This window comes from Symphalangus syndactylus, chromosome 16 (assembly GCF_028878055.3).
Source record: "Symphalangus syndactylus isolate Jambi chromosome 16, NHGRI_mSymSyn1-v2.1_pri, whole genome shotgun sequence".
Taxonomy (NCBI): Eukaryota; Metazoa; Chordata; class Mammalia; order Primates; family Hylobatidae; genus Symphalangus; species Symphalangus syndactylus.
In genome coordinates this window covers 33,055,513-33,199,691 of record NC_072438.2, presented here as the reverse complement: position 1 = coordinate 33,199,691, position 144,179 = coordinate 33,055,513, and the positions used below count along the sequence as shown (strand labels likewise).

Genomic DNA, 144,179 nt, shown 5'->3' with positions numbered 1-144,179 from the left:
GGGCCAAATACATTTCTATTCACTATAAATTATCTAGTCTGTTAGTATTCATAAAATGGACTAAGACAGTCATTTAATACCCTTTTCCTTCTCAAACTAAGAACTTGTCCCCCAAATAAACCACAAAGCTCTAATCTCTCCCTCCTCAGGAGCACCACGATGAGGCAAAACTGCATCAGCCTTTGATGTGCAACTATCCCCCTCTCTCCATCCCTCTCTACACACACACAGGGCACCAAGTCTTACTGAAAAAAAAAAAAAAAACAAAACAAAACTCATCCAGACACAGAAACTGAGAGCACCTCCTTGCCTTCTTTCCTGGAGAGCAGGCTAGGTATTTCTATCTGAGAAAACACACAAATGTCAGGAAAGAACCAAGAACTGACAGCAGCAAACACAATGAGAGTGACTATTTACACAGTTCCATCAGGCATTAAGATGGTATTAATTTTCCATCTACTTCTGCCTAACCCCTGCCCTCTGTCTCCACCTTATATAGCTGGAGATTTTCACTGTGTCTAAATCTTATTTGCATCTGCCACCCTTTATTTCAAATCACTGAGACCTGGGGCCACTCACATCCTCATAGCTTTGCTCTGTGTGCCACAAGACTGATGCAGCCTTTCCCTAGCCAAGCCCTGGCAAAGAAGCAGCACACAAGCACCCCAAGAGAAAATAAGTTCTCTCCAGGCTGTAGGATAGGTGCCAGATTCCTAAGTTTATCAGCAAAACCCAGGTGTCCTCTTTGCTGCCTGGCCAGTTGACAAAAGCAAAGAAGAGTGTTAGCCATGGTTCACAATCATCCAAGAGGCTTTGGAAAGAAGAACTGGTACTGCAGTTGTCTGATTGTCTACACGTAACACATAGATAAGGTTCTGCTGTCACTGCTCTTCAGAGGAAGGAGAATCAAGTGACCCAAGCCACTTGGAGTACTCAGAGGAATCAGGAAAAGCAAGAATAGAGAAGTCCATTCTTCTCACTGCAAGAACACCCAGGTTCTGGGATAGGTGGATTGAGTTCAAATCCTGACTCTACCATCTGTGCGATTTTGAGCAATGATCTAATTCCTCTAAGCATCAGTGCTCCAGCCTGTAAAATGCACATGTTAACTGCACTCACCTACTCACTGCTCAGGGTGGTTGTAGTGATTCCATTGTTAATGCAAACTAAGCTTCAGACACGAAAAGGGAGATAATCAATGTCAGTCTCCCTCCTTTTCCCGGTAGTTTGTATTTATGATCATTCTAAACATCGCTGATGGAATTTGAGTGCAACCATGGTAGAAATAGGTTTCACATAAACTGAGGCAACTCCTTGGTACATAGGAAACAGGAAATGATGGCATAGGAGATGAAAGAAATAGCTCTCCAGGCCTTTCAGGGGTCCTCTAGCAGGCAAACAAGGCCCTTGAAGATCTGCCTCAGTTTCCTCTTTTTTTTAAATTTTTTTTTAATCGGTCAGCCTTCAGAATCACAGCAGATTCAGAGAGACTCCAGCTTCCTCTCAATACACTTTGGCATCTCTCCCACTTAGTGACTGTGTTCTCCTGAAGGCCAATGCCCTTTCAGGCCTCTAAGCCTTTGCATATGCTATTCCCTCTACCTAGAAAGCCCTGCCTCCTCTTCTTCACCTGGACATCCCCAGCTCATTCCTGAGAACTAAGCTCAACGGGCTGTCTCGCCTCTAGGTGTCCTTCCTGGCTCCAGCAAAGCTGGGCTGTGTGTTCCTCCTCTGTGCTTTCTACTGTCCCAGTGCCCCGTGGAAACAGGATCATTAAATGGCTCCTTGCTGCTCCATCGCTCCACCAGACCAGGAGCCCTGGAGTCAAAAACTCGGCTTCATTTACATATCAGCATTTCCAGTGTCTGGCACATAGAAGGCACCCAATCCATGTTTGGTTCAGTCATTCGACAAGTATTTACTGAGCAGCTGCTATGTAAAGCCTGACACACGGATATCATGGCAAACAAAAAGTCAAAATCCCTGCCATCATGAAGCTATGTCTAGGGGACAGATGATAAAAATGGAATCAAATAAGTATATTACAAGTCGAGTGCCAAGAATAAAAACTATCTTTGGCTAGAGTCACAGAAAATAATAATAATAGTAAAAAATAAAAAATAAAGCAGGGAAATAGGGATAGGGAATGTCTTGGGGAGAGGGGACAGCTATTTTATGCAGGATGGTGAAAAAAGGTGGGAAGATGGGTGGGCATTTGCACGCAGCCTGGAGGAGGTGGGAATGGACGTGTGGACATTTGAGGGAAGCACACTTCCCAGATTCACATTCCAGCTCTGTCACTTATTATCAGTGTTTTTATTTATTTATTTATTTATTTATTTATTTATTTATTTATTTATTTTTTGAGACAGAGTCTCACTTTGTTGTCCAGGCTGGAGTGCAGTGGCCCAATCTCAGCTCACTGCAACCTCCGCCCCCCAAGTTCAAGCGATTCTTCTGCCTCAGCCTCCCAAGTAGCTGGGACTACAGGTGCCCACCACCACGTCCAGCTAATGTTTGTTTTTTTAGTAGGGATGGGGTTTCACCATGTTGGCAAGGCTGGAACTCCTGACCTCAAGTGATCCGCCCGTCTCGGCCTCCCAAAGTGCTGGGATTACAGGTGTCAGCCACCGTGCCCAGCCCTTTGTGATTTTTAAGGACATCGCCTAACCTCCTTATGCCTCAGTTTCTTCATCTGTTAAATGGGAATAGTAATAGTACCTACTTCATAGGATTGTTGAGAGGTTTGAAATTGTGGTAAAATTTTTGAAATTGTAGTAAAATACACAAAATTTACCCTCATGACCATTTTTAAGTGTACAGTTCAATGGTATTAAGTACACTAAATTGTGCAACCATCACCACCATCCTTCTCCAGAATTTTTTTCATCTTGAAAAACTGAAACTCCACTAAACACTAACTCCTCAATCCTACCCCACCCCTGAGACCCTGGCAATGGCCATTCTACTTTCTATCTCTGTGAGTTTCACTACTCTAGGTACCTCGCATAAGCAGGATCATATAATATTTGTCCTCTTGTGACTGGCTTATTTCACTTAGCATAATGTCTTCAAGGCTCGCTCATGTTGTGGCACGTGTCAGAATTTCCTTCCTTCTAAAGCTGAATAATATTCCACTGTAGGTAGATACAGTATATTGTTTATCAATTGATCCGTCGTGCACATTTGGGTTGTTTCCCACCTTTGGGTTATTGTGAATAATGTTGCTATGAACATGGTGTACAGATATCTCTATCTTTAATTCTTTGGGGTATATACCCAGAAGCAGACTTGCTGGGTCATATAGTAGTTCCATGTTTAATTTTTTGAGGAACCAATTACTATTCTCCACATTAGTGGCACCAATTTACATTTCACCAACAAGGCAAAAGGGTTTCTATTTCTCCACATCCTTGACAATTGTTATTTTCTTTCTCTTTTCTTCTCTTTTTCTGTCCTCCTTTCTTCCTTCATTCCTTTCTTTCTCTTTCTCTCTCTTTCCTTTCTTCCTTCCTTTTTTTCTTTCTTCTCTTCCTTCCTTTTTTCTCTTTCTTCCTTTCTTTCCTTTTCTCTTCTTTTCGTCCTCTTTTCCTTGCTTCTTTCTTTTCCTCTCTTCCCTTTTCCTTCCTTCTTTCATTTCATTTATTTATTTATTTTAGAGACAGGGTCTGGCTATGTTGCCCAAGCTGGTCTAGAACTCCCCGGTTAAAGCAATCCTCCCATCTCAGCCTCTCAAAGTGCTGGGATTACAGGCATGAGCCACCAAGCCTGGCCTCTTTTTCTTTATTTCTCTCTTTCCTTCTCTTCCTCTTTCTTTCTTCCTGTCTTCCTCTCTTTTTCTGTCTCTCTCTCCCCCTCTTTCTCTCCCTCCCTTCCCCTTCTCCTTCCTTCCTTCCTTTGTAGCCATCCTAGTAGGTATGTGTTGAAAGGTTTTGGTGAGTTATTTATTTTTTTCTGAAACAGGGTCTCACTCTAGTGCCTGCAGTGGTGCAATCACAGCTCACTGCAGCCTCAACCTCCTGGGCTCAAGCAATTCAAACTGCAGTGTCACCTGAATCAGAATCACTTCAGACAATTGTGTAAAATGCACATTCCTGGGCCTCAGGACAATTGACTGAACAGCGGGAGCCCAGAAACTGGTATTTTTTACAGATACCTCATGGGCCTCTTCTGTACAGAGAAGTTTGAAAAAGGATGGGCTAAGATATATTTTCTGAAGGTGCCCATCTCTCTTCCCAAGAGGTCTGTGGCCCTGAGAACCCCTCTGTCACCCAGGTGGGGAGGATGGAGACTTCAACACAGCCTGTGGAGGAGGCCGTGAAGGAGGAAACAGCCCAAGAACGGACATTTTGGGGCCAGGAGGGAGCCGAAGGGCTGGGGCAGTGGATGAAATGGCAACTATGTCAGAGGGTGGAAAGGGGGCCTCAGGGCAGGAGCCACGTGACAATGATGAAGAGAAAAGTGGTTCAGAGAGAGGACATACACAGGCGAGAGGGAGCAAAGAGCCTGTCCTGGGGAGGAACAGCTGCTGGGAGTCAGGACGAGGGCAGCCCCAGGGAGAGTGACCTAGTGGAGCGAGGGAGACCTGCCTTCAACCCCAGCCCTACGGCAGACCAGCTGTGCAGCACTTGGTAAGTCACTGTCCTTCTCTGAACTTTTGTTTTTCTAACTATAAAAAGGGGCAGATAATAGTGCATGTGCTTCCTGCTTGGCAGAGCAGCAAATGACAGGAAGGATATGAAATTGTAAAGGGCTTCAACAGCTTTAATTCCAGGGCTAAGGGTGGCGGAGGTGTTATTATCAGTGCCAGAGCACAACAGGGGCCTGGAGAAGCCAGAGGCCAGGAGGCCACACAGCACGTGCTCAGGAACACAGACTGCAGCCAGACACCTCTCACTTTTTTTTTTTTAAACAAGGTCTCACTCTGTCACCCAGGCTAGAGTGTAGTGGTGCAATCATGGCTTACCACAACCTCTGCCTCTTGGGATCAAACGATCCTCCTGCCTCAGCCTCCCAAGCAGCTGGGACTATAGGCATGTGCCACCACGCCCAGCTGATTTTTGTATTTTTAGTAGAGACGGGGTTTCTCTTTGTCACCCAGGCTGCTCTCAGACTCCTGGACTCGAGCGATCCACCTGCCTAGGCCTCCCAAAGTGCTGGAATTACAGGCATGAGCCACTGTCCCCAGACGCCTCAACTCCGTAAGTGTGGGCTGTGTATAGTGACTTCCTTCCAAAGAGCACAGTATGAAAATGGGGAGAAAAGAGTAACTTTATAGTAGAGAAACCTGACAATTACATCAGCCAGGTGATCAGTGTTAACAGCAGCCAGGTGATCAGTGTTAACATCAGCCAGGTGATCAAAGTTAACAGCAGCAGGGATAAACCATGTTGGGGGTGTGTACGCCTCATATACTGTGGTGCGGTGAGAGGGGCACTTTCCCTCTGGGGCCTCCCTCCTAAAAACCCATAACCCCAGTCGAATCATAAGAAAAATCTCAGACAAATCGTAACTGAAGGGCGTTCTACAAAATACCTGGCTAGTACTTCTCACAACTGTCCAAAAAACCAAGGAAAGTCTGATGCATTTTCACAGCCAAGAGGAACCGACAGAGCCGTGATGACTATGTGGTATTCCAAATGGGATCCTGGGGCAGGAAAAAGACATTTAGGTAAAAATTAAGGAAATCTGGCCAGGCACAGTGGCTGGCTCATGCCTATAATCCCAGCACTTTGGGAGGCCAAGGCTCCCTGAGGTCAGGAGTTTGAGACCAGCCTTGCCAACATAGCAAAACCCTGTCTCTAGGAAAATACAAAAATTAGCCAGACATGGTGGTAAGTGCCTGTGATCCCAGCTATGTGGGCAGCTGGGGCAGGAGAATCACTTGATCCCAGGAAGTGGAGGCTGCAGTGGGCCGAGATTGAGTCACTGTGCTCTAACCTGAGTGACAGAGCAAGACTCTGTCTCAAACAAACAAAAACAAAACAACAACAAAAAAACTAAGGAAAGCTGAGTAAAGTATGGGCTTTAGTTAATAATATTATAATTAATAATACTGGTTCATGAATTGTGACAAACATACCTTGCTAATGTCATATGTTAACTACAAGAATCTGGGTGTGGGGTATATGGAAACGATAACAGCTTCACAACTTTTCTGTAATTCTCAAACTATTCTAAAGTTAAAAGGTTGGGTTTTTTTTTTTTTTAAGTACATTTCATTTTAGGAAAAGAAAAAAGGAATGGCATTTAACACTCAGCTTGGAAGAGCCTTGAGCAGAAGCAGTAAAATGAGGCTCATCTCCCCAGCTATTTCCCTCCAGGCACATTTCTGGCATTCTCCTGGTTGGAGAAGAGAGTGAGAAAGTGGGGCTTGAGGCCAGGGTGTGTGAGTGGGAACAGCACAGGGAAAACAAAGCTCTCTGAGTTTCATTTCATCATCTGCAAAATTGAAACGATGAGGATATCTAGGATTCAATGTGGTCACATAAGTACACCACATAGCACACTTCCTGGCACATGAGTGACAGCTTGTAGCTAACATTCCCCTCTCCCAGAAGGCCAGGAGATGGGGCAGGTTCAGGAACTGGGCAGCAGTAATGAAGTTGCCCTGTTGTGGTCCTGCTCAGGGCATGTGGATGCCACAGGGCCAGTAGAGCCAGGAGAGCTTCCAGGGAGAGCCCTCACAGGTTGGTCACCCCTATGGAGCAGGCTTCCAGTCCTCTCTGCCACCTCCTCATTGTGGGACGGTCACACTGCCTTGCCTCTCTAGAGCATGATTTTCTTCTCTGTGGAAATGAGACATTCAGACCATGGAGGAGTTGGTAAGGGGAGGGCGGGGTTTGGGGACAGACAGAGCTGAACTCGAATCCCGGCTCTTCCACCAGCAGTGGGACCCTGAACGAGCCTCGATTTTCTCCTTAGTGAAAAGAGAATGTTAATATCAAGTTGGCAGAGTTTGTTAGGAGAATTCAAGCAGACGGTGTTGTAGTGCCTTGCCCAGAGTAGGTCCTCAAAAACTGTCAGTAACCTTCCCTCTTAAGCATTTCCTAGCTCTCGAGTCCTCAAATACTGAACAATGAGTTTCCTACCCACCAGACTGGCCAAAAATTACACATTTTGGCAACACTAAACGTCTGGTGAGCAGGCAGGGCCACAGGAACTGTTCCACACCGCTAGTGAGAGTTTGTGTTGGTATTGACCACTGTGGAGTCCAATTTGGCAACATATAGCAAGGCTGGATATTTGCAGATCCCTTGACCTAGGAATTCCACTCCTAGATACACCCTCTAGACACATTCTAGCAAGACGACAAGCAGACTGGTGGGAAACTGTTAACTGAAGTAACAGCACAAACTTGCAACATCCTAAATGCCCACAGCAGAAAAATGAATATGTAACTAGTGGTGTATTAACCCGGTGGAATACTCTAGACTTCAGACTTGAACTGACTGAACTGCAGCTCTGTGTATGAACACGGGCAAATTCCCAAAGCTTAACCTTGAACAACAAAAAGGGTAAGTTGGCCAGGCACGGTGGCTCACGCCTGTAATCCCAGCACTTTGGGAGGCCAAGGTGGGCAGATCACCTGAGGTCAGGAGTTCGAGACCAGCCTGGCCAACATGGTGAAACCCTGTCTCTACTAGACACACACAAAAAAATTATGTATGGCATGGTGGCAAGCGCCTGTAATCCCAGCTACTAGGGAGGCTGAGGCAGGAGAATCACTTCAACTTGGGAGGTGGAGGTTGCAGTGAGCTGAGACCGGGCCATTGCACTCCAGCCTGGGCAACAAGAATGAAACTCCATCCCCCCCCCAAAAAAAAAATAGGGTTAGTTGCAGAAGGCTGTCTGTATAAGGACATAATCATTTGTAATTTATATATATACCTATATTATTATATAACAGCTTTATATTATACATTAGACATGAACTTTAAGAATATATGCAATAATATAACTATAGAGACAGTATTTGTAGTAATAAAATAAAAACATGCCTGGAGGCCGGGTGCGGTGGCTCACGCTTGTAATCCCAGCACTTTGGGAGGCCGAGGCGGGCGGATCACGAGGTCAGGAGATCGAGACCACGGTGAAACCCCGTCTCTACTAAAAAATACAAAAAATTAGCCGGGCGCGGTGGCGGGCGCCTGTAGTCCCAGCTACTCGGAGGCTGAGGCAGAAGAATGGCGTGAACCCGGGAGGCGGAGCTTGCAGTGAGCCGAGATTGCGCCACTGCACTCCAGCCCGGGCAACAGAGCGAGACTCTGTCTCAAAAAAAAAACAAAAAACAAAAAACAAAAAAAAAAAACATGCCTGGAAATAATAGCCAAGTTCAGAGAGAGGGAAGAAAGAGAAAGAATTGGGGAGGGATACACAGGGGACTTCGATTGTGTCTATAACAGTTTCTATTTTTAGAAAATAAAATCTGAAGAAAATATGGCAAAGTGCTAAAATGTCCTAAACCTAGATATCAGGTACATGGTGCTCACTACATTACTGGCTGAGCTTTTCTGCTTGCTAAAATTGTGCATCAATTTTCAAGGTCTCTAGTATTTGATGAATTTCATTCCGGGACCCTTGGGCGCAATATTTTAAACACCTTTTCATTAACAAACTTGGCTTGCTTGGCTCTAAACACTTTCCACCTACTCTCAAATCCTGCCCTGCCTATCTGTAAGAAACACTCTTGGGGCTCTCACCCCATTTCCCTGAAATCTTGGAGAGTCCCCTTGGTCCTCGCCCCACTTTTCTGGAATGTTGGAGAGTCCACTGTGGTTCCATTGAGTGTCTGTTTCCGTTTGTTTTAGGAGTCATCTGACACCCAGCCCACCCCAGGAACACTTTGCACACTTCTCCCTCACCCCAGGAGAGGCTTTGAGTGCTGTCCCTGGACCAGAGAAAACATTGTTTTTCTCACCAGGTGACTCTTCTCAGTCACAGGTACCAGGAAGCCTGAGGACGCTTGCCCAGAATCAAAGGCTTTCCAGAAAGGTCATTGTTACCAGGCCACACCCAAAAGGGGAGACACTGTGACCATCAGCTGGGGGTCTGCTGGGGCCCCCGCCTCATCTGCACCCTCAGGAGGTTTCTGGGGGCTGCTGCCTGCCTTTTTCAATACCAAAAACCAACTCCAGCATTTTAAGAACTGCACAAGTGGGGGCAGAGAGCAATCATCCCTCCAAGTTTTTCTCCAAATCCATACTAAAAAAGCACTTAAAGAAATATCTAATAGCTTGGTCTTTGGTCCTGATCAGAAAAAACAAAATCATCTTTCATTTTTCTGTATCAGAGGTCCCCCCGCCCACGCCCACACGCATGCGGTTCTCCTTTGCCTCCTCCAACTCTTTCTAAACATGAAATGAGAACTCATCATCTCCATGTGGAATTCTGGGAAGAATCAGTGGAAAGGTAGGAGGGCGGGCAGGTGGCTGAGTCTGTCTTGGTCTTGCCACCTCTCAACACTGGACTCCACTCACCATTCCAGAGGGCACCTTTGCAAGGGTGTTCCCCCTCCTGGATTTCCACACTGAACACCAACAGGGGCTACTCTGAGTGCTGGCCCGATGGCAGCAAGTCAGGCAAAGAACTCTTTGCCCTGACAGTGCTTACCCTCTAGTGAGGAGAGAGATGATTTAATAAGCAAACAAATAATCACATCATATAATTGCAGGGAGATACGTGTGCTGGGCAGAAAAGCAAAGTGGGAGAATGAGAGAAAGAGGGCTTGGGCAAGGAGGCTAATACCTCATCTGTAGGATTAGGAGGCCTCTCTAATGAGGCAGTTTTTCAGCAGAGGGGACATCTCAGCACAGGGTGGAGGTCAGGCATGTCTTAAGAAGAGGGACCTAAGAGGAGGCTATGGGAGGTGCAGGCGGCAAGACAGCCAGGGGCCGACTATGTCACACACCGTGCTGTGAGAGCGAGGCCATGGCTGCCATTTACAGAAGAAACAGATGGTCTAGGTGGTTCTCGGGTTCACCAAGACCACACTGCCAGTTTGTGCTAGCTGAGCCAGGTCATCTGACTCTGAGAGCAATGCTTTGAGTTACTCCCTCCCATCTCTCGGCCCAGGACACATACAGGTCCATGTCCCTTACGCACAACCCAGCGCTGGCCATGGGCTGGAGTCCAAGATGCTCACATTTCAGAAGGTTCATACAGGGCAGGCACAGCATCATCTTCGATACTCCTGGGGAGATCTGGGATACAGAGCACAGCACAATTAAACATATTCATATTTATGCAGCAAACATAACGATCTTTACACTCAGTATGCTAAATAAATAATAGCTCAGGACAGGTGGGCTTTTGCCACCAAATCCAGGGCACATGCCAAATTAGTTACTGAAACAAAATAACAACTTCTGGTTTCCAGAGCCTCCTGGATTTCCACTAAAAGCACTGGGGGACACCATGTTAAATTCTGAAAATGATGGCTCTGCGAAGACAGAAGATGGCAGAGCCAACTGGAAACCAGATCACGTAGATTTATATTTTGGCACGGCCCAGACTATGGGAAAAATCACCAAGGGGATAGAACGCTGAGATGCAAACTTCCTCCTTGGCAAAGGAGACAACAGCAGCTCCAGAACTGTTGGCAACACGCAATCAAAAGGTGACATGGAAGTCCAAGTCCAACAGCCAAGTTAGAAGGGCAACTAGTTAGAAAGGTGGAAGCCCAGCTCTACAAATGAAGCTACCACATTTCATTTCAGCTCTTTGTCTTGTACTCTTGCTAGACCTGGGTTGGGTTTGAAAACATGGCCAGAGGCAGAGAAGTTATAGGTGGGAGAGATAGAAAAGCATCTTAATTTAAACTAAAAAAAAAAAAAAAAAAAAAAAATCACCTTGGCCAGGCATGGTGGTTTACGCCTGTAATCCCAACACTTTGGGAGGCCGAGGTGGGCGAATCACTTGAGGTCAGGAATTCAAGACCAGCCTGGCCAACAAGGTGAAACCCCGTCTCTACTAAAAATACAAACATTAGCCGGGCATGGTGGTGCGTGCCTGTAATCCCAGGTACTCAGGAGGCTGAGGCAAGAGAATCGCTTGAACCTGGGAGGTGGAGGTTGCAGTGAACCGAGATTTCACCATTGCACTCCAGCCTGGGTGACAGAGTGAGTCTCCAAAAAAAAAAAAAAAAACCATCTTAGCAGCCGAGTAGTGTTGCTGCCCCTCCTTGGAGTCTGAGTTAATTTGCATTTTTCAGAAGTGCTGCATTTCTCCAACGCTTCTGAGAAACACAAACCAATTCGGAGACTCCTGCCTGGGCTCCCCTTCTTCACTCTGCCTTACCCCTTTCTCCTCTGCCTCTTGGAAGAGCCAGAAACTGAGGGCAATTCTGGCCCGATGGTGGCACTGTGGATGGGGAGTGGGACATGAAATCCAGGAAATATTTCAAAAGTATAATCCAGACTGGACATAGTGGATAAGCAAGAGAAAGGAGAAAGTGAGCCTTAAGCTTAAAACCCAGGCATCTGAACTTCGGTCTATCTTAACCGAATACCAGAAAATTAACACATCAGCATTAACCCTCTTCAGATGACCCCCTCAAACCTCGTGCCAATGGTCACTTCCACCTGTTACACACTGCGATGTTCAGGGCCTGGGCCTGCTCTGCCTGTGTTTCAATTCTGTCTCACTGATGAAACTGTGTGGGTTTTTTTTGGTTGTGTTTTTTTTCTTTAACTTTTTTTTTTAAATTTTGGTCACATCTATTACATAAACTTGCCATTTTAGCCATTTTTAAGTGTACTATTCAGTGGCATTAATTACATTCACAATGTTGTACACATCATGTTCCTTATTTAACTTCAGAAAGCCCAGTCCTCTCATCTGTTACATGGGGGTAACAATAGCACCCACTTTTGAGAGAAACTGCAGGATTATCCAGGATAATCCAAGTGAAATGGCACAGTGCCGGCATATAATTGACCCTCAACAAATATAAGCTATTTTGTTGTTTTTGTTTTTTCGTTTGAGACGGAGTCTCACTCTGTCATCCAGGCTGGAGTGCAGTGGCACAATCTCAGCTCACTGCAACCTCAGTTTCCTGGGTACAAGCAATTCTCATGCCTCAGCCTCCTGAGTAGCTGGAATTATAGGCATGCAGCACCATGCCCGGCTAGTTTTAGTATTTTTAGTACAGATGGAGTTTCACCATGTTGGCTGGGCTGGTCTCAAACTCCTGACCTCAAGTGATTTACCCGCCTCGGCCTCCCAAAATGCTGGGATTACAGGCGTGAGCCACCACACCCAGCCAATATTCGCTGTTTTACCATTCGCTGCTTTATTTACCCACTTCCTCCTCTGTGTGCTCCCAGTTACACTGGCCATCTTGGTGTCCTCATCACATCCTGCTGCTGAACACCTCCCCCGCCCCCTCCACAGTGACCCCAGGCTCACCCTCCTAATGGGTAAATCAGATCCAGTCCAGTTTCTGGCTCACGATCCCTCCCGCCTACTCATCATCCTCAGTGAACGTGGCCCTCTTAGTTGAACGTGCGCCCAAATCACCCGAAAGGTAGAATCACCTGGAGAGCGTGCTGACCACACCTGGATCGATGAGCAGGGCCCTACGCCTCCGGTCTCTAATTCAACAGGTGTGGGTGAGCCTGAGATTTTGCATTCCTAACCCCTTCTCAGGTAAGGCTGATGCCGCTGTCCAGTGACCCCACTTTGAGAGCCACTGAGCTGGAGAATGAGGTATGCAGAACCTGACGACCTCATCACTCTGCGGCCACCACCCCTCCCCATCAGGAGGCAGCTCCTGCTGGTTTATTGCAATAGGCTCCTCACCGGCTTCTCTTGTTCAGCCCTTTCTTCCCTACAGTTGATTCTTAACACAGCTGTAAGTGATTCTTTTACCACAGAAATAGGATCCTGTTCTTCCTCTGCTTAAAATGCTCCAGTGGTGGGCCAGTTCTTTGGGAGGCTGAGGTGGGAGGCTGGCTTGAGCCCAGGAGTTCAAGACCAGCCTGGGCAACAAAGCAAGACTCCATCTGTACAAAAAAATAAAATAAATATAATTAGTCTGGTGTGGTGGCGCACACCAGCTACTCAGGAGGCTGAGATGGGAGAATCATTTGTGTCCAGGAGGTAGAGGCTGCAGTGAGCCATGATTGTGCCACTGCACTCAGCCTGGGAGGCAGAGCAAGACCCTGTCAAACAAAAATCCTCCAGCAGTGTCCCATCGCATTTAGGATAAAACCTACTGGCCTTACCATTTCCTCTGAGGTTTATTGATCTGGGCCCTGCACCTCTGTGCACCTTAGGGCCTTTGCTATTGCTGTCCCCTGGCCCCCGCAACCCACCACCACCCCACCCCCCACAATCCCAGATATTCACCCAGCCTCTTCTGTCACCTCACTCAGATCTCTTCTCAAATGCCCTGCCTAACCTAGATAGCAGCTTCTTCCCTCTTCCTTCCTTTTCTCTAGCTCCTTAACCTGCCTCACCTTTCTTTGTAAGCTGTGCTGTTATGTGAAATTAGCTTGCTCATGTATTTGTGTACTTGATTATTGTCTATCCTTCCCTCGCCATTAGAATGTAAGACGATAAGGGCAAGGCTTGGATGTTGATCAGCGCCCACAATGATGACGGCATATCGGAGGCACACAGTCAGTGTTTGTTGAATGAATAAATGACACCCTAACTTCCTAATATGGCACATCATCTCTCCATGATCTCTACCCACCTCTCTGGCCAGACTTCTTGTTCCTCTCCCCAAGAACACCTCAACCACACTCAACCTGACTTACAAGTCGGACGAAGTGACCCAATCATTGACACCTCCAAGCTTTTGCACACACTGTGCTTTTGTCTGAAATGCCCTTTCCTACTTTGTCAGTCTAGGGAACGACTTACCCATATTTTCAGTTGAACTTGAGCGCCACCTCCTGATGAAGCCTTCCCAGGTTCCCACAGGCAGAGCTAAGCCCAACCCCTACACCTCTCATCTCATCTAGGTGCTTGTCCATCTGTGTCCTCTCCAGCCACTCAGGGGCAAGGGCAAAGTCTTCATCTTGCATCTGCGGGAGCTGGCACAATGCCCCGGGAATACTGGCTGAATAAAAGAAACAATCAGCAGAAATCAGCCAAATCTCCTGAGTTTCATTTCTCTTAATATTACCCTTAAAGTGACAGAAATGATAATCCTAATTATCTTTAAAGCAATGCCTGAATATATGAAAGAAAAGTGAAATTTTCTTTTTCTTTCTTTTTTAATTTTTTTTTTTTTTTTGAGGCAAAGTCTCACTGACTCTGTCACCCAGGCTGGAGTGCAGTGGTGTGATCTTGGTTCACTGCAACCTCCGCCTCCTGGATTCAAGTGATTCTCTTGCCCCAACCTCTGAGTAGCTGGGATTACAGGCACCTGCCACCAAGCCCAGCTAATTTTTATATTTTTAATAGAATTGGGGTTTCATCATGTTGGCCAGGCTGATCTTGAATTCCTGACCCCAGGTGATCCTCCCAGTGTGCTGGGATTACAGGCGTGAGCCACCGCACCTGGTCTGAAAAGTGAAATTTTCTAAACTTTCCAGGATGCTCTTGAGCTGCTCCTGACCCCCAAGTACTTCCTCATAGCTTGTGGGAGCCCAGGCAGAGGGCCAGGAAGTCCAGGGAGTGGAGCAGGCACCAGAACCCCACCAGCTTCCTAGCAGGGCTCCAGCTGAGTGTCAGGCAGAGGTGGGAGTGAATCCCACTGGCGGGGAGGTTTCAGGCTGACCCAGCTGACTCTAGGATTGAGCCTTTTCCTCTAGGAGAAACCTGCAACATCCTCTGCCTTGCCCTCCTCCAGGAATTGAGAAAATGTGTGGGGACACTACTTTCTTATCACTGCGGAGTTGTCTAAGTTGAATTTTCCCAGAGCAGTTAGCAGCATTAGTATCAGTAAAATGAATGTGCTGAATGTTCAGCTTTTTCTTTTTTTCTGTCTGTTTTTGGTCTTATTAGAAACTCCAAAAATAAACATTCTTTCTCAGGCTTGACCCTCACATGGCCTTGGTGTTCCCCTTCTGAAGAAATCAAATGCAACAATGGAAGGGCTTTGCACAGCCCTGGCCACATGGCTCCCCTCCAAGGCAGGCCTGTCCTCTGATGGACGTGGGCGGGCCAGCCAACTTGTGATTTAAAAGTTGGCACTTCATGTAATTGCACTAAGGAGAAAAGAGATCCTGGTGGGTAGACACAGGCTCTGGATTGTTAGAAAATTACGTTTCTCATTATAAATTGTGATTTTAAAGGCAATTATTTCACTCTTAAAAGAGGGCAAAGAGAAAACAAGACTAATGGACAGATGGGCAAAGACTAGGATGATGATGGTAGTGGTGGTTATGTTGAGGAAGAAGATAATTTTTTAAAATCAAGAGAAGTAGCGTCAAGCTTAGTGCTTTTTTCAGACCTACAGATGTGAAATCAAAGTGGCAGGCACCATGAGGATCTTTGCTAAAGATAATAGAGGCCCATCTGATGCCCAACCTAATGTATGGCTCCCTCTAGTGGTCAGAGGAATTTCTGCATTGGCTCCTTCACTTGTAACAGACGCTCAGGCTCAGCTTTTGATGCAAGCCAGCCAGGAGTTGAGACTTGGTCACTGGGTTTCCAGGGTGTAATTTTCCCACTTTCACCTCCTTCCCTATCTTCCATGGCCTCTGGCTCCCAGCCCTACAATTTTCCAAGATCTCCTTCTATAGGTCCCAAACTAATATAAATAATAATATTGATTTGTCCAGTAACCTAAGGTTTACATTTTGCATCAATTATCTGAATCCTATCCTTGTAAGGTAGATGTACCCATTTGATAGGCAAGCAGATTAAGTCTCAAAAAGGTAAAGTGACTTGCTCAAAATCACACAACTAGTTAAATTTAGCACTGGGAGTTAAACTGGTATAGTCTGAGCCCAAATCATGAGCTTTTCCATTTACATTGCAGCAACCTTCAAAAGGGGGAAATTATGTGGTTGATTTGAAATACAGAGAAGTAGAAAAGTGGTATGAATTTCATCATTTTCATAAACATCACACGGGGAGAAAATGTACTTAAATGAGACTTGCCTCTAACCAAATATGTGACCTTGGCCCTGAGGGGCTGATTCATATAGGTTCAATAATGCTATAATCTACAACTTGATTGCAAGGTTAAGGTCTACTAAAACTGGTGGTGGGAGCTATGAACTCAAATGGCCTAGGAAAAGCAATATCCTTTCTGTGAGCCAGGCTGGGACACACTCCGTAATGTATTCCTTACGTGTTCCAGCATACCTGAGCAATAGAGAGCCTCCCTGCAGGCATCTTGTCATACAAAGGGATTTTTCAGCTATGGACATCGCAGAATAACATCACAGTGATTCCAGAATCATTACTTGCAGGTACCAAAAGTTTTCAGTAAAATGGTGAATCCCAAAGTTCTCCCTGCTTTACCTTTGTCTATCTCTAGCCTTCATCCTCTTCCTACTTCCCCAGGCAAGACCCTTAAATAGGCTCTTCGCAAAAAAAGGATTTACAAATGGCCAATAAACATATGAAAACATGCTCAACTTCATAAGTCATATGCAAATGCAAGTAAAACCACAATGTCAACCCACTGCACACCAAAGAGAATGGCTAACATGAAACAGACAGGTAACACCAAGTCTTGGCAAATAGATGGTGCAGCTGAAACATTCAGACACTGCTGCTGGGAGTGTAAATGGCACAACCATTTTGAAAAAACTGTTGTCATACACCTTATGACCCACCTCTAGGTATATACTCAACAGAAATACTTACACATATGAACCAAAATAAAGGTACAAGAATGTCACGGCAGTTTATTCCTAATAACCTAATAACGAAAACAACCCAATACCCATCAACAGAATAAATAAATAAATAAATTGTGGCATATTCAGCAATGGAATATAAGGCAATTAGAATAAACAGATTGTTGTTACACACAACACAGGTGGATCTTACAAAGATAATGTTGAGAAACAAAGTAAACACACAAACACAAAAATACATGTACAGTGTGGATAAGTCTACTTATAGGAAGTTCAAAGCCAGACAAAAGTAAGATATGGTCAGCATAACAGTTATCTTTTGAGTAAGGGGGCTTCTGGGATCCTGATAATATTCTGTTTCCTGACCAGAGGGTTGATCACCTGGGTGTTTTCACTTTATGATCATTTATCAAACTATATTGTGACAATTTGCTTCCTTTCCTTAATGTACGTAATCCTTTGATAAAAAGATTTTAAAACCCTATGATTTTAATAGACATACAGGATGAGTATTTTTAAAATCATGGTGGATTGGAAATGTATGGACAATCTGGCATATTTGCAGGTTGGTGAGTAGCCTGGCTGATGACTAGAGTCACTGATAGCTGGAAACAGCTATGGTACTGCAAATAGGAGTTGAAATAGGAGTCAAAACACAGTGCAGATGGCAAATGGCAGGAACAGCATGTGGCTGGCTGTTGGTCCAGACCATGCCTGCACCTGCAGATATCAATCACCGTTATGAGCCTCGTCCAACATAAAGGAAGACTTTCATAGACCCAAAGAAGTCTCTGCCAAAGCAGGTGCCTGCTGCCCGTATTTATTCATTCGGTATCCATCTAGCAACCTATCCAATGCACTGTTTCTCAAACTGGGGCCTGAGGATGTTCCAAATGTTCATCGATGGAAGATTCTTGGGGGCCTATGAACTGTTTCCTGTAAAGGAGGCCATAAATAACTTAAGTTTGACAGTATAGAGATTCCTCAAAGAATTAAAAATAGAACAACCCAGCAATGCCACCACTGAGTATCTACCTAAAGGAAATAATTATACCAAAAACATACCTGCACTTGTATGTTTATGCACTATTCACAATAGCAAAATCATGGAACCAACCTACGTGTCCATCAGTGATTGACTGGATAAAGACAATGTGGCATATATATATATATATACATATATATATATACACACACACACACACACACAGACACACACACACACATAGATTACTACACAGCCATAAAAAATGAAATCACGTCCTTTGCAGCAACTTGGTTGGGACTGGAGGCCATTATCCTAAGTGAAATAACTCAGAAACAGAAAATCAAATACCACATGTTCTCATTTATAAGTGGGACCTAAACAATGGGTATGCATGGACACAAGGGTGGAAATAATAGACACTGGGGTCTCCAAAAGAGAGGAGTGGGAGGGAGTGAAGTTTGAAAAGTTCAAGGGTACGATGTTCGCTATTTGATTGATGGGTACACTAGGAGCCCAATCCCCACCATCACACAATATACCCAAGTAACAATCCTTCACAGGTTCCTCTTGAAGCTAAATAACTTATTTGAAAAATAAGTTTAACAGTAAAAACATTATAATAATAACAAGATTAAGAAACCTTGAGCAAGAGGGCAAAACTTTGCCCTAAAAATCAACAAGAGATACAAAGATATCTAAGAGTCCTCTGAAAATCACATCACAATATACTAGGTTTTTGTTTGTTTGTTTGTTTTGTTTTGTGGTGGGTTTTTTTTTTTTTTTTTAGATAATGTCTCACTCTGTTGCCCAGGCTGGAGTGCAGTGGTGCTATCCTGGCTCACTGCAACCTCCATCTCCTGGGTTCAAGTGATTGTCCTGCCTCAGCCTCCCGAGTAGCTGGGAGTACAGGCACCTGCCACCACACCCAGCTAATTTTTGTATTTTCAGTAGAGACAAGGTTTCACCATTTTGGCCAGGCTGGTCTCAAACTCCTGACCTCAAGTGATCCTCCCACCTTGGCCTCCCAAAGTGCTGGGATTACAGGCATGAGCCACCACTCCCTGCCTTCAATATACCGTTAAGTAGAAGAGCAACTTACAAAATAATATGTATTATATAATCTCAATGTTGCTAAAATATTTATAAGTACATGACAAAAACTGGATAGATACACAGCCAAATGTGTTCTCTCGAACTAATGGGATTGTGAGCGATTTTGTTCTTCGCTTTTCTGTATTTTTCACATTTTCTACCACAAATATTTATCATTTTGAAAATTAGGAAAAAATTAAGTGTTAATTATGAAAGGAAGAAGACCCAGTTCTATCTTGGAGGTGTATAAATATCACACAGCTCCTGGCTAAATGTACTTATGCCCTCACAGAAGTAATAAAAAAAGATTTAACCATGTGCCTTCATTTCATCTCTATCACAGCTTTTCTATCTTGATCTGATCTTAGCTGCTCAGTTTCGGGGAGAGGGAAGGTAAGGGCCACTAATTCTGTACAGCACTCAGAGGAGTGCTACCTACAGGAAAGCCCTACGCACAGAATAACCATGTCATTGTCATAGAAGCAACAGCAAACGCAGGGGTGTCTTGCAAATGCCAGCACTGTTACAAGCACATCACATCTCTTAACTGATTCAATATTCACAACAAACTTCTGCAGCAGGTAGCATTATAATCCTTAGTGTACATACGGGGAAACTGAGGCGCGGAAAAATCAAGTAACTTGCTCTAGGCCCCAGGCATTGTGTGATAGAGGAGAGTCGACCCCTGGCAGTCTAGAGCCAGGATTCTCAGCCCATTCTCTTGCCCAAAGTGGGAGCAGGGGCTGTTGACACTGCCAAGCGCTCTCTCTGTGAATGCCAGGAGCCTTCTAAAAGCTTCACATCTGTTATGTAAAGCTTTTACGTCCACTATGTCATGTAATTCTCCAAAAACCCATGAGATTCCATCCATTGGTCTTCCTCGTTCACGGTTGAAGCAGCAGAGGCTTCGCAATGTACCCAAGATCTCACAGGAAGTAGGAGAGAGGCCAGGCCTCACATCTGGGCAGTCGGGGTCCACAGCAGCCCTGGCACCACAGCCTCACAGGCGGTGGGATCTCAAAAGCAAGACTGAGGCCTACTGTGTGTGTTTGTTTGCTTGTTTGTTTGGAGACAGAGTCTTGCTCTGTCCCCCAGGCTGGAGTGCAGTGACGTGATCTGGGCTCACTGCAACCTCCGCCTCCCGGGTTCAAGTGATTCTTGTGTCTCATCCTCCCAAGTAGCTGGAACTACAGACACCTGCCACCACACCCAGCTAATTTTTGTATTTTTAGTAGAGACGGGGTTTCAGCATGTTGGCCAGGCTGGTCTTGAACTCCTGATCTCAGGTGATCCACTCACTTTGGCCTCCCGAAGTGCTGGGATTATAGGAATGAGCCACTGCACCTGGCCCTGTGGCCTACTGTTTTTATTCAGCTTTTTTGGGGGGCGGGAGGGGAATGGACAATGAGAATCTTGTGACTACAGCTGGGAAAGGAAGTGGAAGGAAAGGGAGAGTCGAAGGTTCTCTTTAGCTCAGCCTTAAACTCAAAGACCTGTGACTGCTTAGCCTTGTGACAAACCCCTGCAGAGTTCCAGCAGGCCTGAGAATGCAAAGCATGAGACATTTCTTCAAAAACCTGGACAGAAAATATTAGGCACTGTGATCAATGCAGCAATACTCCGCTGGAGTGAGACTCCATTGTCATCACTAATGACAATGTGGTATTAAAAAGGACACGCAGGTTGTTCGGATGTCTAGGGATCCTGCAGAATCTCTCACCAGTCGTGTGATGTCGGGCAAGTCAGTTTTCCACTCAGCCTCAGTTTACTCAGCTGTGAAATGGTGATCATAGTATTGTAGCAATGCGTCAAGATGGTGTTCACAAAGTGCCTTGCACTGTGACTGTCGCCAGAGACACAGTCCCAAAATAATGTCAGCAGCAGCACAATGGTGGTATAATGAAGGCTGCAGTGTCTGCATGCAGTTGGTGCTGGTAAGTCTTAATGACCCAGAAGAGCCTGAGGCACATGAAAGCAAGGTGCAGGCTGGCATAGAAATACTGCAACTTGGGAGTGAGCTTGACAGTCACATCATGGCTAGAGGCAGAGACTTGGGTTTAAATGATGAGCCACAACCAGCCCGATGGGATTACTCACTGGGGAGTTTTCTCTCCCATCTTGCTGGGCCTCTCAGGGTCTCCTTGAAAACCCTGTGTCGGGCTTCTCTGACACCCAGGCTCCAGGCTTCCTCCTCCCTCCCCAGCTGCCCCTTCTTCGTTTTCTCTCCAGGGCTCATTCCTTTCTGGGAGGCCTGTGGTGAGGTCTACAAAGGCCCTGTGTTCTCTTACTACTCTCTGCTCTCTCGTCAGAAGACCTCATCACACTCGGCTGATTTCCACATTTAGATTCCAATTTAGGTCCGTCTTCTGAGTGCCCCCATAGAGCACACGCCTACCCTTGGATATATCCAAGGCACCTCCAATTCAATGTGTCCACATTCAAGCTGGATATTTTTCTGTCCCCATCCCCACTACTAAACAAATCTCTGTCCACTCTCCTGCCAACCTCTCCCAACCTGGGAGAAATCTCTCTCCCCCAACCTCCTTACCCAATCACCTGTTCAATTCTGTTCCCTCCTTCATCTGAGACCAAGCCACCATCTGTTGGCTAGACTCTTACAATAGCTTCTAACGGGTGTCTCCATATCTGCTCATGACTCTCCCAATTTAGTCTTCACAGTAGGCCCAGAGGTCTCTAGAGAATGCTGATCTGATCATCTCTCTGCTCCTCATAAACTGCTTCAAAGCCCTTAAAGGAAAATACAGGCCAGGCATGGTGGCTCACACCGGTAATCCCAGCACTTTGGGAGGCCGAGGTGGGTGGATCACCTGAGGTCAGGAGTTTCAGACCAGCCTGGCCAAAATGGCAAAACCCCACCTTTACCAAAAATGCAAAAATTAGCCGGGCACGGTGGCGTGTGCCTGTAATCCCAGCTACTTGGGAGGCTGAGGCAGGAGAATAGCTTGAGCCCAGGAAGCAGAGGTTGCGGTGAGCCAAGATCGTGCCACTGCACTCCAGCTGGGTGACAGAGCAAGACTCTGTCTCAAAAAAAAAAAAAAAAAAAAGGAAAATACAAAATCCTCAATCTGGCTGCAAAGTGCTGCATGATCTAGCCCTTGCCTACCTCATCACACGCCACTCTCCTCCCACACTTCTGCCTCCAACCACACAGTTCTCCTTTTAATTTCTTCAACCAGCCAGTTCCTCTCTGCTTGTTGTAATAACAAAAAAAAAAAAAAAAAAAAAAAAAACAAAGTAACTGCAAGACTTCTAGTTAATTGTAATGGCAGATTAGGCATACGTATTTACCTCTACCTCGTGTGAAATCTCACTAAAATGAGGGTATGAGGATTTTTTTTTAAAGTACATAAGCCCACAAGGCCAAATAGAACAAAGCCAAGATGTCCTAGGCAAGGCCATCCTAGAACACCCAGGACCCCGCTAGCGGGCACCTGATGGCCAACACATGAATGAGCCCAGCTGAAATTAGACATGCGTGGGCCAGATCACAAGCCACCCAACCAACCTAAAGACTTGAGAAATAATAAGCAGTTGTTGTTTGGACCCACTAAGGCTTGGAGCTGTTTGTTACACAGCAACAGCTAACTGATAAAGGACTTTCCTAACATAATGATCCAGCCAGATTACACTACAGTGAGGCCCAAAGACAACAAGCCTCTTCACATGCAAAGAATATCCCAGTCAGATTTGTTGTACTTGCCTCTTAAAAACGAGTAAATATCACTAGATATCTGAAGTAAATTTCTTAAATGAAAAGCAAAACAACCTGGAGGAACCTGGTGATGAATGAAAATAAAAACTAAACACAGCACACACACAAATCAATCCCCCATATTTTTAGGAATATGAGACAAGATATTGTATCCATGAAATAAGAACAAGATCTACAGAAGGAAGAGGAAAATAGTAATGGTAATCAAGGAACAAGGAAAAGCTAGAAAATTAAAATATGCTAGAGCAAATGAAAATTAAACGGTTAGAAGACAAAAGTTGAAGAAATCTTTCAGAAAATAGAATGAAAAGGCAAATAGAGCAAAAATAGGAGAGAAAAGATTATTTAAAAAGACAATCAGTTCACACAAATTCCAAAAAAAGGAGCAGAGAAAACAAAGAAAATAATAATAACAAAAAAAAAAAAATCTCCAGAACTGAAGGACTTAAGTTATAGTAGGAAGATGAAGCTGTCCTGTTCTGGCTCCTAGAGTCTTTTTTTTTATTTTATTTTTTTATTTTTTATTTTTTTTGAGATTGAGTTTTGCTCTTGTTGCCCAGGCTGGAGTACAATGGCGCAATCTGTACTCACTGCAACCTCTGCCTCCTGAGTTCAAGCGATTCTCCTGCCTCAGCCTCCCAGTAGCTGGCACCCACCACCATGCCCAGCTAATTTTTTGTATTTTTAGTAGAGATGAAGTTTCACCATGTTGGCTAGGCTGATCTCGAACTTCTGACCTCATATGATCCACCTGCCTCAGCCTCCCAAAGTGCTGGGATGACAGGCGTGAGCCACCACGCCCAGCCTCCTAGAGTCACTTTTTAAATTTTCAGATATTTTGCAACTCAGTCATTAAATACAGCTACTATTAAAAAGATTACATTCCAGGGCCAGGTGCAGTGGCTTATGCCAGGCAAAGGCATTTAGTGAGCACTTATTGTTTTTTCTCTGGCCACTGTGAACCAAAGTGAGCAAAGTGGCATCACCCATATGGGTGTCAGCCAGGTGCATCACCCATATGGGTGCCATATGGGTGCCAACCAGGTGCAAGGGTCTTCAAACTGATGGCAGCACGGGGCTTCCCGGCAGGAAAGACACGGGGGCAGAGAGAGGTGCAGTGCACATGGCTGCTGGCTAGTGCTTGGCACCATCTATTGCGCCCATGGCCATTCCCCAACACTCTGCCTTACAGCTGCCACTAGACAGCAAAGGGACTTCATCCAAAACACTCCTTCAGAACTGTGCCTGCCAGTGAGCCCTTCCCCTTGCAAACAGCCACCTTGGGAGGCCACACACTTACACCAGCCCATATTACTGTTTTTCCAAAAGTTGGGGAAAGACATCCTTGGCAGCTACCAATGGCCCCTGGGGAATATTCTCTTGAATACACTCCATGGAGAAAATTGTTCATCCTTTGAGAGTTTGGAGGGGATTCAAAGCGAGAGCTGATGTCAGAGATGATAGTTCAAGATGGGAAACTTGCTTTGACCAGAAAGAAACACTTCACCAAAGCAATGGGGTGTGAGGATGTCCATGTGGAGCTAATAGGTAAGCGAGTGACAGCATCAGCTGAGTTCCTGCATGTGAATCTGGGCCAGCACGTTTCACAAACATGATCTCATTATCTCATTATCATCTCATTTCGCTCTCACCTGGATGCTAGACAAGGCAGAATCACTGTCACCATCTCACAGATGAGGAAAATCAGACTCGGAGACATTAAGCAGCCTGGTTAAGGTCTCACAGCTGCTAAGTGGCCTCAGAACCTGCTGCGTCTGTCTCCAGAGCTTTTGGCTGGGGCCAGAGTGTGGGGTACAGCAGTAGCCTTAGAGCAGCGAGGTGGCATGCACTGGCCAAGGGATTGGCCCAGAGGAGGGAAGGGAGGGAGCAAGTGCTGCAGGGAAGGCTGGGCACCCACACGTGCTAGATTGACTTGGGAAACCCAGGGAAGCAACGAGAAAAATAGAAGCACTGCAGTCTGAGTGCTGCAAAAGCTCTGCTGCTTTTTGCAGGGACCCCAATTAGCAAATCACCATAAAATGATTTGGTTTTCTTGCTTTTTGAGTATTTCGGGGTGCCTTGACCAGGCTAAGTCTCCAAGTAGAGGGCTGGAAGAGCCACTTCATGAACAGCAAAGAATGCACTGAAATTAGATTTTTATACTTAAGAGGTGAGGGGTTTGTGTCACACGGTGCTCTGCAGGTCCTGCAAAGTTTTGCTCTTGACATTAAATATTGCTCGTCCCTGAAAACTTTTCACACAGTACATTTGATTAGCAAATCCTTTTTTATTTTTTCAAAAATAGATCAAAACTTCCCTATGTAAAATGAATCGGATCTGAATTAGTGCGATTTGGCCCAAGATAGACATTGGCTTCAACCTGCACTCTCTGAGTCCCCACACTGCCCAGAAGGCCCTGGCCATGCCCAGATGGAGAAAATACAGCCCCTGCCTGCCCGGGAGGTGCATCTGGGTGCAGCTAGGAGGCCCTCAGTACGTGGTGACAAATAATGTCCCATTCTAAGTAAAAGCTTGAGAACTGCAGGCGGATCAGGCATCTGCCCAAAGCCACAGTGTCAGGGAAGTTTCCTTGTTTATCAGTGCCAAGGTCAGCCCAGGAATGGCTGTCATTCACAGGGCCCAGCCTAAAATGAGAATGCAGGGCCTCTTGTTTAGAATTTCAAGACGGCGACAGCAGAGTGATACTGAGTATACACTGAGTATACAAATGGACAATGGTCAGACCTTATGTAAAAACAGGTTTGATTCACAACTTGCCCAGGAAACCAATGCTTTATCTACAGTAATCAGTCCAGGACGCCAGCCTGCTATACGTCATTCTTTAGGAAGTCAGGCTGTTATCTCTAGTAACAACCTAGGAAGCTAAATGGCTTCTGTAATGATCAACCCATAACATCCATGACTTTAATAACTGACAGCTTCGTCAGGCGCAGTGGCTCAGGTGTGTAATCACAGCACTTTGGGAGGCCGGGGCGGGCGGAATACCTGAGGTCAGGAGTTCAAGACCAGCCTGGCCAACATGGCAAAATCCCATCTCTACTAAAAATACAAAAATTAGCCGGGCGTGGTGGCGGGCACCTGTAATCCCAACCACTTGGGAGGCTGAGGCAGGAGAATCGCTTGAAACTGGGAGGCGGAGGTTGCAGTGAGGTGAGATCCCACCATTGCACTCCAGCCTGTGGGACAAGAGCAAAACTCTGTCTCAAAAAAACAAAAACAAAAAAACGAAAAACTGACAGCTTCCTTTATTTTATTTTATTTTATTTTATTTTATTATTTTATTTTTGAGACGAAGTCTCTCTCTGTTGCCCAGGCTAGAGTGCAGGTGGTGTGATCACTGAGTACCTGGGACTATAGGCACGTGCCACCACACTCGGCTAATGTTTTCAACTTTTTGTAGAGATGCGGTCTATGTTGCCCAGGCTGGTCACGAACTGCTGGCCTCAAATGATCCTCCTGCCTCAGCCTCTCAAAGTATTGGGATTACAAGCATGAGCCACTGCACCCAGCCTTCCCTAAATTTTGCCCCTACTTTCAACTTAAGACAAACTTGAAAAAAAGCCAATTACACACCCTGAAACAATTACATAAGATGCCCCACTTCTAGTTAGAAGCCTCCAGCTTCCCCAGGCAAACAGCCTCCCATCAGGGCACATCCGAAGCCTTTCCCCTTCCCCCATAAAGCTTCCCCACTCCTCTGCCTGCCTTCGAGTCTCTGCCAAATGCAAGTGGTGGTGGCTGTCTCTTGCTATACAGCAAGACCTGAATAAAGAGCCCTGGCCTATTCTCACTTGGTCTTCATTTATTTCCAAAGAGCATTTAACCAAGCATAGGCCCTGCTATGGTTTGGCTCTGTGTCCCCATCCAAGTCACATCTTGTAGCTCCCATAATTCCCATGTGTTGTGGGAGGGACCCGGTAGATGATGACTGAATCATGGAGGCGGGTCTTCCCTGTGCTGTTCTCATGATAGTGAATGGGTCTCACGAGAATCTGATGGTTTTAAACAATGAGAGTTTCTCTGCACAATCTTTTTTTTTTTTTTTTTGCCTTCCACCACCCATGTAAGATGTGACTTGCTCCTCCTGCCTTCTGCCATGATTGTGAGATCTCCCCAACCATGTGGAACTGTAAGTCCAATTAAACCTCTTTCTTTTGTAAATTGCCCAGTCTCGGGTATGTACGGACTAATACAGGCCCTCAGACATGGGCCCTTGAAGCCCGGGGCCCTGCATGATTGTACAGATCTGCCATCCAAGAAGCTGGCCCTGCAATGAACAGCACAAACAAGCAAAATGCTGCCCTCTGCAGACGGTTCCAACCACCCTCCAACTTTGCAAGCCAAGACCTCTGGAATCCCAGACTCCTCATGGGGAGCCTCCCAGACGGCCTCTCTCTCTCTGGGATGTACACCTTCCTAGCTCCACGCCCAGACCTGTACCACTGGGTCTGGCGGAGTAATGCCCGGCAACCCCCAGACTCAGCCGGGAAGCCTGTGCTTCACCTGGGCTTCCTGGATTGAGGCATTCTCTACTTCCACCACTTCAAAACCTGCCACCAGCCTCTCCCACAAAGTACCCTCAGAATCCCATGTGGTCAAAGCTGTGGGGAGCAGCTCCCTCCTACCTTGGGTGGCTCAGCTCTGCTGACCTGACGCTAAGGGCTGGGGAGGCTGTGGCATTAGCCAGCTGGGGGATAAAGGTAGATTTCTTAGGCACCAGGGGGCACTAGAGCCTCCAAACAGGACGCAGGGTATACACATCTCATCAATTTCAGGAGCAGTGCTGCCCATGGGGCAGAGATATTAGTGAGGATCCACAACCAGCCACCTCAGGATGCCTGCCCTCAACTTAAGGAGTTCACCTGCCAGAAGGGAAATGTGCATTATCTATAAAGGGAGCAGGTGGTAGATGTCAGAAATGTACAGCATATGACTGAGAATTTGGACCCCACTCCTCCCTAGCTGAGTGACCTTGGGCAAGTTACCTAACTTCTCTGTGCCTCTTTGTCCTCCTCTGTCCAAAAGGATCATAATGCTTTCTTCCTTATGGGTGGTGGGGTGGGGGCAGCTAAACAAGTAGTAAACCTGGAGTGTATTTAGCCGAAGACCTCACCATGGTCAGGACTCAGTGAACACATGGGTTACGTGAGAACTCCACTGAGGCACAGATGACAGCTAGTCAGGGGCTGAAGTGGGAAGGTGGTTGGAGGAGTGAAGGGAGGCTGTGGAAAAGCATTTGAATTGGACTCTGGGGCACACAGAAGGAAGGCAATGACAACAAATCGTTATTCTAGTTTAGGTGGACACATTTCATACACTTCTGTCTTGTTTCAACCCAGAGAACGTGAACCTTTTCTTTTGTAAAGATTTGCATAATGTCATCTACTCAACCACTTTCCGGCAGTAAGCCATCAGCCATCCCTCAGCTTCTGGAAATGCAATGGACTAGGTAGTTTGTATCACTAGCCAATTGCCTAGTCCAGAGCAAATCTAGTTGTAGATTAGCATTACATTTAATTAAACATAAATGGGCCCTTGCAATAACTTTGAGACTTTATAGGGAGTGAAAAGTACTGGACTAGAAACATGAAAGATCTAAGGCTCATGTTTTAACTGCATTGCTAAGTTGATTTACAAATTTGCTCCTTCAATTTCCATCTCTCAAATGGAAGCTAAATTATTACATTTCCTATTCCATCCCAAGACTGTCTCACCCCATCAAGTCCCTTTTATATCTTGGATGGATAAATAGGATATTTGGCTTGTGATGCTCTATTTGGTATTAAAAACACTTATTTTCTTGACACTGCATTATCATAGTTCCTAGATCCCAATTAATGGACCAAATGTGTGCTTTGCTGGTATTTCAGAGAGTCATACAGTATTCCTCAAAGTGTTCAGGACTTAGCATTCTCTGATTTTTTAATAGTTTTTCTATTGCAAACGACAAATTTGCCATCTGCTTCACCCATGTATTCATTCTTGAGATAATTTCTCTCCCTCTCCCCAAGCACACCATCTCCCCTGAAAGCTTTACCCAATAGAAGTCTGTAGACCAACAAAATGCAAAATCATCCCAAAAAATTGGGAAAGGGGATAGAAAACATGGCAAAAATACAGTAGAAGCCCAGGTGTGGTGGCTCTCACTTGTAATCCCAGCACTTTGGGAGGCCAAGGTGGGAAGACTGCTTGAGTCCATGAGTTCAAGACCATCCTAGGTAACAAGCAAGACCCCATCTCTACAAATTTTTTTTAAAAAATTAGCCGGACATAGTGACACACCTGTAGTCCCAGCTACTCAGGAGGCTGAGGTGGATGCTGCAGTGAGCTGTGATCATGCCTGGGTGACAGAGCAAGACCCTAATACATATACAAACACACATACACACACACACGCACACACGTGTGCACACACACACGCACACACGCGCACACACACACACACACACACACGGAGTGGGAAATCTCACTTCTTTTAGCCTAGTAAGCTGGTAGCCTCTCTGGGGAGAGCACAGCTCTGTCTCCACGAGACCTGAAGACACACAAGAGATCTCTTAAGGTGTCTAGCCTGGCCAACACAGTGAAACCCCATCTCTAACAAAAATACAAAAATTAGCTGGGTGTGGTCGCGGGCACCTGTAATCCCAGCTACTTGGGAGACTGAGGCACAAGAATCGCTTGAACCCAGGAGGCAGATGTTGTAGTGAGCCGAGATTGTGCCATTGCACTCCAGCCTGGGTGACAAAGTGAGACTCTGTCTTAAAAAAAAAAAAAAACTCTCTTAAGGTGATAAAGGATGCATAAGTAACACTGGCTTTATACAAGCACTGTCTTGGAGGAAAGCACACTAAACTACGGGGTCAGAAGCCCAGGTTCTGGTCCAAGGTCTACCAGACATCATTCCTCACAGCCTGTTTCCGCAGGGCTGATGGTGGCTATGAATGAAGGACCTCTGAAAAAAACGAAGCTCATCACGAATGCAAGCCTGGCCATCCTTGCTGGCCTGTGCCACACAGACACTCAAGTAGTTGTGCCACTGCAGGAAGACCGAGTTCTGTGAGTGCGGCCATGGGCAAGGCAGGTGGGGGCCAAAGAATCCAGGCCCCAGAAAGGCAACATGCGCAGTGGCTGAAGGCATGGGTCCTGTGGCCAGACTGCCTGGTTTCCCATCCCAGTCCCACCCTGCTGCCCGTGTAATTCCTGTGGACAACTTAGTAAACGTCTCTTGGCCTCAAGTTCTTCATCTGTGAAATGATGCTAATAATAATAGCACTTACCTTGTAGGACTGTGATGAGGTTTAGATAAGTTATCCATGGAATGTTCTTGGCATGATTTCTGACTCTTACTAAATAATCATGTTAGCAATTATTCTTATCTGGAGTCAGACCACCTGTTTTGCATCCAGGCTGTTCCGCCTACTAGCTGCGTGATTTGGGACATGTCAAACCAAATCTCTCTCAACTTTTCTGTAAAATAAGATGACCAATTCCTTTATTGCAGTTAGTTGTTCAGAGAATTCTGTGAGAATGTATATAAAAAGCACCCTGCAATCTCTCCCATGCTGTTTCTCTTCCACAACCAATTCTGCATAGGAGAACCTTAAAAAGCCAAATGCAGACAGGAAGAATTTGGGGGAGGGGCGGAGGCAGGTGCAGGTAGTAACCCTTTGATCATGAACCTCTTGTCTGGCCAAGCACACAGGAATTTCATGTACAATTTGGCAGCTCCAGAGGCTCCCAGGTTCAGCTGGTCTAGGCCCTACTGGACCTGCTAAGTAGTGAGCTGAAGCCCAGTGCCAATTCCTAGGGGCCTGGGAACCAAGGCCAAGCTGAGACCTGCCTGCCTCACTCCCCAAATGGCCAGAGGTGCCTGAACTGGGCAGTTCTCCTTAAGAAAATCTTCAGACCACCCAGGAAAGGTTTGGCGATATGGACCACACTGGCCCAAAGCTAGGAAGGCCCTGGACTGCACCTTCACAGAGCAGGGGACTGACTGTTCAGTTCATCCCGCCTCACCCAGCCTCCCGACCTGGACTTTGGGCAGGGGCTTGCTCAGGCCCACTCTCCACGCAGTCATCTGAGGCTGTCTCCTCCCTGTGCCGCACACATAATTGTGTCTGTGACCAGCAGTGCACTAAAGACAAAATTGGCAGGACAGCAACCATAAACACCCCCTTCCTAGAATACCTGGGGATTGCTACTGGTTCCAGATTTAAAATCATCAGAAATGACCACTTCTCCCTGCCTTGGGGTTAAAAAGGAAGAAAGAAGGCCCGGTGTGGTGGCTCACACCTGTAGTCCAAGCACTTTGGGAGGCTGAGGTGGGAGGATTGCTTGAGCCCAGGGTTGCAAAACCAATCTGGGTAACATGGCAAGACCCTGTCATTACAAAAAAAAATTAGCCAGGCATGGTGGCATGTGCTGCTAATCTGAGCTACTTGGGAGGATTGCTTGAGCCCAGGAGGTCAAGTCTGCAGTGAGCCGTGTTCATGCCACTGCACTTCAGCCTGAAGCCTGGGTAACAGCAAGATCGTGTCTAAAATAAAATTAAAAAGTCCACCACTATTAGAGCCCTTAATATTACCTCCCAGGTGTGAGGAGCACTAACCTACAGTAGACGGAGATCCAAAGGCAGTGGCCATGCTTGCAGGTTGGCTTAGTCTTTTTATCCTGTTCCCATGTTCTAACCACGGGTGTCTGTTAAGGAGCTCCTCCAGAGCAGTCCAGTCCCCCTGGGCTTAGATCCCAGCCTTGCTACTAACTGACTAGGTAGGTGCCTGACCCTCCTCTGGGTCTTTCAACGTACCAAGAGTCTCAGAAGCCCAGTTTTTCCTTCCCCTCTCAATCCCCCACTGATACCTCCTCATTCACTGGTGACCTCAGCACCCAACTCACTGTTACCATCTCCATCTGCTTTTGCAACTTTACCAGCCACACAGATGAGCCATCCAAAACCCCAGCCACTCAGCTCTGAATCTACTTGGCTCCAGTGACTTTCTCCTTCACACCAATAGCAGCTGCCAACTGCCATTGTTATACCTGTCATCAGAGACTTCACCACCTCCCTAAGACTGCCAATGTCTCTTCTCTGGTCATAGCCTCTTTCTTTCTATCCCTCTGATTCTAAAACTCCCTAATTCTCTCACTTTCCAATCTGAGACACCTATTTTCTACCTCTCCTCTCCTCATCACTCTCCATAAAGACCTGAACACTTCTCTCCGTGGGAAAAACGCTGCACCTGCCACCTGATGCTGCACCCACCAGCATCTGTCCCCACAAACTCCCATTAGGGTGGAAGAAAGTCATGTTCCACCCTACGCTCGATCCCTGCAGTGGTCACTGGACCCTAGCCCTTTTATCCTTCTCAAGGATTTCTTTCAACCCATCTCCTTTTACTCTAGAATGGTTGATTTCTCCTTCTTTGGTGGATCACTCATACTGATGAATAAAGATGCCTAGTATCATCCATCTTTTTAAAAAAAGTTCTCTGGTGCCATTTCCCTCCCCTGCCACCACTCCATCTCTGTGCCCCTCACAACAAAATCCTCCAGAGTTGCCTCCACTTGGCCTCCACTGACTCACCTCACATCCATTCTACACCCATTTCAATAGGGCTCCTGTCCTCAACACACCTCCAAGTTTCTATCAGGGTCACAACTGACATGCAGCTTTTCAGAGGTAACGGGCAATTTACCTCTGAAATTTACCGCAGCATCTGATTTGCCTGACTACACCAGCCTGAAAGGTGTCCACTGAACTGGTCACTTGGGTGTCCTGCCACCTGGGCCATGTAGGCTCCTCTTTCTCCAGTGGAGAAAATGGGCCCTACACCTTGAAGGGCCCCAGAACAATGGTCTCAGCCAGCCCCTTTGCTATCCACACTCTGCCGCTAGATCTAAACCTTCCATCCCAAGAGAACAAGGAGATATATATATCTATACACACACACATATATATATATCATACATATTTATTGAGACAAGGTCTCTGTCACCCAGGCTGGAGTGCAGTGACACAATCAGAGCTCACCACAGCCTCGACCTCTCAGGCTCAATCCCTTGCACCTCTGCCTCCTGAGTAGCTGGGACTACAGGCATGCACCACCATGCCCAGCTAATTTTTGTATTTTATAGACACGGGGTTTGCCATGTTGCTGAAACTCCTGAGCTCAAGCAATCCACTCATCTCAGCTTCCCAAAGTGTTGGGATTATAGGCGTGAGCTACCGTGCCAGGCCCATAAATATTTTTAATCCTTGAATCTCTTCCTGCAACAATTTGGCAGGACAAAGTAAGCGGTGGAGAGGAAAAAGGGAAGTAACATATTCTCAAGGTTAGAAAGTTTTGCAGTATCATGAAAATGCTGACAATCACGAGGATCGTTTATAGCAAGCTGGCCACTCCTCCAGTTTGGCTCCACCCAGTTTTACCATCCGAACAGTGGAAAGAAATATCACTTGAAAGAATAATATTCACTCTGTAACAGGAATCAGGAATGCAGAAAAGAAGAAAAACAGTCCCTAAAGTTTTCAGTCATAAATCTGATGGCAGGAAGCACAAACAACAAACTTGTCTTGTTTTACTGCTTAAAACATAAGAAGCCGGTAAACGTAAGTTTCACTTATAGTTGTGTTGTGGGACAGATTTATCATCCGTACTGTGAGAACTACACATTACACCTCATATCTTGAGCAGTGAGTTCAGTCTGACTGCACACACCAGAGAAAAGGTGACATTTATGAACCAGAATGGCTGATTACCAGCAAAGCCCATACATACCCAACTATCTCCCACTTGGCTGAACATAATCTTGTTAGGGCTGAAATGTGGCCCTAAGGGATCCATTGCTACAATGCTGCAGTGCAGAGAGGGAGCTGGGGTACAATTATGCTCACCATCATTTAAACAGATTTATTGAAGTGTGAGCAACTTGCATGTGTAATTAACCACCAGTTAGGGTCATTTTTAAAGAAAAAAAAATATATCAATTTTCATTGCATCCAAGGGAACAGCTTATGAACCTACAACTAAGAAATTACAACCATCTAATTTCTAAAACACAGCTTTCATAGAAAAATAATGGTTCTCAACCTCAGTGGGTTTAAGAATGATCAAGTGAGTTGGTTAAAAATGTAGTCTTGGCCTCACCCTCAGCTTCTGATTGAGTAGGCTTAGGGTAAAATCCATGCTTTTTTAATCACTGGCCTTGGCATTTTTGATGTACTAGTGTGTGCTTCATGAGAAATCCTGTTCTAGAAATTTTCATTTCCTCAGAACAAGAAAAAAAGCAGAAAGTAAGCATTGGCTATCAACCATATTAATAAATCATTTCCCAGACCCATTTAATAATCGAGTTTCTGAACTGAATATTCCTCATAAGAGATCATTTCTATGCTAATACTTTATTTGCTCTCATAAGGTTTTCGTGACCTTAAATTCGTAAAATCCTAAGTACTATCTCCTTGTGCTCAGTGAGGACTAAAAATATTATGCTGGATAGTCAACTGTAGGTTCTAGCAAATGTAAACAGTCTGTAGATAATCACCACAACATTGCAACTTAAAGAGGTGTCAAAGAAACTGATTTGCTCCTGGTGAAATGCAACCCATGATTTCAATTATAGCATCCTTTAGAAAGAAGTGTTTAGCGCATGTCTGCTTGCTGGACTTCCCTCAAGAATGGGAAAATATTTAGATCAACTCAGATATATATAAATTCTCCTAGTTATGGCATCATAAACTCAAGGCTATATCATAATAGTTTTCTTCACATTTACATTTAAATGTTCCAAATTAAGAAGACAGAATATTTCAGCATTTTGCTAAGTGTACAATTTTTACATTGGAAAAAAATCAAGAACACAACAACAACAAAAAACCCTACTAAGCCAGAGAATTAGAAAGACTACTATTATAGTTCTATCAAGTCTGGCCAAAAAAAAAAAAAAAAAGAGGCTAGTTAAGTTTCTAAAAAAATCAACACAATTTATGTCAGCAAAAAGCAGAACAGAATATTGTAAATAGGAGTGCTAGTCTTTATTGGGTATCTCACATGTGCTAACCACAGTGTTCTATAAGTACCCCTCATTAGTCCTCAAACACTGAGAGAGGCACTCAATTACCCCACTTTATGGAGACAAGGTGCCAAGGTGCACAAGAGCCAGGACCTGGAGGCTCCTCTTCCCAGGGTCCTCACATTCCCACCCTTCACTTGCTCCTCACTAAATTCAAAGCTCAAATTCAGCATCTGCAGCTAAACATAGTAAAAGTAGCCAGTATGTAATGACAAATTGTTCTACATATTAAAAGCAAAGTGTCTATACTGTATGCTGTATCAAAATCTCATGTGCCCCATAAATATATATACCTACTATGTACCCACAAAAATTAAAAATTAAATTTTTCTTTTAAAAAAGCAAAATGTCTAATGGTATCAAGAATTATAGCATATATCGGCCGGGCGCGGTGGCTCATGCTTGTAATCCCAGCACTTTGGGAGGCCGAGGCGGGCGGATCACGAGGTCAGGAGATCGAGACCATGGTGAAACCCCGTCTCTACTAAAAATACAAAAAATTAGCCGGGCGTGGTGGCGGGCGCCTGTAGTCCCAGCTACTCGAAGAGGCTGAGGCAGGAGAATGGCATGAGCCCGGGAGGCGGAGCTTGCAGTGAGCCGAGATCGCGCCACTGCACTCCAGCCTGGGCGACAGAGCGAGACTCTGTCTCAAAAAAAAAAAAAAAAAAAAAAAGAATTATAGCATATATCTTAAAATACAATAAAATTCTCTGCTCTATGCATCTTATTAAAACTTAAAAAGAGATTCAGATGTCAATTTAAACTTTTTCACTTTAATACAATTCTAGTTCCTACTTGCTATACATGTTAAAACCATTACTGAAAAACCAATTCTCCCATATTTTATGTCTACGCTGGAACCATAGAAAGCAAATGTGTATGTATCAAAAAATCTTTATAAATCTAACAGTGAGGTCACAAAGGTCAAATTACTAACTAATAAAGAACTGGTGAAACTATCGTTCTTTCTAAGAACAGGCTATTAATTATTGGTTCCTCAAATCCATTAAAGCTCTTTAAATGTTATATGGTAAATCTGCACAATGCATTCTTTCTAAAAATGCTCTATATACCCACAACCTATAATTTTTCAGTAATGTCATCTGACAGTTCACCTTTCTTGCTCACAAAAGCTAATTCAAGACATTCTGCACTACCCCAGGAACAATGCCCAACTGTCAGTAAACATTTACGTAAATTTGTTAATAGAGTTTAAGGCCTATCATATGCAAGGCTACAGATCAGTATAGTCAGCCTCCTGATCACAGTCCTAAATGCCACGTCACCCAGCAGTGGCTTCCATTCACAGAGACACCCTGGAGTACCTAGAGAGACAGCTACCTACTAAATAGACAAATGACACAGCAACCCTGCAGTTACCCATTCACCTGGTTATAGTATATCCTCCTGCCTAAAGATATTTAAGCTTTAAAAAGTGATTGTCGATGAAGTGATAGTGGAATTCATATGTTAAACTAATTTCTTTGAAAGTCACATGAGAATACTATTGTACTTTAGGAAGGAATGAGCATTAGGAAATCAACAGTAGCTTATCTGCACTAATGCCAGATACCATTTAGTTGACCCGTATTTCTCACACTCTCAAGGAGTCAACCAGACAGCTACTACATGTCCTTAACCAAGTTTGAAAAGGCAAAAGGGCACATCTAAACACTGCTGATTCAAATAACTCAGAGCTCAAATGCAGGGACAGAATGAGAAAAGATAACCATGTAGGTATCAAGCAGTGTTTATGTTATTTAAACCATAAAAGACAGGATCCATCCTTTGGCTTAGCATTTCAGTAAATCAGTATAATACATTCTGAAAACATAATTTTAAAATCATTCTGGAGACCCAAAATGAACTAGAAGGGGAGATGGAAAAATGGGAATGTTGTCTATAGTTTTAAAATACTAAATGCATTAAAATTTCCAGTGATGAGTGACTATTTCAATGATACAGGAACAATTCCTGATACCTACCCCTTCTGACAGAAAAGATTAGACTTCTTCTTCACACTCAATTCATTCACTTTCTTTCTTTCTTTTTTGAGACAGAGTCTTACTCCATCACCCAGGCTGGATGGAGTGCAATGGTGCAATCTCAGCCCACTGAAACTTCTGGCTCCCAGTTTCAAGCGATTCTCAAGCCTCGGCCTCCCAAGTGGCTGGAATTATAGGGGCATGCACCACGCCCAGCTCATTTTTGTATTTTTAGTAGAGATGGAGTTTTGTCATGTTGGCCAGGCTGGTCTTGAACTCCTGGCTTCAAGTGAGCCACCCACCTCAGACTCCCAAAGTGCTGAGATTACCGGCATGAGCCACCATGCCTGGTCCTGTTTTCTTTAAACACTAGTTCTGCACATAGCATTAAAGAGAAATCTCAGAAAAAAATAAAGTCTATCATAGTGACTATATCACTAAGAGAAGATGAAGCAGAATATGAAAAAATAAAATTTACTGTTTATTTCTTTGTTACACAAAGAAAATTAAAGGTGGTCTAAGACATCTTAGTCCATCTCTTATGTCCTTTTGGCCATAATTACACACACAATAATGGCAAGCTAGATTACGAGTCTAGCTCAGGGTCAAGTTTTTCCACTTTAATGACTATCTCTGGAGCTAGAGCAGCAGCACCACCTTGTTGGTTCTCTGCCTCTGACTCTGACAACACTTCTTCCTTTATTTTTACAGGCTTATTACTGGCCTCCTCCTCTTCATCTGAAGACTCATCGAGCTCCCATTCATCATCTATGTCCATTTCAAATACTCTCACATGACGAAGATTTGAGCTTAACTAAAAAAGAAAAGGCCATAAAAGCATTTTTAAATTAATGGCTTATCATATATAAAGAATTAGAAATCAGAAGTCTGAATCAAAGAATGGTTTTATAGGAAAGTTATACTCCTATCAATTTAGAACAAAATCAATAAATTCAGCCTTCATTTTGTATAAAAAGATCTCCACATAACAACAGTGGCAATTTCATGAGATTAAAATCTAGTATTATTATTAACTACTTAGTAAGCTTTATCAGAACAAGAGAACTAAATAGCTAAGGCAACCACATGATCATAATCAATACAAGCTATAAATCACAGTAAAAATATTTGCACAAAAGGATCTTATATATCATGTATTTGATGAAGGTTCCAAAGAAGCAGCGTTACTTCTTGTAATTGCTTAGTTGCTGAATGATCTCTAAACACTTACCACACAGGACACTTTTCGAAAACCATTCCCAGCAACATACTGTGCTTTCATACTTTCCAGTAATCTCCAGTGCTTCTCGAAATGCATGGTACGGGTGGGAATAGCACTACACTGTTCATCTAGCCTAAAGAGGGAAAAAACCAACTCAGGAATGAAAAGGGGATCTTCTCCTCCCTAGTTTACTACAGGTGGTATTAGGGTCAATTATGGTTTTGACATCTACTCATACTTCTATTTCCAATATAATTTTAGCAACTGTTGTATTAGGAAAAAAGCTGTGATATAATATTCTATAAAAATTCCATAGTCTATATTCTGGCTAGGCATAGTGGCTCATGCCTGGAATCTCAGCACTTTGGGAGGCCAAGGTGGCAGGACTGCTTGAGTCCAGGAGTTCAAGGCCAGCCAGGACAACATAGCGAGACTCCATCTCTGTAAAAAAATAAAATTAGCCAGGCAAGGTGGCACATGCCTGTAGTCACAGCTATGAGAGGCTGAGGCAGGAGGGTCACTTGAACCCATGAGCTGGAGGCTGCAGTGAGCTATGATTGCATCACTGCATTCCAACCTGGGTGACAGAGAGAGGCCCTGTTTCAAAAAAAAAAAAAGAAAAGAAATACTGTAATTCCAAACAGGCAGAATTATCATCTTAGCAAGGTTTCTGACTCCCTTTCAAAGAAAGCAAATGGATACATTTTTAAATTAGAGATCTGCTTACTTAAGTCTCAGTCAATTAAAGCCATCTCTTGGAATTGACAGTATACTTCCTACATGGGTACTGAGGTCTTAATTCTGGAAGGAAAATACTGAAGGCAAATCAAAAATAACTAATTCCAACCAACTAGGGTTAATGCTATCCTTTAAAATGTAACTAAAAGAAGTCCCATTCTCCACTCCAAATAATTCCCAACCTTGATTCCAGCAAATACTTCCTGATTTACTAGTAAAGCAAAGGGACAAAAAAAGCTATTAAGGCCAGCATATTTTTTTTTTTTTATTATACTTTAGGGTTTTAGGGTACATGTGCACAATGTGCAGGTTTGTTACATATGTATCCATGTGCCATGTTGATTTCCTGCACCCATCAACTCGTCATTTAGCATTAGGTGTATCTCCTAATGCTGTCCCTCCCCCCTCCCCCCACCCCACAACAGTCCCCGGAGTGTGATGTTCCCCTTCCTGTGTCCATGAGTTCTCATTGTTCAATTCCCACCTATGAGTGAGAACATGCGGTGTTTGGTTTTTTGTCCTTGCGATAGTTTACTGAGAATGATGTTTTCCAGTTTCATCCATGTCCCTACAAAGGACACGAACTCATCATTTTTTATGGCTGCATAGTATTCCATGGTGTATATGTGCCACATTTTCTTAATCCAGTCTATCGTTGTTGGACATTTGGGTTGGTTCCAACTCTTTGCTATTGTGAATAGTGCCGCAATAAACATACGTGTGCATGTGTCTTTATAGCAGCATGATTTATAGTCCTTTGGGTATATACCCAGTAATGGGATGGCTGGGTCAAATGGTATTTCTAGTTCTAGATCCCTGAGGAATCGCCACACTGACTTCCACAATGGTTGAACTAGTTTACAGTCCCACCAACAGTGTAAAAGTGTTCCTATTTCTCCACATCCTCTCCAGCACCTGTTGTTTCCTGATTTTTTAATGATGGCCATTCTAACTGGTGTGAGATGGTATCTCACTGTGGTTTTGATTTGCATTTCTCTGATGAAGGCCAGCATATTTTGAATGAAAAATTGGAGCATTTCTGCTCAGCCACCTCTGTGGTTATCCCTAGTAATGAAATAACCATTATCCAGCACACCAAAAGGTTGGAATTTATAATGTGCATTAAAAAAATATTTAACTGTAATATCAGAAAGACAATTTTACTAGTTACCTTGTAGAATAAGTCCCAGTGAACTGATATTCTGCAGAATCTTCACTGTTATATACTAAAGACAAAGGCAGCTGGACCAAGAGTCTATCTCTTCCTTCACGTCCTACAGTGTCTTTAAGAACTACTGTTACAGTTTCATCATCATAAAACTGTGCATCTAAACAACTGTAGATGCTAGAATTAAAATAAGTTTTGTTATATCAAAGATGATCATGACTACTGAGAAAATATTGTATGCATGTTATACTGGCAGCAAGCAGAAAAAAATTTAAAAGTTAAGTGACATTCTGTACAATAACATTTAAAATATACCATTGGTTTGTATTAAAATCAGTTACTTTTTGTACTGATTATTCACATATATAACCAAATCTTAAAAATGGGTAATCATGACCCCCAAAAATCTGTGAAGTTGTTTCAGTTCTAGAAAGCCCCTGGCCATCAATGGTTAGGCCTTAAGCCTGTGGAAATTCTATGAATGACACCTTATACACACATTCAGCAGAGTTGACTAGACTGAGAAATAAAAATAAGATACTACACATGAAAAATAGGCACAGCAACTCCAAAGACTTTATCATAAAAAAACTTATTTTATGTGAAGAAAAAAGTGAGAAAAAGATCAGCCTATGATTAGTCACTTCTTTCCTTTGCAAAGCCTCAGGGATGGCTTAGGTACTGTTACCATTTTGAATCCTAAGAACATCTCCCATCACTGAGAATGGCATCACCTCATGATTTTTTTGGTCATAACAAGAACTTCAGCCCCGCAGGCCATCTGCCCATGGGAACCACATTACTTTCTTTGCCAACAGGGAGCTCAGGAGTATTAATTATAGGAAACCATATGACATAAACTGCAAGGCAGTAAGGTTCTATTCATCACAAGTCAAATCATTCTCTATGTATAAATACACAAAGAATCCTGCCCTCGATGTGGGAAGTGGCAAAGCCCTTTTACCTATATTATCACCGTAACTGAGTCTGACCCTATTCCTAAACATATACACATATCACATGTATCTACATTTCATCCAAACAAGATTCAAGACTTACCTTCTTCTGACTTTTTCCGTTGTGGCATATGTAAAACTCCCAAATTTAATAGCAATTAGTCCATTACTCACAGATCTTCAAGAAAGAAGGGGGAAAAAAAGAGACTCTGTGGAACAACCTGGATAGTCAATAATCTAAATGCTTAAAAGAACATAATTGTCAGGGTCAGTACATTTACTTCTTTAGAACACTGAGAACTGGTTTAAACGCCTAGATAGATAAACCAATTTGGTTTAAAATCACACAGTCACCAAAGACATTTGGAATAGAAATAACCAAATTATTTCTTTTTGGTTACATCTTGGTCTCAATATTTTCTTCAAATTCAGATTTAAAACCATTTTTAAGATACCAGTGGCATTCTAAATATGATTTATTTCTCAGAACTTCTACTTTCAATTTCAAAGTAAGTCTCTGTTAGGCAAGGCCTCTTGTTTAATGAAAAGCATACTTAACCCTAGGCAAAAATCATTGCTATAAGGCAGCCACTTTCAGAAGTTTTTAACTTCTAAAAAGTTAAAACTTCTTTAACTTTTAGCTCTTTAGAAGTTTTTAACTTCTAAAAAATGAGGTATAATATCCTGAGCTGTCATATTTTTCCTAACTCTAAAAAAAAAGTCCTACAATGATTATATGCCAATAAAAATTAAATAATCTAGAACAAGATCATATAACTTCCTAATTCAGTGTTACCCTTTTAATGACATGAAAACTAACAATTAAATGACACATCTAAAAGTCACAAAGTAGTTTAAAATCTGAAATGCTGGAAGGCTGTATGCTTCATTCTTACAAATAATAAAATCTTATCTCTTTGATTCAAACTTCAGATTAATACTTACTGGGAAATATCAGTATGTCTCCTTAAGATGCACATTTTATAAAGTGAATCTTCTAGAATAGTAAAAAGAAGATAATGTAGATTTGAAGTTTTATTATTCCACCTAAGAAAAAAAATTGTCATAATATTTTTTAACTATTGATGGATAAAACAAAATTGTATTGTTCACTCAAGATAGGGAAGAAATACATACTTACAGAAAAGGAAATTTGAACAATCTACGTGTAGAATCCTCACTAAAATAAAAGGGAAAAAGAAATGAGAAAAATTTAAATTGGCTGCTGAATTACACCACCCAATAGGTAAACAGAATTACCTTCTGGTATCTCTATACAATGGAATACAGATTGCTTGATTCATCGATTTTCCAATTACATCCTATATAAAATAAGATTTTAAAATGTAATTAGAACATTAATACGCACACACTCTACAGAAAGTGACTGACCATCACTGTTCGAATGTAGTAAAAACATCGCCTATATCACCAAACCTTGTACATAAGAAACTTTAACGACAATGTAACAGTAAGGAAAAAGAGAAAATTCTGAGCTGAAAAGGACCTTGGTGCTGAGCACATGGCAGGTTTAAGACCACCTCCCTCTGGTCTCATAACAACCATTCATTCACATCCTTCAGTAGTAAACAGAGACACATCAGCTCTGTAACTAAGACTGTTTACAATGAATTTCTTCTGGGAACAAATAAAATATTCAAGATGCCAACACCTTTAGTAATCTTTACACTTACACACACACACACACACACGTGTGTAAGAAACTTAAGTTGGAGTATTAGGTTGAACCATATGAAATTGTTACTTTTGTTAATCATAAACAGTTGAATATCAACATTTTCACAGTTCATTCTAAAAATTAAGATCATTTACATAAGTGAGCCACATACTGTAGACACTACTGCTCCTACAAAAAGACATGCATTTCTTTCAGACTTACTGCTGGCTTTTGCAAACACTGATCAATAATATTCTCCATCCGCCTTTTCACAAAATGCAATGATTTTCGAGGATAATAAGGAAACAGCAAAGGACTTTCTGGTTTCAAACAAAAACAGAAACAAAAATAAAAGAAGCTATAGCAAACTTATAATTAGAAGAAAGTAATCTGTTAGAGCCAGTCTGCACAGTTTATCTCGAGGTAGAATTTTCACTGACCACTTCATTGGATTTTTACACAACCTCATTAAAAACGACCATGGTCTTCTGCCTTTCATCAACCCCCACTGACAGCTCACTAAAAACAATCTCACTTACTACAAACTTAGACTCACCAAAATCCAACTGTAGGTTTCTGCTGGCTATAAGAAGAAAGGAATTATTTGGGAACCATCAAATATATGATAAAATAAAGTTCATCCTTCTATTCTTTGCCACAGTGAAACGACAACAGCAGTCCAGTACTGTTTTTTAAGTCTCAAAAACAAGAGACTGGAAACTAGCTCTATATAAATAAGCTCTTTACTTTTTAAGAGGTTACTTTATCAGGAGAAAGTAATATATAATTTAGCACTAACACCTGCTATACTAGGTGTTTAAAATACCTTTTTTTTTATTGCTTACAATAGCCATATGAAGTAAACACCATATTCTCCAATTTACAGATGAAAAAAAAAATGAAGCTTAACAGATTTAGGCAATTGCCCAGTGTGAAAATAACTAAGTATCTAGACCTATCAATCAAACCCAAGTCTGACTCTAATGCCCACCCTCTTCCATTGTGCTTTGTAGGCCCTCCCTTAGACAAAGCCATGCTGAATAAAATGAACTATAATCACATTAAGATTTTAAGTCCTCAAGGTGACAGATGCTATGGTATCATAGAAAAACATTGATCTTTGTTTCTAGTTCCTAGAACAGAGCTTCCAAAAACCCTTGGAATTTCCTGAGTGATAAAGGTGACAGGAACATCTTTTTTTTTTTTTTTTTTTCTTTTTTTAAAGACAGAGTCTCATTCTGTTGCCCAGGCTGGAGTGCAGTGGTACAATCTCAGCTCATTGCAACCTCTGCCTCCCGGATTCAAGCAATTCTCCTGCCTCAGCCTCCCAAGTAACAGGACTACAGGTGCATACCACCACACTCAGCTAATTTTTAACAGAGATAGGGTTTCACCATGTTGGTCAGGTCTCGAACTCCTGATCTCAAGTGATCCGCCAGCCTCACCCTCCCAAAGTGCTAGGACTACCATCTTTTGTTTTAATGAGGCAACTCTTGGCTGGCACCTAGATAGCTTTAGGATAGGGGCTGGCTACCAAAAAGACCAAGCCTTGATTAGAAGTTTGGAACCTTCAGCTCCACCCGCCAGTCTCCAGGGAGGAGAGAGGGGCTTGGAGGTTGAGTTCAACCACCAATGGCCAATGACTTCATCAATCATGTCTACATAATGAAACCTCCATAAATACACTGGGACAATGAGGTTCAGAGAACTTTCTGGGTGGGGAATATGTCCAGGTGCTGGGAGAGCATGGAAGCTCTGCACCTTTCTGTCCATAGCCTGCCTGATATAGCACTTCTATGTGGCTGTTCCTGAGTCATATTCTTTACAACACACTGGTAAACAAAAATTATATGTTTCCCTGAGTTTTGTGAGCCATTCTAGCAAAATTATCCAACCTGAAAGGGAGGAAGGTTCTGAGATCTTGACCTTAACGTTATAGCAAAGTCAGACAACAAGCATGGCTACCCAAGAGATGTGGGGACCTAGAGACCTGACATTTGACACAAGGGCAGTCTTGTGGGACTGCATCCTTATCCTGTAAGGTCTGCGCTAACCATCTGTAATTAGTGTCAGAATTGAATTGTAGGGACAACCCGTTGGTGTCAAAATTGGTTGGTGTCAGGAGGAAAAAAATTTATCTCATTTTGTTGTCAGAAACACTGAGTAAAAACTGCTCAGACACTAACCTACAGACTGCTTCTGTGCTAAGTGCCAGGCATTAGTCTAAGGGCTTATGTAGATTAATTTATTTAATCTCCACACCAGTTTTTTGAGGGAGGCATTATTACCATCTTCATTTTACAGATGAGAAACTATGGCACAGAGAGGTTAGGCAACTTGCTCTGAGCCATGTTACTACGAAGTAGTAGAGCAGATTCCAACCCAGACAATCCAGCTTCCAGAGCACCAACTTTTACCCATCACACAATACTGACCCATGTACCCTAAAGAAAGTACACAGATCAAGTATTTAGCACTTGATTTTGGCACTGTAAGAAAACAGTTTCACTGATATTTTCTCACTAGAATTCATTATGGAACTCAATAGTGAGTTCCATTAGGTCTGTAGCTAAGATCAGGCCTTTCTTATTCAGACACGTAAGATGTGGGGCAAATAAAAGAGGGTAGGACCTATTTTTAGCCTGGCAAAGTTCCCTGGATCAATAATAGCCAAAATAGCAACAGGGTCCAGGTGCCACTACTCTTGACATGCTGCCACTGACCCTCCCCAGACATCCTGCCTTATTCCCTGGGCATCCTGATTAAATACAGTAAATGAGTAGCGTCTCCCGTACCTTTATCCTCCCTGCATTCAATAGCCAACTTGCACCAATGCATCTCCTTACTGACCTCAAGACTCTCTGGCAATACAAAATAGGTTCTGCCTTGAAAAAGAATTTGGACTATATGCAAAGTTCTTGGCATCAAAGAATTCTCTCCCTCATTCATTCATTCATTCATTCATAGAAGCAGCAACCAAATAGAAGTGGCAGAAATTGCTATAGGTTGAGTTTCACTTACTCAAAATGCTTGGGTCCGGAAGTGTTTGGGATTTTTTTTGAATTTGGAATATTTGCATATACATAATGAGATATCTTGGGGATGGAACTCAAGTCTAAATACGAAATTCATTTATGCTTCAGGTACATCTTATACAATATATTTAATAACTTTGTGCTTGAAACAAAGTCTTGACTGCATTTTGACTGGGACCCATCATATGAGGTCAGGTATGGAATTTTCCACTAGATGTGTCATGTTGGTGCTCAAAAAATTTTAGATTTTGGAGCATTTTCAGATTTCGGATTTTTGGATTAAGATGCTCAACCTGTACTGCCAGTCTAGCTTTCATATTAACAGAATCCTAGCTCCATCACTAACCAGCTTGTGTGATCCTGGGCTTCTCTAACCTTCTGTTTCCTCATTAGTAAATGAGGATACCAAGTACCTACCCATAGAATCTTGTGAGGATTAAAGCAGGTATTGTGTGTATATGGCAGACTAAGCACCCCATAAATGTTTAGTTAGACTAAGCACCCACTACCTTAAAGATCTAAGCAATTGCTAAATCTGGTCAGATTATTCTTTCAGACATCAAAGAAATACGAGCTTTAAAATATTTTCATCTAAAATGGTAAGATGTGCTGGCATATTTAATGGTTGCTATTATGTGCTGCATCCCTAATAATGCTGGATAGCTTTACTGTATTAACATTCTGACATTCTAGAAAATGAAAGGTATAACAAGTACACACCCACACACACACACACACACACACACACAAAACTACAACCCGAGGGGAATACAGTTGAGCATCCCTGTGCTTTTAGAAGGTAATAAATTGGAACTGGCAAAAAAGACTTTTCTCACTATTTGGCTCTATATAGTTTCCCCTTAAAATCCTATTTTTTACAGGGTGCAAAACACTTATATAAGAACACTTAGGAATAAGCAATCTTGCTACAGCGTAGTTAACTTCAGAGTGTCTTCTATCTATCATGGTGATGTCATACACTATTGGTTATTTTGCTGTTCCTATAATCAAATAAAAATAAGTCTAATAAACTTAGGTAAGTGTTGAGCAAGTTTTCAGCAAAACTGTTGGCAGAACTATTCAAGACCTAGTCTTAAATAAAAACAAAAATGGCCAAAATCTGGTTGGTTCATGAAATACCTTTAAGGTGGCTGCTATTTTGAAGAAAGTCATACCACTGGTTTCCTTCTGTGTTAGGGGGTGACACAAGATCATCATCTTCATCTTTCAAATACTAGAAATACAGAATAAGAAATTTAAGTTTATTCATACCTGGAAGGGAAAATGGAAAAAGAAAAAAAGTAAAAGACAAAAAAAGTTAAGTTTAGTAAATCAAAGAATTAGGGTCTAAAATCTGTTTAACACTTTTTTAACTTAATAAGTTACTCTGTTTTATTGCCAAGTCCTCTGAAAGTGCATTACTATTACTCTAAGTGAGGTAGCCAAAATCTGCTGTGTATGTGGTGGAATTAAGCCCTCCATAAATGTTAGCTAGCTACTGTCTTAAAAATTAAAGAAACTGCTGAACAGTTTGTAGTTTGTTTAGTCAAGCAACTAAACAAACTGCAAAGTATTAAAAGATTATTATGTTGTAGATGTAGAGACCACAAATCGAACTTAAATTGTGTTTCTTTTTCATGAGCATATTTTAATTTTACATATGCAAGTTATAAATTAGTTTCCTAAGCATCAATTATCAATATACTGTCAATATACTCTATGGCAGTTGTTCTTCAAGTGAGGTCCACAAGCCCCTGGGAATCCCCAAGATGCTTTTGGGGATCCACAAAGTCAATACTAGTTTTATAGTAATGTAGATGTCACCTGCCCTTTACACTGTGCTAACATTTGCACTGATGGTGGGGAAAACTTTTAAGTGTCTCAGCCAAGAGTCAAGGTAGTGGTCCCAAATCTTACCAGCAGTCACTGTTTTCTTTTTCTGTCACACACTCATAGTTTCATTTATCTTTAATGAAGTCATTAAATCACTAACTTTATTTTCAACCCTCGAGTACAAATCTTTAATATTCTGTGTGACAGAATTGAGAGTTATACATAGGCACTTTTGCTACACAAAATATGATGGTTATCTTGAGGAAAAGCACTTACGTTAAAAGCAAAAATAGGCTGGGCACGGTGGTTCATGCCTGTAATCCCCGCACTTTAGGAGGCCATGGCAGGTGTATCACTTGAGCCCAGGAGCTCAAGACCAGCCTGGGCAACATGGCGGGTCTCCACAAAATAAAGACAAAAATTAGCCAGGCATGGTGGTGTGTGCTTGTAGCCCCAGCTACAAGAGGTGAGTCCGATTGGTGGAGGCTGCAGTGAGCTGTGATTGCACCACTGTACTACTCAGAGGAAATACCCTGTCTCAAAAAAAAAAAAATTTTTTTTTTTTGGAAAACCTGCATCTGCCCCTGTGTGCTTCACAACACAAAGACTTTTCTGATTAAATTGGTGGTCCTATTAATGAAATCTAGCTTATAGTTTGATAAAAGGTGGCAGCATTTAGAACAGCTGGATGACTCAGGGAACCAATATTTCCCAAATGACCAAAGCAGGATGTTACAAAATTATGCGTGGACAAAAGATCCGTTCAAAGTGCAAGGGAGATGAATGAATTTTAATGTAAAAAATGTTCACTGATGCAATTTTAGATTCCCCACTGAAACAAACCTTTAAGACATTATCACTTGTCCACACTTGATATAATAAAGCAAAGTCACAATTATCTGAAAAACCTAATAGAATACTTCTCCCTTTTCATATACACACCTGTGTGAGGCTAGACTTTTTTCATATACACTGATACTACAGAAACAACATATCGAAACAGACTAAATGTAGCAGCAGATATGAGAATCCACCTGTTTTCTATTAGGCTGGACATCAAAGAAGTTTGCAATATGAAACATTACCACTCTTAGCTAAATTGTTTTGTAAAATATCATTATTTTTTCACTAAAAACATTTATATTAACATGTAATAGTAATGGGTATATTCTTTTTTTTTTCTTCTTTTTCTTTTGAGACTGAGTCTCCCTCTATCGCCCAGGCTGGAGTGCAGTGATGCAATCCTGGCTCACTGCAACCTCCGCCTCCTGGGTTCAAGCAATTCTCATGCCTCAGCCTCTCGAGTAGCTGAGATTACAGGTGTGAGTCACAATGCCTGGCTGGTATATTCTATTTTTGAGTGATTTAAGGAATAATTTTTTATTATGTTTAATTTTTAATACCTAATAATGCCTATCAGCAATAAATAACAGCTCACATAAACAAAAGCTCTTTTCTAGTCCTCAATAATTTTTTTTTCTTTTTTGAGACAGAGTCTTATTCTGTCGCCCTGGGTGAAGTGCAGTGGCTCGATCTCGGCTCACTGAAACCTTTGTCTCCTGGGTTCAAGTGATTTTCCTGCCTCAGCCTCCCAAGTAGCTGGGATTACAGGTGCCCACCACCACACCCAGCTAATTTTTGTGTTTTTAGTCCTCAATAATTTTTAAGAATGTAAAAGGGTTCTCAGAGCAAAATGTTTAAAAACTGCTGCTTTTTATTAATTTTACAAAAGGGCAGAGCTCCTGTATTACTTGGTATTGTAATGCTTTCCAGAAACTTTGGATAACAAAGATGAACACTGCTAAGGTTTTAAAATGAGTTCAAAGCCCATACCTGACCAACTCTTTCAACGTTAAAGTATTTTCCTTTTCGATTATAAAGGTCTGGAGCCTGGAAAAAAAAAAAAAAAAAAAAAACATAGTTTAATTCTTAAGTCAACTCATGAAGAAAAATATCTTAAATTTAAACCCAAAATCTTCCTTTTCAAGAGAGCTGTGAGTGGCAGTTATTATTTCCTTCTATAGATTATAAGACACACAAACAAAAGTCTGGTTTATTGACTATGTTTATAAACATAATTAGTTCAACAGTTTTAAAAAAGTAATTGCTATGGACTTCAATTAAATTGGGTTAAATTTAATTATGTCTTGTCATTATCCAGGTTTACTGTAATTTTTTTTTAAACTGCATTACAGAAATATCAACTTCTTACCTCATTGAAATGTTCAGTAAGAAATTCAGCAACAAATGTGATATCTTTCTGAGTCATCTATCAACAAAAGGAACAAACAGAAAAATCAAGATAAAAGAAAGTTGCTCAATAAAAGAAATGGTACATAATTATAAATGTGACATTTTTACTATCTACTAAAACCCATGGGAAAACTGGCAAAATTCTTTCAAAGAAATATAGATTAGCGACTGTGAAAATATGAACGCCTGGGGTTCCGAGAATGTAATTAAACATGTGAACTCATCTTCCAATCAGTTAATCCAATAGCTACAAAACTCTTTATAGCCTAAGGTTGTTTATTATTTCAGGCCTTGTGCTAAGACCACATGTGCTGAGGTCCCTCCTTTGGGAATGGGAACTGGATCCCAGATAAGATGTGTCACCCTTAGTTAAGGGCTGCAGGCAAACAGCGCTGTCTGCTTCAGTGTAGGCTCCGGCTTCTTGCAATGACCTGAATTTATACCAATTTAGTTCTTCAGCCCTCAGAAAATTATACCTTAGGATCCCTTCCAACAACTGACATATTTTACTCCCAAAATAAAGCTAACAGTGATGTCAGAAAAACAACTATTGAGAAACTTTCCTGGTTTGCAAGGTCAGTCACCCACAGTGCAAAAGATCGACTTAGCAAACAAGTTGTAGGGAGTGGAGGATCCCTTTCTCATCTAGTTCACGAGGCTAATTTTAATGCTGTCCATTTTTTTCAGGCTCAAAACTACCTAACCTATCAACAGTTTCAGCAGGGGTGAAGAAGAGTGAGCTGCAGGAATCAAGTGGAAATTCTGCCCTATTCCGTAAGACTTCCCTGGAAGGAGATTCCATCACCGCTTGTCACAGTCCTTACAGGAATCCCTCCTTTCTTTCTTTAGAAAGAAACTGTTGCTTACCAGACATCAACACAGGGACTAATATCTAAGCACCTGATTTCCAAAGAAAATAAGAAGCACTTAAAATTTAAGGAAGTCAAAGTAAGGAATACAAGGATGCTGTCTTACATGGATTATAAAACCTTATCCAAACATGAAAACTATAAATTTATATAGTCATAATAAAGGTATTCTATGAGATGAAACAATACACAAAACATGCAAATTTCTTTTTTAAAAAGATGGTGCTTAAGAGATCCAACATCTACATCCTGACATCCTGTTAACTAATAACTGAATAAGGGTACCAAAATGACCAGCACAGCTGAGTTCAAGCAGGACAATGTGAACACTGTGAAAATGCACTAGTACATACTACCTTATTCAGCTCGGGAAGCACGTGGTCTTCCGTCATTCTCAACATTGCTGGAAATACAAAGTTAAAAAACTATCTTTAAAAGCAAACTACAAACATAATTTTAATTATAAATACATTTGAAAGACAAGGTGTCTGACTGAACTAAATCTTCAATTTTACACAGCTTTTCACCAACAAAAACATTTTTCTTCCAAAAACTAAGGGGTGCCAGAACTTAAATTTGATTCATATTTTCAGGTTCAAAATTGTTGGTCTAACCATTCTAAACTATTCTTTTTCTTCTTCAATTCAACCTGTTGCCACTCCAGACAAACCTAACTGCTGTCTGTGCTAAGACTACGTGTGTAAGGATCCCTCCTTTTAACCTGGTGATGTTTCTGCTCTTAAAATCTGCAAGCCATTCTTTCCTCCAAAGCCTTACGATACCAAATAAATCTGTTTATTTCCCTTGGTCTTTTCTGCTACACACTTACAGTATATTTATGTACTTTTCTTTGATCTAGTATCTGTGGTTGACTCTCTTTGTCCTTTCATAGGAGTGTCCTCATCAGTACCATGTGTTTTGTATTATGTTCCACCTAAGTCAAGACAAAGTATGTTTCATGTGCTTCTGCATGGTATTTGAACATGGTTCTTAATTGCATTTGGTCAGTAACAAGCAAGTCAGAAGTACTTTTGCAAATACATGACTGTTTTTAATTAATTTAAACATCTAAGTTATCTGAAAGGGGTGCTAAAATCTAGTTCCACTCATTCTTATCCATCCAAAAAAACTACTTATTGAGCATACCCTAGGTGCTAGCAATATATCAGTATAAAAGACATCCCTGCCTTCATGGAGATTACATCTTACAAAGAAGAAAACCAAGGTTATACAGGTATCTACTGGGGACAGGGCCAGGATTACAAGTAGATCTCCACTTCTCCAATCCAGTGTGCTTTCTACAATGTCCTGCTCTAATGAGAAGGACCAAACAGTAAGTCATTTCTCTTCTAATCCTGAATAAGAGTACCACATTGCTACAGTTCTGATTCTTACTACAGTTAGATTCTTACTACAGTTAGAACGTGTAGTAAGGATAATCCTGATTCTTACTACAGTTAGAATGTGTAGTAAGGATAGACACTGCCTAAACTACCTCCAGTAATTATAAGTAAAACCAAACTACCTCTGCAAAAAAAAAGTCTTCTAAGGTCTCATTCAGTTTTAATATTGTAATTTATTCTAATTAACAACATGGATCTTAAACAGGCCAGCCTGATAAGCACTCTGGTTCCTCATTCTGGTTAGTATTGGTAAAGTTTTCAGAAATATCAAAAAATTTCAAGTATCAACATATGCAGATCACATCCAGTTTTTAAACAAAAGCAATTATGTTAGGTTGAAAAATATAGTCTGTTTTTACAGTATTAGAATTGAAGATCTGGACATTTGTTTAAAGGATATCAGCACATTACAGGTAATTTTCATTCTATTTTACTCTTTAGAGTTTCAACAAGTGTGAGATAAATTACATTAACACTAAATTTTGCATTTGTTGGAGGGAAATATATGCTGGATTATTTTAAGGATATTGAGAGTTCACAAAAATAGCAATATAAATGGACCTAAATAAAATATGCATATACTGCAGAGTGAATACAAAACATTTAATATCAAGTCAACAAATACTTACTAACTACCTGCCCAAATGCAAAGACATTGTGAAGACACAAAGACAGACTATAAGTGGTCTGCATTCTATTTAGCTGGAGCATCAGTACACAATAGAAGTGGTAATGGAAATGTTCTACTTCTGTGCGGCCACTAACCATTTGTGGCTGCTGAGAACCTCAAATGTGGACAGTATGGCTAAGGAACCAAACGTACAGTTTTATAGGATTTCAATCTACTTAAATAGCCACATGTGGCTAGCAGCTACCATAGTGGGCAGCAGAGATCTAAAGACAGAAGACCAAATAATCAAACAGAAGATAAGCTACCCAAGGACAGAGACTTATTTTTTTTTCTTTTTTACTTTTAAAATCTAGCACCTAACAGTGCCTGATACTTACAAAAATTTTTAAGAATGTTATGTTAACCTAAGGAGACATTACAAAGTAAAAAAATGTGAACTATCGGTGAGCGACAGGGGTAACACAGACTACAAGTTAGCTTTAACAGTTCTGTGAGGAATGTTTCTAGCATAAGGAAAAATGTTTAAGGTGATACATATCCCAATTATACTGATTTGATCTTTACAAATTATATGAATGAATTAAATTATCATGAGTACTCCAAAAATATGTATATTTATTAAATACTAATAAAAATAAATAAATATTTCTGTGGGGAGGTGAGTGTATGAATAAAGTAAGACTGGCCATGTGTTGATAACTGCTGAAGCTAGGTGAAAGGTACAACAGGGATCATTATACAGTTCTCTCAAAGTATTTGAAATTGTACTAGATTTATTCAAACAGTCTAAGATAATACTCCTATAGTTTTTTTAAAGTGTTAAAATAAAAATGCTTTACTCAATTAACTTACCCACATAGAGCCACCGAAAAAATGCTTTGAAGTTTTTCATACTACTATCTATAACTCTAAAGAGATAAAAACAAAAAAAATCAGATTAGTATGTGGGGGATTCATACATCCTGCTCAACTGTCATGAAATATCATAATCCTTACTGTTCTATTTTATCCTATCTGGGTGACATTTAAGTCTTTAGAACAGCAGATATTACAAATCAAACACATACCTAAAAATAAAATTTCAAAAAAGAAAATACTGATTATAAAAATAAAGCAAATAACTTAGATTCTAACTGGTTACAACAGCCTTGCCACAAACTGTGTAATAGTCTTTCTTATTATTCAGTAAAGCATGAACTCCTTTTCTAACTTTGCAAATAAAAGAAATCAGAAAAAACAAGTTTTCAGCATTATTCTCATTTTAAAAGAAAATGCTCATTGTTCAGTAAGAAGAAAAAACATCAACAGAAAACCATTATTACAAATTTGTGCTATGTCATTACCTCTGATATCAATGGACCATTATTTTTGGAAGCTGATTTTTTATTCTAACAATTGAGATCTCAAAAGTTGAATTTCCCTTGGCTTTACACAAATGTACCCCCAAAATTAAGTGTTATACATGGAAGTCATCTTCATTTTGATAAAACTGTCTCTGAATACAGAGATGGGTTATCACTTTTTAAACAATCTCTTTAAGCTCACATGTATAAGATAATTACTCTAGGCAAAAACCTGTGCTTTTCATTCCCAAATCTCAAAGCCCTTTCCAAGCATTAAGTTCATAATACCACTGGAGAGGTAGGTCAGTATCATTAACCTTTCGGTACAAAGTAAAACGCTTGGAATAAAAGACTGAAACATCTCTTATGTTACTAAGCAATATAATCAAAACCCTCTTGCAGCAATGATAAGAGAAAGAAAAAAAGTTCCTTTGTGCAGTCAGTATGTTCAACCCTATCCCAGGCCACCAGACCAACATCAACATGCTCAATGCCTCAGTTTCTCCATCTGGAACCTGTAATAATTCTACTTACCTGAAAGAACAATAAGTTAAACTACCTTTCATTCATATTGAGAAGTGATCATAGAAAGCGTGATATTTTATATCTGCTCTCTGCAAATACGGTGAACCAAAAAACACTTCAAAATACAGGAAAAGCAATGCCATTTCTCCTTGTGTTTTTTTGTCTTCTGAGCACACACATCTACAGCCTCTACCTTCTAAAATACCATTAAAATGGCCGTGGATGGAGAGAGGTACATGTGTTAGAAACTCACAAAAACAAAAAGAACAATAGAAAAGAAATTAAATTTCAGAAATGTCAAAAGTGACAGAAGACTGATGCAGCTCAACAGCAAAAGTGACTGATGCGGCTTAAGAGCAGAGGCCCCGTGCCAGGCAGCGCATGGAGAGGGCAGCTGGGAAGGAGCCTCTGCCCTGGAGAAGCCCAGGGATGCTCAGACCTTAGGAATGTCAGGTCTAACAGAAGACCTCAGGGCGCTGTGTGGGGCTGGACACGGGGGGACAAACTGAAAACATAACACAGAGTGGTCAATATGTTCTTTCCTCCAAAACACGAAGAATGCCTCGGGGGCTACTCTCCAGTCAAAACCAAACAGGATTCCTCAGAGAAACTGAGTAAAGTGGGAAGAGCTAAGGCACTTCCACATGGGCACCAGTAGCCTGAAGCAAAGCTCCACACACTCTGGCACCTGCTCCCTGCTGCCCCAACCTACACAGATTCCAAGCAACTTTAAATTGCCTCCTGAATAAACATGAGTAAGCAACCAAGCATCTGGTATTTAAAGAAACCTTGCAAGGACAGACTAAGATAAACAGAAAAGTGACCCATCAAGGGAAGATAATTCAGGGAACAGCAATCTAATTAATATCCTCAAAAAGATGTGAGATGTCACATCCACAAAACAAAAGCAAAGTTTTGAACGAGGATTAAAGAAACAGGAGAACACTTTGAGGAATTAAAAAGACTGCTATAATAAGAAATTGAAGAGAATGGTTCAGTGTAATGATCCTGTCCTCCAACCCGACCTTAGACATTTACTCCAAAGTTCACACCCCAGACTCTGTCATCACCAACTGCAACCCTTCTAAGTCTCAATTTCAAGCATCCCACTGACCAAACACCCCCTCCTATCTGTCCAGCCTCTCTCCAGGGCCCCCACCTTCCTCCCACCAGGACACATCATCTACTGGTTCTACTACCTTTCACCATCTCTCGGCCCCTACATGTCCTCACTTCCTTCCTAAAGTAGTTCAGATTCAAGGGCCATCGTTTTAACCTGGTCCTTGCTTCAATTCCGTTGTTCCTCTTGCTTCATTTTACTCATGAAGCCTGGTAAATCTAACTGCTCCCCTGCTCTGTGCCCCACTCCTGCAGCAGACCTGCAGCCATGCCAGCCGGCCTCACTTTCCCACTCCCAGAGCCCTCCTGTTCCATTAGTGCACTTGACCTCCTGCTGGACTAGACAGCTGCTTCACAGCTCTCCTTGTATTCTTAAACCTCCAACACCGCCTCCCCATCCTTACTCTCAGCTGATGACAGATGTCCTGTTAAGATAATAAAAGCCCCTTGAAGGGAACATCCCCCAGCTCCCACCTGCTCATACACTGGCCTCTGTGACCCTCCTCTCTCAGCCTTTCCTCCTACAACTGATGAGTTCCTACTTCTGCTTTTCCAACCTTTTCCCTTCTGCACTAGGTCCCACCTCTCTCATACTCTTTAGAGCCTCTCCTCTCTCATCTCAATTTTTTACCTTCTAGATCATTCCATCCATACATAAACATGCTCCAGTTCTTCCCAACATAAAAAGAAGAAAAAAACCCAACAATTCTGCTTCCATCTACTGGCCATTCCCTTTACAGCAAAACTCCTCAAGAGGCTATAGTTGCTGTCTTCTCTGCATCTGCTCTTATTCTGTATCGTACCAGCTCCCATCGCTCCCTAAGGTGGCTCTTATCAAGGTCACTATCCTAATAATACTCTAAGACTCTATTCTATTCTCGGTGTTTCCTTTGCTTGACTTAGCATCTGTCAACCAATCCCTCATTCTTTTTGTAATGCCTTCTTCGCTCAGCCTGCAGGACGCCTACTCCTCTGGTTGTTCTGTCTCTCCCATTTCCTTTGCTAGTTCTTCATCGTCCCCATTCTTAAATCAGGTCGCTCCTGTTCTCTACGCACACTCATTACCTCATCCAGTCCCATGGCTTTAAATAACACCAATGTGCTGATGGCTCCCAAATGCACATTTCCAGCTTGGACCCCTCCCTTGAACGCTAGTCTCACATAACTAACACTGTGCTGGACAGCTCCACCTGCAGATCTAATAGGCATTTCAAATTCCATACATCTAACACACTGACAGGGTGGCCGAAATTAACATCACTGAGAGGGGTGGACGACGGACACTGTGTGTGCTGCTGGATATGACAAATTGAGAAAGACACACCAATTATGTAGTATTTCTGGCCAGGGATGCATAACCTAAATACAATCATTAAAAAAAAATCAGTCTCAAAAAAAAAAAAAAAAAATCAGATAACCCTAAAATAAGAAACATAAAAAAAGATACACAGACATACATATACATACATACATGATGTGCTTCTTAAAGAAATGTCAACTTTTATAAAAGACCAAGAAAGTTTAAGAAACTGCTCAAAATTAACGAGACACAGCAACCAAAACAAATACATGATCCTGAACTGCATCTTATCATACTGGACATATTGGGATAATTGCTAAAGGGGAACTGAACTGTAGGTTAATATACTGTATTAATGTTAAAATTCCTGAATTTGTTAATTGTACTATGGTTATGTAAGAAAATAATTTTATTCTTAGAAAATACGCACTAAAGTATTCCAGGTAAAAGGCACCTGATATAAACAACATACTCTCACATTTCAGAAAAGATAAATTATATGATAAATACAGTATAATATTTTTAAATGATGAATCAAGTAAAGGAGTATTAGCAGAGTTGTCTTTATTATTCTTGTAATTTTTATGTAAAATTACTTCAAAATAGTAAGTCTAAAGAACAATCTAGTATGTCCAAACCAAACTCTTGATCTTACTCCACACTCCCCCTCCCTAAACCTGCCCTCACATTTGTTCCCCCTTCCAGTAAATGTCAATTCTACTCTTTCAAGTACCAAGGCCCTAAACTCATAATTATCTATGACCCCCTTATTATCACCATCTACAGATAAGCATTGAGAAAATCTTGTTAATTATTCTCAAAATATATCCCAATCCTGACCACTTCAGATTCTGACCACCATTTCTCTCTTGGCTTCTGTCCTTGCCTATCTATGAGCTATTCTCAACTCTGAGTAGCAAGACGGATCTTTCTGAAGCCTAAATCATATCCTCTCCACTACTCCTAAATCCCCAAGGGCTTCTCTTTACATCCAGAGTAAAGGCCGAAGTCCTAACAACTGCCCACAGGCTTTATGCAACCTGGCCATCCTCCATCACCTGTCAATTCACCCCCTACCTTACTCTCATTCAATCCACTTCAGCCATAGTGCCCTTGTCCCTGCAACGTGCCAGGCAAGCTCCAAACTCAGGGCCTTCACACTTGCTGCCCCTTCCACCCCCAAACACCAACAGGGGTTGCTCCCTTCCGTCTCCTTCCAACTTCACCTTCTCAGTGAGGCCTCCCTGATCACCTATATAAAGTTGAATCCCCTACTTTATCATGCCCTAGGTCCTTGTTTCTTGCTTGGTTTTTCTCAACATTACTTATCACTGTATTTAAAACATAGTTAAGTGCTCAACAAATGTCTACTGACATTTGACAATAGTCAAAAAACTCTCAGAAAATCAAAAAGACAAAGATATGAAAAATATAAGAGAAAAAGAAAAGACACAGAAATCAATCCACCACAAATTCTAATATCTAATCAAACAGTTTTCTAGAACAAAAACCTAGTTTAAAACAAGAGAAAGCTTGGCGTAATGGCATACTCCTGTAGTCCCAGCTACTCACGAGGCTGAGGCAAGAGGATCACTTGAGCCCAGGAGCTCAAGTCCAGCCTGGGCAACATAGAGAGACCTCGTAACAAAAATAAATAAATAATAATAAAGTAAATAAAAGAGGGAGGAGGAAATTATTAAAAGAATAATACAAGAGAATTCAGGTTAAAATGGCTTATTATAGCACAAGGAATTAAAAGGCCCACACCTAAAAACACTATTAGGAAATTTCAACATATCAAGAATAAAGAGTAATGCTTTTACAGCTTTTTCAAAAGGAAAAAAAAAACAACTATAAAGGGCTAAGAATCAGAAGCACCAGACCTTCCATCAGCTACAAAAAGCACAGAATCCTATGGAACTCTGCTTTTGAAGTTCTATGTGAAAACCAATAACCCTCAGGGAATCCTAAACCCAGAGAAAAAACACAAAAGGAGATAAAAGTTTACCTTCTATGTCTGCTTTTTGAGAAAGTTACTAGAGGATATTTTCCAGCAAAATGATTAAATAAGCCAAGAAACAAAGGCAATCCTAGCAGTTCTGGGTCTAACCCAGGAGAGTAATGAAGAAAATGCCCAGGTGGTAGCCGTGCAGGAGAACTGGAGCACAGCTGCAGGCTGAGGCAGAGGGGTGGGAGGCTAAACAAGGCATCTGGAACAGGGGACTCCAGAGGTACTATACCACCCTTCAGAAGGGAAAGGACGGAAGGATGAAGAAAAGACAGACAATGCAAGAAAACAAGCAAGCCAAACAGTCTAAGAAAAACAAAACAAACAGAATAATTTCTAAAAATTGACAAAGGAAATGTGGCATAGTCATACAATTTAGAAATATGGAGGTAACCCATAGAACTAAAAATAGAAGTAGTTAAAGAGTTAAAATGATTCCCTCTGGAGAGAAGACCTGAGGTGAGGATGACCAGGACAGGAAAATACAGCTTTACTTCATAAAATCGCTGTGCTGCTGGCTTGTCGGAACCATATAAAGGCATAATTTTGATAAAAATCTAAAAACTGATTTTAAGAGAATCGTAACAGCTTACTAGGTTCTTATTTAGGTCAAAAGTGACATATTCTTGTCTCAGTAATTCCAGGTACTCCCAATACTTACTGAAGAAGTTCATTTGCCTTGAGTATAAAAGAACCCACAGCAGTTATAGCATCTAAAGGGAAAAAATAAATAAACGTCATCTGTCAAATAAGTAAACTGTGTTTAATGTATTCCACTGAGAAATTAAACCACTACCTTCGATTCCTGCAGCATCTAGTCCAAGAGGTTCATATTTTTGCTTCCATGAAGCCATTCCTTTCAATTCACTCAAATGGTATAATAAAGACTCCGAGCCACTATCCAAACAGAGCAGAAATAAATTAGTATCATGATGATCATCAAGCGACTACCTTGCCTGAATATTTCTAAATTTTCAGAAATAAAAACTGAAAGTAACTTTCATTTTCTTTCCATGAGAAATAATTATTTCTCAAAACTGGTCCTAAAAATTGCAGCAGAACCATCTGGTCAATGTGACTACAGAGATAAACAAATGACAAGCTCAAATTTTGTAAGATGATCCAATTGTGTTCCACTGTTAGTCCTGACCCTTTTAAGATAGTTGTATAGCCATCTTGTTCACCCAACTACTACACAGTCAATGTTCAATAAATATTTCTTAAGTTCCCACTTTGGGTCAGGTACCATGCTATATACTGGGGACACAACGGTGAACACAATCAAAGGGTCTCATGGCATTGACAGTATAACAAGGAAGACAGTCATGACCGCACAGTGATACAGTGTACCATTCCAACTACTATAAATGCCTTGAAGGAAACACACGGGGTGCAGGTATAACAGAAGAACCTGAGCTAATCTGGGATTCAGAAAGGCTTTTCTGAAGGAATGAATGTGAGCTGAGAGCTGAAGAATGCATGTGAAGAACAAGTTGGGACAAGAGGAATATACAGAAGCCCTAGGCGGGAGACAAAATGTCAAGTTGGAGAAACTAAATGGCCACCAGTGTGGGCGAGGCAGAGAGGCAGGTATGCTAAAGGCCACGCAAAGGTCTCCATTCTAAGGGAAGGCATTAGAAGTTTTTAAGAGAGAAAAATGTTTAGCTCCACTGGGGAAAATACATTCAAAGTACAGTGTGTACTGAAAGAGCCCAACTAGTCCAGAGGGTGCTACAGTGGTCCAAGGGAGGGGTGATGTAGTTAGGGCCAGGGACTCAGCATAAAGGAATTTATCAAAATTTAAACCAAACACCACCAAGTGTGGTGGCTCCTGCCTATAATCCCAGCACTTTGGGAGGCCAAGGCAGGTGGATCACTTGAGGTCAGGAGCTCGAGACCAGTCTGGCCAACATGGTGAAACCCCGTCTCTACTAAAAATACAAAAATTAGCCAGGTGTAGTGGTTCACACCTGTAATCCCAGCTACTTGAGAGGCTGAGGCAGGAGAATCGCTTGAACCCAGGAGGCGGAGGTTGCAGTGAGCCGAGATCACACCACTGCACTCCAGCCTGGGCAAGACTCCATCTCGAAACAACAAAAAACCAAAAACCAAACAAAATAAATCAAACACTCAGCATCCACTTGTAAACTGCTTCAATGAAGTAGCTATGGATAGAAAAAGCATGAGATTTGAAAATCTAGGATGAAGTCTTGGCTCTGACACTTAGTAACTTTTGGCCAGCCATATAACCGATTTTGAACTTCTGTTTCCTCTTGCGTAAAATCACCAACACCTTGCCAAGATATTAAATATACAATATTCTTGATAAACTGTAAAATGTTAACCTCACTGCTCAAAAAAGGGATATATGCCTTATTTCAAAATATACTTCATGCTTAGCTGATTAAGAAAAAACCCCAGATAGAGTCTAGCCTGGTGAAAAGATGTTGGAAAACTACTTCATAAAGCAGAATTATTATTGACTCTTTCAATCTTGGGTACAGGAAGATTCTTCTCAAATGCCATGCAACAATTTTAGCTAGAAAAGGCTTAAAAAGAGAATGCCAGATGAAGAGAAGGCGGCAGAAAGAAGGCCAATGCCAGGTATGTGTGGATACAATACCAAAAAATTCTACGTCACCTTCATACCTCTGTAAGTGACTTATGACCAATTTTTGTATACTGGAGTATGATGACTCTATAGACTGGCCAAGCTTTTTTAAGCCCTAATTAAAAGAAGAAAATATATTTAGCATAAAATCAGGATATTATAGGCCGCTCAGAAAAAAAATTAAGAATGTGTTCATAGCCATTTGAATACATAGATACATTAACTGCACCTTCACTGTTAACTGATTCATCAAGAGAGTCTGAAGTTCAGCACTACAATGAAAAACAAAGTATTTTTAGTCACTGCTCTATTGGAAATCTGAATGCGTCACTTACAACTTTTAAATTTCGAAGAACAAACAGGAAACAAAATAAAGAAATAGCCCAACAAAAAATTCTATGCATGTAACATCACATATACCCCATAAATATGTAAAACATTATGTATCAATTAAAATATTATGTATCAATAACAAAATCACATACTATGACTATAAACTACTAATTACTGTTAAAAAAGAAGCAAAAGCAGGAGCACCTAATCTGAGTTTATTACCTTGCTTTCCCCCATAATAGCAAGTGCATGAACTCATCTTGCACTGATGTGGTTGTGTTCTTTTCCTAGAAAAAAGTGAAAAAAAAATTGTGATATATGTATTTCTTAAATTATAAGCATATTTATTCAAAATTATAGGAGCATGATTCCCTTTCCTTGCCTTAAACTTCCATCAAATCCATAAAGTGATCATCTGAACATCAGTGACTAGAAGACAGCCAATCAGCTGTTCTAACACCTGCCCTTATTGCCAAAGCCCCGCCAGCTCCACTTCACAATCCTGTCCCCACTTAAGTTGTACCAATGGGAAAAGAGCCCTTTTTGCAAATCTGAGAAAGCAGTTTGAAGTTAGATGAAGCCATTTGAAAGAAATCATGATCTTAGCCTTTTATGAATCAAACTGATTTTTCTCATGTACCTCAAAGTAAAGACATACATCATGCATTCTTTAACTCTCTCCATGGGAAACTTCAGCTGCTTTACCTGCACAAACTTGGTGAGACGAGAATCCATCTGCATTAGTATTTCTTCCCATGCTTCACACATACATGTTAGTGACAAATTTATATACTATTAGCAAAAAAGAAAAATTGAAATGGTAAAAAATATTTAAACCAACTTGCTATCTAAATAATATATGCTTATGATCAAGTGTCTCAAAGAAATCTAGAATTTACTTTCAATCACTGTTTTATTTTTATTTACTTATCTATTTATTGAGACAGAGTCTTGCTCTGTCGTCCAGGCTGGAGTGCAGTGACGCCATCTTGGCTCACTGCACCCTCAACCTCCCAGGTTCAAGCGATTCTCCTGCCTCAGCCTCCCAAGTAGCTGGTATTACATGCACACGTCACCATGCGCAGCAAATTTTTGTAATTTTAGTAGAGACAGGACTTTACCATGTTGGCCAGGCTGGTCTCGAACTCCAGGCCTCAAGTGATCCGCCTGCCTCAGCCTCCCAAAGTGCCAGGTTTATAGGTGTGTGCCACTGTGCCCAGCCTCAATCACTCTTTTAACTCAGTTAAGATGGAGAAAAAGACTATAGCTTGGTCATCACTTAACTATGAAACATTCCATTGATTCTTAGAATTTCATAACAAAACATTCTTAAATTAAGTTTTTATCTGGTGAAACAAATATCTCCAAGCTTTTTATATAAGATATGTCTTATCTACACTAACAGTCAAAATACTGGTTTGGTCAACTATTCAATTTTCAAATAGGATCCTTAAAAAGATACCGATCTCTAGAAACCTTTAATATCAAATAAATTAATGACTGCAGTAGAATGAAAAACATTGCCACAATTTTTTGTAGCCCCTCCAGTCAGATGTAGAGTCAATTTCTTCAGCCCTTGAGTCTCGCTTTGACTAACAGAATGCAGCAGAAATAACATTGTTGACTCCAGGGCCTGAAAAGTCTTTGTATGCTTCCACTTGCACCCTCAATGCCCCGTTACCACCACCACGTGGACAAGCCTGTGCTGGCTTGCTAGAGTATGAAACATGTGGAGTAGAGACAAGGCATCACAGCCAAGGGACACATATCAGCTGGCATGACCAAGTCTAGTCAAGATCAGCTGAACCTTCCCCAGGTCACCCAAACATCTTGGCTAAGCTCAGCCTAAATCACCAACCTACAGGATTGGGAGGTAATTTGGGGTGGGTTTATTATGAACAAATGTAAACTCATGTGAAGATTGTTTTTCCCACAATACTTTATAATGTAAATGGTATTTTATTTATGGGAGTATTTTAAAAGATTTAAACTCTTCTGGAGGTGGAAAATAGGGTGGGGTGGAAGTAGGTTCTCAATTAAATGTCCTTTTCCTGCTTTAACGGACCTTATAAGATTATCTATCAGACTAGACACCTCTACTTCAGATAGCTTTACAAAACAAAATTTTGAAGTTTTTTATTTACAGAACTTTAGAAGCCGATAATAAATATTCACATAAGACAAGCTCTAAATAAATACCTGTAACAGAGCTGAAATATGAGTAAACTTTCTGGCCATCCGAGTTACTTCAGGTAAGAAAGAGTACAACAGATTGGTTTCGAGCTGTAAAATCAAGAGAGTAAGTGAGTCACCATCAGATGCACTTGCTGTGAAGTCTATAATTTAAAGAGTGTAGGTCAAACTACGTATCAGAAAGACTATGTCAGAATTGTGCCCTCTTTGAGCAGAACGGTTTGGAAACTAACAGCACATGGCCTTAGGATTTCTTAACCTACACATAACCATACACAAATCACTCTCTCTGGGTCATCAACCCCTTCTGTGTAGATAGAATAAATGTAATACAACCTATTTTGAAACAGTATTACAAAGAAATTTTTAAATCACAAATATATGTAAAAACTTGAAGTATAAGGAATTAAAGGCTACTGATAAATATTGGGAAAATATCTATCAATGGTATATGAATTGTATCTCAATAAGTTTGTCATTAAAAATGATCTGTTACCAACTTCACAGTAGTAGTGAATCATTTTATTATAACCGAAATGCAATCCTGGTGATCATAGTTTCAAATAACCTTAAGATGATGAGCAAATATGAACAACCATTACCATAGTGAATAGTAAATCAAGAGTTCTCTGATGCTCTGAATACAAAGAGAATGTTGGAAGGCATCACACACATTGCATCTTGCATCTTTTTTGTTCTACTTTTGTTTGAGAGTTCACACATACTTAAGTGGCTGGGATATTTAAGATGAAAATTTTCGATTTCCTGGCAAGGCTATGATCTAAATACTCTATGGGAGCCCAGTTAGCTTCCTTAATCTACAATGCAGATGGCACGCAATAAAGCATTTTCCCAATATTAAGTGATCATTTTGCACAAGATGCAATGTGCTAGTTAAGAGCACAGATTAAGGAGCCAGATTGTCTAGCATCACTTTCCCATCCTGTGACATCAAGCAAGTTCTAAAGTATTTGTGTGTCCATGTACTTACCTATAAAATGGGGATAACAACAGTATCTGCCTATTACAATGCTGTGAAGATTCAAATCAATTGTTCTGAAGCATTCAGTATATGGCACATATTAAACAATCAATAAGTATTAACCTTTATTATTATCAGGGACAGAGTTCTAAGCAACCACTTGGTACAAAGTCAAACTGGAATAGCAACAAATTAATATGGTCATTAATAGACCATCAAAACACTTTTTATGAAAACTGTATTGGAGCATGGGGAGAATAATATGGTATTCACTATAATAACACTCAATATATTAGGATGTAGAAATTCCAAGTCGATTTTTTTGCATTATTTTAATGATCATTACAATACAGTGAGATGTGGATAAAAACCTATATAAAACTTGTTAAATACATGTTTACTCTCTACTGTTATCAAGTTCCAATACTCACCTGAAAGTATGAAACTTCTGAAGCACCATTAGTAGAGACTTCTGTGACCACTGATAATGATTTCAAATCACTTGATAAACATAATGCAAGACAAGTACCAGCAATCTGTAAAAGAGTCAAACCCCTTAGCATATTTAGTATCACTGCTAGGTTGAATCTGATTATCATGCAGAAAGCAAAAACTCAGAGCTTTAAAAAGCAGAAACATATATTCCCAGCTCCAGCCACATGCATGTAGCAGATGAAGGTAGGTGTCCGCCTGCATGGACCTTTCTAGTTACAAGGCCACAAAAATAACCTGGTTCCCTCACCCCTACCCAAGTCTCAAATCAAGTGCTGCAGAACTAATATATTCCACAGAACCTACAATATTTTCTACCCCTTTTGGGAGTGGTAAGAGTCGGATGAAAAAGCTATGGAGAAGACTGAGACGTAGCAACTATAGTACAGTCAGTACTGGACTTAAGAATGCTTCTGAAGATTTACATTCCAATCACAAATTGAAGCTCTTTTACATCTCACACTAGAAAAATATTAAATCATAATCAAGTGTATCATACTAATCTGTTAAAGAAAAAAAAAAACTTGACTAATTCCACAAATAGCTCCCAATCTTTATAGACATATCACAATTATTTTATCTTAGTAAGAAAATTATTCTCTGAACATTTAAGAATAATTCCAAAAACCGAAACTGAAAAAAAACCTAGTGCTTTATTCTTTTTCCAAAAGTACCTAGTATATTCTAAGAGAAATAATTTAGAAAGAGAAAATGTTAAAGAAATCTTACCCCTGTGACTTGAGCAATTTTAAACATTCCATAAGCATAAAGCTCAATAAATCCAGAGCTTCCTCCAAGGACAAGAATATTAAGCCTAATTAAAAATAATGCAACAAGCTGAGAACCAATCAACAACACAGATGATTGCATTCTTAAAGCGAGATATAAATTATTACTGCTTTCATATAATCTATATGCTAAAGCTCCCCTGCAGAGGGAAGTGAAACATCAAATCCACTAACACTCAATATTCAGTCACATCAGGCTTATTCCTTTTTTCAAAGAACATAAATTTCCTCTAGCCTAAAAAAAATCAGCTTACAGTAAAATAAGAATACATTATTTTAATGACAACTATATTTATACACTCTCAATAACAAAACAATCCTTTTACCAACTAATACAAAGTGCCATCAGTTTTATTATGGTTATGATGCTAAATATATTAAATGGGCTTAAAAAACATGAATACTTAAAATTTTAGAAACTCTAGTACTTATATCCTTTTACTTCTTATTAAACATATGTACATCATATTATTATTAAAACTTGATAAAACGAAAGGCCACACAATAAAAACAATAGATATTAAGGTCTATATATTGTTTGAAGGTATTAATGTCAACGATAAGGCCAGGTGCGGTGGCTCATGCCTGTAATCCCAACACTTTGGGAGGCCAAGGCGGGGGGGGGATCATCTGAGGTCGGGAGTCTGAGACCAGCCCGGCCAACATGGTGAAACCCTGTCTCTACTAAAAAATACAAAAATTAGGCCAGGCGCAGTGGCTCACACCTGTAATCCCAGCACTTTTGGAGGCCAAGGTGGGTGGATCACGAGGTCAAGAGATCGAGACCATCCTGGCCAACATGGTGAAACCCCGTCCCTACTAAAAATACAAAAATTAGAAAGGCCTGGTGGCGGGTGCCTGTAGTCCCAGGTACTCTACTCGGGAGGCTGAGGCAGAAGAATCACTTGAACCAGGAAGGCGGAGGTTGCAGTGAGCCAAGATTGCACCACTGCACTCCAGCCTGGCAACAGAGCGAGACTCCGTCTCAAAAAAAAAAAAAAAAAAATTAGCTGGGTGTGGTGGCACGTGCCTGTAGTCCCAGCTACTCGGAGGTTGAGACAGGAGAATCGCTTGTGCCTAGGAAGTAGAGGTTGTAGTGAGCCAATATGGCGCCACTGCACTCCAGCCTGGGTGACAGAGACTCTATCTCAAAAAGAAAACAAAAACAAAAAACAATGAAATAAAATGGCAAATAAAGGATTTGCTCTTAAAGCTTCTGAAAACTGCCTCAAATATGAAATAACTTTAAGAAATTAGACTTATTTATCTGTAAGATTTACCTGACGTCTCCCAAGAGCTTAATAATTTCATCAGAATTTTCTTCACTAAAATATAAAAATAAATTGGGTCATCTTTCAATTCTGTCTTCCAAATAATAACAGATTATCTTACTTGAAAACAAGAAAAGGTGTATCTTACCTAAATATTTTTGAGGTGTTGCTATAGCTAGAAGGAAATAGAGATTAAGGTAAAAAATACTCTTAGTAAAAATACATATTTTAAAATGCATGAGAAAATTGTCACAGTGTTAAAAGCAGAAGAAAGAGAAATCTGCAAGATTAATTTCAAAGAAACCAGTGATACATACTTTTTTGGCAGTGTAGGTAGTTTAGGTAAGAGAAGATTTGATTCATCCTCAGCATTATAAAATGATGTGAGAACACTAAAAAGGAAAAAATAAAAGCATTATAAAAACACCAAAGATTTTACTTCTCTTACCATTAAAAATGCTAATTTTTAAAAAAGATAAGGCTGGGCGTGGTGGCTCACGTCCGTAATCCCAGCACCTTGGGAGGCCAAGGCGGGTGGATCACGAGGTCAGGAGATCGAGACCATCCTGGCTAACATGGTGAAACCCCGTCTCTACTAAAAATACAAAAAATTAGCCGGGCGTGGTGGTGGGCGCCTGTAGTCCCAGCTACTCGGGAGGCTGAGGCAGGAGAATGGCGTCAACCCGGGAGGCGGAGCTTGCAGTGAGCGGAGACTGTGCCACTGCACTCCAGTCAAGGTGACAGAGCAAGACTCCGTCTCAAAAAAAAGATACCCAGTTTTACAACATTATCAAGTAAATAGATGCCACAAATACTGTACAGTTGTAGTCAGTTTAACAGTCCCAAATGAGAAATTGAAAAGTAGGAATTTCTTTGTTAATTTAGGGGAACAAAAAACATCAGCCTGCACCCATTACATTTAGAGAAATGATATTAATAAACACTTTTCTTAGCATATGAAATGCATTCATATGTACTCAGATACTGAGAATTTATGATTTCTTAACTCTCATTTAAGAACTCACACTAAACATGACTACTAAGAGTAATTTTAAAGAACACTGCAATTACACTATCTTTTATTTATGAGACAGGGTCTCACCCAGGCCAGAGTGCAGTGGTGTGATCATGGTTCACTGCAGCCTGCACCTTCTGAGCTAAAGCCATCATCCTGCCCCAGCCTCCTGAGTAGCTGGGACTACAGGTGCAAGCCACCACACCCACCTAATATTTTTTATTTTTTTGTAGAGATGGGGGTCTCACTATGTTGCCCAGACTGGTCTGAAACTCCTGGTCTCAGGCAATCCTCCTGCCTCAGCCTCCCAAAGTGCTAGGATTATAGGCATGAACCACTATGCATGGCCTACTGTGTGATTTAATTATTGGTTCTATGATTTATATACACTTGTGGATTTGATAATCCAACAGGTATTTGAGACTACACCATGCCTTTTGAAATAGTCTTATTTGCCCCCTTTTCCTTCTCAATTCTAACTCCAAATAAGGTTGGAAATAAATGAGTGAGCAAGTAAAAAAGTGGTGATTTAGCAAGTATTTTTTCCTACTTTAACAAAAAGGAGCTGTCTTGAGAGACCCTGGAATCTCCACATAACATTTCTGAACTGTTAGTAGAAAGTATGTTGGGAATATACATAGCACATAACTGGGCTGGAATAGGAATTACATGATATGCTCTGACCCTCTAACCTTCTACAAATTCACATAACCATTTGTAATCCTTCATTATCTGATGATGGATTTATCACTCTGGTTTATCTACAGTGAATTTCAAACCCCAGGTCAAACCCTTGTCATCCAATTCTTTCAGGCTTCCCTTAGGAAAGCTGGCCATTAATATTCAGGATTTACAAATTCATTTGATATCAACTTAGTATAACTTAATTAGAAAGGAAAAGTTAATGGAAAGAAAATTATCATATTTCCCCAAAAAAGAAAAACAATTTTTGTTTCAGTATTAGCCAAACCCACTGATTCCTCCGGCCTTCTTCACTGCAACCCTGGTGTATTACTTGACTATACACCCTAAGGCAGAATTATTTTTATGAAACAAGGAAACTATCAGGACCATGGACAAAGAAAAAACCTGTCCAGCATTAGAACAGAATGCTAAACTTAGCACTTTTCATACTCTAAGAATACTTACTGAGACACAAAAAAAGTTCCAGACGATATAAATCATGAAATGGAAATTAATATATGTATTAATTAATAAAACTTTAAAATTATTGATTGGCAAATTGAGGTTGTTTTCCATTTCACCATTTATCTCGTCTGGAGCTTTGTTTTTTGTGCCTCAGTAACTCTTTTTGGAGTATGAAGTGACTAGAAAGAGGAGAAAACTCTTAGCTATTCAGGTTTACTGCTTCAACAAGAAAATACAGGCATATCTCCTTCAATTGTGCTTCCCTTCATCCTGCTTTCCAGATACTGCATTTTTCACAAATTAAAAGTTTGTGGCAACCCCGTGTCAAGCAAGTCTATCAGCCAAGCAAATCTATTGGAGTCCTTTTTCCAGCAGTCATGTGCTCACATTGTACTTCTGTGTCACATTTTGAAATATCTGCAATATTTGCAATATTACAATTTTTTTCATTATTATAATATTTGTTATGGTGATATGAGGTCAGTAATCTTTGATGTTACTATTGTAATTGTTTTGGGGGTGCCACAAACCATGGCCATATGAAATGGTGAGCTTCGCCTGGGTGTGGTGGCTCATGCCTGTAATCCCAGAGCTTTGGGAGGCCAAGGAGGGCAAATCACTTGAGAGGAGTTCGAGACCAGCCTGGCCAACATGGTGAAACCTTGTCTCTACTACAAATATAAAAATTAGCCGGGCATGGTGGCGCACACCTGTAATTCCAGTTACTCGGGAGGCTGAGGCAGGAGTATCACTTGAACACCGCAGGCAGAGGCTACAGTGAGCCGAGATTGCACCACTGCACTCTGGCCTGGGCGACACAATGATAACTGTGTCTCAAAAAATAAATAAATAAGGCCAGGCGCTGAGGCTTATGCCTGTAATCTCAGCACTTTGGGAGGCCAAAGCGGGCGGATTACCTGAGGTCGGGAGTTCAAGACCAGTCTGACCAACACGGAAAAACCCCATCTCTACTAAAAATACAAAATTAGCTGGGCGTGGTGGCGCATGCCTGTAATCCCAGCTACTCTCGAGGCTGAGGCAGGAGAATCACTTGAACCTGGGAGGTGGAGGTTGTGGTGAGCCAAGATGGCGCCACTGCACTCCAGCCTGGGCAATAAGAGCGAAACTCCATCTCAAAAATAAATAACAAATAAATAAAAATAAATTTTAAAAAATGGAGAAATGTGAGTGTCCTGACTGCTCTATTTACTGGCCATTCCTTCTCTCCCTTCTTTTGCACAGGCCTCCCTATTCCTTGAGACACAACGATATTGAAACCAGACCAGTTAATATCCCTACAATGACCTCTAAGTGTTCAACTGTCTCACTTTAAATCAAAAGCTAGAAATGATTAGGCTTAGAGAGGAAGGCATGTCAAAAACCAAGATTAGGCCAAAAGCTAGGCTTCTTTTGCCAGTCCTCCAAGTTGTGAATTCAAAGGAAAAGTTCTTAAAGGAAATTAAAAGTGCTACTCCAGTAAATACAAAAATAATAAAAACGTGAAACAGCCTTACTGCTGATATGGAGAAAGTGTTAGTGATCTGGACAGATGATCAAACCAGCCACAGCATTCTGTTAAGCCAAAGCCTAATCTAGAGTAAGGCCCCAACTCTCTTTAATTCTATGAAAGTGCTGAGAGGAAGCTGCAATAAGTTATACAGAACATCCAGCTAAATCACCGAAGAAAGTGGTTACACTCAACAACAGATTTTCAATGGAGAAGAACAGCCTTTTATTGGAAGATGCCATCGAGGATTTTCTATTTATTTATTAAAACATATATACATATAGATATATATCTATATGTATATATATGTATGTATTTTAAAGCCAGTGAAATATAGCACCATCTAGGACTTTCATAGCTAGAGAGGAGTCAATGCCTGGCTTCAAAGTTTCAAAGGATAAGCTGACTCTCTTGTTAGGGGTTAACATAGCTGGTAACTTTAAGTTGAATCCAAAACTCATTTACTGTTCTGAAAATCCTACAGCCCTTAACAATTATGCTAAATCTATCCCATCTGTGTTCTATAAATGGAATAACAAAGCCTAGATGACAGCATATCTGTTTACAGCATGGTTCACTAAATGTTTTAATCCACTGTTGAGGCTTACTGCTCTGAGAAAAGGTTCCTTTCAAAATATTACTGCTCATTCATGACTGGTCACCCAAGAGCTCTGACAGAGATATATAAGAATGTTGTTTTCATGCCTATTAACACAAAAATCCATTCTGCATCATATGGGTCAAACGGTAATTTCAACTGTCAAGTCTTTTTTTTTTTTTTTGAGACAGGTCACTCTGTCACCCAGGTTGGAGTGCAGTGGTCCAGTTACGGCTCACTGCGGCCTCAACCTCCTCAGGGTCAGGTGATCCTCCCACCTCAGCCTCCTGAGCAGGTGGGACTATAGCTACCATGCCTGGCTAATTTTTAAGATAGGGTTTCACCATGTTGCCCAGGCTCGTCTTGAACTCCTGAGCTCAAGTGATCTGCCCACCTTGGCCTCCCAAAGTGCTGGGATTACAGACATGAGCTGCCGTGCCTGGCCACCTTTCAAGTCTTGTTATTTCAGAAAAACATTTCATAAAGCTAGAGCTGACACAGATAGTGATCGCTCTGATGGATCTGGGCAAAGCAAACTGAAAACCTTCTAGAGAGGATTCACCACTCTGGATGTCATTAAGAACATTCATAATTCATGGGAAGAAGTCAAAATATCAACATTAACAGGAGTTTGGAAGAAGTTGATTCCAACCCTCATGGATGACTTTGAGGGGTTCAAGACTTCACTGGAGGAAGTAACTGCAGATCTGGTGGAAACAGCAGCAAGAGAACTAGAATTAGAAGTGGAGCCTGAAGATTGGACTGAACTGCTGCAATCTCATGACGAAACTTGAACGGATAAGGAGTTGCTTCTTAGGGATGAGCAAAGAAAGTGCTTTGCTGAGATGGAATTTAGTCCTGGTAAACATGCTATGAGCAATGTTGACATGACAAAGGATTTAGAATATTCCATAAACTTAGTTGATAAAGCAGCAGTAGAGTTGGAGAGAGCTGACTCTAATTTTGAAAGAAGTTCTACCTTGGGTAAAATGCTATCAAACAGCATCTCATGCTACAGAGAAATCTTTCTTGAAAGAAAGAGTCAACTGATGTGACAAATTCCACTGTTGTTGATGTTAAGAAATTGCCACAGCCACCTTAACCTTTGGCTGCCACCACCCTGATCAGTCAGCAGCTATCAGCACCAAGGCAAAATCCTCCACTTTCAGTGAGATCACAACTAAAAGCTCAGACGATCGTTAGCATTTTTTAGCAATAAAGTATATTTTAATTAAGTTACTTACTTAATTTTTTTAGACATGATGTCATTGCACATTTAAATGTACTATAGCATAGTATAAACATAACTTTTATATGCACTGAGAAACAAGAAATTCAAATGACTTGCTTTTATTGCAATGTTCAGTTTATTGCAGTGGTCTGGAACCAAGCCCACAGTATCCCTGAGGTATGCCTATAGATGTTTATCAGAAGGAAAAAAAATCTAAGAAAGCATTAAAAAATTTCATCTTGATAAACTGAAACCAAAATTTAAATGCAACGCACATACACTCAATACTCAGACACTCCTAAGTTTCCATTTCAAAAAATAAAAATCTCATGAATATCCTATGACTACATAAGTTTTTCTAATTACCTGCTTTCTACTGTCACTTCCATCCAATGCATACAGGAAACTGGAGCCTCCACAGAAAAAGAGTGTAAGCTCTCAGGTTTTTCTACATCACACAAAACAATTTTCTTGGTATCAGCAAGAGCAAAGGCCAAAACTAAAACAAGAAAAAACAATCAGAATAAATTAGTGTAACATTTGAGAAAAATAAATGGGTATTTCCCTTATTGCCCAGTTTTACTCTTTTAAGTGCATCTTCATCATGGCAATTTTTGACCTAAACATCCTTCAATATTTTAAAAACTAAAAAAAGAAATATTTGCATATGTTGTAGTTACATTATTATCTAAGCTTATTTTCAAGTGCTCAAACTTTATAGATCTAATACTTTCTCACGTATCACACTTAACATCTTACACATCAAAGTTTCCAGACTGAAACCCTGTTGTCAAGCAGAAAATACAAAAGAGGCTTCAACAAATAAACAATTATATCTTATCACATGTCTAAAAGGTAAGCAGTGATTCCATCTGCTTTGTTCTTGGAATGCTTTTTATTCCTCTTTTATGTTTCTAAACCATGGTGGGAAATGAGGCCATTAAACACACATAAATCTTCCTTTGAGTGTGGCTGAATTTTCTAGTATGGTTTCTCTACACAAGTCAGTATTTCTTCCTAATGTGCAATTTAAGAATTTAAGAATTTCCAAAAAGAGGGCAGTGAGTTTCACTGCATATCACCATCACATGCAACTTTGCCAGATGTGAACCAATCCCAGCCTTCTTTCTTAAAAACAATTTAAAACAAACTTGAAATGATCATTATCTAACAAAAAACATATTTTACTGTCCAAAAACATGAGACTTTTAAAAAATGAATAATACAACTACTTAAAAACATTTTAACGCACACTTTTGTGATTTATCTTTGACATTCCATGTTTTTGAATGATTTAGTGCAAGATCTCATAACTTTACTTATAAAAGTCCTCTAATCTTACACATATTCTACATATACTCCAAGCAAAATGACTACAGAATGAGCATAGAATGTTTAAGACATTCCCAGAAATTCCATTTTGGGAGTTAATCTAAGGAGCTACTGGCAAAGTTCTTCCCAGCATTCAGAATGTTTACACAGCATTGCTTATCAAAGCCAAAAACTGAAAACCATCTAAACAGCCACCAAAGGGGAACAGGCTTAGTAAATTACAATATATAAATATAGTGGGTTAGTACGCAATTAACATTAATGTGGTCAATCTATCCACACTGACATGGGAAAAAGTGAGTGGGGGGGAAAAAAAAGAAAAAGCTATACAACAAAATGGCATGCACCAAATAACCGTCTTTTGATAAAATTATATATAGATCTCTACATGTATGTATTTTATTGGGAAATATTGGAAAAGATGTTCACCAAAACAGAAACAACTGTCATCTCTAAGTGATCTGCTTTCAGGGACTTTTTTTTTTGAGATGGAGTCTCACTCTTGTAGCCCACACTGGAATGCAGTGGTGCGATATTGGCTCACTGCAAACTCCACCTCCCAGGTTCAAGCAATCCTCTGCCTCAGCCTCCCGAGAAGCTGGGATTACAGGTGCCTGCCACCACGCCTGGCTAATTTTTGTATTTTTAGTAGAGATGGGGTTTCACCATATTGGCCAGGCTGGTCTTGAACTCCTGACCTCATGATCCACCTACCTCGGCCTCCCAAAGTGCTGGGATTACAGGCGTGAGCCACCACGCCCTGCCTAGGGAATTGTTATGTACTTATTTATATTTATCTAGGGACAAAATTAAGCAATGAGGGCCAGGTGCAGTGGTTCACGCCTGTAATCCCCACACTGTGGTAGGCCAAGGTGGGCGAATCACTTGAGGCCAGGAGTTTGAGACCAGCCTGGCCAACACAGTGAAACCTTTTCTCTACCAAAAAACACAAAAATTAGCCAGGGATGAAGGTGCATGCCTGTAGTCTCAGTCACTCAGGAGGCTGAGGGAGAAGAATTGCTTGAACCCGGGAGGTGAAGGTTTCAGTGAGCCCAAGGTTGCAGTGAGCCGAGATCACACCACTGCACTGCACTCCAGCCTGGGCGACAGAGTGAGACACTGTCTGGGGGGAAAAAAAAAAAGGAATGAGGAGCACATATGTTACAAAAGCAATTCACTTTTTTTCTTAAAGTATCAATAAAATTTTTAAATACTTTATATCTACAGAAAAATTAAGCAAAGAACAACACATATTTTACAAAAACAATTCACTTTTTTCTTAAAGTACCAATGATACAAATGAACTTTAAGCTGTAGGGTTTACAGCATTTTACTGTGCTGATTGTATGTGTACAACAGTTCCAATACGGACTGTCATTGTAAAAACATTACATGGAAAAGGAGAGTTCAGTCACCAGAGCCATAATAGGCTTTAACATAAGAGGGTACCAGAAGAAAGATCACACACAGAAATGGAAGGTATGGGGTCAAAGCTGATAGTCCCCCAGGTGAGGCAAACACACGTGCACCAAGGGAATATGAGCCACACATTTCATGCTAAAATATATTATGAAAGAAAAAGGCCATGGTGGCTTTGAACTAACTCACTGGCGAGTGGCAAGTGGTGCTTGGGCCAAATAATACAGGACAAGATGACAGTGGAAAGAACAAAACCAAAACATTTTGTATATTCCATCAGATTTCACTTCAGAGTTATCTTTGCCGAGAAGCCAGATTTTATTTAAGAGATATCTTTGCCAAGAAACAAGATAGCAGAATTAATCTGAGTTCTATAAAAATATTTTAAGGCTTTTTTTTAAAAAAGTTCCCAAACTGACATTTATAATTCCAATGTATACTAAGAACAATAAATCCTTTCTGAAAATGGGCTTTACAGAATACTCTTTGTGAAAATAAAAACATATTTTTTGTAATATTATCATTACGTTTGCCGTCTGGTCTCCACGCCAGACACGTCACCTCCTTTCCTGTATTTTCATTTGGTGGAAAACTCCAAACTCGATGAAAACTTGCCAGTCGATGAAGTAAAACCTAAGACAAAGCAGATATAATGGCAAGAAATTAAAAATCCATTTCCAAAAATAAAATAAACCTAGATCCCTACTAAAAATTTTTTTAAATGACCATCTCTCATGTATACTTAGCTATCAGAAGAATAGAAAAAGACAACAGTGTCTGAATGAACACAAGGTATTTTAAAATAAATGGGTAAAACAAGGTCTAATCTAACCCTGTACCTAATCTTTTATGTCAACGGGAGACTTATCTTTTATAAAGAAGGCGGCTGTCCAAGGTGACAACCAAAAAAGAAATAAAAGAACACAAACACCACTAAAAAGGTAGCTAGCTGTAATACAGTCAAATTATACTAAGCTTGGAATTAGTCCACGTGGCACCTAGTTTCAGCTGTGTTACTCACTAGCCATGGATCTTAGACAAATCACTTAACCATTCTAATTCTCCATTTCCACATCAGTAAATTCCCACTTTGGAAGGTCAAAATGTTACCCAAGAGCTCTACGACTGCCCCTGTTGCAGCTTCTATACAACCACTGACAGTAAGGAAGAAAAGGCCTCATCACTGCACATGCTCCTCCAAGACCCCTCCCCATCTCCACACTCAGCTCAGTCACCACGACCCTGCCTTATCTCACAGCTCACAGCACCCTTCACTCCTGGTTACATCATCCCCTGGACTTGACCCTCTCTTTTCTGAAACCATTCCTGCCATTCCTTACTTCTGAAACTCTTCCTCTGTGCTTTCTGCAGCTCATGGTCAGGTGTCATCATGAAATTAATATCTTCATACTTTTCTCTGAAATGTGCCTCTCACCTGAGGACAATGCTTCCCTGCAGCCTTGCTAGGTGGTGACCATTTTGTATCCCACAGCGCCTGTACTGCTATTCTTGGGATAGGAGATGAAGTAGGTGTCTTCCTTGATGCTTGACCATTTCTTCTATTCTTGAAAATCTCCTAACTTTGAATCACATGCAATCAGACCATACCACCCGCTATCCATCTTAATTGCAGTCCTCTACAGACCTCTAGGCCATTCCCCTCATTCCTTGAAGATCTGGATACCTGGCTCGCTCATGCCTTCTAACAATACACTCATCCTTGTTTTTGGTGATTTCAAGAGCTATGATGTCCTGGCTTTTCAGCTCTCAATTACCTCTCCTCCAGTGATCACATCTTCTACTGCACTCAGCCACTCCCAGGGTCACACCTCCGGCCTGGTCATTACCAACAACTGCAGGGCCACCAAAATCTCCATTTCAAACTTCCCACTTTCCATCCACCACCCTTCTTTCCAGGTCATCTCTACAACACTCAACTCCAATTCTTTGACCTCACCGGGATACAGTCTATTGATTTTACCACCTATTCACTGTCCCTCTCCCCACACATGCCTTCACTTCCGTCCTTCATCAGGTTAGAACCCAAAGTTCAGAAACACAATTACCCCCCTTGCACATAACTTCAACTCTCTTTCATCTTTCTCTTTCTTTGTCATACTTGCAAAACGAAAATCCTGGTTAAACCCAACCATGCCTGCACCCACACAGCCAAACAGAAGAGAGAGAGACACATACAACCTAATTCAACCAGTGTCTCTCAAATAATAACACCGATCTCGTGTGGGTCTTAACACTGACGGGCAATCCTATTAGGTTTCCCAAGTCCACCTGCCTTGTTAGTTTTTTCATACCTCTTCTTTCTCCTCAAACTTCCAATATATTCTTCTCCATCTTCACCCATAGACAATGCCCTTGTTTCTTCCTTCACTGAGAAAATGGATGTAACAGTGCCCTCTATCACGCCTACCCATCTGGTTTTACGGATGTGCCTCCTGTCTACCTTCCCTCCTACTTCTGTGACTGTACCCAACCTGCTGCTCTCTAGAGCCACGACAGAGTTTCAAAGCATCCCGGCAGTGGAGGGAAACTAGCTAGATTCCATGGAGGGCCCTGAAAAATTAGACATCAATGCCCTGGCGACTGGATCATGGTAGATAACATGGTGCTGTAGTCTGCAGGGTGCTAAGATTTCCTTATCACCTAGTTTCCAAATTTGACTCTATACAACTCTCACATGGCCAGATAACTCTCAAGCCAGAGGCGGAAAGATGCACAGGTGAAGGTTTCCTTACAAAACGGCTGGCAGGTAGTAACTCTCAGCAGAAATTTGGGTACAACTGGTTTATACTCGATGAAGTTTTATGTGAACAAGAAATGCTGATAACACTCATGCACGTTCTGTCTGGAATCCAATGCATCCCTTCCCTGTCCAATTTAAAGGTATTTTTAGTGGAAGGTGGTTATCCAACCCGTAGTATAAAACGTGGACAAGAGAAGCCAGATTCTTAAATACATCCTGTGTGGCAGCTACATGCACGCACATTTGCAGGTTAAGTTTGACAATAACTCTTCCTTCTGCTATTAAAACGGTAAGCAAACTTAGGGCAGGGTCCCTGGATCTACCACTATGTCTAGCTCATGAGTGGCACGTCGTGGGCTTTTTTTAAAAGTTCATTTAACTAATAAACCAATGAGTGAAGAAGACTTGGGGAAGCAGGATTGCGTGACGGTGTTAAGCTGTGTGAAAACTGTTACTTTAGCCATAAAAGTACCGAAAATGGCACAGACATCACCTTTCGCATATATACTTAAAGTTTACTGCCGTCCTGGGAGGCAGGGGAGGGGTAGCAGGTGGCCAGCTATGTCTGCAGAAGGGGAAACTGAGGCGCCGGCCGCCTGTGGCCCGAATGAACAGGCTCGGGCTCGGTGTTCTTGGGCCCCCCGGGAGCAGACCCAGCACAGGCGGGCTCCCGCCGGCTCACTCACCTCGCCCGCTGTGTTGGCCAAGGCAATGAGATCCCGCTTGGGCGACCAGACCAGGAAAATAATCTCCTGCGGGAGCTGCTTCTCTCCCACCACCCGGAAGGACGGGAAACAGGTCGGAAAACGCAACATGGGGACGGCCCTGCAACGACACCCCAGTCAGAGGCCGGCAAGAGCCCCGGCTCTCCACGAGGAACCCCGACCGCGCCTGCACCTGCAAGAGTCCCCACCGGCCGACCAACACTGCCCCAGCGGCCTCTTCCCTCCCTCTGCCGGCCGCGCGCCACAGCCTCCAGGCCGCCCCGCCCCGGCGCTGTCGCGCGCTCCAGGCACTTCCGGCGTCGGGACTGCCTCGCGAGAGGAGGAGGCGGGGCGGGGCGCGCACCGGGCTTGGCGGGGCTGAGAGCCAGACGGGGCGGACAGGGACGGGGCGCGGTGGGCGGGGCAGGGAGCAGAGAGGGGCGGATCGAGGTGGGGGTAGGATGCGGCCCGTGGGCGGGGCAGGGAGCAGCGAGGGGGCGGAGCGAGGAAGGGCGGGGCACGTGGGCGGGGCAGGGAGCCCCGAGGGGCGCGGAGAGGAAGGGAGCCGCGCGCCGGACCCAGGTGCTGGTGGGACCGCTAGGCGCCGGGACCCGGAAGGGCCCGAGAAGGGCGGGGCGGACCCCTGCGGCCGCACGAAGGTCTTTTGGGAACGCGTGTGTGCACGTGTGTGGGCATGCTTGCACACCTTTCCTGTTTTCCCGGAAATTCGCTGCTGTGGGCAAAGGGACGGTAGGGGTTTATGGGGTAGGCTTCAGCGACAACGGGGAGATGAAAAAGAATATGAACTTTAGGTCCTGATCAGCTGGAGTCTCCTCTGACAGTTACTAAGCAAGTAGTTCTCATGTCAGACCTGGTGGGTCAGTATAGAATTTTAAAAGTCCCCCTGTCCAAGCAGCACCCCAAACCAATTAGAAGAAAATTAACCCTGGATGGGCCCAGTATTTACTAAAACTCTTCGGGTGATTCCAATTTGAAGAGGGAAGAGGCGCCTGCCCTAAAACCTCCCTAACAGGCAAATAATACTGTGACACCTCATCCCATTTAACCCTCACAACTTATTGGTAGTTGCAGCCCCGTCATAACGAATAAAGGGTGTGGGCTCAGGGCCGGGCGCGGTGGCTCACGCCTGTAATCCCAGCACTTTGGGAGGCCGTGGCCGACGTATCACGAGGACAGGAGATCGAGACCATCCTGGCTAACACGGTGAAACCCCGTCTCTACTAAAAAATACAAAAACTTAGCCGGGCGTGGTGGCGGGCGCCTGTGGTCCCAGCTACTCGAGAGGCTGAGGCAGGAGAATGGCGTGAACCCAGGAGGCGGAGCTTGCAGTGAGGCGGAGCTTGCAGTGAGGCGGAGCTTGCAGTGAGGCGGAGCTTGCAGTGAGCCGAGATTGCGCCACTGCACTCCAGCCTGGGCAACAGAGCCAGACTCCGTCTCAAAAAAATAAAAAATAAAAAAAGAGTGTGGGCTCACACACGATTTCTTCTATAGGTACTTGGGCATTTACTATGTGGAGGAACTGAGGCTACAGCAATGCATGGGACGGGAACTCTGCCCAGAAGCTCACAGGCCAGCCTGGCAGACTTGTAAATCAGAACTCATCTGATGTTGCTTTATGTAGGACACATTTAAATGAGTCAACCTGTTGACAGTTCCCACACAGCTATGACCTCCCTAAGAGAATGTGACAGTGTCATCATAGGGTTCTTAAACTTAAAACTTATGGTAGAAAGCCATCTAATTTTTACTACCTTTCACTTATTCAAAGAAGAAAGAGACCGCAGGACCTTTAACTTTCAGCAGGCCCCATCTTCTTGACCTCTGTCTGGATCTAGCCCCTGGGAAGTAGATGACGGAGGGAGACAAATTCATTCAGCATCAAGTAACTATTTTGTGCCAAGTACTGTTCTTAACCCTTGACTTTATACCTACCCTGCTTCCTGTCAGGGGCTTTGCAACCCTTGCCTTTGCCACAGACAACTTAGCAAGTGCCCCCAACTCTTCCAGAATCAACATTCCTAAGGTAAAAATGCATTTGCCTTTGTTTTTCACAAAATGCATTTTCAGGTGTTAAGTGTTTTGGGGCAGTTATAATGGATCACCTGGTGGGGGTCCAGTATCTACGCACTTAACATTCTTACGGAAATTGAATGTCCATTTTCCTGGAACTTACCTGAATACAAACACCCATACAGCACGTGAAAATCACTGTTCCCAGAGGCATAAACACCGTGCTGCAAAGGACAGAGTATAACCACCTGCACATTAAGTCTTCACAGAATATAAATTTTCTAAGCCTTACAGCAAAGGAAACAGCATAGGTGTGGAGTTCCAGATGTGGGCAGGAAACAGCAGAGTTTTATGCTGCTATAGACCAGGGGTGTCCAATCTTTTGTCTTCCCACATTAGAAGAACTGTCTTGGGCCACACATTAAATACATTAACACTAATGACAGCTGATGAGCTAAAAAAAAAAAATCACAAAAAAGTTCTCACAATGTTTTAAGAAAGTTTATGAATTTGTGTTGGGCTGCATTCAAAGCCCTCATGGGCCTCAGGCTGCGAGTTAGACAAGCTTGCTATAGACCCTCATGTGTGTTGGTAGGCAGTAGGGGGCAGGAATTGGTCTTGGAAATGATCCAAAATAGCTGTAAGACAAGAAATATTAACACATCGTGTTTCCAGCCTTTTCTTTTTCCCACTGCCCCATAAAGATTTTAGCTTTACCTACTCTGTTTTTTTGCCTCCCTCATCCTTAGAAAAATACTGCAGAATAAAGAGAAAAAGGGAAGAAGGCTCAGGGATCAGGTATCAGTGCTTTTTAAGGAGGCAAGGGCAGGAGAAATAAATTTTACTTAAGCATGTTCATTATAAGGTTATTTATGAAAGTGAAAAAATGCAAACAACCTAGATATCCCATCATAGATTTTTAAAAAATATATCTATCCTGAAGAATACTATGCAGACATAAATCGATGTTCACAATATACTTATGAAAAAGCATGGGTCATAAAACAGTATGTACTTAAAATTCCATTTTCTTGAAGGAAATTTTTGCATGTGTCTGTAAACCTATTTATGCAAGAACCTATCTTTGGAAGAGTAGACAGGGAAGTTATAATAGTGATTATCTCTGGGTGGTAGGGTTAGAGATGCTTTTATTTTTCCTTGATTTACCTGGCTCATGTATTAACTGTAAAGTTAACAGGCAGCAACCTTTGTTTTCCTCTGGTTTTTTTGTTTGAGACAGTCTCGCTCTTGTAGCCCAGGCTGGAGTGCAATGGCGTGAGCTTGGCTCACTGCAACCTCTGCCTCCCGGGTTCAAGTGATTCTCCTGCCCCGGGTAGCTGGGATTACAGGCACCCGCCACCATGCCCAGCTAATTTTTTGTATTTTTAGTAGAAACGGGGGTTTCACCATGTTGGCCAGGCTGGTCTCGAACTCCTGACCTCAGGTGATCCACCCCCCCCCCCACCCTTGGCCTCTCAAAGTGCTGGGATTACAGGTGTGAGCCACCGCACCTGGCCTGTCTTCTTTAAGCATGTGGAATGTTTGGGCTGACTTCCTCTAGTGTTCTCCCACTCCTCCTCTCCACACTTGCAGATGAAGAAACTGACCCATCTATTCAGGCCTACCATCTTAGAGATCACCAGCTGTTTCACCTCTTCTAGTATCCAGTGGTATCAAGCAGCTAAACCAGGGATCTTGTAACTAATTGTTCCGCCAAAGACAACTGGGATAAAACTCAGCCTCTCAGAGCTCTGAGATCTTGTTGCTCAATGTTGGTGCTATTAAAAGCCTCATCTTGCTGAGTTAACATTTATACTAAATTGCCTGAAATCAAATAGCAGAGATCTTATCTTTATTTTATTGCAATGACCTTCTTAGTTGACCCTCAATTTCAACCCAGGTCCTCATGGTCCAATTAAAATCACATCAAATAAGTAAAACTGGATTTTCCTTTAGATTTGTGGAAGCTGTCCTACCTAGAGAGCTTGAAGTGTATCTGCTTCTTACATAGCATAGTTAGGGTGTGAGGCATAAAGCGGTATATTAAATGGCATTTCCATTCACTCAGTTGGTATTTATGAGCACCTACTACCTAGAGGGTGAAGAAATGTGTTAGCCTGGCTGCCTGCTTCCCTTTACCTGAGGTCACAGGTGATGCGGCTGGTGATGCGGCTGGCAAATCACCGTAGAACAGGCACGTGCCTAGTAAGCAAACACAATGATGTCCACAGGCACTGCCATCAATGAGCTTCTAATCTGTACAGGGCTAAACAAGTATATAAAGTCATTCTTATACAGGGCATGATTTAAGTACCATAAAAGAAATATAAAAACAACACACAGACACACACATTTTTATTTCTCTGTCAACAGATGTACTGCTCCAGTGGAGAGATCAACAGGGACACTGTGAAGGCAGTGGCAGCCAACCAGGACCCTTTGTAGGTTGTGATTTTATATTTCAAGATTAGTCAAACTTCTCCCAGATGCCTAGTATTTTGCCGATTACTTTGAAGGGGTCTTGCAGATAAAGCTGACAGAAGAGAGAAAGAGATCCCCCCCTATTGTTCTATATTGTTTTATGCTCAGTACCTGTTTTAAGAAGAAACAAGGAAGCAAAACCAAAGGCAGGCAGCCGGGTGCCAGGTACCAGACCCAAAACCAGGCCTGGGCCTGCCTGACCTTAGCCTGATAGTTAAAATTCACCCCACGACCTAGCAACCGATGTTATCCGTAGATTCCAGACATTGTATGGAAGGACATTGTGAAACTTCTCGTTCTGTTCTGTTTCACTCTGATTACCGGTGCACGCAGCCCCTGTCACATACCCCCTGGATTGCTCTATCGATCATGGCTTTGTCATGTAAAATCTTTAGTGTTGTGAGCCCTTAAAAGGGACAGAAATTGTGCACTCAGCAAACTCGGATTTTAAGACACTAGACTGCCGATGCTTCCAACTGATTAAAAGCTACTTCCTTCACTATCTCGGTGTCTGTGGGGTTTTGTCCATGGCTTGTCCTGCTACAAGGCTACTAATCTTCTTCACACAGCACATCCCCACATTTAAAACTTCAATGTTAGGGTGGTCCTCATATTGACTCTAAGTCCCTCCTAATACAAATCTGTTTCCTTTTTCAGTCCCTAGAAGAAACATAATAGAGTGGGTCCAGACCGTATTTCAGGCATGCCTACCACTTCAAAGCCTCTAGAAAATTCCATTCTTACATCAAATTTTTATTGAGCACCAAAAAGGCACAAGATACACAAGAGCAGATGAAATGGGTGCTGACATTAAGAGACCTAAATCCTTGAGGGAAATAAAATCTGTAAAAATAATCACAGAATAATATGTGAAAGGCCTTAAATGTGGTATCGAACGTCAAGGGGCCAAAGAAGGTTTCAGTATCAGGGACTTGTGGAAGATTCCCAAAAGAGAACGGAGTGGCCACATGGAGGGACATATTCCAAGCAGAAAGAACAGTATCAGATGAAAAGAATGGGGAATATGGAGTAATAAACTCATCTAGGTACTGGACTAACGTAGGAAAAAACATGAAATCCGGCCTACAAAAAGACTGTTTCTCATTAAGTTTCATGATATAAGAAGAAGAATGAAATTTAGCTGTATTTATTAAAAGTGTCCTTTTAAAAAGCTTAGAAAATGTTATCTGTCAAATTTCAGGGATTTTCTTCTATTGCTATTTTGAGAAGGTATCTTAATGTTCAGATGTTCAGATTTCTATTAAGAATAAATGACCTCATCCCGCTTCACATTCTACCTCCCAGAGACACATTTTTACAGCCTACCAGTTAGTTTATTCTCTGAAAAAGGAATAGAGATTAAGTCCTTAAAATTAGTATTAATTGAATGTAAGTGTAAAATCGCCAAATTTCCTATTTTTAACTTTCTAAGACAGTAATAAAGTTTTAAAGTACATTATTCCTGGCTGGGTGTGGTGGCTCACGTCTGTAATCTCAGCACTTTGGGAAGCTGAGGCGGGCAGATCACCTGAGATGAGGAGTTCGAGACTCGCCTGGCCAACATGGCGAAACCCAGTCTCTACAAAAAATACAAAAATTAGCCAGGTGTGGTGGCACACACCCGTAATCCCAGCTACTCGGGAGGCTGAGGCACGAGAATCACTTGAACCTGGGAGGCAGAGGTTGCAGTGAGCCGAGATCCCGCCACTGCATTCCAGCCTGTCCAACAGAGCAAGACTCGGTCTCAAAATAAATAAGTACATTATTCCTGATTATAACTATTTCCTCAATTCTAAGATTTTTTTGCATTTCAGTATTTCTGAAATCAGATAATCTAAAAATTAATGAAGTATTACTTCTCTTCTCCCCCTGAAAAGCTATGATAAAATCAATGTTGTATTTTATAATTGATGGTATCTTAAAATTAAGGCAATATAGTGATGAGAATAACTGTTGGCCTTCAGAACCCAATTTTTCAGTAGTCATAGTCCCTCAGGTGTCTTCGTTTCAGAGGAGATTTCAACAGATTTTATCATGGAATGGTGAGCACCATAAAGTCAGGCAATGTCCCTATCCTTGCTTGAATCAGAGAGGGGAACTCTCACAATGGTTTTACAAACTTCATTCTCACCCAGTCACCTCCAAATGTGCCCCTCCTATCATAGCCCTCCATGTAACAAAGGGGAGAAGAGCTTTCTGATGCTTATGAAGTCCAGGGGTATAACTCATCTTTTGATGTCAACTGATGTACACCACTGCCACACTCATCTGGGCCACACTTGAGCATTCTACACCAGGCATCAGTCCTAACTTACCTGGAATTTAAATACCAGATAGAGTGCAGTTCCTCCACCCTTACTTACAGGGCTCTGCCTAACCCCAAACAAAGATGCCTTCAAATCTGCTCTACAGCAGTTGTTTGGAAACAAGAGAAAAGTCATTATGCAAATATAAGTCATTCAAAACAATTCAGTCTTAAGGAGACAATAACTAGCAGAGAAATGGGGAGATGGACTGTTTGTTCTGGGAGTTCAAATTACTGCCTTCAATGCTTTGTTATCGGGCCAAAAGATAATTACCATTAGACCCAGTAACAATCTTCATTGTTAATCTAACACACCAATGACAGAGGAGAACTGAGAGCCAAGCACTTGGGTCTCATTTAATTTAATCACAAAACAAACCTCAGGTATAGCTGTTATTCTCCCCATTATAATAATGATAATAATGAAGAAACCAGGGCTTTTAGAGAGAGAATGACCTGGCCAAGATCATACAGCCAGGAAATGTTAAGGGTAGGAATGAGTTTAGTTTGGGAGTTTAATTACCAAACTATCCTGGCTTCTGCTACGAACTACTTTTACAAAGACAGAAACTTACGGCATAGGTTAAAACACACTGGAATGACAGAGCAAGTCGTAGTTCTAAACATCTCACTCATTCAACAAGCATTTAAGTGATTCTAGACCATCAGAGGACAACTGCAAAAAGTACTTGGAGAATAAATATTTAATAATAATGTAATTATAATTACAATCTGTATATCTAAACAGTGCCTTTGTAAAAACTCTTTCCATCATCTCCAAATTCAGTCTAAAAATAATTGTACACTGTACTTTTCTTTTCAAGTGGGGTTTAAACTATTGTTTCATATTTAACATAAAATATTTTCCTATTTAAATTAACATACTTTTATGTTCAAGGTAAACAAACTGCATAGGTTTTCACTTTCATTTTCTTCTGACATCTTCGGCAAAAGAATGCTGTCTGCCCATTTTTTGGATAAAAGAGGCTAGAATAATGTAACCGGAGCTGGGTGAGATGGCTCATGCCTGTAATCCCAGCACTTTGGGAGGCCAAGGCCGGCAGCTCACTTGAGGCCAGGAGTTCGAGACCAGCCTGGCCAACATGGTGAAACCCCATCTCTACTAAAAATATAAAAATTAGCCAGTCATGGTGGCGTGTGCCTGTAATTCCAGCTACTCAGGAGGCTAAGGCAGGAGAATTGCTTGAACTCGGGAGGCAGAGGTTGCAGTGAGCTGAGGTCGTGCCATTGCACTCTGGCCTGGGAGACAGAGCAAGACTCCATCTCAAAAAAAATAAATAAATAAAAATAGAACAATGTGACTGGGAGAGACTTAAAGTGAGGAAAAATGAATGCTGAAAGAACTAGTAAACTGGCTGAAGATGGAACAACTCCCCAAGTCTCCAGAGAGGCAGATAAGGGACTGTAAGCCAGCAAATGCCACCTGCCTGTTATCTAGCTCAGAAAGGTGCACACCTCTGGAAGCAGCTGAATTTAAGTCCAGTGTGGCACTTTCAGAAAATGGCATCAAAGGTTGGACCATAAATCTTTCTTATTCTGCAGTCACTGGACATTTAAGAGCCAAGATATTGATGGGCTCTTTCCCTCCTTTTCTTTCTCCTTGTAGCAGATGTATGATTCATGGATTGTCCTTTTGTGGTCTCCATTTTCATCTTATTACTTTTTCTTTGCTTCTGCTTTCTGACAGCTCTGGAAAACAAGGTGCTAAATTATTTCACAGAATGAGCACAGTGAATTATGTAATTATGTTGAAGTTTAATTAACTAGCTAACCAAATAAGAAAATAGAAGAAGGGAAAGAATCTACTGTATTGCAAGCATAAATCCTCAGTCTCCTAACCATAACAACAAGGAAAGAGTCAGAGGCCTGACCAAGCAAAATGTCTGAGAAAAAAAAATTCTTTAAAAGATGGTTACTTTGGATTCAGAACAAGCTGTCCGGGGCAAACACACCACAGAGGTAAACACAAAGCCAGTGAGATTGGACTTTTTAAAAAAGTTTTTTGTACATCTGTATTGCTCAACTCAGCACTTCAATCTCCAAATTCTTGAATTCTGTTTTTTTTTTTGGAGAGGAGCTGATACATGGGGCAGGAAGCAGAGATAGAAAAATGAAACGGCACAATGGAAAAAACTGAGAAGCCTCGAAAGGGCCTGTTTCCTAAGTCCTACAGATTTTCCTTTCCTCAGCGGATGTAAAAGTCCTGACAAGTGCCACGCAGGGTTATCAGCATTTTGTGGTCCTTATCTTGAAGATTAGCTTCAAAATAAACAAGCTGGAACTCACCCTCTAAAAACACTGAACCAAACCAGACAAAACAGATTTTTTGTTTCTGGTGTTCTCCACACTAAGTTACAGGCGACCTGTGGCTGAGAAAATTACTGGCCCATCCATTCACTTCTCCAGGCTAGCAGAATCATGCCATGACACTCAACATATCGAGAACCAAGGAAGGGGCCAGAGCTACAGCAATGCCAAACCAGGACTCTTCCTCTGATTACCCAGCCGTATCAATTGTTAGGTTCACCTCTCATAAGCTTCTCCATAGGAAAAGCTTATTCTTGATCTTGTCAGGAATAAACCTGGGAAAAGAGCTTCATAAACAATGTATCTCCTAATGGGTTCAATTTATACCTCACTTTTTGTTTACTCAGCATATATTACCTGTTGAGAATACAAAACCGAATGGGCATAATCTTTGACTTCAAGGAGCTGGGAGACAGAGATAAGGGGGATAGTCACCCCCTCTCTATCCCTACTTTTTTAGGTGAAAAGGCTATGAAATCAATGAGCATCCCATGAGGAACTTGCAAAACCAGCTTGATTCCAGGATCTCTGCTCTACTATATACTCTACTTTAAATTATTTATATATGCAAACTGCTAACCATATAATAATCACTCAATAAATATTAGCTATTATTAGTTCCACATGACTATTATGCAGAATTTTGCTTGACAACTTTAAATATTTTCATATTTAGATCTTGCACTATGGACTAGGGATACTTTATCAGTTCAAAATAGAACAGTCTACAGAAGGAGTAGGATTGAAAGCTAAAACCAAAAAAATCATCTTTATAGTATTATACTGATTCGTGCATACTATATAAATCTATTTCCCCACTTTTTTAAAGTAGGATAATTTCTTGATAAGTGATGATTTAGGAAACTTAATGAAATATAGTATAATCTCTAATGGCAAAGTCAATGAAGCCATGTCACTAGGGGATACGGTAAACAAAAACAGGAGGAAAATATTTGAAAATATTCATTTGTAATATGAATATACAAAACTTTCCAGAGATAAAGTTTTTGAATGGTGATGAACTGACTGTAAGTCAGCTTTATTTTGTCTTAAAATTAAATTGACCTAGTATTTGTCCTTTAAATTATAGGTATTTATGTAACTGAGAAAATGAGCTTTAACCACAAGAGGGAGCCAGCATCATTCCAGTTAGCAACTAAAGAAAAATTAACACCAAGGAAAAACAAATTAATATAAGACAGCTGTAAAAAGCATGAGATGGAAAGACCTTTTATGTCACGTATGCTAAAAAGGCTGTTATTTTTCACTATTGTAAAGAAAAAAATAATTTTGTTGTCAATTTCATTATTTTTTTTTTTGAAAGCAGTAACTATTAACAGGAGTTTAGGGGTCTTCTCTGAGAAAAAAAGTAACATTATTTAAGAATTATCAGGCATCCACATCTCAAAGGATTTGCTCTTGGAATTAAACTTGATAAGATCTAGTCCTGAAAGATACTAGATGATTTCCCCTAATGAAATAGTATATTAGTGCCAAACAGACTAGCTGAGGCTATTTAGGAAGCAATGAAGGGCCTACAATAGAGTATCAAAATGCAAATTCAGTTTCTATGTAAGTTCACAGAATTAAAGGCTGAGCATGTTACTGACTACCACCCAGAATCACCCTGACAATGGTACAGCAATCCCAGACTAATATGATTATGAGGTTGTATTCAATTTTTGAAGGTTTATTCTAAGGAAAATATTTTATCAGATTCTTCAGGCTGGGCGCGGTGGCTCACGCCTGTAATCCCAGCACTTTGGGAGGCCGAGGCAGGCGGATCACGAGGTCAGGAGATCGAGACCATCCTGGCTAACACAGTGAAACCCCGTCTCTGCTAAAAAATTCAAAAAATAAGCCGGGCATGATGGCGGGCACCTGTAGTCCCAGCTACTAGGGAGTCTGAGGCAGGAGAAAGGCGTGAACCCGGGAGGCGGTGCTTGCAGTGAGCCGAGATCACGCCACTGCATTCCAGCCTGGGCCACACAGCGAGACTCCATCTTAAAAAAAAAAAAAAAAAAAGATTCTTCAATAAGCTCCTTTAATTAAATTTTTAAAACTCTACTTTATCCTGGATTACTCAGTGGAAATAATTATTTAAAGTAGAGTAAATGTATGAACGAGGCAGTTGTAACAGTAGCCAGAATTCAAGTGGCTAGATGACAATGGAAAAAAAAATTTTCACTGACCACAAATAAATAAAACACAGGGGAAACAATTCTAACATTATCATAAATAATTATTAAACTATCAGATATTTCTAATATAAATTAATTTTTTAAATTACAAGTCATAGTCATATGGTAGCCCAATCTGAACTTTCATATAATTTCATATAATGTCATATAATTTCATATAATGTCAAATTTAGCTATCTGGTAATCTCCAATTAATAACTGTGTAACATTAGTTTTCTTAGCAATAAAGGAAAAGGACTTAATCACTATCATCCCTTTTAGTTAGGAAAAAAGTATAATCATTCAAATTAGCTCGGTTAAAATAGCAATGTTTTTCTCTTTTTGTTTTGTTTTGGGGATAACTATTCCAGAAGCAATGCTTCTTCTAAATAAGCTATTGTCATTGGTATCCCCATACTCTGAGTTGTAATCTATAGCTGTAATCAAATATTGGTGAGAGATGTGAAAATAATCACAGAAAAAAAGTAATAAAAATTTCAAATATTTAAGCATTATGCATGTCTAAATATTTTTCTTAAAATTTGATACAAAGAAATAGCTTTCTTACAATTTGCCTACTGTGGAATTACTTGCTATTCAATCTGAAATGCCTTCTCCAGCCTTTCCTGCCATCATGTGTCTATATCTGATCTGTCCCTCAAAGCCTGACTTAAATATCATGTCCTTCAATAAAGCATGAACTGTCACCCCCTATAACTTTACACATGAGACGTAAAGCCAAAGAGAGGTAAAGTTAACCACTTTCTACCTCATATTTTGGTTATTTTCATCTCTAAGCTGTAGAACTGTAAGCTCTTTGAAAGCAAGTTCTTTGAATCATCTTCCTCTCCTCCCTCCATCCATCTATGCAGCCAGTACTAAATAGTGAAAGTGACAATTAACTTGGCACTTCAAGATCCTCTGAATGTTGCATGCTTTTGTGGATTATCCTGTATAAAACACAGATGGAATACATTTTTCTAGTAAAGTATTCGACTGACTTGTTAGCTCTTTTAGATGTAGCAATGTTAGGGCAAATACTGCGTTTATGATCCAATTCACCACAAATAAAGCAGCCATCTTTGGGGCCCTCGCAAGAATGATCTGGAACAGCACAGTAATTGCAAATGCTACAGTGGATCCAGGCTGTAAAATAAAAATTAAGTTTTAAAAGTTCATGTAACGTAATTTTTCATCTTATTGACTTTTAGGGTAGGATATACGAACAGTGTTTACTTGAAGTATTGTGGCCAGTTTGCACAGCTAGTTTTAGTTTGGCTAAAGAGACCAGGGAGAAGAGGTTGGAATTCCACATTAACTAGCTAACTTCTTTCTGTTACATGCAACAAATTCAGCCCTTCTCCAATGAGTTATGAGCTGACAGCCACTGTCACAATGGAGGCTGGCTGAGTGACACAATGCCTTATTAAAATAAGTCAAACCAAATGCCACACTGAAACAGGTTAGCAATCATCTCTCGTGCAAGGCGGAACAAGGCAGAACACACATGTTGATAACTATAAAATTAAAAAGGAAATAAATTACAAGTCTCTATGCTGATTATTTTTTCATTTATAAATCCAATGAAAAATCTATTTAGATTGAGAAAAACTCTAAAATGTGTTCATAGGATCTCAAACACTAAGTCTCAATACTTACAAGGCTTTACACACTTTTTACAGAGAAAGCAATGGTTCCATTTCCTGCCATCCTACCAAAAAAAAACAATTTTTAAATTATAATTAATTTGTTATTAAAAATCAAGTTCTACAATTAAAAATTAAAATGTCTTATTAAAATCTGTGTAAATTATTCATTCCTTATTTCTGCCTTTTCTGGGCTTCACAATTAAATACTTTGATTTTAATTTATGCATTTCTCCACTCAACTCAAATGCCTCCTTGATGGGCCTCAATTTCCTTAACTGTAAAACTAGGAGATTTATCTAAATGATCTTGAAAATCCACTCCAGTTCAAGCAACCCAATCTGCACAAAGAAGGACTCAAATGAAAATTTCAAGAGAATTAATGATTCATAATTTTATGTGTCTATAGTGCATAATCCTTAATGAAATTCATATTTGAGAACTTTACATAATTTAGAAAGATAGATTACAGGTTACTGTTTGATTAATTTTAAAACTATGAAATAAAAATATCTAGAAAAGTGCATAAAATATATCCAATTTAATGAGCATTGTAAAGCAAACACGGATAAAACCCACCAGGTCAAGAAAAAATACCACCAGCCCTCTGGAAACTGCCCCATGCCCCTACTAAGTCACAGCATCCCTCCCTTCCCCTCCAAATAACACCTCTTTAGTTTGTGTGATTGTCATTTCCTAGCTCTTCCTTCCTTTTAGCACCTTTGTGTGCATCTCTAAATAATAAGTTCGTTTTCCTCAACTTTAAACTATGCAATCTGGGCATAATTTTTTTAAAATGAAGAATACACATCATGTCTCAACTACTAAAAACTAAATATAAACAATCAGATATATTAACATTGTTAAAAACAAGTATAACCAGTAATACCATTATATAATCATGAAAAATGTGCTTTCTAATGTTTATATAAATGTAGCCTCTTCTTTGGAGAATAATTTGTGTTTATGAGCCAAACTAAACTTCACAGGCCCTTTCTGACCAGATTTAGTTAAAATAAACAAAACAACTTAAGGGTCACCCTGCCTTCCTAAAAAATTAGATGGTTTATTTATAATTGCCAAAACTTGGAAACAACCAAGATGTCCTTCAGTAGGTGAATGAGTAAACAAGTTGTGGTACATCAAATGAATATCATTCAGAGCTAACATAAAATCAGCTATCAAACCATGAAAAGACATGAAGGAACCTTTAGTGCCTATTACTAAGTGAAAGAAGCCAATCTGAAAGGCTATATACTATATGATTCCAACTGTGTGATATTCTGGAAAAGGAAAAACTACAGAGACAGTAAAAAGATAGTAGTAGCCAGAGACACCCTTCAGGAAGAAGGATGAATAGGTGGAACACAAAAGATTTTTAGTGAAAACAGTGAAACCACTCTGTATGACACTGTAATGGTGAAAACATGGAAAACATGTCATTATACATTTTTCAAACCCATAGAATGTAAAACACCAAGAGTGAACCTAATGTCAACTATGGGCTCAGGGTGTTAATGATGTGTCAACACAGGTCCATCAGTTGTAACAAATGCACCCCTCTGGTGGAAGATGCTGCTAGCTGGGGAGAATGTGCATGTGTCGGGGCAGGGGACATAGGGGGAATCTCTGTACCTTCTGCTCGATTTTGCTGTGAACCTAAAACTGCTTTAAAGAACCAAGTCTATTAAGAAAAAATAATACCTAAATAAATAAATAGGAGGATGTCCCTTTGCAGTCCTTCATCTGTAAAAAATCAAGGAGTAACTGTACCTAATAAGGCTGTTGTGAGGATTAAATGAGTTAATCCATGTAAAGCTCTTAGGAAAGTGTCTGGCATATTAAAAGTGCACAGTACATGTTATTAATTATTTCATCAGAATGATGATGGTACCTAATACATCAATGCCTTATTTGAAACACCATAATTTTGCCCTCAACGTACACATAATTGAGCATTCATTTAATGCCTTATTTGAAACACTGATAATTTTAGCAGTCACACAGTACCATTTGAAGATGAATTCAAATAACTGTTGGTGATGATGAAGGCAGTTAAGTATTTTTAAAAGCCTGCTGTACTCTATAATTTAAAATACTGTATTATAGCATAATTAATAAATAATACATATTAATACAAATCATATTAACAAAATAACATTGAAAAAGTAATAAAACTAGTAAACTAAAATAAAATGAATATATCTAAATAAAAATACATTCTATAAGAACACCATACCTTGGATGTGCAAGAATTACAGTGCTCACAGTGTTGATTCTCTAGAGAAACATATCGTTGACACAGAGAACAAAATCTACAGAGTAAAGGACAGAGAAATCAGCTGCATACATTTCTTGAGATTTAGAGTAGATAAAACTTTACAAAGCACTCATTACAAAAACTGGGTGCAATCTGAATTCAATTAAGTATGAAATTATGGACCTAATTTAAAAGTAATAAAAGAATAACATGATTCAATACTGAAAGCATTTGACTGATAGACATATGTAACTTTATATTCAGTGACTTGTGTACTTCAAAGTTCCACTGTGATCTTACCTGTACCCTTCTTCAGTAGGAAGGATTATTTTGTTGGGCGGAATGTTGGTGAAAATACGCACAGGAGACTGTTTTCGACCTGTCTTTCCATGTTTATAAAGTGCATGATTATCATAATCTACCTAGAAAGTTAAAAATTAGAGCAGAAAGAAAATTTACTCAAATTAGTCAACATTAAGATTCCTTAACCAATAAATGAACAAACTGATGCCAATATATGCGTTAAAGTATTTGTCATGCCAAATGTCAGGTTCCAGTCCAAGCTGAGGACTGAGGGGAGTGGGTGGACCAGTGGTGGGTAGCTGGAATAACACTCAAGGATCATAGACAGTTTCGACATGGCTTTTACTCTCTCTCTGGGCATGAGCGAGACTGGGCGCAAGCTGTGGGTGCAAGCCGACCTGGGTGCAGGCCATATGTACAGCGAGCAGGTAATTATACCTTTTACAGACAACAATGGCTCCAAGCCAAGCACGAGCTCCTGTGGGTGATCACCTAATGAGCCTCGCATGGCGTGGTTACATAACGTGTGGAGTTGTGCGACTGCGCTCCAAGCCTGCGAAGTCACGCTGTGCCAGAAAGCCACCTCGGCCTACTCCTGACTAAAGCGCAGCCATCTCTCTTACACTCCACCTCCTTGGCCAAGGCTGTCCTCTGGGCAGGGACACGTGCCCATAGGGTGGAGCCCTGAATTCATAACACACAACAACACAGAAAGCAACAGCTCCAGCTTATGGCAGGCAACCACCTCATGGTGACGTTACCCCAATGTTGCTTTATACATTAAGCCGGCTTTTTGTTCCCCTATCTTTAAAGGCGTTGGGGCAGGCAACAACAGATTACCTTTTGTCCCCATACTTGGTCGGAGGAGGTCATCCTTCCTCCTATAGGGTCTTGCCACATGGCCTGGCCCCACAGGGGCTGGTGACCAACTAGTCACCTTTGTAACTTCTAGGTAGTTAACCACAAGGTTAACCCTTGACAGACCACCCAGGTATCAGTACAGTTTACCATAGGTGTCACCTCCTTGGTGATCACCATCCACAGTGCTCTAAGTTCAGCCCATTGGCTACTTTGCCCATGCCCCATTTCAAACCATATGGTATCAGTACTAGGTTGGACTGCAACAGTAGTCTATAGGCAGCAGCAGCACCTTGGCTAAACTCATCTGTGTATCATGCCCCCCCATCAGGAATGGGGGGATGCCCCTCCTTAAACAGCAACGGCTCAAGGTGTAGGGTTGCTTCGGGCACCATGGCCTTATCTTGCATTAGGACTACAGGTCCCATGACCTCTTACAGCTCTGCTGCTAAGGGACTTGCACTCAGCATACTCTGCTGCTCCCAGTAGGTGCCCCACTTTGCCAAAGTGGATGTCTGCGCTGTCCCAGTTTGGGGGATTGTTATCCAGAACACACCCATCACACTATCAGGCAAGTCGTACGCCTGTCCTGCCATGCTCTCGTGAATCTGAAGGGCAGCATATGAGTTACGAACTGCTTCTTTATCAATGAACAACGGGGCTCAGCTCCCTTCCACAGCTGGGACCAAAAGCCCATTGGTGTTCTCAAGTGCTCTATGCACTGCTATTGGCCCCAGCCAAAACTATCTGTGGTCACATGTACATTCAGCTCAAATGGGCGCCCCGGTCAACTACCTATAGGGCTTATGCTCGCTAAATGGCCCACTTGGCTGCAAGGAAGGCGGTCTCAGTCGCACCATCTTAATTCTAGGCAAGGGGAGTGTTGCCGCTCCTAAATCTGCAAGAGAATCAGAGGTTAGCATATCATTAACAAGACCATGGCTAATGGTGGGGCTATGCAAAAAGCCCTGCGGCAACACTGTGAAAGTCCATTGTCATCCTCCCATGAAGGCAAACTGTTCCTGGCTCTCTGGAAAAGAATGCATTAGCCAAGTCCACTATATAGTGATACTGTCCCAGTTCCATCAAGTGGTCCATCAAGTCCGTGATAGACGGCACAGCTGCCAAGTCATGTAAAATATCTGCGCTAGTGTCTACCAGCACCAGCACTTTCTGTACATTGGTGGGAGACCAGTGGATTGCTAATTGCACATGTGGCCTCCTCGGGAGGGGCACTTTGGCCAGTTCCCTCATCAAACAGAAAAGACTTTACAACCCCGCCTGGCTGCAGCACATAGTCTTTGGGCTGGAGTGCCAGGGTGGGACCAGGTCACGCAGAAACACTCTTCTCCTGCTTGGGTATTTTCTGGAATTGTTGCTCTGGAAACAACTGTCTCCACAAAGTTCACTGGGCTGCTTATCAATTTTCTCTTGGTTGACCCTGGCCAAAATCAAATCTATCCACATCTGTGAGCGTGTCACTCATTGGGACCCCCTTTTCTCCCATTGAGGGCTCCCCTGCAGGTGGGGCATCTTTCCCTTCTTCGTGGCATGGACCCCTTGATCCTGCCAACAGCCTCCTTGGTATCAGACCAGGTGGGGGTCTCTGGCCAAGACAACAGACCCAGGCCTGCATCCAGAGCAGCCTCTAATTCCTTTTCAAGCTCTGTAGCCGGGCCTCCAGATGCCCCGCCTATGCCTGGAGGTCCCCATTCATGGCAGCTTCTAACTCTTTTTCTGAGCTGTGTAGCCAGGCCTCCAGGTGCCCCATCTGTACCTGGTGGGCCCTTACCTCTACTGCATCCCTCAGGGACTGGGTGTGTACTTCTCGTAGCACAGTCAAAAATGCCCATCCAACTCTGCTGGCAAAAGCTCATTCCTTCTCAGTGCTCTGCATTTCTAGCTGCTTCAGTGCCTTCTCCATGCTCGCAGGGGACCCATCTACTGCTGCCCAGGTTTCCACTGGAGCCCATCCAAGCAGTACAGCTGACACTGGGCACCACAACCCATGTTGTGGACATATGGCTGACCCAGAATCACCAGGGAATGAAGGCTCACTCTCCTTGGTATCCTGTTCGTGATGTCAATTGTCACGCCAAGTGTCAGGTTTCAGCCCAAGCAGAGGACCAAGGGGAGTGGGTAGACCAGTGGCGGGTAACTGGAAAAAGACTCGAGGAATTGTAGACAGTTTCAACATGGCTTTACTCTCTCTCTGGGTGCAAGTGAGCCCGGGCATGAGCCAACCCAGGCACAGGCCATATGTACAGCGTTAGCAGAGTAATTATACCTTTTACAGACTAATAGTGGCTCCAAGCCAAGCACGAGCTCACGAGTGATCACCTAATGCACCCGCGGTGTGGTTACATAATGTGCAGAGTTGTGCACCTGTGCTCCAAACCCGCTGAGTCATGCTGCGGCTGGAAAGCTGACTTGGCCTACCCCTGACTAAAACACAGCCATCTCTCTTATAGTATTTAACAAGAAATTCTTAAGAGCAAGAGTTCGCTTATTAACCAACAGCTTCTGTAGCAGTAAAATTTCATTATTAAAAAGATTTGTTATGACAAATTCACATTGTCTAGTATTAAAGGAACAACTCTAATATTTTATCTAATACAACAGACTTTACAAGAAAGTCTATTATGTATTCAAGAACTTAGCTTTTGGCATTAAAAATTCAGCCTTTGAAGATGTGTGCTCATTTGGTCAGGGTTTCCCATTTTGTGTGTGAAATTTGCTCTGTGTCATCTTACGTAAGAAGAGGGTACCGATACTTAAAGTTGCTGTGAAGGTTAAATGAGATAATGTTTGTAAAACACTATTCAAGGCCTGGCATAAGGTAAAAAATGGAGATGAAGACACAGGTTCACAATTATAGTTGTTCTCCCCACAGTGACTATTTCAAACATGTACCTCTCTCCTCAAGGTCCTTAATTCAACTTTTAGTTTCAGCAGATTATCTTGAAAGCAAACCAAAGTGAACAAGCATGACTTCTATTAGCTTCTTACTTCAGTCTCCTCCTCCAACCTATTATCCACGAGCATTCTCAATTTTGTTTTAAGACTGCTATGAATCCACCTGACCAATAAATCCATCTTTCTTTACATCAGTAGCTCTCAAAGTGTGGTGTCTGGATCAGCAATAAGTGGGATCTTATTAGGAATACAAATTCTCACCTCACCTAGGGCCTAATAAAACAGAAACTCTGGGAGTAGGGCCCGGCAATCTGTGTTTTAACAAGCCCTCCTGGCACATTAAAGTTTGAGAACCACTGCTTTAGATTATCCACGAGAATACCATGAGGTTTTTTATGAGGTCAGTACAGGTAAGCCTGACATTCAAATAAGTTATGTACTGAATTGTTTCTATGATAAACAAGAATACAAAAGAACTTACAACAAAACTGGCTTGTAAGCTAGCTATTTAATAAGTGAATCACAAAAATGTAAGAAATTGAGGACAAGGGAAAGAGAGGCCTTTAAGGGGAGATTCCTAGGCTTGTTCTCCAGCCCTGTCTAGTTTAAGGCTAAGCTTCAGCAGTGGGAAAAACTAAGTACACTGTAGCACAGGATGAGGAGACCCAAGGGACAGTGTGGAAAAGCCCCTAAGGGTTTCTGGCTGTCAGTATGGTGGGTCTGCAGTCCAGCATAACTGTAAAAGCTGGCACAGACTCACAGTTGGCCTATTTGGAAGTACAGTATCACAACAAGGAAACTGTCAGGTTAGATCACATTTGAAGCCCCGTGTTCAGTCACTACATTTCAAGAGAGACGTTGATAAAACTAGTTCATTTCTTTGAAAAATAATGGGAATGAACAGAATTTATAGCTTAACAAATTGGGGATGTTTATCCAGAAAAGAGATGACTGGGAGGATCTGATAGCTATTCTATAACTGAAGGGGTGTCATATGGAATAGCAATTGGACTTATCCTTTATTGCTTCAGAGAATAGGACTAGGACCAATGGTTGGAAGTTAATGGGGAGCATATTTTATCTCCATATGAGAAAATTTTCTAACGATTAGAGCTATTAAATAAATTGCATTGCCTTCTAAGGCTGTAGTCCTCTGCTCACTGGAAGCATTCAAGTGAAGCTGGATGATGGCTGGTCATGAATTTAGTGGAGAGGATTATTACGTTGGGAAGTCAGCCTATGTTACCTGTTTCTAACTTTGAAAATTCTATGAATATATGTTATCTATTAGACGCTAGGATACAAAAATAGATTTTACTACAAAATCACCTTAAAATAGTACCATAAGTCATTTTCTTTTAAAATCATTTAAATTCATAATGTTTCCCCTAATGCACTCCTCTGTGTACTCAATAAATATACAGTACCTTATTAAACTCAACAAAGATATTTTGAGCATTTATGAGTGTCATAAGAAAAAAATTCTTCCCAAGAGATTCATATGAAGCTTTTCAAATGTTGGAGAATAATATTTTAGAAAGATATCTAGTACATGGAATATTCTATGCAATATACTAGACAGCAGATGGAAGAGAGGGAAAAAAAAGAACAATTTCTTTATGGTTACCCAAGGAGTCAGCGAATGTATATGTCAGGAAGGTGGCTGATTGCTTGATTTTGCATAACCTAATTGAGATTATTATTATTTTTAAATGTGGGTTTGTTGTGCTAATTAACTATAAACATATGGTATGTAAAATGCATGCTGCTACAGTAAATTAATGTACCTCTAACATATATCCATATTTCATAGCTTCAGCCACACAAATAAACCTCCTATGGAAGTGCTGTAAAGCAAACACAATTTGCAAATTGCCTATCACTAGTAGTAGAGCTGATACACCATTTTCCCATCATTATCCCTGACATTTCACTCACAATGATGATGAGAGGCATTTTCAAATAGAAAATTTCTCCCATGGAACTGATTAATGTGATGAAGTACTGTATAGAAATGAGGGAAAGCACAAAATCTCTGCAATTCCCAATTTTTAATTTTATCTATACGCAAATGTCTTCTGTAACATGAGACTGAAACTAGTTAAATGGAGACCGAGACATCCATGTCAACATTTATTTTGTGCCTACTATCTTCCAGGTATCAGGCCAGGAAAGAAAGATTAAATAAGACAGAGTACTTGCATTTCTGTAACTCCCTAAGGATTGTGTTCTATTGGATTTCGGCACACACAAAAGGTCCCCAGTACCTTCTTCTGCTCCAGCAACCAGCTTCTACCACAGCAGCAAAGTCTGTCACAATCCCCATATCCCATAAGCTCTTATTTGAAATTAACATGTGGACATCTTATACCCCTTTTTACTTCAAACCCACTACATATTTTATGTTTATTACAGATTAAATTTTAAGAATTTTGGTAGCCATCTTTTAATTTGCAATACTTTTCCAGAAATTGCTGCCAAAATATCTTCATTTCTGACTGTGAAACTAATCTTGAAAAACATAGTGCCCTAACAGGCTGAGGTTTAAAAAGGATAGCTTTGACAAAAGCAAAGAGCTATATTTTTAACACCCCAGACAACTGTCCCATATTAAATACATACAAGAGAGAGCAGAATGTCTCAGGTGGAAAGGAGGTGAGATCATCTAATTCAGACACAGAAAATACAGGACATGAACACCACCACTCCCTGACCCCACCCCCATGGTGGACACCACTAATCACATTACTCTTTGCTACCAAGCCTGGTATTCTCAACAAATTCTCCAGAAAATCACTAGCAATTTATCAGGCTTAGTACCAAAAGAGAAACTTATCTGCCATCTCTTTCCTGGTTCAATCATTTTATTTTATAGGTAAGGAAACAGAATCTGGAGAGATAAAGTGACTTCTCCCAAGATTAAGTGGTCTCTAAAAGGCAGTGCCAGGACTCAGACTTCTGACTCGAAATCAGTTTCTTTTCATCATCACATCCTTCCTTTCTAATCTGTTGTTAATAAAATTCTTGGTTTTCTAGGTCTTTGATGACTGTTTTATTCTGTATTCATCAAGTGCTTGATTACTGAAGAGTCTACATAATTTATGTTTTATGAAGATTTGCAGCATTTCTGCCTTCCTCTTACCTGGGAAGTATTTCCAAAGAAGAGATTTAGTGATTTGGGGTTTTTGACTGCATTGTGGTTTGGGGGCTTATAATCATCTCAGGTGATGTCCAAAAAAAAAAAAAAAAGGCCTAATCAAGGTCTATGGGAAAAGATCTGTGAAGGAGGAGAGGGGACTCAAAGTTTTCATTCAATGAAGGCTAATATACAAGAAAAAAAGTACCACAAAATGAAGTTAGGCCAGGCATGGTGGCTCACACCTGTAATCCCAGCACTTTGGGAGGCTGAGGTGAGAGGATCGCTTGAGCCCAGGAGTTCGAGACCAGCCTGGACAACATAGAGAGATCCCATCTCTATTTAAAAAAATTTTTTTAATGAAGTTAAAGTAACAAAAGAAAAAGGAAAGCAAAATGCTCAGAAAGGAATAATAGGTCCAGAGAAATTTTCAAAAAATAGAAAAATTGTCCAAGAATGTAATCAAATAATGTTTATAAATACATGAGGAGATATGGCACAGTTTCTCCAACATGAGCATGTAATGGACAGTACTGTTCTTCCCTTTAGCAGGAATTAGGAAAAACAAATTTCCAAAGGTTGGCTTTCTCTTTATTGAGAAGACTGCTTTTTAGCCTGTCGGACACATATGACCTAATCAGAACCTTTCTTCATCAATACACTGAAGTGTATAATTATTGTCCACACTTGGACCTTGCAACTATTTCTCAAAACTGTAACCCTAATATTTCCAAAAGTTCTTTCCTAGTAACACAGACTGCCTAACAAGTGACGGCTGGTTACTGCAAAATTGCCTCTGTCATCTGCTGTATTCTGGATCTGTCTTCTTTTGCCCTCTCACCATTTCAAACTCTTGCCCATAGTGGAAAAAAAAAACTCCTCTCTAAATATGGATGTAACAGTTTTCTAAGGGCACGAATTATTAGGTTGGTGCAAAAGTAATTGCGGTTTTTGCCATTAAAAGGAATGAATGAATGAAAATGAATGGCAAAAACTGCAATTATTTTTGCACCAATTTATACAATTATGCAATTTTAATCTCTCAGATGTATCAAAAAAGGACCTGAGGGAGAGTTTTACCCCTACCTTGGGACTATCTGAATGATGACAACGACAGCGACGGTGATGCCAATGCCGACAGCAAGAACCTAAACTTAATACTTGCTGTGTGTTAAGGACAGGGCTAAGCCTTTCCAGGCATTATTTCATAAAATCCTTAAAACCTTAAAAGACAGATATATTATTGCCATATTCATTTAACAGGTAAGATAAGCTTCAGAGGGGTTAAGTAAGTGCCAGCGCCAGGATTAAAACTCAGATCCTTTTTGACTCCAGGGTTCATGCTGTTTCACTCAGTTATCCATTTGACATATACATGGCACCTACTGTGTGCCAAACATTGCACTAGATGATTATCCATTGCCAAAGGTGGAAGATGCTGCTGAAAACTAGAACCCGTTTACGTAGTTAACATCTTTAGAATATGTCAGCTACCTCTGTGTTGCAAATGTCAATACTAGAAGCATCCCTCAGACAAGAAACAGAAAACTTAATGCCCCAAAAACGAGTTAAATGAGCTTTGAGAAGACTTATGATATAGATTTTGCTCAAAGCAGAGCTCAAGAAGTCAAGTATAAAATGGCTTGTGCTACACACTTTTAGAACAAAACCTGTTAATGATATGTAATAGCCATAAAAAAGTCCATTATATTTGATAAAGTAATCTCAGTTTTGGAAATCTATTTTAAGCAAGTTATATAAAACATGAAAAAATTATATGCATAAAAGGTGTTTATAGCAGTGTTATTTATAGTACCTTAAAAGGTAAAAACAACCTGTAGTCCAAAAAGAAGGGAATAATAGCCTGTAAATGAAATAATTTAGTTATTAAAGCATAAAGATTGTGTAGCTATGTTTAAAAATGTATACTTATAAGACATAGTGAAGAAAGCAGAATTCAACATCGTCTTCTATGATTACAAACCTGTAAAAAGTACTTTTAAAAAAAGATTAGAAGGGAACACTTTGAAAGTACAGTGTCTGCTGTTTGGGTGGAATCACAAGTAGAGTCTTTTACTCTCATTTTTGGTAACACTGTCTCTTTCAGAATTTTAAAATAATTTTCATAATGGTATATGCCTTCAGGATTAGAAAGATTAGAACCAAGTGCTAGCTTGCAACAGCTAGTGAAGACATTTACAGCTAAAACTCTGCCTTAATCAGGGGCTAGTCGATTATTCAGAAAACTCAAACAGAAAACTCTTACAAAAAGAGGAAGCAGGCTGGGTACAATGGCTCACGCCTATAATCCAGCACTTTGAGAGGCTGAGGCAGGCAGATCACTTGAGGCCATGAGTTCAAGACCAGCCTGGCCAACATGGCAAAACCCTGTCTCTACTAAAAACACAGGGAAAAAAAATTAGGTGGGCATGGTGGCACATGTTTGTAGTCCCAGCTACTCAGGAGGCTAAGGCAGAAGAATCACTTGAACCTGGGAAGCAGAGGTTGCACTGAGCCGAGATTGCACCACCGCACTCCAGACTGTGTGACAAAGTGAGACTGTCTCAAAAAAAAAAAGAAGCAGTACCTGCCTGAAGACCATATACAGTGATGGCGACAACAGGGTTAACTTCAAACACAAGGGAAAAAAATACAGGAAAGTGGAGTTTAAAGCAGAATGAACTTAAAAGACCAAGTGGAGCTGCTGTGGACAGCAGCCTCATTCTCATTTCACGCAGGGGGAAAATTCCATAGTCATCGCTGTGAAGTTACTCACTCCTATAACTTCCTCCCGGAATCAACACATTCACACAGAGCCATCTCTGCCTTCTCTGACACTCCTGACATCCCAAGAGTGACGCAGTAAATTGTGCATGGCATTTCACCAACCAGAAAGGTGATTTACTTTTCTATACCCCCTGAAAAGAGGAAACGAACGTTCATAATGATGAACCGGGGGTGGGGGGGGCTGCAAAATCTCCTAGTGATGATGAAAGACTAAATCAGCCGCTCTAAACCCTAGCACACTTAGAATCACCCAAGGAGCTTGGTGAGATATTTTTTCTTGGGGCTTTGTCCTCTAATTCTGATTTAGTGGGTTTATTTTGGTACTCAATCTGTATTTTCAACACGCACTCTAGGGATTACTGATATTTAGGAACCACTGGACTGAGCTATATATGGTATAATATTAGTGTTTAACACAGCTCATTGTATTTTAATTTACTAAAATCAATGAATAGTCTTATATCTATTTAAGTAGAATCTCCATTCCCCAACCATGCCAGAAAACAGAATATGTACTCTACCTGGTAATCCAGCATCTGGAAGCTTGGAAAAAACTGACAAATTCGAGATTCAAAAAAATAGGGGAAAATCCAGAAAATGGGTAGTTCTTTGTGACTGTCATCTAATGGATCACAAAAAGGAAAAAATAATAGTAAATTAAAGAAAAAATAGAAGGCTACAGTAGAAAAACTTCTGCTAGCATGAGAAATTGCAATGATTCAACACATTTAAATCTCATACAAAAACAGAAAATGTTTACCAGAGTGCCATTTCAAACCTGTCTATTCCCAAAGGTCAGTGGACATATTCCTTTATATCGAAATATAGCTACTAAGAGTATGTAAAAGTAACCCTTATATGTATATTACTATTGTCTAGGTAAGGCAAAGATGTTACCTAAACAGTTGAAAATAGAAAAGGAATGCCACTTTTGAGGCACAAAGGTAGTCATGATGTAGTGGAAGCACCTCTGGACTAGAAGGCAGTAGGCCCTGGGTGTGAATCCCAGCTCTGCCACAACTCATTATCTTAGTTTTCAGGGATGAATCAACCTTGTCTGCATCATGGAAGATTCTTAAAAACAGTTTTACCAAAATTAGTGTTTGTGAGAGACAGGGAACACAGCTATTACTTACAAAGCACCTAGTATAGGCTAGTACTCATTATAGCAGTATTACAGCTAAAACTCCAACAGGCTGAAAAGCCTTAATCAGAGGCAAGCCTAATCATAGTGCTTACACTAAGCTATAGTAAGTACTTTCTATGTACTGTCTCCTTGCAATAATCCCTAGAATTAGATGTCATCCCATTTTACAGATGGGGAAACTGAAGCCATAAGCTGTCAAGTCCAATGCAGCCAGTAAGTGGCAGAACAGGAATTCAAGCCCACAAAGCTCTTTATTGCTTCCCCAATGACATTGACTTTATCCACTCTAATTAGCGGACTTAAAAACAGCAAATAAGTGAAATACTTAAACAATATGAGTCACGTTTTATATTTCATTTGCATTCTGTCTCCCAAAGCACTATTAGTGGAGAAGCATGATCACAAAATTCCTGACACTCTTAACAAATTTATCAACTTGCGAGCTAGAAAATGTTTCTAAAAAATGAATGTACCAACTAATTAGATAATTACATAAAATACTTTGAAGTCCTAAGTCACTTTAAACTGAATAATAACCCCCAGCCACTAGCCTACCTATAGGGCTGGGAATCTGTGTCAGTGATAACCACAATCAGCCTATGGGATGTCTAACCTCCAAACTTATATCCTGGCAAAGCGCAGAGCCCTGGACCTCAGGTTGAGTGCCCTCTTAGTGTTCTGGGCCAGGCTTTAGGAACAGAGAATGTATGATCCACAGGGCAGAGGTATGTGTCGGCTTTGTTCAAAAATCCATTCCTAGTACCTAAACAGTGCCTGGCACACAGTGGCCACTCAGTAAATATTTACTGAATGAATGACAGCAGTTCACCGCTGTTCTGCATAATGTCCCATTATCCCCATCAAAAACATAGTATTTTACCTATAAGCCATTAAAAAAATCCACATGATTAGAATAATACAAAGTATATCATGATAATGAAGTTTGCTGCAACATCAAATAAGCCTGTTTTTAAAAAGAGAACTCAAGACATGTATATTCTATCAGTGCTCTGATTCACTGAGCTCAGCTAATATTTGACAGGAAGTAGATACATAGATACATGTTTATTTTGCAGTAATAAATTATACACCTTGGCTTTGACCTTCTTTCCACATAGCAATTAACTTTTTGAATGTAATAGCCAGAGGTTCAACCAAGCCACCAAACGGAGGATCCGTCACCATAATGATTCCTTTGCCTTTATCTTCCTGTAAAAATGCTCTGCATACTTCAAGGGCAGTCTGGAACAAATAAAAATTCATTTCGAAATTAGGACTAGAGAGAGGCACTTCATCCTATTTGGAGGAGAATGCATTAGACTCAGTCTCTCTCTTAATACTGGAAACTTTACCAAGTCATCTTGCCACCACAGCATCCCTCAGTGACATTCTGAAGCCTCTCTTTGCCCCCATAAGATTTTATCTTTGGGTTCCTTGATAAGCAGGTTTTTAAAATTGCAAATTCAAACACCATCACTATCAGAAGACTACACATTTCAAATGGTTAAATTAAAAGGCTAAATTTAGTGTCCTAAAAGAAACTCATTACCCATGAAAACTATCTGAAATGTTAAATTCAATTTAACAAACAGAAGCCAGGATGGTGCTAAGCACTAGGGACACAAAGACGAAGAAGACATTGTTTTCCTATCTGGTTTGTCCAATGCCATGAGTTCAGTTTAATAACAGCTACAAATTAGCAGTTAAACATGCATATGTTTTTGAGTATCAGGCAGACATATTTGAACATGCACTGTAAGGAAATAAAAAATGAAAGTTCACAAACGACAAAGCGCATCTGGTGCATCAAACTATGCTATTAACACATTTTCTCAAAGGTTAATTTAAGCTTTTTTAGTAATTGCAAAGTAAACATTAACAGGGACATTTAATGGTTTTGCTATAAGTGAAGTTATTAAGAGATACCATATAACAGTATCTCCAGTCAACTGACTTGCAAGTAGCTTTCAAGTAGTCCCCTCAGTATCCCTGAGGGACTGGTTCCAGGACCCCCGCATATACCAAAATCTGCAGGTGCTAGAGTCCCTGATATAAAATATTGTAGTATTGCACATAACCTATGCACATCCTCCTACATAGTTTAAATCATCTCTAGATTACTTATAATACCTAATACAATGTAAATGATATATAAATAGTTCTTAGACTCTATGGTTTAGGGAATAATGACAAGAAAAAAGTGTACATGCTCAGTACAGTCACCACCATCCTCTTTTTTTTCCTAAATATTTTTGATCTCCAGTTGGTTGAACCCACAGATGCAGAACCCACAAGTGGGGAGAGGTGACTGTACTCATCTACAAAAATAAGTAAACACAGTATACAAAATGACATGAGATTTTAAAATTTAATGGCACTTTAAACTTTAATAAGCCTATATGTATTTTATAATAAAATATATTTTGTTCTACTGCTAAATCAATTTAGAAGACTCCACTGATAAGAGGAAAACCTTTTTCCCTAGGAGAGTCTCCATTAATTTCCTACTGGAACTCCTATAGCAGAGGATGACTTGTCAAGAAGGTTAATCATTTTTCAAGTGCTGTCTGGCACTTCCTTAACCTGCTTACAAGAACAAGGACTGAAAGCACAGATGATGATATTGAAATCTTCAAACTCCTTAGAGTTAAAAGTAGAAAAAAGAAATTATACAAGTAAATGATGTTTAACTCCTAACCTAACTTTAAAAATATTTTTAAAGGATTTTTTTTTCCAGGTAAGAATCAATGGCATCATAGCCCAACACAAGCTGCTGATGGTCTTAATGTTGATCTCCTATGAGAAATAGACACTTGCTTACAACGTTGACAGTAATTTGACTCTTTCCTTTATCTCAGTTATCATTTAAAAAGTGCCCGGCAATTTAATTAGCCATCCTCTCTACATACTTTAACTGACTTTGCCATTAAGGCAGATGACATTTTTTAATCACTATATGATTTGCAATGAGAAATCCTATGCGGGGAACTCCAGCTTTTGAATCTAGTGGACTGCAAAGTGCTGAGGTGCACTAGCAGAGTCTTCTATTTTCCTAAGCACCCTGGACAGCCTCAAAGGCACTGAGCCGACACTTAAATACTTAGTGATTGATTAGTGGATGGTAAATCTCTATTGAAAAACTTGACTCTGGGAGTAGGTAGAAAAAGGGCAGATAGTAAAATCATTAAAACAATGGGTTTCTGCAGATCAATCTCTATAGCTGCAGTGCTATTTAGAGGCTGCTGCTGAAATATAGAGTAAGGAAAGCCTGAGCTGGATGACTCTTTTCTTCAGGGAAGATAAAGTGGGGCTCCATCTTGGCAGCTTATTCCAACCATTACTGTAGAAACTTATAAGGTAATGCTGTACACTTTCTATAAGCTACAAAGAGTTTCGAAGAAAAAGGCTAATTACCTGTTACTCTTTAAAAATATAAAAAATTGTTAGCCAACCTTTAGGTATTTAATTTTATCCTTATTTTGTCTTCATTGTTCAAAATAAAAAGCAAAACCATAGTATGGTATTAAAACAGACAAAAAACAAGAAAACCCTAACTCACTAGTGTAGCATCAAGTAGTGATTCAAACTTGATTACATCCTCATTTACTACGACACAGCCCTGACCCCACCTGACATCAAGGTCCTGTGGTTTCAAGTAGTCAGGCTGGATATCCCCACAGCCCCACAAACTCAACCTTTCCAAACTTCACTTCCCTCTGTTTAGAAGAAAAAATACAAATCCAGGCCATTCTATCAAGTCAGCTTGGACTTTTCTCACTGCCTCTGTGAATGCCTAGACAACCCAGTTCTTTCCTCTCCTTTTCTCCTTTTCTCACTGCCACTGTCCCAGCTGAGAAGTCCCTCATCATCCACTGGCAAGTGACTTTCAACTCCCACTTTCCTTCACATTCACCTCAACAGTTCTCAATTCTTAGTGATTACCAACCACATAAACGCTTTGGGAAACAGCTGAAATATATCTAATTATAACTGCTGTTTATTTCAATACCTTGTTTTAATGGCTTCACAGCTGAAAAATATTAATATATATCCCAATGCTAAATTGATCCAAATGGAAGGAGTGCTATACTTACTAAATCAGGGGACTCGTTTTTCAATCCCAACCAACAATTTAACATTTGTTTTCATTTCCTGAACGCTGACTTTTAAAGTCTTCCTTGGTTTTCATCCTCCTACCATTAGTTAATAGCTCAAAGCACAATACATAGTAAGCATGGTTCACAATTTTTACAAAATTGATATATATGCATATATTTATGGGTATGCTTCAAGATGTCTTGATAATTTCACAATATTTTTGGCCAGCGTCCTGGCAGGTGTGATTACTTGGTTGGTTACAGATTTTATTTTATAATAGGCCTGACAAAGAGCTCAAACTAAATGTATCAGCTCTACTGTGCTGTTTATTCTCAGTGACATTATTAACCTCATATTGAAAGAAGCTTTTTTTAAGCTGCAGTCCTTTTTTTTTTTTAAAAGATCTTTTATTTTTTAGAGCAGTTTGAGGTTCACAGAAAAAGTGAGAGGAAGGAATAGAGATTTTCCGTACACTCCCAGCCCTGACACATGCATTTAATTACAGTGTGGTAAGTCTACAAAGGAGAACTTGACCCTTTGGGGAGCAGGGGTCAGGGGAGGCTGGAAGAACTGATTTGGAACAAAGTTCTAAAACATGAGTGGAAGTTATCAAGGCAAAAGACAGCAGAAACCAGCAGGAACAGCATGGACCTTCCCTGTGGTGGAAAGGCGTCCAACCAGTTCCAGATGAAAGCCCTGTGCCCTGAGCACAGACAGCAAAGGGGAAACAGGGAGAAGGGAGGCTAGAGTGGAAATTGGGGTCAGATCACACAGAGCCCCACGGGCCTTCTAAGAATGTGGGCCTTCATCCAAAAAGTAGTGAGAAGTCTTAACAAGGGAATAATAAAATCACCTCTAGGTGCTCAATAAACAGTGAAAGAACAAAAATAAATATCAGTAAATGGTAGAACAGCCACAATTTGACCTTGAGGGAATTTAGAAAAAGAACAAAGGAGGCACTCTGAAATCTGTTATTCCACAATCAGAGAACAATGAGATAATGGTCACAGCTCTTACCTTTCCATCAAAGAAATGATGGTTAAACATATTATAATGGCAAAAGCTATCTTCCATATAAAACTGTGAATACCTGTAAAATAATTACAGAGTTATTTGCCCAGTCACAGCTATAGAGTAGACAAATATAAACTAAATTTTGAAACAATAAAATCACACCTTTAAAAAATTTCATCATTCTTTAGTTTTTTGAAATAAAGAATAATTTCCAAAAATTTCAGGGAATCTGTAACAGTGAATAAATAACAAACTTAAGTGATTTTCCCATGTTTAATTAACCAGTAGTAAAACTAAAGAATACTCATATATAAAACACACATGTTCCTATGTACCAGGAGGTTATACATAAACAATCAGGTTACTGACAGATGATTATGCAATTTGAGCTTGCAATGGGTTAGCAATTAAGATACATCTCTCATGGTTAATAATTTAAAGGAGAATACTAAATCAACATTTCTGCTCAACAGCTGTTCATTTATTTTCTTCTGTAGGTGATTTTTTTTTTTTAGTATTTAATACAGGCCGGGCACAGTGGGTCACACCTGTAATTCCAGCACTTTGGGAGGCTCAGGCAGGCAGATTGCCTGAGCTAACAAGTTTGAGACCAATCTGGGCAACATGGCAAAACCCCGTCTCTACAAAAAATACAAAAATTAGCCAGGCATGGTGATGCATGCCTACGGTCCCAGCTACTAGGGAGGCTGAGGTGGGAGGATGGCTTGAGCCCAGGAGGCAGAGGCTGCAGTGAGCCAAGATCACGCCACTATACTCCAGCCTGGTCACTACAGCCAGACCATTTCTCAAGAAAAAAAAAAAAGTAATACAATTTTTTTTTTTTTTTTTGTCTAATGCAGGCTAGCTTAATACGCTTTTCAATATAATAGAAAAAGTATATGCATTTCCTATTTACTAAATTAGTGCCAGGAAAGAGGAATGTTTATTTACTGATTGAATTATTTTGTTTTGCTAACACAGTATTTTAAAAAGCCATTGGCAGTGAATGAGAGTACCACCTTTGGGTATTAACATTTTATAAATTCCTGCTAATTTACTAGGAAAAACTCATATCACATTATGACTTAAATCTGCATTTGATTACTTACAAGGCAGAACTTTCTATATTTCTTAACTGTATTTGTACTGTCTGTCCATATGTTTTCCCCATTTATGTATCTGGGTCTTAATGTCTGTGTTGCTGATTTCTCAGTTTTCAATATAATATAGAAACCTCTTTGTTATCTCAATAGGATTTTGAACTTCAACTATTTTATTACACATAATTTACATATGAATCACATCATCCTTCTTGGAAATTTGTAACCTGGTAAAAAGACTGAAAAAAATCTGAGACACATCCTTACTTATTATGACTTCTTGAACCAAATCATGATACTGTCAACTTCTTTGCTTGTATTTCTACTCAGTTACCCATTACTGTCTGTAACTGATTGATCATCCATGGTGAATATTTAATGTAAGGGACAGCACTGGTTTATCCTCTTCCCATTAACTGTGGTTACGAGCACAGGCTCTATAGTCAGATGGTCTGGTTTCAAACTATGTGTCTCTCGCTTACTAGCTGGGTATCCTTAGTAAGTTACTTAACCTTTCTGAGCCTCAGTTTCTTCATCCATAAAATGGTAAAAGTAACAATTTCTACCACATAGGACTGGATAACAATAAGATGATGTATGTAAAGTACTTAACGCAATGCCAGCTACACAGCATATACTAAAATGTCAAGTACTGTTACTGTTATTTTAATAATCAGCAGCTGTAAATATTTATGTCTTAATGTCTCTAATATTAGGGAATTATGTTTATGTTCACCAAAAATAATCTAAGCCTATTTCTTCTTGTTCTGTGGAGATGGACAAAGAGCTGCCAACCATTCTCGGTACAATATCCTTTAATGTCATTTAAGACACTGTCAGCACATTTCCTAAAACATAAATTTGCACTGAAGAAATAAAAGGTTTAGATAACTGGAAAATATTTAAACTATATACTGTAACCTAATGAACATTCCAAAAATTGACTGTGGGCAATGTCAAATGACCATTAAACAAATATGTCTTCCTATTTAACTAAATTTCACATAACTGCCTTTAAAAAAAGTGTATTAGTACTAGTACAGCCATGTGTAAACATGATATCATTTGAGGGTTTTCTTCTCTCTTGCACTGCTTTATGAGTACGACCAAAGGAAAATACAATCCCTTTTTAACTTAATTCCTATTGTTGTCATTCCTTCACAAAGATACAATAGTCATTTTTAAAAATTAAAAAAAGAAAATTTGATTTACATGAAATTCAGCACAGCACACCTGTCCAAAACATTCTGGGCAGCAGTGTGCAGAGGAAGAGAGAAAGAAAAGCCAAGATTTCAGTTCTAAGTTTCCATCAAATACATAATTTGAGAGCATAATTATTCATATTTAAATTATGAAAATTCACTCAACATTGCCCTCTTAAAATGAAATTGGCCACAAAGAATTATTCTCTCCATTGAATAAGGCAAACAAAACCAATCAGAAATGCATGCACTTGAAAAATGCTCAAAAGGACATTCATCTGGCCATTCATTCTCTTTAAATGAGAGTCAGTTACCAAGTGTGAAACATGCTCTACACACAGGAAATGTAATCAAGAGCTGAATAAAATTAGTTCATTAAATGAACCTAAGAAATTCATTTTTTGACATAACTTTATTTGGATAATAGTTTGCCAAATAGAGTTTCACATCTTTCATGCTAAAATTAGAGCATATAGAAATCCATCTTAGCAAATGTGAACTTCGTATCTCCTACCCCCTAAAAAATATATTTATAGCACATCTATAGAGAACACTGGAGTTTGAAGCAGTTCTCCAACCTTGGATAAACCTGTTGTAAGGCACCAGGAAACCAAAGTCAAAAGGCCAAAAAAACTACTCACTGTCACTCTATACTACGCAGAATTTTTTTTCTGATTTAACTGTGGTCTTTATGAGAAATCTGAACCAACCACACACTCCGCCATGCTGTAAATACTGGTAACAGCCTCAGAGCATTCCAGCAACTTATGTATTTCAATAAACCAGCTCTCTCTTAAGAACTAGTGTTGACCTTCTACAGAACTGACTCAGTAACAGACTATGTTATCAAAAAAACTGAGCTGTGATATCCCCAATGGAACACCATCAGTTTTTGTTTGCAAGGCACACACAAAAGTTTATAAGCATGAAAAAAAAAGTATCAATATATTCCATACATTATAAAATAACTTTATCCACATCCCCTAACCCCTACTCTGACCAGGACATTACAACTACAGGTGCAAGAAGAGGAAAACTAAAAGGCATGGCATTAAAGGTGAAATAGTTAAGGGGCCATATAAATCTTTCAAATTAAATCAGGCAAGATGAAGAGTTCTGGAGATCTGTTACAAACAACGTGAATTTACTTAACAATACTAAGTTGTATATCTAAAGATGGCTACTATGGTAAATATTATGTTATATGTACAGTTGACCTTTGAACAACACAGAGGTTAGGGGCGCAGCAGAAAATCCAAATATAACTTTTACCTTCTGTGTCAGTCCGTTTTGCATTGCTATAAAAGAATACCTGAGATTGGGTAATTTATAAAGAAAGGAGGTTTATTTGGATCATGGTTCTGCAGGCTGTACAAGCATACCACCAGCATCTGCTGGGCTTCTGGTGAGGCCTTAGGAAGTTTTTACTCATGGTGGAAGGGAAAGGGGAGCAGGCATGCCATACAGCAAGAGAAGAAGCAAGAAAGACAGGAGCAGGTGCCAAGCTCTTTAAACAACCAGCTCTTGCGTGAACTAATAGAATGAGAACTCACTTATTACCACAAAGACAGCATCAAGCCATTCATGGGGAATCAACCCCATGATTCAAACACCTCCCACTAGGCCCACCTCCAACACTGGAGATCACACTTCAACATGACATATCAACTCCAAACCATATCAACTCCCCAAAAACTTAACTACTAATAGCCTATGATGACTGGATGCCTTACAGATAACAGTCAATTAACACATATTTTGTATATGTTTTATATACAGCATTTTTACTATAAAGTTAGCTAGAGAAAAGAAAATGTTATTAAGAAAGTCATTTGGGAGGTCGAGGTGGGAGGATAGATTGAGGTCAGGAGTTCAAGACCAACCTGGCCAACAAGCAAGTCCCGTTTCTATTTAAAAAAATCATAAGGAAGAGACAATATTATTTAATATTCATTAAGTGGAAGTGGGTCACCATAAAGGTCTTCATCTTCATAATGAGTAGGCTTAGGAGGAGGAAGAGGAGGAGCAGTGGCAGAGGCAGAAGAAAATCCACTTGGAAGTGAACCCGAGCAGTCCAAAACCATGTTATTCAAGGGTTAACTGTATTTTTGAAAAATTTTTTAAAGTAAATCAGAGTACTATTAACACCACAAAATAAAATTCAGAAAACCATTTAAATTATAATAGCACCAAAAATAATAAAACATCTAGAGATAAATTTAATAAAAGAAGCACAAAACTTATATACTGAAAATTACAAAATATCATTTAAAGAAACTGAAGATCTAAAGAAATGGAAGGACATCTCATGTTCATGGACTGGACAACTTAATATTAAGATGGCAATATTCCCCAAATTAATCTACAAATTCAATGCAATCCCTGTAAAAATCTCAGCTGGCTTTTTTTTGTAGAAATTGACAAGCTGATCCTAACATTCATATGGAAATGCAAGACACCCAGAACAGCCAAAACAATCTTGAAAAAGAACAAAATAGGAAGACTCATACTTTCCATTTTCAAAATTTACCATACAGCAACAGTAATCATGACTGTGTAAGAGTGGCATAAGGATGGGCATAGATCAATGGAACAGAATTTAAAGTCCGTAAGTAAACCTATATATTTGTGGTCCTTTTGTTTTCATTATGGTACCAAGACAATTCAATGGGAAAAGAACAGTCTTTTCAATAAACGGTGCTAGAGCAACTAGTCATCCACATGCAAGCAGTTAGACCCCTACCTCATACAATAAATAAAAATTAGCAGGCCAGGCGCGGTGGCTCATGCCTGTAATCCCAGCACTTTGGGAGGCCAAGGCGGGCGGATCACAAGGTCAGGAGATCGAGACCATCCTGGCTAACACACGGTGAAAGCTCGTCTCTACTAAAAATACAAAAAATTAGCCAGGCATGGTGGCAGGCACCTGTAGTCCCAGCTACTCGGGAGGCTGAGGCAGGAGAATGGTGTGAAGCTGGGAGGCAGAGGTTGCAGTGAGCCAAGATGTGCCACTGCACTCCAGCCTGGGTGACAGAGCGAGACTCCGTCTCAAAAAAAAAAAAAAAAATCTCAAAATAGATTAAAGACCTAAGTGTAAAAGCAAAAATTATAAAACTCTTTGATGAAAACATGGGTATAGATACTCATTGGATTAGGCAAGACTTTCTTAGATATGACACCTAACACACAAGCAACTGAAGAAAAAAGAAAAACTGGACTTCATCACAAGTGAAAAGACAATCCACAAGATGAGAGAAAATATTAGCAAATCATGTATCTGATAAGGGTCTAGTATGCAGAATATATTAAGAACTTTCACAATTCAACAAAAATACAAATAACCAATTAAAAACTGGGCAAAGGATTGATATTTCTCCGATAGGATAAACAAATGGCCTATAAGCACATGAAAAGATGCTTAACATTAGCCATCAGTGGAATACACAACAAAACCTCAAGGAGATACCACTTCAAAAAGACAGACGATAATAAACATTGGCAAGGACATGGGGACATTAGAAACCTCATATATTCCTGGTAAGAATAAAATATGATGCAGCCACTTTGGAAAGTAGTTTGGCTGTTCCCCAAGAAGGTAAACATAGTTACCACAAGACCTAGCAATTCCACTTCTAGGTATAAGGGCTGAACTGTTTCACCCCCAAAATCCTTATGTTGAAGCCCTAATCACTAGTACTTCAGAATGTGGCTATTTGGAGACACAGCCTTTAAAGAGGTAATTAAGTTAAAATGAGGCCATTAGTATGAGCCTTAATCCAATCTGACTGGTATCCTTATAAGAAGAGGAAATTTGGACATAGTAAGAAACGCCAGGGATACGCACACAAAGAGAAGACCTTATGAGGAGACAGTGACCATCTGCATGCCAAAGAGAGAGGCCTCAGGAGAAACCAAAACCTGCTACAACCTTGATCTTGGACTACCAGCCTCCAGAACTGTGAGAGAATAAATTTCTGTTGTTTAAGCCACATAGTCTGTGGTATTTTGTTAAGGCAGCCCTAACAAACTAATACCCAAGAGATCTGAAAACCTATGTTCACATGGAATTTGTACACAAATGTTCATAGCAGTATTATTCATAATAGCCAAAAAGTGGAAGCAACTCAAGTGTCCATCAACAGATGAAAAGATAAACAAAATTTGGTATATCCATATAGTAGAATATTATTCAGCCAAAAAAAGGAATGAAGTACTGATACATGCTACCACACGGGTGAACCTTGAAAACTTTATGCTAAGTGAAAGAAGTCTGACACAAAAGGCCACACAGTGTATTATTCCACTTATATAAAAAATATCTAGAATAGGCAAAGCATATCCATAAAGATAGAAAGTAGATTCATGGTTGTCAAAGGCTGGGGGCATGGTAAATGGGGAGGGACTGCTCACAGGGAGAGTGCTTCTTCTGAAGGTGATGAAAATGTTGTGGAATTAGATAGCGGGGATGGCTACACAACTGTGTGAATATACAGAAAACTACCGTTTTATGTATGTAAAATATATCTCAATTTTAAAAAAAGAAATGGGCTGGGCATGATGGCTCACACCCTGTAATCCCAGCACTTTGGGAGGCTGAGGCAGGCACACTGCATTAGCCCAGGAGTTTAAGACTATCTTGGGCAACAGGGTGAAACCCCGTCTCTACAAGAAATACAAAAATTAACTGGGTGTGGTGGCACACGCCTGTGGTCCCAGCTACTTGGGAGAGACTGAGGTAGGAGGATCGCTTGAATCCAGGAGGTTGAGGCTGCAGTGAGCTGAGATCACGCCATTGCATTCCAGCTTGGGTGACAGAGCAAGACGCTGTCTCAAAAAGAAATATACCTAAAATATCACCGGCAGGAAAAGTTTTCAAGGTTATAGATCTACTTTTTAAAATGTTTGTATGCATAAAAAAGGTTTAAAAAGCCAAAACCCATAATGTTTTGGATGACAGAATTAAAGATCATTTTTCCTTTTTTAAAAACAAAGTAAACCAAGGACTCTTGCAATTTTAACAAGTTCTTTGAGAAGATGCACTACGATATCACCTAGTCTCTGTTTGTTTAAGTAAGTCCACTAAAACTAGCTTGAAAAAGCTTGTCTTTAATAACTTAGAATCATTATATAACTTTTAATGTAAATTCAAAACCATACTATTAGAAAGATCACATTGTACCATTTTCACTGAAGTAAAAGTGCCAGTTAGGAATATGAGTGCTGCTGGCAACTGTATACGTTGTCTTGAATAGTTTACTTATGGACATCTGGTTTTTTGTCTCTCCAGCACCTACATCCCTACTCTTTAAGTCGAATACCTGTTTCCTGTGGAGAACCGACTCCATGTGATTGGTCAGAGGCTGGCTGGAGTACCCCATCTGCCAGGCCACAGTGACGGCTCTGGAATAGGCAAGTGACCCCAGCCAGGCTAATCAGAACACTCTCTGGAGTTCTGCCGTTGGAGCTCTTAGGAAGAACTGCCTCTTTCCACTGGGCAGTTAAGCCGAAAACTAGACAAGCTTAAAGCTGCTGCCACCAACGTCCCTGGCAGTAGGAAGGAAGCTGTCTGCAGAATGAAATCAATACACAGAGAAAGACAGAATGAGAGGTGGAGAGAGAAAGAGGGAGCCCTAGCAACATTGTGTGAGGCTCACTATCTCAACTAGATGAAAGCCTGCTATATCCCAGACCTCAGTAATGTAAACCAATAAATTCTCTTTTACGTGATTGGATTTCTAGGTCTCCAAGGAAAAAAATCCTGAGTGCCTTATTCTAAAAATATAAATAACCTAGAAACCAGTTTCGATTCCTCTGAAAATCTTTGTGGAACAAGGCAGGAGGATACAGGGAGAAAGGGAGAGATGGAAGGATGACAAGAAAGAAACTGACTATATGAGAAAGGCATATAAACAAGTTCAAAAGCAAAGTTATTTCCAAAGGATAGCTTAGTTTTTGGAGCCAGACTGCCTTGGCTTGAATTCTAGCTTGGCCACTTTTATAAACTGTGATTTTGATCAAGCTATTTAACCTCTTTATGCCTCAGTTTTCTCATCTGGAAAAATGAGGATGACGACAGCATCTATCTTACAGGGCTAATGTGAGGAATGAGTCAGGGCGAGGCCTGAAATACAATAGGCACTCAAAAAATACCAGCTATACCAGGCACAGTGGTTCACACCTGTAATTCCAGCAATTTGGGAGGCTGAAGGAAGTAGATCACTTGAGGTCAGGAGTTCGAGATCAGCCTGGCCAACATGGTGAAATCCCTTCTCTACTAAAAATACAAAAATTAGCTGTGCATGGCAGCAGACGCCTGTAATCCCAGCTACTGGGGAGGCTGAGGCAGGAGAATTGCTTGAGCCCAGGAGGCGGTGGTTATAGTGAGCTGAGATCGCACCACTGCACTCTAGCCTGGGTGACAGAGCCAGACTCTGTCTCAAACAAACAAATAAAAATACCCCCTATTAATAATACATTATAAGAACCCAAAAGTTAAACTTCTACCTTTAAAATAATGCATTTAGAATAATTTAATACTTTAGGAAAGGAACACAGAATTAAAAAAAAGAAGTTGCTATCTCCATGCATATCCATACAATGGAATATCATACAGCCAGCCATAAGAGGCATGAAGTACCACTACATGCATGGGTGAGCCTTGAAAACATGATGCTAAGTGAAAGAAGCCAGCCACAAAGGTCACAGATTTTATGATTCTATTTATATAAAATGTGCAGAACAGGCAACTCCAGAAAAGAGAGACAGAAAGTGCTTGTGAAGGGAAGTGAACTCTAGGTTTCTTTTCAGTATGATAGAAATGTTCTAGAAGTACCTAGTGGTGATGGTTGCACAACACGGTGATTACAACAAAAACCACTGAAATATATACTTTTAAATGGTGACTATTAAATGAATTATATCCAATTAAAAATAAATCGAGTTAATCTTTAAGAAGTCTATATCATCATTTGTCAAGGATCACTCATGTTAAGCAGATGTTAGTAAAGTGTGCTAGTCCTGTTAACAAGGGATGAGTGGTTACCAGGCCAGACCTATTCATAAGGAATGAGACAGTATAGGTAATTTCTGAGTAATGTGCTTGTGTATGTCAGACAACTTAGAGTCGACTCAGAAATCTAAAGTAAAATAAATTATTAAAGCTACACTTCATTTTATTTTTTTGAGACAGGGGTCTCATTCTGTTGTGCAGGCTGGAATGCAGTGGTGCAATCTTGGCTCACTACAACCTCTACCTTCTGGGGTCAAGCAATCCTCTGACCTCAGCCTCCGGAGTAGTTGGGACTATAGGCACGTACCACCATGCCCAGCTAATTTTTGTATTTTTAGTAGCAATGGGGTTTCACCATGTTGCCCAGGCTGGTTTTGAACTCCTAGACTCAAGTGATCCACCTGCCTCAGCCTCCCAAAGTGCTGGGATTACAGGCATAGGCCACTGCACCCGGCCAGGCTACACTTTTATGATTATTAGCTTTTCTGAGACTGAGTCCTGCTGTCACCCAGGCTGGACTGCAGTTACGTGAACTCAGCTCACTGCAACCTCCACCTCCTGGGTTCCAGCGATTCTCCTGCCTCAGCCTCCCTAGTAGCTGGGATTATAGGCGTGAGCCACCACGCTCAGCTAATTTTTCTTATTTTTAGTAGGGATGGGGTTTCACCATATTGGCTAGGCTGGTCTTGCACTCCTGACCTCAAGTGATCTGCCAGCCTTGGCCTCCCAAAGTGCTGGGATTATAAGCATAAGCCACCGCACCTGGCCCAAACTACACTTTTTAAAGGGACATTTTACACTTTAAAAATCTGTTTGGTGCTCGGTGGCTCATGTCTGTAATCCCAACACTTTGGGAGGCCAAGGCAGGAGGACTGCTTGAGGCCAGGAGTTCCAGACCCCAAATCTACAAAATTTTCTTTTTTTTAAATTACCTGGGTGTGGTAGTGCTAACCTGTAGTCCTAGCTACTAGGGAGACTGAGGCTAGAGGATTGCTTGACCCCAGGAGTTTGAGGGTACAGTGGGCTATGACCATGCCAATGCACTCCAGCCTGGGTGACAGAGCGAGACCCTGTCTAAGAAAAAAAAAAAACCTGTCTGCTTTGTTTTTAGGAACAGATCTAAATAAAAGGAAACACAAAGGATTCCTTCAATATCTTCAAGAACACATTAAAAATACTAAGAACATAGTGTCTTATAAATTCTACATGAACTCCTGGTATTAAACAATTACAGAAACTGAGAAGAGTATTTCTACAGTTTCTGTAATTTCTACAGAATTATAGACACAGTGGACAATGTATTTACCATCCATGTTATAAGTTAAAGGTCTGTATCTTCAAAACTACCACCAGAGGGGAGATTCAAGATGTGTTCCTCCCTCTGTATCATCAAGTCAGAAATCATCAGATGCCATTTAATTCCAACCCTCTCACAAAGTCTATCTGTCGGCTAATCCTCTGCTCTGGGACATGTCTATCCCCTGCTTAGCACTCCCTTCACTCCAGGCTATGTTCAGTGAAAGACAATATGTACAACATCCAGTAAAATATACTAAAAGAAATGTCTGAGTTCTCACACTTCAAAGATCTAATGAAACAAAATGCTGGAAGTCTGATTAAGTATGAGGCAGTTTAGAATTATCTTTGAACATAATGTATGAGAAGAAACCTCACTCAATAGAGATTCATCTCTAGATTATAAGCCAAAGACAAACTAGACACATTCATAGAGAAAATCTAGGAAGCACACCAGCAAAAGGAGAAATCAGCTGCCTCCCTGTTTGAAATACAGATTACACATTGAATTTATTTGACTAAAAAGTTTCCTCATAACAAATTACTACTTCTAAATGTAAAGTAAAGAGTTGTAACAGAGTATAAACAATTAAAAACAGAAAAACATTAAAAAGAAACAGGAAACAATGAAAGGAAATACTGTATTTTGTAAACCTACCGAAAATCAATATCCAATAAAAGGCTTTTAATGTTAGACTTCTTGTCACCTGACGCTGTCAACTTGATCAGCTCATGCAACCTAAAGCAATTAGTGAAAACAAATGTAATAAGAAATTACAAATGTCATAGACAATAAGCAAACAAACAACAAAACCATCAATGTTCTTATGGTATTTATGATATTTCAGTGAAACACTGAAGAGAATTTGGCAGGTATAATCAAGGTTTCAATTTTGCAAATATTTTTTAAGAGCAGAACTTACCTGAAACAGAGAGGTCTGAAATTATAAACAATTTAGCAGTTAAATCAGAAAGAATCTTCTCTCATGCATCAGAAAGAAATCCACGAAGATTTTTCTCAAATGGAATACAGATTGCAAACTCCTTAAGAGAGGGACCGTGCTTTACATTTTAAACACCTAAAGCTTCATGCTATACCTTGCACAGAGTAAATAACTACTTAATAAAATCTTCATATAGTTTCCATAGTGGTGAGAAGATAATTCTTTAAAAAATCATATGACATACCTTGGTGTTCCAACACACAGTACTCTTCTGAATCCGAGGGCAGAAAGTAAGTCTACCAAGAACTGACAGCTCCGATCAGCAAACAGATACTGGGCATTTGTCTTCTTGTTTTCCAGTGGATAAAGGAGTTGACTGGGCCTTCTTAACTGGGTGATGGACACATCACCCAGAACCTGATGCTCACTATGTTGCCCCCAGTCATCTGGTAACAGCAACTGCTGACATCTTTGACAAAACCTTCTCTGAGTCAAGGGCAACTCAATAAACTTCAAGTACCTTCAAGACAAAATAAAACACAAAGAAATATATTTTAAGTTTATTGTTGTAAACACAACGTGTTTTGCCATTTTTAGTATCCAAAAAGTATTCTTACTTCCTAAAGAATATTGCGTAAAGAAGAAAGGTAGGAAGAAATCTGTGGAACGTTGGCTAGAATTTATGTCTCGCTGCACACCTACAAAGAGGAAAAGGATCAGCAGTTTCATAAGAATTGAGACGCTCCAATTTAGTCACTGAATGAAGATCAATATCCATTTAAAATGTGAACATAATATATTACTCAAACAACTTAGTAGTAATGACAACTACTATCAAGTTTAAATTTACTGACAAATCCACATGTTCTAACTTTTATCTGTTAAACAGTCCGGCTCACTTGACAATCATTTTAAAATGAGAAATTAAGATCATTCTTCAAGTTCTTATGACATACTTAGCAAGAAAAAATTACCTCCTAAAAGAAAGATGTTTCTCGAAGCTCCTCTGTTCTTAGCAGTACTGATGGAGTTATAAGCTCACCTCCAAAACAGCAAGACAATATTCAAAGGCTTAAAAAAGACTACACTGAATATCCCATTTGATTTCTTCCAAGTCACCCTTATATCCAATTTCAAAGTCACCATTTCTTTTTTCTTTCTTTTTTAATTTTATTAGAGATTATTAGAGAGAGAAAATAATCATGGTCAGTATGTTTTAAAACTGCTGGTTTTGTATATGTGATGCCAGCTATGAAATCAGAGTAAGAAAACAAAAGAAAAATAAATAATATGATTGAGGACTGCGGAGAGTCAGAAATGTCTAAAACTAAGCAGGTTAAAATAAATAGTGCACTAAACAATCCTTATAGTTTGGGAAAAGTCATATCTTTTTTTTTTTTTTTTTTTTTTGAGACGGAGTCACCCAGGCTAGAATGCAGTGGTGCAATCTTGGCTCACTGCAGCCTCCATCTCTCAGGTTCAAGCAATTCTCCTGCCTTAGCCTCCCAAGCAGCTGGGACTACAGGCACGCACCACCACACCCAGCTAATTTTTCTATTTTTAGTAGAGATAGGATTTCACCATGTCGGCCAGGCTGGTCTCAAACTCCTGACCTCAGGTGATCTGCCCGCCTCGGCCTCCCAAAGTGCTGGGATTACAGGCATGAGCCATCACGCCTAACCTAGTCATACAGTTTTGATGGAACTAAATTCAGGAACTGCAGTGTAAAAACTGTGAACTTAACATGTAATCAAAGTGAGTTTTAAACTTTTTATATCTAAGCACAGTTTCACTTCAAAGCACCCAAGGCAGTGACGAACAGATATTCTGAATGGCTGTAGCAAGAAATAAGCTATTGTGCCGGTAATTTAAATATTTCTATTTCTATGATAACTGTTCTTTTGACAGCTTTATCTAAAACTAGAAAGAAAAAGGAGATAGAGGGATATTAGAAGAAACTTCTTAGTAATTCAAAGTGAGAATGCCAGTAGAAGAAAGGGCCCTATGAAATAAAATGCAAGTGAAAGAACCAATAAACACTCTTCGGCAACAGAAACACTGAATTTACTACTATTACCTCTCATCACTAAGTACTAACAGTGTGGAACAGGCCAGGAACAGTGGCTCACGCCTGAAATCCCAGCGCTTTGGGAGCCCAAGACAGGAGGATCACTTGAGGCCAGGAGCTCAAGACCAGCCTGGGCAACATAGTTGAGACTCCATCTCTACAAAAAACTTTAAAAATTAGCCAGGTGTGGTGGTATGTGCCTATAGTCCCAGCTACTTAGGAGGCAGAGGCAGGAGGATCACTTGAACCCAGGAGTTCAAGGCTGCAGTGAGCTATGATTATGCTACCACACTCTAGCCTAGGCAACAGAGTGAGGCTCTGTCTCTAAAAGAAAAAAATGTTGACAGCTTCCACAGACAGCTATGATGGAGTAACAGAGACCAGATTTACCATGGGCCTTCAAAAGAAGTTTTAAAAAGACAAAATATATGAAACAGCAATTTGAAGATATCAGACAACTAGCAGCCCAAAACAGTGAACCCCGAGGGAAGGGAACAGAGGTGAGTGGTACAGCTGCCCAGCTTCCTGCCTGTGGACAGCCGGCAGCACAGGGATGGAGAACCGAAACACAGCGCAAGGAATTGATGAGACAGAGCTGAGCACTCCAGGACGCTAGGCGGCCAGAATTCACACGAAGAGTACTGGCGAATAACCAGGGAGGACAGGAGAGCAGAAAGCTGTACACTGAGAGAGAGAGAAAACGCTCCAAGACTAGCTGATGATTCCCCTCGAGTCTTCGGCTGAGTAATGAGCAGCACGTGCATGTGCAGAAACTCCCCAAGGTGAGGGAAAGAACCATTGGCCAGAAGCAGGTGGAATCATCACTGGAAAATACACACGGGTCTAGAATGGTTTGTCTCCCAAGAAACCAGAGTGGAAATGCCTCACAATACACAAGCACTCAGAAGAACACTGCCTCAGTAGGGAGGAAAAATTAGGCCTAGAACCACAAAAGGTTGCTCAGTCCTGTTGAAAAAGCTTAAAGACAAGTCTTCAAAAGTAGAGTCAGCAAACTTTCTGTAAAGGATAATAAATATTTTGAGCTTGGCAGGCCATAAAGTCTCTCAGTCACAACTATTCTGTAGTGATACCACAAAAGCAAACACAGCCAAGTGAATAGGCATGGCCAGAGTTGGCCACAGGTAGTAGTTCGCTAAATCCTGCTCAGGAACATCACACTACAAGTAACTGTCACAGAACAAAATCAAAAATACATAAAAGAATTAAAAATATCCAGTATATAACAAGGTAAATTCCATACTACTAGTATCTAATAAGATATTACCAGGTATGCAAAGAAACAGAAAAACATGACTCATGACTAGAAAAAAAAAATTAGCCAGTTGTGGTAGCTCACATCTGTAATCCCAGAATTTTGTGAGGCTGAGATCGGTGGATCACCTGAGGTCAGGAGTTTGAGACCAGCCTGGCCAACATGGTGAAACCCTGTCTCTACTAAAAATACAAAAATTAGCTGGGCATGGTGGAGCACACCAGTAATTCCAGCTACTTGGGAGGCCAAGGCAGGAGAATCACTTGAACACAGGGGGTGGAGGTTGCAGTGAGCTGAGATCACACCACTGCACTCCAACCTCAGTGACAGAGTGAGAATTTGTCTCAAAAAAATAAAAAATTAAAAAATAAAAATCAAAAAGTCTAAACAAACCCAGAAATGACATAGGATGATATTGGTAGAGACATTAAAGCCACTTATCGTAACTATATTCCATGTGTTCAAGAGGTACAGGAAAGCATGAGCCTGTTAAGCAAAGACATAGAAAATATAAAAACATCTGGCTGGGCGCAGTGGCTCACGCCTGTCATCCCGGCACTTATGGGAGGCTGAGGCGGGAGGATCATGAGGTCAAGAGATCGAGACCATCTGGCCAACGTGGCGAAACCCTGTCTCTACTGAAAATACAAAAATTAGCTGGGCATGGTGGCACATGCCTATAGTCCCAGCTACTCGGGACACTGAGGCAGGAGAATCACTTGAACCCTGGAGGCAAAGGTTGCAGTGAGCCGAGATCGCACCACTGCACTCCAGCCTGGTGACAGAGCAAGACTGTCTCAAAAAAAAAAAAAAAAGGAAAATATAAAAAGACCAAATCTACAAAGGTTTGTTGACATTATTTATTTAAAAAAAAAAAAAAAAAAACACCCTACATGGGAATAACAGTAGTTCAGGGGCTAAAGAGAACTTGAAGGCACGGTCTCAGGAAGATATAAAATGAAAAACTGCAGGGCCTAAATATGTGGAAATGAAGCCCTCAAAATAAAGGGGAGGGTGGATTTTGAAAATATAATAAATGATAATAGTCAAAATTATATCAAAAGATCCAAGAAGCTCAGAGAACCACAGTACAAGAAACATGAAGGAAAACTACAAGACACATCGTAATAAAATTATTTATTTATTTTCATTTTTTTCAGACAGAGTCTCATTCTGTCACCCAGGCTGGAGTACAGTGGTGTGATCACAGCTCACTGCAGCCTTGACCCCCCAGGCTCAAGCGGTCCTCCCACCTCAGCCTCCTCAGCAGCTGTAACTACAGGTGCTTGCCACCACACCTGGCTAATTTTTCTATTTTTTGTAGAGATAGGGTTTTGCCATGTTGTCCAGGCTGGGTCTAAACTCCTGGGCTCAAGTGACCCACTTGCTTTGGCCTCCAAAAGTCTTGGGATTATAGGCACGAGCCACTGCACCTGGCCAGAATTATTTAAAATCAATGATAGGCTGGATGCAGTGGCTCATACTTGTAATCCTAACACTTTGGGAGGCCAAGGTGAGAGGATCGCCTGAGCCCAGGAGTTCAAGACCAGCATGGGAAACATAGCAAGACCCTGTCTCTACAAAAAAATACAAAAATTACCCAGGTGTGGTGGCAAGCGCCTGTAGTTGCAGCTGCTCAGGAGGCTGAGGTGGGGGGACCGCTTGAGCCTGGGAGGTCAAGGCTGCAGTGAGCCGTGATTGCACCACTGCACTCCAGCCTGGGTGACAGAGCAAGATCCTTTCTCTAAACAAACAAACAAACAATGATAAAGAGAAACCAGAGGAAAAAAGATAGATTGTGGACCGGGCACGGTGGCTCAAGCCTGTAATCCCAACACTTTGGGAGGCTGAGGTGGGCGGATCACTTGAGGTCAGGAGTTCGAGACCAGCCTGGCCAACATGGCAAAACCCCATCTCTACGAAAAATACAAAAATTAGCTGGGCATGGTGGTGGGTGCCTGTGATCCCAGATCCTCAGGAGGCCAAGGCAGGAGAATTGCTTGAACTTGGGAGGCAGAGGTGGCAGTGAGCCGAGATCGTGCCACTGCACTCCAGCCTGGGAGACAGAGTGAGACTCCGTCTTGGGAAAAAAAAAAAAAAAAAAAAAAAAAGATTATGTACAGAGGAACAGAGATAAAGATAAAAATGACATCAGGCTTCTCATTGAAAACAGTACAAGCAAGATGACACTGGGTCAATACCACTTCTACAGAAATTCTTTCAAAAAACTGAAGAGAGTACACCTCCCAATTCATTTCATGAGGCCACCATTATCCCAATACCAAAACGAGGAAAAAAAATTACAAGAAAACTACAGACAAACATGCCTCATGAACACAAACTCAAAAATTATTAACAAAATTTTAGCAAATCAAAACCAGCAATATATGAAAAGCTATTACATCATGACCAAATATAGTTTATCCTAGCAAAGCAAGGTTGTTTAAAAGTTTGAATTCAATCAATGTAATTCATATTAACAGGTTTTTTTGAAAAAAAGATAATTTCGGCTGGGCGCGGTGGCTCACGCTTGTAATCCCAGCACTTTGGGAGGCCGAGGCGGGCGGATCACGAGGTCAGGAGATCGAGACCATGGTGAAACCCCGTCTCTACTAAAAATACAAAAAATTAGCCGGGCATGGTGGCGGGCACCTGTAGTCCCAGCTACTCGGAGAGGCTGAGGCAGGAGAATGGCGTGAACCCGGGAGGCGGAGCTTGCAGTGAGCCGAGATTGCGCCATTGCACTCCAGCCTGGGTGACAGAGCGAGACTCCGTCTCAAAAAAAAAAAAAAAAAAAAAAAAAGATAATTTCATTAGGTGCCCCCCAAAAAAGCACTTGACAAAATCAAACATCCACTGATGATAAAGATTCCCAGGCTGGGTATGGTGGCTCATGCCTATAATCCCAGCACTCTAGGAAGCCTGAGGCAGGAGGACTGCTTGAGCCCAGGAGTTTGAGACCTGCCTGGGCAACACAGTAAGATCCTCATCTCTTCAAAAAATAAAAAATTAGCTGGGTGTGGTAGTACACACCTATAGTCCCAGCTACTGGGGAGGCTGAGGTGGGAGGATGACTCAAATCCAGGAGGTAGAGGCTACAGTGAGCCATGATCGTCCCACTGCACTCCAATCTGGGTGACAGAGCAAGACAGAGAAAAAGAAAAGAAAGAAAAGGAAGACGAGAAGGAAGGGAGGGAGGGAGGGAGGAAGGAAGGAAGGAAGGAAGAAAGGAAGGAAGGAAGGAAAGAAGGAAGGAAGGAAGGGAGGGAGGGAGGGAAGGAGATTCTCAAAAAACCAGGAATAGAAGGGAACTTCTACAATCTGATACAGGACATCGAAGAAAAACCTATTGCTAACACCACACAGCTGAAAGACTGAAGGCATTTCCCCAAGACTGGGACAAAGCAAAGATGTCTGCTCTCAGCCTTCTACTCGACATTGACTAAGGGTTTCTAGCCAGTTTGATAAGACAAGATAAAAAAACAAAAGACATAAATTGGAAAGGAAACATTAAACTTTATTCACAGACAACACGATCATACATGTACATGTATGATTATACATGTACAAAATCCTAAGGAAATCTTCAAAAAGCCTGCTAGAACTAGTAAGTAAGCTTATCAAGATTTCGAAATAAAAGATCAATATATAAAATCAACTGTACTGTTAAGAGACTAGCAATAGACAATTAGAAACTGAAATTTTAAAACAATAGAAAGCCGCATTAAAATACATGAAATATGTCATAAATACATGAAATTTTAAAACAATAGAATTTAAAACCGCATTAAAATACATGAAATACATGATAAATACATGAAATTCGTGATAAATCTGACAAAAGATGTGTAACTGCAGTGCACTGAAAATTACAAAACATCACCAAGAAAAATTAAAGATGACTTAGTAACTGAAGAGATACACCACAGTCATGGACTAGAAAACTCAATACTATTAAGATGTCAATTCTCCCCAATGTATCTATAAAATCAACACACTCTCAATCAAAACCGCAGCAGGATTTTTTGTAGAAACTGAAAATCTCATTCAAAAAATTCCTATGAAAATAAAAAGGACCTATAATAGCGGAAACAACTTTGAAAACAATGGACAAAGAAGACTTACACTACTCAATTTCAAGAAGACATTATAAAGTCACAGTAATCAAGACAGTGTGGTATTTATGTAAAGATATACCTACGGGTCAAGGGAAAAAAATAGTCCAGGAAAAAAAACACATATAAAGTCTACTGATTTTTGAGAAAAGTGCTGCAGTAGGCTGAATGATGCCGCCTCACTCCCCACATCCTACCAAAGAGAATATGGAACCTGTGAATACACATATAGGACCAAAGAGAATTTACAGATATCATGAAGTGATGGATCTTAAGATGCGGAGGTTATCCTGGGTTATCTGGGTAGACTCAACATAATTACAAGGGTTCTTATAAGCCGGAGGCACTGGAGTGAGGGAGAAGATTATGTGGTGACAGAAGCAGAGACTGGAGTGATGTGCTATGAAAACGGAGCACGGGGCCACAGCCAAAAGATGTAGGTGGCTCCAGACGCTGGAAAAAGCAAGAAACAAATTCTCTTCTCAGAGTCCTCAGAAGGAATTAGCCCCACCAACAGCTTAACTTTAACCTGCTTTAGTTGATTTTGGACGTTGGGCCCCCAGAACTGGAAGAATAAATCTATGTTGTTGTAAACCACTAAGCTTGTGGTAAGTTGTTCCAGCAGAAACAGGAAAACTAACGCAGGTGCCAAATCAATTCAACAAGGAAAGGATAATATTATCAACAAATGGTGCTAGAAAAGTTTTTTTTTTCTCTCTCTCTCTCTAATCCCACAGCAGATAAGGTGCTGGAAAAGTCTGAAAGCCATATGCAAAGCAATGAACCTTGACTCTTACCTCACTTCACATAAAAAAAACTAACCCCGAATACATCATAGACCTAACTCTAAGAACTAAAACTAGAAAACTTTAAAGAAAACGTATTAGAAAGTAATAATGACTGTGTTTGGCAAAGATTTCTTAAATAAGACTCAAGCACAAAGTGTAAGAATCAATAATATGAACTTCGTCACGACTTAAAATTTTTTTCTTCAAAAGATACTCTTATGATAAGTGACAAAAATAAATAAATTGGACTTAATAAAAAATTTTAAACTTTTGCACAGCAAAGGATACCATTACGAAAGTGAAAAGACAGCACAGTGGCTCACGCCTATAATCCCAGTACTTTGCGAGGCTGAGGCAGGCAGAGCGCTTGAGGTCAGGAGTTCGAGATCAGCCTGGCCAACATGGTGAAATACCATCTCTATTAAAAAAAAAATTAGCCGGGTGTGGTGGCACATGCCTGTAATCTCAGCCACTCAGGAGGCTAAGGCACGAGAATCACTTGAACTCAGGAGGCGGAGGTTGCAGTGAGCCGAGATGGCACCACTGCCAAAAAAAAAAAGAGAGTGAAAAGACAACCCAAGAATGGCAGAAAATATTTCAAATTATATGCCAGGTAAAGGAACTGTATCCACAATGTATAAGGAATAACTCAACAACAAAAGACAATTAGCCCAATTCAAAAATAGCAAAGGAACTGAATAGACATTTCTGCAAAGATAATACAAAAACAGTCAATAAGCACATAAAAAGATGCTCCATGTCATAAACACAAATTAAAATCACAATGCAATATCACTTCACAATGGCTATAATTAAAAGGACAGATAATAACAAGTGTTGTAGGAGACAGGAAAAAATCTGATTCCTCATACGTTGCTGATAGGAATGTAAAATGGTGCAGCCACTTTGGAAAAGTTTGGCAGTTTTGGAAAAATTAAACGTATATCCTATGATCCAGCCACTCTATTCCTAGTATTTACCCAAGAGAAATAAAACCATGAGTTCATACAAAGACATATACATAAATGTTCACAGCAGCTTTTTTCTAAGAGTCAGTAACTCAGGAAACTTATATGACTACAAACAGGTAAATGGAAATATCCATACAGTGGAACATTATTCGTGAATAAAGGAATGAACTGTTGACAAAGACATCAACATGGATGAATATCAAAAATATTAATGCTAAATAAATGAATGCACCTGCCCTTAAAAAACAGTACATACTGGTCCATACTGGCCAGGCACAGTGGCTCACGCCTGTAATCCCAGCACTTTGGGAGGCCGAGGCGGGCAGATCATGAGGTCAGGAGACAGAGACCACCCTGGCCAACATGGTGAAACCCCGTCTCCACTAAAACACACACACACAAAAAATTAGCCAGGCTTGGTGTGCATCTGTAGTCCCAGCTACTTGGGAGGCTGAGGCAGGAGAATCGCTTGAACCTGGGAGATGGAGAGTGCAGTGAACTGAGATTGCACCATTGCACTCCAGCCTGGCAACAGAGCGAGACTGTCTCAAAAAAAAAAAAAAAAGTACATACTGTATGATTACCTTTATATAAACTTCTAGAAAATGCAGACTAACCTATAGTGACAGAAAGCAGATCAGTGGATTTCTGGGGACCCTAGGGGAGCAGGGATATAAAATAGTGGGGCAGCCAGAAACTTCTGGAGGTAATAGTATGTTCATTATCTTGACTGTGGTGATGATTTCACGGGCAGATGTATACGTCAAAATTCATCAAATGGTACATTTTAAATATGTGCAATTTATTATATGTAAAGTATCATACCTCAGTAAAGGTAAAAATGTCAGGGGAAAGTGAATTTTCTGCTAACGATCCCCATATCACTAGGGTGACCACACATCCCTGGTTGCCCAGAACAGTCCCAGTTGACATCTTCCATCCTGGAGTTCTATCTGGTTATTGCCTCCTTCCCCTCCAGTCTCAAGAAGTATCTGGGTCTGGATTTAAATTCTATAGTCACCCTACATACAACCCCCACCATATTGTGAAAATTAAACCAAATTCCAAAAGTGCTATATCATAAAGAGTAATAATCTCAAAGAACTACAAAACACCAAATTTTAAAAATACATGTTTTCATAGTGATATTAAAAAAAAAAAAACAACAGAACAATGATCCTGATTAATCAACTTTGGAAGTTGCTGCAGTACCAAATCATTTCTCTAAAAACTAGTTAAAAAGGACAGGAGGGGAAGGATGAAACATTTATCTTTTCTTTCCCACATGAACTGTAACAAAGTAAGCTAATAGTTGATGAAACAAAGTTCTTTTTTACAGAAGAATTACAGCTAATGAATGCATAAACAATGACAAGATTCCAAAACCTTTTACAACCTCTGAGCAATGACCATCAGTTACTGCTAAAATCATTAGACAAACGGCTGATGGGGAGCTTTGTAATGGATGGTTTACCTGAACATGTGATTAATCTTAATATCACAAAAAGTGAACAACCAAACATCATCTGCCTTTTGATGTGATGCAAAGAATTAGCCTTAAGAGGCGACTATAGTTGCTACTGGGGAAGGAGAAATGCAGAGGTGGAAACAGGAGTGTTGATTATTCTTTGCAAATGCACTCTCATAGAACGATTTGATTCTACCACCACATATAGATTTTTTAAACTGAGATACAATTCATGTACCATATAATTCACCCTTTCAAAGTGGACAATTCAGGCCAGATGCAGTGGTTCATGCCTGTAATCCCAGCACTTTGGGAGGCCAACGTGGGTGGATCGCTCGAGGCCAGGAGTTCAAGACCAGCCTGACCAACATGGCAAAACCCCATCTCTACTAAAAATACAAAAATTAGCTGGGCATGGTGGCGTGCACCTGTAATTCCAGCTACTTGGGAGGTTGAGACATGAGAATCTCTTGAACCCAGGAGGCAAAGGTTATGGTGAGCCAAGATCACGATGCCACTGCACTCCAGCCTGGGTGACACAGTGGGGCTCTGTCTCAAAAAAATAAAAAAAATAAAGTGTACAATTCAGTGGTTTTTAAACAGAAGTCTTTTATTAATTAAAAAAAGGTTAAATCAAAAATGATATGTGGCTATTGTATGATTCTGTTTATATGAAACATCTAGAATAGGCAAATCCATAGAGACAGAAAGTAGAATAGTGGTTGCTAGAAGCTGGAGTGGGGAGTGGGGAAATAGGAGTAACTGCTGACAGGCACGAGGTTTCCTTTTGAGGTGATGAAAATGTTCTGGAAATATATTGTGACAGTTGTACATCTTTGTACAGTGAGCCATGATCATGCCACTGCATTCCAGCCTGGGTGAGAGAGCAAGACCCTATCTCAAAAACAAACAAACAAACAAATAAATAAAAAGAGAGCCTGTAAGCCTGCATCACAGAGCAAAATCCAACCACTCTATTTCATCATTTCTAAGGTGTATATTTTTTTCACATTTTAGCATCTGCAAAATGGAGATATGATTTGTAATTACCGTCAGCCAAACAGAGGCCAAGATATAGTTCAGACCTCGTGAAAACTTAGTCCTTGCTCTTGAAGCTGTCATGTCTTCAGGATAGTGTTGTGCATGGCTGGAACTACAGGTGGAGAGTTAATTGCCATCACCCTATGATTCGTTACTGAAACACATCATGTACTTTCAGTCAGCCACCAGCACAGAGCAATAGGAGATACATTTGCTATCAGAGAAGTAAATATCCCTTGGCCAGGTACTGTGGCTCACACCTGTAATCCCAGCTACCCGGGAGGCTGAGGCAGGAGGATCACTTGAGTCCAGGAGTTCCAGATCAGCTTGGGCAATATATTGAGACCCCCTATCTCTAAAAATATTTTAAAACATTAGCCAGAGCCGGGCGCTGTGGCTCACACCAATAATCCCAGCACTTTGGGAGGCTGAGGTGGGTAGATCACTTGATGTCAGGAGTTCAAGACCAGCCTGGCCAACATGGTGAAACCCTGTCTCTACTAAAAATACAAAAATTAGCTGGGCATGGCAGCAGGCACCTGTAATCCCAGCTACTTGGGAGACTGAGGCAGGAGAGTCGCTTCAACCCCAGAAGCGGAGGTTGCGGTGAGCCAAGATCACGCCACTGCACTCCAGCCTGGGCGACAGAGGAAGACTCCATCTCAAACAAACAAAATTAGCCAGGAAGACCCCTTAATCCCCAAAGTTGGACGCTACAATGAGCTATGAATGCACCACTGCACTCCTGCCTGGGCAACACTTGAAACTCTGTCTCCAAAAAAAGAAAGAAAAGAAAGAAGAGAAAGAAAAGGAAAGGAAGAAGGAGCGGCAGCAACAGTGAAAGAGAGCGAGCGAGAGAGAGAGAGAAAGAAAGAGACAGAGAGAGAAAGAAAAAATGTACCTGGTTGAAAGAATAACAACAGTAATTAAGGCCTTTAGAGGACCTAAGAAAGGAAAATCCCACAAGTAGAGGAAGTTGTATCAGGTTTTGTTACTCAAATATGGTCAAAAGGACTACCTATCACCCACTGAGTAACACCAGCTGAAGGCAGAAGTTGCAAAATCACTAGGAAGGGAGGAAAGAAAGTTCAAAGCAGTGAGGGGCTGATGTGCCAATGATTCACTCACCTTAAGGAGCGGAGTTTAATCATTTTTAAAAGAAGGAAAAGAAGAACACCGCAAAATGAACCTCCACTTACATGATACATCTTTGTGCCTTGTCAATTACCTCTTTCCTTTAAGTATTTCCAAACTGCCCTTCAGAAAGCTTCACTGCTAGTTTATTAACCTTTTCTTGATAAAAGATAAACAGATCTTGTGCATATTTCTCTCTATTCAAAATAACAACATAATCAGCAATTATCATGCCTTAAATTTAACATTCAGACACACAGCCTTCTAAAAGTTTGGTAGAGAGGACATGAGAATATGAAGCGCTCAAGATTACTTGGCTCTCCCCCCTTACTCGTATTTACAACACATTCCCCAGGGGGAGAGAAATTCATTCTGCTGCATGGCTCAGCATGATTCACAAATTGCAGGCTAGCATTTTGAAATGTCATTTTTATTGATCTCCATTTGATGTTCCATTTGCCTTTCCTGGAGTATACAAATTATGTTTATGGCATTTCTCTAATAGCAGACTTTGAAAATCTCAGTTTAAATGAGATCTGAAAAAAAATAACCAAATGAAATATCAACGAAACAAAACTATTCGGATGCACATAAATTAATGCTGATTTTAGCATTTAAATATCTTCTCTAAGACGGCATAGGTCACAATAGCGGTGCAAACATACTATATAATAAACATAACAACACATTTCAGAGCATAACAGGCAGCTAAAAACTATTTAAAAAAAGCAAATCTCAGGCACAAAATGTAAATATGTCAACTGAACACATATGAAACATAAAGCATGGTTCAAAGAGTGAGATTAGAAAAATGAAAATCAAATCCTACTCTGTAAACCTAGAAATCTGTGCAGCGCTACCAACCCCATAATAAAAATCAGCTAACAGGTCAATTTATCTTGCTAGCTACCACAAGTCCTTACAAATGATTTTAAAAATAAATTAGTCAATGAAAAGCTATTGTAACTGCACAAGAACATGAAAAATTTGCTTTATAGAATATGTATAATTTTAAGAGTCAGTATAAAGTTTAAATGCAGTTTAATATTTTCAAATATAATAGTTGTTTAATAAGCTAACTTATAAATGAGTTATACAAAATTAAATTATCCACATTAGAAAATAATTACACTCTCAAGCAATAGTACATCATCCTTAGGTCTACTTACACATAAGAATGAACTGCTAGACTCAAGCTGAAGACAAAGAGAATAGGTTATTATGCCATTGATTTTAAAAAGCCACAATTATAATAGGACTCTTTATCTTAAGACACTGAATATTTTCAGAAGAATGACTGATTTCAAACCGTTTGCTCCAGAGAAAGCATATAATAAAGCATAGGAACATTGATTACAAAGTGATACAGTGAAATCAATGATATTAAATTTCTACCCATCTTCCAAAACCTGTTCAGATGCCCTCTCCTTACCCTGTATTGACCAGTTACGCCCTAAGGCTTCTGACTTCCAAAGCACTTAGCCTTTTCTTTTTTTTTTTTTTTTTTTTTTTGAGACTGAGTCTCGCTCTGTCGCCCAGTCTGGAATGCAGTGGCGAGATCTCAGCTCACTGCAAGCTCTGCCTCCCAGGTTCAGGCCACTCTCCTGCCTCAGCCTCCTGAGTAGCTGGGACTACAGCCGCCCGCCACCATGCCCGGCTAATTTTTTTTTGTATTTTTAGTAGAGACGGGGTTTCACCGTGTTAGCCAGGATGGTCTCAATCTCCTGACCTCGTGATCCGCCCACCTTGGCCTTCCGAGGTACCGGGATTACAGGCGTGAGCCACCGCGCCCAGCCAGCACTTAGCCTTTTCTATGAATACTGTGGATACTTAACACACCTTACTTTATACTAAATTATCTTTATTTATATATATCAACTCCATTACTAGCATTTTAAATGCTTTTTGAGCCTTCAGTAAATATCTGCTGAATGAATGAATGAGTGAATGAATGACTAGGTGGACAGATGGTTGGATGGAGACTTCTGGCAACACAATCCAAGGTAATGGGTCACAGATGGTTTAAGATATTGAAAAGCATTTTATTGAGACACGCTGGCAAGAATTAGCTCTAGATAAAAGATGAAATTATGGCCCCCCCAAAAAGTAACCTTTTGGAAATTCTTTAATAATTCATATTTTACCAAGCTTTTATGTTCTAATTAATATAAAAGATGAATTTCAAAATTTTTTTTTATCAAAAAAAATACTCTGGCACTACAAAGATAAGAACAGTGGTTTAGGCCTGGCATGGTGGCTCACGCCTGTAATCCCAGCACTTTGGGAGGTCAAGATGGGCAGACCACCTGAGGTCAGGAGTTTGACACCAGCCTGGCCAGCATGGTGAAACCCCGTCTCTACTAAAAACACAAAAATTAGCTGGGCATGGTGGCAGGTGCCTGTAATCCCAGCTACTCAGAGGCTTGAGATAGGAGAATCACTTGAACCCAGGAGGTGGAGGTGGCAGTGAGCTGAGATCGTGCCACTGCACTCTAGCCTGGGCGACAAGAGTGAAACTCTAAGGCTGGGCACGGTGGCTCACGCTTGTAATCCCAGCACTTTGGGAGGCCGAGGCGGGTGGATCACGAGGTCAGGAGATCGAGACCACGGTGAAACCCCATCTCTACTAAAAAAATACAAAAAAATTAGCCGGGCGTGGTGGCGGGCGCCTGTAGTCCCAGCTACTCGGAGAGGCTGAGGCAGGAGAATGGCGTGAACCCGGGAGGCGGAGCTTGCAGTGAGCCGAGATCGCGCCACTGCACTCCAGCCTGGGTGCCTGGGTGACACAGTGAGACTCTGTCTCAAAAAAAAAAAAAGAGTGAAACTCTATCTCAAAAAAAAAAAAAAAAAGAGAGCGAAAAAAAAAAACCAGTGGTTTAGCTCCAAACTAAAATTTTACTATGCATAGAAATAAGATCACCTAGATTTTCTTACAGAGTTTAATTAAATCATCAATATCCTTCTAACAGAAACATGCTTATCAGATAAAAGTGTTAAGGACAGAGTACAAAATTATGTATACATTATGGCTACAAACAAACCTGGCATTGGAAAAGAAGCCAAAAGGAAACAATACAAAATGACCAAGGTGATGAGTTCAAAGGAAGAAACCATGCGCCATGTGGTTCTACTTTCTCCATCTTCAATACTCTATTTTCTCTCAATAATCACTACGATAAATCTCTACATAAGTCCTTAACTTTCCTCTCCTTATATATCCTCAAATTAAATTGCTATGCATTATATATTACTATCTGCGTTTACATTTAAAAATCTTTTAGAATCAGGCATAAGATGAGTCACAGCTTAGTACTTCTCATAGTGTGAACATGATAAAGTATAACTCCTATAAGCCTCAATTTTCTCATCTAAGTAAACCACCTCTGCAGGACTAAATAATATCTCATGTAAAACACCTAGCACAGTGCCTACCTCACAGTAGTGCTCCATTTTCTTTTCTTTCTTTCTTTCTTTTTTTTTTTTTTTTTAAGGGCTTTAAAATCTACCACTAAACAGCTCAGGAAAAATATTATAAATACACCCCAGTACTCCTCTGTGCTTAGTCTAAATAAGGCCCCACAATCTTTCTGAACACAGCAGCCCAGGTAAAATGAAGGAGCTGCCATAAAAATGAAAACCTATTTGTCATCAGTAACCTAGACAAGAGGCTTTTTAAGGAGCTTCTCCCAGCACATACTGTATAATGTCAGTGACACAGGTGAGAGATAAATTCTTTTCACAAGTTTGTCAAAAAATTAAATCTATGACTCAACTCTAATCCACCCAATAAAACATTTCAACAATGCAGATTTTTAAAAATAGATGTTTAGAGATTTTTCAAGTTTGGTTTAGTATTTCAAAAAAGAAACATCACAGCAAATCTTCGTAACAATGGATTTGATAATGGGTTCTGATCTATATACCAAAAGCACAAGCAACAACAAAAAAAATTGATAAATTGAACTTCATCAAAATTAAAAACTCTTGTGCTTCAAAGGACATCAAGAAAGTCAAAAGAAAACCTAAAGAATGGGAGAAAATATTTGCAAATCATATATTTGGCAAAGTTGTAATATCCAGAACATATAAAGAACTCCTGTGACTCAACAACAAAAAGATAACCCAATTAAAAATGGATAAAGGACTCGAACAGACATTTTTCCAAAGATCATACATAAATAGCCAATAAGCACATGAAATGATGATTCACATCATTAGTAATTTGGTAAAAAACAAAAATCAAAGCTGCAATGACATACCACTTCACAATTACTAGGATAGTTGTAATCAGAAAAACAAGAAATAATAAGTGTTGGCAAGGATGCGGAGAAACTGGAATGCATATACACTCCTAGTGGGAATGTAAAATGGTGCAGCCACTATGGAAAACTTTGGCGGTTCCTCAAAAAACTAAACACAGAATTACCGACAATTCCACTTCTAGGTATATACCCAAAAGAATTGAAGACAGGGTCTCAAACTAGTATTTGTATATCAATGTTCATTGTAGCATCATTCACAACAGCAAAAAAGTAGACACAGCCCAAGTGTCCATCAACAGATGAACAGATTTCTAAAAAGTGCTATAGACAGACAATGGATATTATTCAGTTGTAAAAAGGAATACAGTTCTGATACATGCTACAACATGCATGAACCTTGAAGACATTATGTTAAGTAAAATAAGCCAGACCCAAAAGGACAAATATTGTATAATCTCACTTATATGAGGTACATAAAATTGTCAAATTCATAGCAACAAAAATAGCTGGGCACAGTGGCTCATGCCTGTAACCCTCACAGTTTGGGAGGCTGAGGTGGGCGGATCCCTTGAGCCCAGGAGTTCTAGACCAGAAGTTCTGGGCAACATAGCAAGACCTTGTCTCTACAAAAAATAATAATAAACTAGCTGGGTGTGGTGGCGTGTGCCTGAAGTCCCAGCTACTCAGGAGGCTGAGGTGGAGGACTGGTTGAGCCCAGGAGGTTGAGGCTATAGTGAGTCGTGACAGCACCACTGCACTTAAGCCTGGGCAACACAGAGTGAGACCCTGTCTCAAAAAAAAAAAAAAAAAAAAACCACAAAAATAAATCAGAAGTTACCAGGGTTTGGGAGGAGGTGGAATGAGGAGTTACAGTGCAATGGTGGCAGTGATGAAAACGTTTTGCAAATAGGGACAATGGTTACACAATACCATGAATGTACTTAACGTCACTGAATAGCACACTTGAAAATAGTTAAAATGGCAAATTTTATATTATATATATATATAAAACTACAATAAAAATAAATGAAAGTAAACTTAAAGGCACAGAAAAAGGCAATAACAAAGAAACATGACAGCTAAACTAATAAAGAAAAATGACACCACGTCAGTACCTTTCCACACACTGCCTTCGGGACAGGGGAGGCTGACATCTTCGGTTATGAGCTTCTCGGGCAGCAAGTCTAGCTCCTGACAACTGAAAGAGAGTACAAAACCCATTGAATAAACTGTGAGATCTCAATCATCCTAGAAGAACTGGCATCACATTCTGACATCAAGAAGCCAGAAATTCAACCAATTCAACAGGCATTCATTTCAGGGGAAAACAAAACAGTGAAAACTGGGAAAATTCTAGAGCAGCTTGAAGCAATATCCAGCATATTAAAGCCCTGAGAGATTAGCATATGTTCACTGTCGCGTCACCCACAATAGCAAAAAGGTGGACACAAGCTAAGTATTCACCTTAATGGGTCTCCAGAAGAGTGGTATATAATACTGTTTTACCATAAACCTAACAAAACTGAAAATTCTCTGGTGAAATCTTTCAGAAACTTCAACTGCAGCCGAGTTCAAGAGGATACCAAGCTCATAACTATATCTCTAAGTGCCTCCATTGGTCATCTAATAGCTGTTTAAGGGATGTTCAATGCAAATGCTCAAAAAGTTTTTTAACACTTTCTGAAATGATCATGATTTCTCTTTAGTGAGAAATCTGTATTTGCCAACAGTGCCATTGACTGAATGTTTGTGCCCCCTAAAATTTGTATGTTGAAGCCTTAACCCCAATGTGATGGTATTTAAATGAGGGGCCTTTGGGAGGTAATTAGGTCAAGAGGGTAAAGCCCTCATGAATGAGATTAGTGTCCTTCTAAGACAGACAGTGCTTGCTTCCTCTCTCTGGGAAATGAGGATATAATGAAAGGACGGCCCTCTGCAAATCAGGAAGAGGACAAGACCTACACCAGACACTAGATCTGCCAGCATCTTGATCCTGGACTTCCCAGTCTCCAGAACTGTGAGAAACAGATGTCTGTCGTTTAAGCCACACAGCCTATGGTACTTCTGTTACAGAAGCCCAAGCTAAGACACAGAAGATCAGCCCCATCCAATATTATCAGCTCAGAGAGTCTTATGGGGAATTAAGACTTTGAGACAGTAGTTTAAGGTATCAGTAATCAGAGTAAACATGAACTCCAGTTTTCTGAACCAACAAACATAGTATCTCCATCTCTCTTAAGAGATTTATCTTATATGTTCAGACCGCGTATTTTTATTGGTTTACACATTCTCAACAAAATTGTCACATATACCAAAAATAAAAAATAAATATCCAAAAAGTTGATATACCTTTTCATCTTCCCACTGAAAAAAATTACAATCTTTTCTATCTCTACAGGCTGAACAGGCATAAAACCTCCGAGTTTCTTCTTTCCCTTGGGTCACCTTTACAAACAGAAGAGTAGGTCCTAGTTCCAGAATAGAAAAAAAAAAGTGTCAAATAACGGTCATCTACGTCAAGTTCTTAGTTTTCACCGCCCTTAAACAAAATTTGGGCCGGGCGCGGTGGCTCACGCTTGTAATCCCAGCACTTTGGGAGGCCGAGGCGGGCGGATCACGAGGTCAGGAGATCGAGACCACGGTGAAACCCCGTCTCTACTAAAAATACAAAAAATTAGCCGGGCGTGGTGGCGGGCGCCTGTAGTCCCAGCTACTCGGAGAGGCTGAGGCAGGAGAATGGCGTGAACCCGGGAGGCGGAGCTTGCAGTGAGCCGAGATTGCGCCACTGCACTCCAGCCTGGGCGACAGAGCGAGACTCCGTCTCAAAAAAAAACAAAACAAAAAACAAAACAAAAACAAAATTTGATTGAGCTTTATGCACAATTTATCATAATTAAATCCATCTCTTTGGTTGGTTTTTGTTTTGTTGGGGTTTTTTGTTTTGTTTTGTTTTCTTGAGACAGGGTCTCCCTCTGTGGCCCAGGCTGGAGTGCAGTGGCACAACCATGGCTCACTGAGATCTCTGCTTCCTAGCCTCAAGCGATTCTCCCGCCTCAGCCTCCCGAGTAGCTGGGACTACAGGTGCGTGTCCCCAGCGGTTTTTGTTTTTTTTGTAGACGGAGTATCACCATTTTTGCCCAGGCTAGTCTCAAACTCCTGGGCTCAAGCGATCAGCCCGCCTCGGCCTCCCAAAGTGCTGTAACTACAGGTGCACGCCACCACGCCGGCTTCTCTGTGTTTAATGAATGTTTCTTTTCTCTCTGTTACAACATTCCGGCAGTGACTACTTATAAATAAATTTTGAAAACTGGTCTCTCCAGAAAGAAAATGCTATTGTCGGTATAGTTGCTGTCTACGTTGTGAATATTACAAACCTGAGACTAAAACAAGGAAGGGACTCAGAGAACTGAGGACTTTGACATCTCTTGCGCGGTTACCCTTGCAGTGAAAACCTGAGCTTTGAGCTGGACACACCCACTTTCTGTAAGTTAGAGAAAAACTGAGCCTAGTTCGCAGGCAAGAATTACACTGTCTTTCTCCCTAATTTTTTATTTTTGAAGGGACAGCAAATCAACAAATGAAATCCCCAAGTACTTGTCAACGAGAACTATTCAATACCATGCATCCTTCTCTTTGCCTACCTTTCTGCCCCTCCCCCCCAAAACAGAGATGAAACAGTCCTGGAGCCAAAACCACAAGGGTGGAGACTTGCTCTGAATGTTTCTCAAGTAAGTTGAAAAACACGTTCCGAGGAAGGAGTATTTTCTAGGCAGCACACTGGTGAGGGAAAGAGGCCGATAAAAATACAGGAGCCCCAAAAGCCACTTCCAAGCCAACTCACACCCTCAGCACCCGGCAGTTAGGCTGAGCCCAGACTCTGACCCACCGTGAGGGCACAGCGGGGCAGGGACGGCAGGATCCAAAGGAAGCACCACCTCCATTTCCGAGCTTCCCCGGCATCCTGCGCTGCCCTCTGCCTCCACGGCTTCAAACCCATCCCTGGGGGCCGCCATCTTCCCGTCGCCGTCCCGAAAGCCTCAGTACGAAACAAGAATGCTGAGAAAGAGCGCCCCCGCGACCCAAAGCGACCCACAGCGCCCCCAGGCGCTTAGGAGGAGCTGCGGCGGGGGCTGCCGCGGCAGAGGCCACGCCCCGAAACGCAGTCCCCGCCCACCAGGGGGCTGCACCTAAGCGGCCCCTAGCGGTGGGGCTCGCAGGTCACTTGTGGAACCTGTGCCATGAGCTCAGCGCCTGAAAGCACCCTCCTTTCTTAAGAATATAGCCAGGAGGTGAGATGATTCGAACAAAGACTTGGTTGTATTGTAGGTCCAAAAGGCAGCATTACCACCTCTGCCAAATAGCTGAAATGGCTGCAGCAGCTGCGATTAAAGGACCATTCTTTGTTTTTCAAAATCACAGTCACTGCATCATCCTCTGTAACTTTTGGATAACACTGAAAGTTGCACATCATAGTTGCATACTCATTGACATTTATACATTAGAAAGAAAGAAAACCGTCCTGATTTGCAGATGACATGATTGTCCACATTTTAAAAATCCGAAAGAATCTATCAGGAAAACACCTCCGGTTTAAACTGAGTTCAGCAAGGTTGCAGGATATGAGATAAACATACAAACATCAACTGGATTTCTAAATACTAGCAATGATCACAAGAACACTCAAAAATAGAATACCACTTACAATCACTCAAATAAATGAAATAGGCGTAAATCTAACGAAATATGTGCAGGGCTTTATGTATGCTAAAAACTCCAAAATGCTTGATTAAAAAAAACCAAGGCTGGGTGCAGTGGCTCACACCTGTAATCCCAGCACTTTGGGGGGCCAAGGTGGGAGGATTGCTTGAATCCAGGAGTTCAAAACCAGCCCAGG

At 40.7% G+C, this 144,179-nt stretch overlaps 2 protein-coding genes across 8 annotated transcripts; both read right to left on the bottom strand.

The window, feature by feature from the left end:
* Positions 1 to 37,117: 37,117 nt before the first annotated feature.
* Positions 37,118 to 79,542, bottom strand: ANAPC4 (anaphase promoting complex subunit 4). 2 transcript variants are annotated; one of them, XM_055245892.2, is made up of 29 exons: positions 79,318 to 79,542; positions 79,107 to 79,245; positions 76,187 to 76,292; positions 73,275 to 73,407; positions 67,726 to 67,800; positions 67,557 to 67,583; positions 67,418 to 67,462; positions 66,079 to 66,163; positions 65,289 to 65,393; positions 63,882 to 63,965; positions 62,388 to 62,474; positions 61,905 to 61,969; positions 61,579 to 61,621; positions 61,388 to 61,464; positions 59,535 to 59,635; positions 59,400 to 59,451; positions 53,296 to 53,351; positions 50,763 to 50,812; positions 49,500 to 49,556; positions 49,121 to 49,177; positions 46,595 to 46,688; positions 42,642 to 42,739; positions 42,002 to 42,063; positions 41,883 to 41,921; positions 41,687 to 41,788; positions 40,845 to 40,919; positions 39,789 to 39,962; positions 37,889 to 38,012; positions 37,118 to 37,471 (listed from the first exon to the last, which is right to left on the bottom strand). In XM_055245892.2, the coding sequence occupies exons 2-29, from the start codon at positions 79,233 to 79,235 to the stop codon at positions 37,244 to 37,246; spliced, it is 2,430 nt and encodes an 809-aa protein (XP_055101867.1). In that variant the 5' UTR covers positions 79,236 to 79,245; positions 79,318 to 79,542; the 3' UTR covers positions 37,118 to 37,243. The 2 variants fall into 2 exon arrangements, with proteins under 2 accessions (XP_055101867.1, XP_055101868.1); XM_055245893.2 differs by having other exon boundaries at positions 50,766 to 50,812; positions 79,318 to 79,530.
* A 7,085-nt stretch (positions 79,543 to 86,627) lies between these two features.
* On the bottom strand, positions 86,628 to 143,371 carry ZCCHC4 (zinc finger CCHC-type containing 4). 6 transcript variants are annotated; one of them, XM_055245906.2, is made up of 13 exons: positions 143,172 to 143,371; positions 141,635 to 141,753; positions 140,401 to 140,483; positions 122,410 to 122,685; positions 121,880 to 121,960; positions 110,618 to 110,690; positions 106,594 to 106,744; positions 104,877 to 104,977; positions 94,656 to 94,777; positions 94,335 to 94,410; positions 92,109 to 92,160; positions 91,451 to 91,595; positions 86,628 to 87,651 (listed from the first exon to the last, which is right to left on the bottom strand). In XM_055245906.2, the coding sequence occupies exons 1-13, from the start codon at positions 143,296 to 143,298 to the stop codon at positions 87,516 to 87,518; spliced, it is 1,542 nt and encodes a 513-aa protein (XP_055101881.1). In that variant the 5' UTR covers positions 143,299 to 143,371; the 3' UTR covers positions 86,628 to 87,515. The 6 variants fall into 6 exon arrangements, with proteins under 6 accessions (XP_055101881.1, XP_055101882.1, XP_063475836.1 ...); XM_055245907.2 differs by having other exon boundaries at positions 86,628 to 87,642; positions 143,172 to 143,318; XM_063619766.1 differs by lacking the exon at positions 91,451 to 91,595.
* Positions 143,372 to 144,179: the final 808 nt, after the last annotated feature.

Bases quoted from the DNA above. Each gene is read 5' to 3' on its own strand.
- ZCCHC4 (XM_055245906.2), bottom strand. From the start codon at position 143,298: ATGGCGGCCCCCAGGGATGGGTTTGAAGCCGTGGAGGCAGAGGGCAGC. The intron at 140,484-141,634 runs GTATATCAACTT...ACTCTCTTTCAG, and splicing joins TTCAGTGGGAAGATGAAAAG to TTGTCAGGAGCTAGACTTGC. The intron at 87,652-91,450 runs GTCAGTCGAATA...CTTGTTTTCCAG, and splicing joins ACATCTAAAAGAGCTAACAA to AGCTGTCAGAAAGCAGAAGC.
- ANAPC4 (XM_055245892.2), bottom strand. From the start codon at position 79,235: ATGTTGCGTTTTCCGACCTGTTTCCCGTCCTTCCGGGTGGTGGGAGAG. The intron at 59,636-61,387 runs GTATGAAGGTGA...CTGTTTGGATAG, and splicing joins GTCATAAGTCACTTACAGAG to TGGCTCGGAGTCTTTATTAT. The intron at 41,789-41,882 runs GTAAGTATGTAT...TTTTTTTCTTAG, and splicing joins TTGTTCAAATTTCCTTTTCT to GTGGAATAATAAAACTTCAA.